General features: G+C 43.0%; 2 protein-coding genes, 1 long non-coding RNA gene, 2 other non-coding genes and 1 pseudogene across 5 annotated transcripts in view; 2 read left to right on the top strand and 4 right to left on the bottom strand.

The window, feature by feature from the left end:
• Mcf2l2 (MCF.2 cell line derived transforming sequence-like 2) overlaps positions 1-5,754 on the bottom strand; it is a 241,384-nt gene extending 235,630 nt beyond the window's left edge. The window contains exon 1 of the mRNA XM_048347033.1: positions 5,663-5,754. Coding sequence (XP_048202990.1) covers positions 5,663-5,738 — 76 coding nt within the window. The 5' untranslated portion in view covers positions 5,739-5,754. The remainder of the gene's footprint in view (positions 1-5,662) is intronic.
• An 11,755-nt stretch (positions 5,755-17,509) lies between these two features.
• Positions 17,510-17,695, top strand: LOC125352113. Its single transcript, XR_007211117.1, has one exon. It is a non-coding gene; the product is annotated as a small nucleolar RNA SNORA81 (small nucleolar RNA).
• Positions 17,696-18,008: 313 nt separating this feature from the next.
• Positions 18,009-18,139, top strand: LOC125352090. Its single transcript, XR_007211098.1, has one exon. It is a non-coding gene; the product is annotated as a small nucleolar RNA SNORA63 (small nucleolar RNA).
• Positions 18,140-24,377: 6,238 nt separating this feature from the next.
• On the bottom strand, positions 24,378-25,127 carry LOC125351117 (annotated as a pseudogene).
• A 17,226-nt stretch (positions 25,128-42,353) lies between these two features.
• LOC125351929 (kelch-like protein 6) lies at positions 42,354-99,224 on the bottom strand. Its single transcript, XM_048347032.1, is given in 8 exon segments — positions 42,354-43,532; positions 45,032-45,245; positions 46,803-47,005; positions 50,203-50,440; positions 60,616-61,065; positions 77,597-77,787; positions 98,850-98,871; positions 98,873-99,224. Coding segments are annotated over 8 exon segments (1,869 nt in total). The 5' UTR covers positions 99,122-99,224; the 3' UTR covers positions 42,354-43,230.
• A 1,787-nt stretch (positions 99,225-101,011) lies between these two features.
• On the bottom strand, positions 101,012-119,256 carry LOC125351326. Its single transcript, XR_007210931.1, has 3 exons — positions 119,246-119,256; positions 112,164-112,169; positions 101,012-101,123 (listed from the first exon to the last, which is right to left on the bottom strand). It is a non-coding gene; the product is annotated as an uncharacterized LOC125351326 (long non-coding RNA).
• Between the last annotated feature and the right edge of the window lie 24,923 nt (positions 119,257-144,179).

The raw sequence follows: 144,179 nt of genomic DNA, 5'->3' as shown, positions 1-144,179 counted from the left end.
AACGGCCAGAAGCGGCGCTGTGGCTCAAGTGGCAGAGTGCTAGCCTTGAGCGGGAAGAAGCCAGGGACAGTGCTCAGGCCCTGAGTCCAAGGCCCAGGACTGGCCAAAAAAAAAAAAAAAAAAAAAGAACAACAGCCTTGCCATCAGTGAAAAATCCCAAACTGAGCAGTATTACTTCTGCTTCCATCCTCAGTGGTTGATCCTCAACTATTCTGGATGGGATTTAAAAATTTAGCTTTAGGAGCTGGGAATGTGGCTTAGTGGTAGAGCGCTTGCCTAGCATTCACGAAGCCCTGGGTTTGATTCCTCAGCACCACATAAACAGAAAAAGCCAGAAGTGGCCCTGTGGCTCAAGTAGCAGAGTGGTAGCCTTGAGCAAAAAGAAGCCAGGGACAGTGCTCAGGCCCTGAGTTCAAGGCCTAGGACTGGATGTGTGTGTGTGTGTGTGTGTGTGTGTGTGTGTGTGTATCAATTAGGCACTATTTCAGCAGAGATGTCAAACTAAGTGAAGCATGTTTTAAAGACAAGCAACACGGACAAACTTTGGTGCAGAAATGCGGGCCGTGGGCCATGGAGAAGCAATAGCCATGCTCGCCCAGTGACCATGCCTGAGGGTCTACTGTTTCCTTCTTTCCTGGATAGCAGGTGGGAGGAAACATTTTCACCAAGATTAGCAGCCTTGAAAATGGCCTACAGTTATTTAACATTCAAGATCCCCATACATAGTGAAATGCAGGGAAAACAGAGATTCCCAGGCATCTGGAGTTTATGAAGGTTCTAGTACAGCACACATCAGCCTGGAACAACCAACTCCATGGTGAAGAAAGGCGGAGCCCACAAGTCACATTTCCCTGTGAGAGACTCAGCCTCCCACCTAAATAACAAGAAAAGGCTAGAAAAACAACAAAATCCAAGTTTCTCCTGAAATGTACACAATAAGAAGCTTACATAAATAAAAAGAAATCGGCCGGATACCAGTGGCTCACACCTGTAATCCTAGCTACTCAGGAGGCTGAGATCTGAGGATTATGGTGGGAAATCAGCCCAGACAGTAGCGTCTATGAGACTTATCTCCAACGCACCACCAAAAACAACCCCCCAGAGGTGAGGTTATGGTTCAAGGGTTATAGAGCACCAGCCTTGTGCAAAAAAGCTAAGGGACTGTTCCCAGGTCCTGAGTTCAAGACCCAATAGGGACATAAAAGAAAAGCAAAGAGGAAGAGAAAAAGAAGGAAGGAAGAAGAGAAGAAGAAAAAGATAAGGAAGAAGAGGAAAAAAGAGTGGGAGGAAAAGGAAAAGAAAGAGAAGAGGGAGAGGAAGGAGGAGCAGCAGGAGGAGGAGGAGGCGGAGGAGGGAAGGAGGAAGAGCAGGAGGGGGAGGATATGCATAAGGCTGAGTCAAGGACATGGAGACGTGGACACGCAGAGCCCTGCTGGAGGCCGTTCGTGTCCTCTCTGGACTGGGGACTGAGTGGGAGTGGCAGGCGGGCAGGGATGCGGACCATCTCACGCGCACAGGTTCTTCACCTGGGGAGCGGGCGGAGCCCAAGGACGACAGCAGGCACGGGTGAGAACTACGGCCGCCCAGGAACACAGTGAACCAGCCTACTATGAGCCGGGAGAGCTAGCTCAGCAACCAGCGCGTGAGATGCAGAGCGCTCGCATCCTTCGAGTTGGCGCCCTGGCCGGGGCAGGGCCCCCGTGCAGGGAGGGCGTGGCTGCGTGCGGGGCGGGGCTGGCCGCGAGCAGGGCAGGGGGTGACCAAGTGCGAGGCCTGGGTGCTTGCGGGGCTCTTCTGTCAGCCCTGGGGAGGGGCAATGGCTGCTCTTTCTACACGAAAGCCGTACTTCACCTATGGAGAGGCAGGAGTTGTTATGGAAGTCTCCACGTTGCAATTCTACGGAATTCTCAATAAATGACCATTTCCTATGATGGGTATGATGTTCAGATCATCATGATAGCTATCAGCCTGGTACACTTCAACAAACTCGTTTCTCACATCACAAATACAGTGATCACTCATGTGTCTTTAGAGCACAGATTATAAGTAAGCAAATTCAAAGCATAGCTCAGCAAGCAGACCCTTTCAACACTTTCACCATCCAGCTACCGAGGCAAAATCCATGATGTACATTACCAACTCCGTGGAGCCCCAAGTACAGTCCTCAGTGAAACAGCTAGTCGTATTGGTCAGCTTGTCATAGTTGTGACAAGTACGAGAAACAAATCAACTTACTAAGGGAAAAAGGGTTATTTTGATTCACAGCCTTAAAAGATCACTTTGAGCCCATGACAACACAGTATACCATGGCAGGAGCACGTGGAGAGGAGACCTATTTTCCTTATGATGACTGGGAAGCAAAGAGAGAAAAGGGAAGGGACCAGAGTACCCGGCTTCCCCTCCAAGCACACACCCCCCAATGGCCTAACTTCCTTCCATTAGGCTCCACCTCCTAAAGGTTCCACCATCTCCCCAACAGCACCTGAGGCTGGCGATCAAATCTTTTAACACAAAGGCCTCTGGAGGATATTTCCAAAAGAAGCAACTGCTGTTGAGGAAAAAATATCTTCCCACATCCTATAACAAATTCTTAATTCCTAGAAATTAAGAATTTGTTATGGTACAAGGCATAAGGAATTAATCTTACAGGCAGAACCGAGATTGCCAGTCTTAAATAAGAGGAGAGATCAATGTAATTCCAGGGGTCCTAAGAAGCCAAAGAGGAAACCAAGAAAGCCAGGCAGATGGCAACAGGAGAAAGATGGATCTGGCATTGATGACTTTGGAGATGGAAAAGAAACCAGCCACAAGCCAAGGAATGTGGGAAACAGATAGAAACTGATGTAATATTCAGTCCAGAAAGGATGCACCCTTCCTCATTCCTTGACTTGGGCCAAGTGAGACCCACATGCAAGCTCAAGCAAACTGTAAGAAGATGAACTTACGTTGTTTTAAATCATACCCAGCTTCCACTAGACATTCTTTGACAGCAAAAGTCACAGCTATCCCACATCAGGAGAAAGGGGAGGGGCCTTAAGTCATTATCCAGGTCAATCTCCTCACTGCGCAGGTGGCACGCTTCCTCTGAGACCTTGTCATAGGACCCATAAGTGGAAGGCTGTACAATCACAGTTCAGACAGTATTTTTAACCACATCTTCCTTATCTTCATTAATAATAGTCTTAGAGCTGAGTCAAGAAGCACTACATTTATTTTTCAGCTTGAAGTGGAATGACTTGTCCGGGGAAGATACAAGTCCAGACTGCCACACTCAAGGCCACTTCCATGTCCCTATACCACAACTTCACACATACATTAGTGAGCCATGCGATACAAATAAGGCTTTTGTCAACCCCACACGGTTCTGCCGTGCAGAAACCCTGAAGCAGCCTTTCTCCAAGCACATTGTACAATACCAACACTGCCTCAGGGCATTTCTCATCCTTTCCATCTATAACTGAGGAATGACCATATTTAGCCCAATCATTTCAGCATTCAATAGATTTTGAACTCCAAATTTGTTTTTGTTCATCTTTCTTCTTATTTCACTCCTCCTTTAGCAGTATCTCATGTTCAGTCTTCCCTGGTAAGATTCTCCTAATCTCTTAAAAAGTTCAGCGGCCACATTTGGTGCCAGAAACATTTCTAAAAGTAAATTCTCAACTGGTATCTATCTCATTTGTGTAATCCTAGCTACTAAGGAGGCTGGGACCTAAGGGTCAAGATTCACAGTTAGATACGTCAGGAAAGTCAGTGAACCTCTTACCTCCAATTAACCCCCCAAAAAGCCAGAAGTGGTAGAATGGATGTGGCCCAAGTGGTAGGGTGCCAGCCTTGAGCAAAAAGAGCTAAGGCCCTGTGTTCAAGTCCCCAAATTGGCACCCCTACTCAAAAAAAGTGAATGATCAAAATAAGGCCTTTGCACATGAATCACCTTTACCAAGTATAGCACTCTAAGTGTTTCACTGGAGATGTACATCATTGCTTCACCAAACACAGTTGACGAGGGTACACAAAGAGCAATCATGAATTACTAATTTTAGAAAATATTTGACATTTGAGAAACAAAAAGGCAGCTTGGACAAATATACAGAAAACTGAGATGAACACTACCTTGTTTTAGCAATAAGAAGCAATAAGCATTCATAGGAGTCTCAACGAGAAGTCATCAACAGAGAAAACTTATGCAGATAATTACAGTCACCTACAGTCAAGTTCTGAACCTGTGTGTGTGTGTGTGTGTGTGTGTGTGTAGGTGACTCAAGAAAGGGGTAAAGGAGAAGGCAAAGAAAGAACTGACAACTGTCTCAATGTTCTCTTTTCTATACTGCATAGGGCCTGTGTGCATTACAACCTGTATTTCAGGAGCAAAGAATATGTGGGGTTTCCCCCTTTTCCTCCATAGGTGTGTGTGTGTGTGTGTGTGTGTGAGAGAGAGAGAGAGAGAGAGAGAGAGAGAGAGAGAGAGAGAGAGAGAGAGAGAGAGAGAGAGAACTGGGGCTTGAACCCAGAGCCTGGGCACTCTCCCTAAGCTTTTTTGCTCAAGGCTGGTGATCTACTACATGAGCCGCACCTTCACTTCCAGCTTTTGGCAGGATTATTTTATTTTATTTTATTGTCTTTTATCTGTATTTTGGTTTTTTTAATTAAATTTTATTGACTAGGTGATGTACAGAGGGGTGCTGTTACGTAATAAGGCAGTGAGTACATTTCTTATCATATTTGCTATACTTTCTTTCATTTTTCTTTCCCTTCCCTAGTTCAGATAAGCATATATACAATATTCAGTGTACCAAAATCATATACAGTAACCACCTGGGGTACATCACAGGAAATTCACCTAGTACATAAAACCTAATGACAACGATAAAATCCTCCTGTTTCCATCTCTTGGAGTTCATTTTGCTTAGCCTCATCCTAAAACCAAACAATTACTGAATAAGCATAAAAAGGTCTAGGATAGACCTATCAGAGGTTCACAAGAGCTCAACAGCTATGTACCTATGATTGTATAAGATGAGGCAGGGTCATTTTAGAAACGTCTCCTGGACTTCCTGCCCGTGCTGGCTTTCCATCAGGGTCCTCACATCTCAGCCCCCATGAGCAGCTAGGATCACAGGGGAACCATCTGGCAGCCAGGCTCCCCACTTTTCACTCACGGATGAGGATCAGAATTGCTAGGCCTCTCAGGGCTTCTCATCAGGTGCTGTTGCGCACAGGGCAACAGGCTGAGAACCTGGTCAGAAGCCTCCTTCTAATCGCACCCCTACACTTTCTTAGTTTCTTCCCGAGGATAGCAGACATTTGCTCCTGGTGTGCCCCTTCCTTTCTCCTCACCCCACAAACCACCTCACAACTCCCCTTCCCACCCGCCTGGTCGGAACCCAGAACCGCATAACAGGTCAACAAACAGCCCCCTAGCTCTGTTTAGAGCTCTGCAGACGGGGCCACCCCGGGGGGCTGGCGCCCGCCAGCCGCCACCTCCCCAGGCCCTGCCAGGCGCGGCCTCCACAGCCACGCCTTCGCGCACCAGCAACCCGCCAAGCCCGGCGGTGGGGCGGCCGGCTCTGGAGCGGGGCGCGGGCGAACCCCGAGACTGCTGACCCCCACCCCGCGCCCCCACCAGTAAGACGCGAGTAAAAAACAAAACCCCTTCATTTACCGACTTGAGTGATCACCGTGGCCAGCCTCCGGGCGAGCTCCTGGGGGGCCATTTCTTCTTGTAGCCAAAATAACATTTCACACACACAAATAAATTAAAAAATAAAACCGCTGGGTAGACCCGGAACAAAGCCAGCACCGCGGTCTCTAGCGCTGCCCCGGCGATGTGCTGCGGGCATCTCCCGCGGCTCGGCCCCCTGGCGCTCTCTTCCGCTCCGAACGCGCCTCGGGCGGCTGGGCGGGCGCTCCGGGCCCGGCTCCAGCCCGCGGGCCGCGCCCTGCGGGGGCTCCGTTCCAGCGGGATTTCCAGCTGCGCCCGCGGGCGCACGAGGGGAGGGAGCCAAGTCGCCCGCGGTCGGCCCGGGCCCGCGCTGGACCTCTCTGGGCGTCTGGACGCGGACGCGCGGTCCTGGGCGTGGCGTCTCCCGCGTCTAACCGGAGGATGCGGTGAAGGCTGCCCACCCCGGAAAGGAGCCCGGCGGCCAGGGATCCTGCGCGCCGCCCACCCTGCTCCCCTCCGGCCGGCGTCATGCGCCCCCGGCACCGCCTGTTTTGGGGTGTGGAACGAAGCACTCTTCCCCTGCCTGGGGCTGGTGGAGAGGTGGAGCCACCCCGTCTTCCCCGCAGACTTAGGGGCTTGATCGCCGCGCGCACCTCCAAAGTCCCCGCCCTTCTCTGGTCCCCACCCAGTGTCCTAGGAGTAGGCGAGGCGTGGAGGGAGCCGGCTGGGAGAGGGTGGGACTGGGAAAGGGGCGGCTGCCGGCCCCACCTCCTGATCCCGGGCTGCGGCTGGTGTGGCCCACCGGTGGGCGGAGGGAGCCCGCGTTCTCCACCAGCTTGCACGCGGCACACGGACCCTGGGGGCGCAGCGCGAGTGGGGCCCACGCGCCACGCTGGACGCGTGCGCGCTCAAGTCTCCACGGTGTAGGCCTTTCCCTTGGAGCGGCTACTCCATCACCTGCCAGATGTGCCTGGGCCCTCTCTGGTAAGGCTTTGGTACAGCCTCCATGCGGGTCCTCCTCTGCTCCAGAAAGGTCTTCGGAAGATGCAAGCTAAGGGGTCCTCATTTGGGTACAGAGAGGAAAAGCCTAAGCCAAGGCCAGACTGGTCAGGGTGTGCCCCAGTGTACTCTACGGTTGGGGGAGGGGGGCTCCTACATGAAAGTAGGAGCCAATGCTATCATTCACTCGGTTTCCTCTTCACCTGCCAAAGGCCAAGCCTCGAACAACGCGTGTCCAAATACCTGAGAGCAGCGCCACTCATGATGCCTGAGTTGCAAGCATTTCAGAACGCTTCCCGCGACCATGCGAACTGTGGAAGAGGTGATGGGCCTCCTGTGACATGAGATTGGTGGAGAGGGCTCCTACCTCCCCGCTCCATTCCAGCCATATTCAGAGCATCAGTTTCAGACAAGAGGCTAAGGACCCCTGTGTTCATTGTGTTTTCTGGCTATTCAAGGGTCACATGTTTTCAAAGAACCAACTGAGGTGTTTCCTGTTGATAGTGGTCAATACCCCGGTGCCTGGTCAAAACCAGTTGTGAGAGTTCTGTGTGTGAGTGTGTGTGTGTGTGTGTGTGCAGACACGCTTCAGTACTGGGGCTTGAACTCAGGGCCTGAGTACCATCTCTTAGCTGCTTTTGCTCAAGGCTAGCGCTCTACCCCTTGAGCCACAGCTCCACCAGCTTTTGGCTGGTTAGTTGGAGCTAAGAGTTTCACAGACTTTCCTGTGCAGATCTGGACAGATGTTCAGATCTCAGCCTGAGTAGCTAGGATTTCAGATGTGAGCCACTGCCCCCAGCTTCCACTTGTGAGTTTTTAGCAGAATGCAGTGCATTGCTCATCACACAGATGATTGTGGGGAGGGTTAGCTGAGCTGGGGAGGTGGTCAGAAACTTTAAAGCTCTAGTGGCCTCAACTTCCTGGGCCAAGGCCTGGTCTTTATGTGTGAGGATCATGAAAAGAATGGAGAGAGGGAATGGAGAAGAAAGAGAGAATGAGAAAGGAAACAGGAAGAAAGGAAATAAATCACACTCAGAGAACTGCTCTCCTTTCCTTCATCTTCCGCACTTTCTCCATCTTCAAAGGTTTCCATGGAGATAAATTGATTTGATCTGTAGTAAGATGTAGCAGGCAGTGTCTATTCTCACAAACTACCTCTGTCCCCATCTCCAGGAGATGACATCTTCGTCTCCCTGTTCCTTTTCCAGCTGCAAAATCCTATCATTGTAGCTAAGGAGAAATGACCATATAATGTTCAATAGTCTAGTCCATCTTGTGCTTCTAAGAAAAGAGTTATTGTTTCCAGTGCTCTTAGGCATACTGACATCACTCCTTATCACCTTTCCTCCTTCCCTGACTAATTGTCTCCTCTTTAATACTCTCATTCCTCTCTCCTTGGCTAGCAAAAACAGATAAACATGCCAGAATAGCTCTTTTCCTTCTCCAGCCAATCAGGTATCAATCAGTCCTACATATGGAACATCTATTATGCTGTATGATGGACAGGACCAGACGTAGCAGCTACCATCTCAGATAACAAGTGACTGATCTGTGCCTGCTAATCTATTAGCCATTGCACAAATAGCATTTAGGCCTCACAACAACTTTATAAGGGCATTAGCCTCCTGTAAAGGAGGCTCTGTAAAGGACCAAACTATATCATAAAAATCTAGGTAGATTCCAGCCTTTGGGAAGTAATTTGCATGTATGTAGAAAAGCACTGTGGAGGTAAGCTCCACACCCCTGTGGACGGCCTGTCAGCCTGGCCTCAGACAGAACAGAGTAAGATAAAGACCCCTCCTTGGGCCATGACCACCTGCACTGGAGCCTCCTCAGCTCCCAGTGTCACAGGTGAGGGTAGGCATTCCTGGGGTTCCACAGGACCCCAAGTCTAGCCTAAATGAGCACCTCTCAAACTTTAGCAGAATCACCTAGGGAAAGAAGTGATGTTTCAAATAGTATAGATTCCTTCTTCTCATCTTGTTTTTCAGAGTTTCTGACTGAGCAGCCCAAGACCTCAGACTTGCATTTTTGATACAAGATGAGGAATATGGATGCTGCCAGTCCAGAGGCATTCTTCAGCTTCTGAGATGGCACATCACAGTGTGATTGTGGTATCACTGAAAGATATTTTGTCTTTGCCCACATGCCCTGGCATATAAATTCAAAAACCTTTGGAATTTCCTGACTGGGTGATAGGTGGGAGTGTCTGTTCAAATCAGAGACTCTTGGACTCGAGGTAGCTTCAGAGAGGGAGCCACCACAGGAAATGGCAAGCTTTGGCTAAAAACTTGAAATGTCTGCCTCAATTAACTAGCCCTAAGTGAAAAAGCTAAGAGAGCATGAGGCCCTGAGCTCAAGTCCCAGTTCTGAAACACACACACACACACACACACACACACACACATACACACAGAGCGCAATACCATATTCCTAGAGGAATTGCAAAGATTCAAACTACCATTAAGGACTGACAAGGGTGATCATTCCCACCATATCCATTCACCTCATCAACCTGTCCTTCGTGGACAATAATTGGGTTCTAGAGAATAAATGATTACAGGTGATCATAAGCTTAATCTAATTCAGCTGCTGTGCTTCTTGTACTCATCTGGCAAATGTCTTTTCCCCCATGCTAATTAGCAGGCAATGATGGAAACTGTTTTCTTTCAGCTGGCAAGACAAGCAGCACACCTTCACTGTCCTAGCTCAGCGGTCCAGAAGCCCTCCTATCCGTGCCAAGATCAGTTCATGGGGATCTTGGTGGACTTTTTCTTCTCCAGATATTGTACTAGTTAATGACATGCTGATTGGACCTAATAAGCAAGAAGTGACAACTACTCTAGACAATCTAATGATGGCCTTCTTTTGGGGGGCAGGGGTGGGATAGTAATGAGAGCTCAACTCAGGGAACTCTCCTGCTTAAGCAATACCTCTCAACTCTTTTGGGTTTAATTATACTTTGAGTAACATTTCACATGTATGCCCAGGCCCACCTGGACAGACTACGATCCTCCTACTTGAACTTCTCACAGAGCTGAGCTTTCCAGTGTGCACTGCCACACCCAACTGTTTGATTGGTTGAGATAGTATCTCACTGTTTCCTCAGGATGGTCTCAAACCATGATCCTTTTGTTCTTTGACTCCTGAGTAGTAGGGATTATAGGTATGAGCCACCAGGCCCATCTGATGATGGTCTTCGTTGTGCAGAGCCCCAGGATGAGGCAGGATATCACATGACAACAGACAGAATGTAATGTGCATCTGCATGCTTCCTCTAGGTCTTTGTCTTCCCATAAAGACAGCAGTATTTAATCATGAGAGTCCCACCCTAATAAACTTAGCTAGTCCAAATCACCTCCCAAAGCCCCAATTTTGCACACCAATAATAACCATCCTTTTAATACCTCAAAATAGGGATTAAATTTCAACACATTCTCAAATCATAGCCAAGCCACAGCAATACTAGTGAAGAGAAATCATCTTAAAAGACAAAAACTTCAAACAGCACAAATGGTCATTCGCTTTACCTGGAAGGTGAAATGAGCAAGATGTGTCATTATATAGGTGGCCAATTGTTTGACTGAATGGCCAAGGACTTTGAAGGAACAAGACTGAAAAATCAGTGACAAGGACATTTGGAGAAAAGATATGTGACTAGATCTCCAGATGAGCAAACATGTGGGGCTTCTGGGCACCAATGACTCACACTTGTAATCCTAGCTACTCAGGAGACTTGAGATTTGAGGATTGAGGTTACAAGCCAGCATGGGCAGGAAGTCCATTACTCTATCATCAATTAACCGGGGGGGGGGGGTGGCGCGGAAGCTGGAAGTGGAGCTGTAACTCAAGTGATAGACCACTAGCCTTGTGCAGAAAACTGTGGCTATCCATCAGGTTCCTTCTTCAGGTACCCCATCCTTACCCAGTAGTTCATGAGCAGAGTAGCCCTGGTGGAAAGGCTGAAGCTAGGCATGGCTCAACAACATGGACTCCAATCTGAAATTGGCAGAATGCCCAATCTGTCAGCTGCCAAGGCCAACGCTGATGTGATGCCATTCCCCAGGATGGTCAGCCAGCTGCTGAATGGCAGACTGATTGCACTGAACTGCTTCCCTTAGGGGTTTTACTGAATACACGTTCCCGATGTGAATTTACCTTTCCTGTGCACAATGCTTACGCTGAAACTATAACCCAAGGCATAAAAAATGCCTTAGATTCTGTCAAGCAGTTCCACAAGGCATGGCTTCTGACCAAGGAACTCACTGCACAGCAAAGAAAGGACAGCCATAGCCTATAATCACAAACCCACTGGTCTTATGGGTCCTGCCAACAACTGGCTTTATAAATGGCTGAAGAGATGTATTGAATCGAAGCTCCTTTCTACAATTGCTTAAGGATAATAACAAATAAAATGGTTGAAGATTTTTTAAAAATATGACCTTCTATGGATTCAGTGAGCGCACCAGCTAAGTGATAATAGCTTGCAAGGCTGGGGCCAGACTCTCCAGAAGGAGAATCTGAATCAGTAACCAATGTGTGATGGCTTTGTTTTGGGGTTTTGCACATAGCCCTTATTTACGGGCTCAGGAATCAAGGGCTGGAAATGGAAGAAGTACTTCTCACCATTACCCTTAGTAACCAACTAGCAACATTGCTATTTCCCATCACTGTGACCTTATAGTCTGCTAACTTACAGGTATTAATTCCAAAGGAAGAATGTTTCTACCTACACAAGATTTCCACTTGCCACTTTGGGCTTTCCATGCCTCTCCCTAAGAGCAAAGGAGGGGCTTACAGTGCTGACTAGAGAGAATGAGCCTGACACTAAGGGGAAATTGGAGCTGCTCCCCAATAGACGTAAGCAAGAGTATGTCTGGAAAATGGAAGAGTGTTTAGTAATACTGTAGTAATACCATAGTAGGTACTACTTGATTTATTCTACAAATTTAATCCCTAACCTCTAGGCACCATGTGGCCCAGTTATGTTGACATATAAAATTAAACTTCAAAAATCCATCTCTTATCTGGAATGTAGCTTAGTGGTAGAGTGCTTGCCTAGCATGCACGAGGCCCTGGGTTTGATTCCTCAGCATCACATAAACAGAAAAGGCTGGAAGTGGCGCTGTGATTCAAGTGGTAAAGTGCGAGCCTTGAGCAAAGAGAAGCTAGGAACAGTGCCCAGGTTCTGAGTCCATGCCCCAGGACTGGCAGAAAAAAAAAATCCATCTCTTGTCAACTTGATATCAAGATATATCTTCTCAAATCACACTTTAATCTCTACATAAAGACAATAATAAACCATATTTTTATATGACCTAATACAAATACCCTCTGTACAACTGTAAAGCCACTGTTTTCCAAATTTGTTTACTCTTTTTTTGATATATCATAACTTAACTACTATGAATATAAAGTTAACAATACTTGAATAATATATAGTCAATGTATCTTAGATAAAGATATGTTAAAGTAATAAGAAAAAGGATGAAAACAAAACAATTTGATGTATACAATCACATATATGTACTCAGTCATAACAAAGGAAAAAGAAACTACATGTGACAGTGCTCATTTTTGCTATATCTTCTATGAAGCTTATTTACAACTTCCCTCTTTCATGGCCCATGTCTTATTCCTTTGTCTTAAGCAAACATCTCAGCTAGTCATGATTCTGTATCTGGTGAAGTAACACAAATCTTCATTTCTGAGTTATTGCATTATAGTTTTCCATTGGCTTTTACTATACAGAATTAGTAGTATTGTAATATTACTGATAGTAATACCATACTATTAATAATATACTGTTAATATTATACATTATTAGAAGTTACATACCAGAAAACAACTAACTTTTGTATATTAATTTCAAATCCTGAAATTATGCTATAACCATTATTTGATTTTGTTTGATGGTGTTCTTGATTATTTGGAGCTTCTACTTAAGGAATTGTGTTATACATTAATGAAGGCAATTTTACTTCTTTCTTCTCAATGTCTTATTTTCTTTTCTTGTCTTATTGCATTAGCTACAACTTCCTATGCCACACTGAAGAGGAGTGATGTGTTAGGACCTCCTTGCTTTGTTCTCAGTCTTAGGAGAAAAGCACCTGGTTTTTAAGTGAAAGGTAGAGTTTTTGTAGGTGCTAAGAAAGTTTCCTCCTCCTCTTAGTTTGCTGAGTGTTTTTGCCACAAACAGATAGATGTTGGATTTTGTCAAGTGCTTTTCTCACACCTCTGTTCCTTAAAGTTGTTGGGTATAATAACCCTCCTGTAAAATAACTTGGGCCTGATGACTTGTGGATTAAGGTAAAAGGTTATATTTTCTTTTAATTTCTTCTACTTCATTGAGGTTTTCAAATCGATTGCACCAAGTACTCTAGTACAATCACTTCATCTTTTTCATAAAAATGTGTTTACTTCCCCTTGATCTGTATGTGTGCTTCTCTTTTGCTTAGTTTAGTTTACCCAGCTCTTCTATTGTGGCATTTTCCAACTCTATTAGGTAGTATACCCATTTCTACTTCCTAATTCATGATATTTTTTTTTTTTAAAATTGTGCCAGTGGGCATGGGGGGCTTGAAGTCTGGGCCTGGGTGCTGTCCCTGAGCTTTTGTGCTCAAGGTTTGTGCTTGCCCACTAAACCACAGCTCCACTTCTACCTTTTTGGTGGTTAATTGGAGTTAAGATTCCCATGGACTGCCCAGCCTGGGCTGGCTTTGAACTGTGGTCCTCAGGTCTCAGCCTCTTGAGTAGCTGGGACTACCCAGCTTGAGCCCCCAGCGCCAGGCTCGAATTTCTTATTTTATCCTAATTCCTTCTGCTTTCCTTTATTATTTTTTCCTAAAGTTTTGGTCTCCCACCCCTCCCCTGCCCCCTTCCCTGTACCCTTCCCCTGCCCCCTCCCTACCCCCCACCATGCCCTCCTCTCTAGTCCCCTTCCCTGTTTTCCCCTCCCTTGCCCCCTCCCCTATCCTCCCTCCCCTGTCCCCCCCCCCCCCGTCCCCTGTCCCCCTCCTCTCCAGCCCCTCCCTCCCCTGTTCTCCTCCCCTTCCCCCGCCCTCCCCCCCGCCCCCCGCAATCCGGGCCAATGGCTCCGCAAACTCTCGGCTCCGGATTGGCCCACTTCCCGGTTCTGACCTGGACGGTGGCCAGAGGAGGACAAAAAGGCTTCCGTAGCGAGCCCAGTGGCGGTGACCGAGGGGAGCGAGAGCTGGGCTCCCCACACTGGACGCGGGGCGGAACCCACAGCAAGCTCGCTGTCCCGGGAGGAGACTGGGGGTTGAGAGCCAGCGGGCGAGGCCAGGCGGGGACAGGTGCGGAGTGGCCCAGGGCTGAGGGGACAGGGAGGGAGTCTGCGTGCTGGAGTTCCACTGCCAACTGTCCTCTCCCGCCAGCCCACCCATCCCCGGCCCCACACCCCTACCCCTACCGCTCCCCGCCCCTCCCCGCTCCAGCCCGCCCCTCCCCTATCCCCCACACCCCACACCCTGCCTGTCCCCCTGACCCCAACCCCACCCCTGCCCCATCTCACCACCACCACCAACCCACCCCAGAGCAGCTGTCCCAGCTCCCCCTGCCCCTCCCATCTCTGTAAAGAAGAGTTCTCCCATCTCCCCCATCAACTCATCCACTGCTAATTTTGATCCATGGACGGATGGACTCACTTTATTCAATGAACTGCAACCCATCAACTTTTCGTTTGTCTCTCCCTTGTCCCGGCTTGGGGCCGTGGAAATCTGCTCAAGCCAGCAGTCGCCGTATCTTTTCACATAAGCCCTTCCTTGCAGGCCCAAAGCGCCCCAGGCTCATCTCCTGCTTTCTCTCCTTCTGCCTTCAGTGCAGCCCACCTCGGGCTGCCCTGGCCTTGGAAAGTGAGGACCATTGACTTCTCGGCCCTCAGGTATTGGCTAGGGGCTGCCGCCGGTGCCCTGTTTCACCAGACACTTCAGGTAGCTTATGACAGTATAAAGTGGTCTTTTCTTACCCTCCCTTATTGTCCATGCGCAGGTGGAGTTTTATTTTAAATTAAATAAGACCTTGTTTTGGAGATATGGCTCTCAGCTCTTATGCAACAAGAGATTGAAGCTTTCTTTCTTTCAAAGTATTTGTAGTAACTGTCAGGTTTAGATGCAGGGTGCCCCAAGTCAAGTTGAGAATGTTGGTATACTTCTGTTGCTTACCCTATTTTTCAAGCTCACTGGTATATTAACTATGAAATAAGGCTTGTTCTAACAAAAACCATTACTTTTGTTAAGGCTATGTAAGCGACGGTTTCCTGTTGGAAGGTATTTTTTTAGATGCATCATCAAGTACATGTCGGAACGATTTGCTTATTATTTCATTCTTTGCACATCTTCTACATAGAATAATAATGTCAAAAATGTCTTTTGATTTTAAAAAATTACCTACTTGGTGTTTCCAGAATGCTATCTCAAACTTCAAAAGATACAAAAGTTAACAAATTAAGATGGTTAAAGGGATTTTTATCTTGAGGCATTTTGATGAATCTACATTGCAAGCTTTGAAGTGATTCTGTGTTGTACTATATAAAAACTAAAGACCAAGATATCAAACCAAGTATGAGCAATGCACCAGCTAGCCATGTGCTTTGAAGTCAGTTGTTGGGGTTTATACATTTCTATAATACAACATTGTAGACTTTTGGCTTTTAGATCCAAAGCTAATTCCAGCATTCAACAACATATAGGAATTGCTTGTCATATTTTCATTGTAGAGTTGGTGCTCTAAGTGCAAAAAAATTCCAGACTGAGGCACACCTATTATTGTGATGTAGGAAAATTCCATTGTGTTAAATAGAACATACCATTGTAGTCTCCCTTATTGGGAATAATTCGTACAGGTTTAGGCAAGTTATAGCAGAGCATCACAAGGCCCAATAGCTATACCCTTATGAACACATAAGATGATGCTAAGTGAAATGAACTGCATGTTATGGAAACAATTGTTTTATCACAGTTGTAACTACTTTCAATGTCCCATGTGTATCTGTAGCTTCTATTATTGATGATGTTCTTTTTTTTTTTTTTTTTTTGGCCAGTCCTGGGGCTTGGACTCTGGGCCTGAGCACTGTTCCTGGCTTCTTTTTGCTCAAGGCTAGCACTCTGCCACTTGAGCCACAGCGCCACTTCTGGCCATTTTCTGTATATGTGGTGCTGGGGAATTGAACCCAGGGCCTCATGTATATGAGGCAGGCACTCTTGCCACTAGGCCATATCCCCAGCCCTTGATGATGTTCTTGTATCACCTTCCTGTGGTTGTACCTACACTATCTCTGTAATCTTATCTGAGTATATTGGAAACCGTGTATACTGGTATTGGAAGTAGGAAATTGAAAGGGAATACCAAATTTGAGAGACACAGGGTTAAAAAAAAGACAAACTACAAAAGCAATACTCGCAAAACTGTTTGGTATAAGTGAACTGAACACCTGGGGGAGGGGGGAAGGGAAAGGGGGAGGAGTGAGGGGGGTATGAGGGACAAGGTAACAAACAGTACAAGAAATGTATCCAATGCCTAACGTATGAAACTGTAACCTCTCTGTACATCAGTTTGATAATAAAAATTTGAAAAAAATAAAAGAACATACCATCGTAAATCTTGCTGTGTTTCTCCTAGGGCATTTTAAGACCAGTGATATTTAGGACATGCAAGAGAAGTTAATTAATCTAAGTATGTCAGTGGCTATTCATGAATATCTAGTAGTGATAAGGCTATTTTTGCAGAACAGTTTTAGGTTTACAGAAAATAAGACAATACAGAGCTCCCATACATCTTGCAGCAATTTTCCCTATTATCAAAGTATTATATCAGTATAGTAAATTTATAGCAATTGCACGATTGATAATATGATATAATTAAAATGACCATACCCACACCAATGCACTGTTATGAACTACAGTGCAGAATTTATTTTGGTTTCCTTAGTTTACCTAATGTACTTTTTCTACTATGGATCCCATCCAAGATACCACACAATACCTGCCTGTCATTTCTCCTTAGACATTGCTGACCGTTTCACATAAATTCTTTGTTTTGGATGACCTTGGCAATTTAGAATGTTGGTCAAGTATTTGAAAATTCTATTCAAATTTTCACAATATTAAACTGAAATTTGGGGCTTTAGGGCAGAATACCATGGGTGTAGCCTGTCACTCCTGTCACATCGTGTCAAGAGTTATGGCTTGATATTGACACTGATGGCTTACTTGGGTGAAGTAGTGTACCTCAGGTTTCTCCACGGGAGGTGACTGCCAGCCTGCTAGGCTGGAAGGAAACCGCAGGGTACAACTCACATTTAACTAAAATATCTTTACAGAATGAATCCAGTTGTTTGTTTTGGATGAAACAGATACAAATGTTGACTCTGTGAGTGTCACTAGAAATAAAACAGGTGTTTAGGTGTGCATAGGACTTCTCTCTAGCTGGCAGGTTGGGTTCCTAGATACAATGTAGCTACGAAGTGCTGTATTGTCCTTTCCCCCTGCTGAGAGCAAGTGGTTCCACAATCTCTGTCTTGCTCAGTTCTGTAGTAAGACAGGGACGCTTGGTCTCAAACATCATTTCTCCAGTGGTGTTAGGAAAACTGTGACATCTGCTTAATTGATTTGTCCACATAATTAGTCATTAGCCCGTTTTAAAAAAAAAAAAAGACTGTGTTGTTTCCTGCTTCAGTGTTCATCAATATGTAGGACATTATCAAGAGGAACAAGAGAGAGACGTTTCAAATTCTGCCAAAGAAACAGAGTTAATGTACAGTCATTTTGAGAAAAAGTTGATAGCTTTTTCATTAGCACACATAAAAGTTATAGCCATAGATTTTTGTTTATTTTCTTCTTTAAGCTCTGAGCCAAAATTGCAGAAGCTATTTTTCTTGGTGTTTGTAGTATTTGTAGTAAGACATAGCAGAGAAAACACAAGAAGAAAATAATGCATGATGCCAGACAGAAAAAAATCTAATAGGAACCAGTTTTAAGTCCCTGGTTCTTTGTTCTAGGTTTCCGTACAATAATGTCTGTAACTTAGGCATAATTAATGGAATAAAGGGTCTTCTTAATGGTAGGGAATGAGAGTTTGAAATCAAATGGCTTTTATCCCAGTTCTGATAGCAATCCACACTTTCCTCTCTGAAATACTGTAAGGAAGTGTTTTGTCTGCTCTTTGTGACAAGTGAGAGACTGAAGAGTTAGGCAAAAGGTATGCAATACCAGCTTCTAGAAAATGTATGCTAGGGATTTATTGCAGTGTCTGGTCTAATAAGAGCTCCTCTCCCCTAGTATTGCTAATTAACATGTTGTTTCTATGTAGGTACTTCCTGAATAAACAGAGGCAGGATCTTGTTACAACAGAGCTGTGAAGTGCTGTGTTGTCTTTGTCCTGCTCAAAATAAACCTGTTACCTTCCAGGCCCTGCCTGCCATGTGCCTGGCTGCAGGCAGGGATGCTTGGTCTCAGACACATCTATCAACCGAAGCACTAGTGACTAGTGACTCTTGAAATTTAGGGCTTGGGAGCTAGGGCTGGCAGCTCACATCTGTAATCCTAGCTACGAAGGAGGCTGAGGTGGGAGGAATAAACCGCTAAAAGCCAGAAGTGGATCTGTGGCTCAAGTGGTGGAGCAATAAAGATGAGCAAGAGTATGAGATCCTGAGTTCAAGCCTCAGTACTAACACACACACACACACACACACACACACACACACACACACAGAGGAAATTAGCACTTGTTAATATTTTACAGGTTGAAGAAAATAAAGTATAGGAAGTAAATAACAAATTATAATTTTATTTTCCTGACATTGCTAAATATTTTAATTCCTTATTTAATTAAAACCTTTTTCCACCAAAGGTTGGTTTGTGGAGAAATTCATATTTTGTGCCATACAAGAATGTGCTGGAGTTACTTTTAGAATCAGAATATGCATATGTACTCCTATCACAGGTTCTTGACTTTCACATCTCTCATTATACACTACAATCTGCTATTACTTGGGAAAATTGAATTCTCATTTGAGTATCTGTGATCTGCCTTGAATTTACTGTGTTTATTCTAATGAAGTAAATCATGCGCTGGTTTTGAAAGCAGGTTTTTTGTTGTTGCTGTTAGCCATGCAGCCTTGAAAATCAAGCAAATGAATCAGGAAAATAATCGCTTGGCCTTGTAAAACAATAGTATTTATGTAAATTGTACTGAAAAAAAGTTGTGATTGGTCAGTACACAATGTGACAACAAATGTGAAAAGTAGCCTGGATTTTGTGCTAGAGAGTATTGGTGTTCAAAGAAAAAATCAATAATTGTGTTGGGTCTGATTGTTTTTCACTTATATGAGTTTTTTTTTGAAAGTTTTGTTGCTTATGTCTTTTATTTCCTTCACAATTCCTTTACAATTAGAACTTTGTAAGTATTTTCTGCCATTTTACATTGGCCCTGACTTAGTCTAGTGAGAACTAAGTGGTAAAATATTTATTATTTATTTTAGCAAATAAATAGCCATTTGTGGCTGTCACTAAGTAAGCTGGATTGAGCTTTGCTACTAATGTAAAGATGACTTTGGTTTAGTACAGTAATTGATAGGAGAACATGATAAGGTTGTGGTCAGAGATATTATGGACCTGATCTAGGAACATTCATAACTGAAACAACATATTGTTTGTATAAAAACTGGCCAGGGCTGGGAATATGGCCTAGTGGCAAGAGAGCTTGCCTCCCTATACATGAAGCCCTGGGTTCAATTCCCCAGTACCACATATATGGAAAACGGCCAGAAGTGGCGCTGTGGCTCAAGTGGCAGAGTGCTAGCCTTGAGCAAAAGGAAGCCAGGGACAGTGCTCAGGCCCTGAGCCCAAGGCCCAGGAATGGCAAAAACAAAACAAAACAAACAAACAAAAAAACTGGCCAGATAAATATGAAGATATTTATGTTTCTCTTGTTCTGATTGACATTTTCAATGACCTTAGCAAGGACATTTCTAATCTGTTTTGGTAGAGTGGTGACGGTGAACATATTCCCATCATTTGTGTTGTAGCAGGAGCGATGGCCTGAGCAGGAAACAGTAATCAATATGGCTGCCTTGGTCCTGGACCGCAGCTGTGCAGTAGAACTTCCTGCAAAGCTGGAAGTGATCTCTATGTGTACTGTTCACAAGTCCTGACAGATTATAAGTGGGTATTAAAATGTAAATAATGCAGTAGAGCAAGTGAACCTTCTATTTTATCTCATTTTGTACTGTGACTGATGTATCAGACCGCGTAGTCCTAAATAAGAATTAGCATTCCAGGGCTGGGGATATGGCCTAGTGGCAAGAGTGCCTGCCTCATATACATGAGGCCCTGGGTTCGATTCCCCAGCACCACATATACAGAAAATGGCCAGAAGTGGCGCTGTGGCTCAAGTGGCAGAGTGCTAGCCTTGAGCAAAAGGAAGCCAGGGACAGTGCTCAGGCCCTGAGTTCAAGGCCCAGGACAAGCAAAAAAAAAAAAAAAAAAAGAATTAGCATTCCAGAATCTGCAAGTGCAGTCAACAGCTGCAAAATGGATTCATTCTCTAGCGTTACCGTTTCTTCCAGGCTGGCACCCACTCTTGCTTTGGCCTTTAATTTTACTTTTTCCCAAATCTAATTCTCTTCATTGCTTGATAAATTAAAAAATGCTCAAGATACCTGATTTTTTTAAATCTCATTTTGCAGTAAGATGAGCCTTGAATCCTTCTGTACTAACTTCAACATCAATCATTTTCTCTAGGTATTTCAGCAGTATCTACTGCTCCATGTAGAAGCACATTTTCTGTATAATTTTAGGAATATAGAGCCACTGATGATTGACAAGGGAGCTCACATTATTTAGCAGTTCATATAATACTCAATGGGTGAAAGTCTAATTTTCAAATTTCTCTTTTGTCTAGACATGGAGGTGGTGCATCGGTTTGGAAGGAAAGCTTGCGGCCATAGGATTCCTTGTGGCGTTGAGATTCCCTGCAGTTCTCCAATGGAATAAGATAAAGGTGGCTCATTTCCGTGAGTATGGCTTGCGAAGCTAAATAGGTGATCACAGTATGTGTTGTGCTTCTTTCCAGGAACTTCCAATCTTGTCTTAATGCTGGGAGCTATTTTGTTTTTGTTTTTGTGCTGATCCTGGAGTTTGAACTCAGGGCTGGGGCACTGTTCTTTGAGCTTCTTTTGCACAAGGCTAGCTAGCACTCTGCCACTTAAGCCACAGCTCCACTTCCAGCTTTGGGGTTAGTTAACTGGGGAAAAGAGTCTTACAGACTTTCCTGCCTGTGCTGGCTTTGAACCATGATCCTCAAATTTCAGCCTCCTTAGTAGCTAGGACTACAGGTGTAAGCCATCAGCACCTGGCTAAAAATGCAATCTTTTGATAGTAAATTAGCTTTAGTTCTGAGCTCCTGAGTGCAGAGTCACTGGCCTTATCCTCAGTTAAACTAACAGAGCCTGTGTCAATTATATTCTCTGTTAGGACTGTTTATTTAAAAAAAAAAAAAAAGAAAGAAAGAAAGAAAAAGTGGAGTCTATCCACGCAAGTTGGCTCAAGTGTGTAACCCTAGCTAGTTGGAAAATGGCCATGGGGGGCGGGGTATCATGGTTTGAGGCCAGCCTGAGCAAAAGTATTCATGAAACTCAATCTCAGTCAATGACTGAGCATGGTGATGTGTGCCTGTCAACCCGGCTACAGAGGGAAGCACAATGGCTGAGGTGTGGGAAATCACAGAAAATAGTGGCTCAAACCAGGATGGGCATAAACTGGACCCTACCTTAAAAATGGCCTCTGCAAAAAGGGTCTGAAGATATGGCTCAAGTGGTGAAGCACCTGCCAAGCAAGCCTGAGGCCCTGAGTTCAATCTCTAGTACTGCTAAAAAAAAAAAATAGATTAAATAATAATAACAATAATAAATGAAATGAGGTCTATAAAATTCTTTTTTTTTTTTTTGTTTTGTTTTGTTTTGGCCAGTCCTGGGCCTTGGACTCAGGGCCTGAGCACTGTCCCTGGCTTCTTCCCGCTCAAGGCTAGCACTCTGCCACTTGAGCCACAGCACCGCTTCTGGCCGTTTTCTGGATATGTGGTGCTGGGGAATCGAACCTAGGGCCTCGTGTATCCGAGGCAGGCACTCTTGCCACTAGGCTATATCCCCAGCCCTTAAGATGACTTTTAAGGAAAATATTTAAGTTGATTTTGTTTTGTATTATTCTTTGATCTGAAGAAATGATTTTATTAGTGCTCAGTGCGAACTGGAGCCTTGTGCTAAACACAAACAATGGTCATATGCTAGGGTTAAATCCTACAAATGTTGCTATATTATATGTAAATATTCAATAAATTACAATAAAGTATATTTTTCTTTAAAGTAGTTTCCTTTTTCCTTAAAGAATTGTTACTTTTTGCCATAACCCCCTATTTTCAAAGGAGGAAGGTGAAGCAGCATTCCATAAGTATAAATTCTATTCCAGTTGCAAAATTCCCTGTAAAGGTGACTTTTCTAAGGTTTCCATAGTTTCCAGATATCCGTTGCTTAGCAACACTACAAACATTCATCGGTGCAGATGTTCATAAACCCCATCTACCAATCACTGGCTTTAAAAAAAGAAAAAAGCATTTGAATGTAGCTTTCTCCCTCTTTTGCTGTGGCACTTTCTGGTCTACTTGAAGTAGCTATTAGCAATGAGGTTTTCTCTGTTAATGAACTAATAATGATCAATAAGGTTATTTTCCATAACAATTTGCTAATAACAGAAAGAGTGATCATGAATATGATTTAATTTTTTTTCTTATGTGCGTGCGGGTCCTGGGTCTTAAACTTAGGGCCTGGGTACTGTTCTGAACATTTTCGCTCAAGGCTAATGATTTACCACTTGATCCATGGCTCCAGCATTTTGGACTTCCCTATCTGGGCTACCTTTGAACTATGATCCTCAAACCTCAGCCTCTCTGAAATAGCTAAGATTATAGATATAAATCATGAGTGCTCAGCTTAAGATTTTTATGTTGTTTGTTTGTTTGCTTATTGTCAGGGCTTCATTTTGTAGCTCAAGCTAGGTTCAAATTTATAATTGCCTTGCCTCAACCTCCCTAATTCTGGGATTAAAGGGATACACAATATACTACCATGCCTGGCTATCTTTGTGTTCTTAGAGTTTATTTTTCTAAGCAGGAAGAATAAAGAATTCTCCTATGCTCTCTGTTCTCACACGTGCATAGCCTCATACCACCATGCTATATTTGTTAAAAATACCCACACTGACACATCATTATCATCCACATTCATAGTTAAAAAAATTACTTATTGCCAGTATAAAGGTGATGTACAAAGAGTTTACAATTACTGAGTCAGGTAATGAGTACATTTCCTTTCATACAGTGTCTTCCCTTCCCTCACTCCCAGTCTCTACCTCCCATCTCCACCCACAAATTGCATAGTTCACTTTCATCAATGTCCAGTGAGCTCCACTGCTACACTTTTCACTCTTTCCCTCAAATTCTGTGCCTTCACCCCCACCCTCCCAAAGATAGACACACAAATACACCATGCATAAAGAAAACAGAACCATCAACAAAATTAAAAGAGAGATATATCTTTTTCCATATTTTGGCATTGTTTATATATGTATATGTGCATATAAATACAAATTTATATAATTGTAAAGAGGCAGATAGGCATTGCATCTTTTTGTTTCTCCCCTGAGATTATCCTCTTTTGGTCTCACTGGATGTGACTGTCTAGAATCCTGTATAATTTATCATATCCCAGTGCATTTTAGATCTCATTTCCACATATCAAAGAGAACATGTGCCGTTTGTCTATCGGAGCTTGGCTTACCTCACTTAATATGATTTGTTCTAAGTCCATCCATTTCCCTGCAAATTACTAATATTATTCTTGCTAATGGCTGTTTAAAATTCCATTGTATATGGCTACCACATTTGTTTTTTCTATCTACTCATCTATTGTAGGCCATCTGGACTGTTTCTTATACTAATACATTCTGTTTGCTAAGAAGTCTGTTTGCTACAGACAAGACAGAATTTGCCAGAATTATGTGTACTGACTGTCAAACACATGCATAGATGAGCAGAGTTGTTTGCATTTAGGTAAAATATCAACAATCTTCTGTGTTTTCTGCAACTTTATTAAAATCTTTATAAAAATCAAGACTATTCCTTCTCATTCTCTAGTTCTTCAGCAGACATGCGAAATCTCTCCTCCCAGGTCTGTCCCCCACTGTGACCACTGCACCTCCTGCTTGCCGGAGAAGAGGGCCTCCTCATCTCCACACACTGCCACCTGTTTCTTTTTTTTTTTTCAAAATAGATTTTATTTCTTCCCCATATATATCTCGCAAAAAGTTTTCAAAGTAAATAGAAGCTTTACATTCAGAAGAGGAGTCTTTTAAGAACCGGCTTTAAATTGGTTTTAAGAATGATCAGATTTTGATAATAGAAGTTTGTACACTGTCAAGATCAACGAGCTCAAGTGAAGCTCGCTTTCCCCGGCCACCCAGCGCTCGCCCCGTGAGGAAACCTCGGGCGTCCTGCGTGTGCGCTGCACTTTTATGCATCCATGTTCCAGTTCCATCAAGAAACATGGTCTTGCAGATACATTTTATAAAAATGTTACAAATCCCTAAGTCATGGAATTGTCAACTACAGAGTATGCCCAGAAGTCACTGCTGCGCTCCCTGCATTTCTATTTGTCTTCGTCCTAGCCGTCTTTGGCTCTGAAATGCATTTTTCTGAATTCTCGCCTACTCATTGAAGGGCAAGATGAAGAAGCTGGTGGCAGGTCCTGCATAAGCTCAACATTCCCGAAGAACCGGCTCACTAGCATGGGCTGATTACTGTCTTCATCCAGAAACACGCTGTTGTCCATCTGCAGCAGCGGTGCCCGCGCTTCCTCCGCCTCGGCTGCGGCCCTGGCCTGCCTGCCTGGTCCGCCACAGGACTCCGCCGCTGCCACGCCAGCCCTGTCTTCAGTCTTTGCGTAGTGCGTGTCACTCGCTGCTCGGCCTGGGCTGGGGACAGGAGCCGCAGCTTCCAGCTTGGGGGGGGGGGGGGGGAGGGGGAAGGGGCGGCTGGGGACGCCGCGACCGCACACTGGCTCTCTCCAGGGGCCTCGGGGGCCACTTTAGGCAAAGCACCGTCACTGGTTTCTGCAACTCTGCCTTCACCAGATGTCCTTTGTCGTACTTGAACTTTTTGGAAGATCTTCTGTCCAGGGCCTTGTGCGACGGGGTAATCAGACATGCTGTCTTGGCAGACTTGGATCCAACGCGACGTCCAGGGCAGAGGCCAAGCTGGCTGCAGAGCAACTCCGGGCCCTCAGACGTGCTGAAGACCTCACTCCACCTGTGAGCTTCCTGCTCCTCATGAGTGCGCACCGCGTCGCCGTCCAGCCCCGGCCCCAACGCTTCCGGCCGGCCGAGCGCCGGCCCCGCGGACCCGAGGCCGCGCGCTGCCACCTGTTTCTTCAGAAACACCACACTCTGATTTACAGAGCTGTAATGCACTGACTGGGGCCAGGACCGGAGGTGGCAAGAAAAGCATGTATTTTGGGTGCAGAATTGAAGGGAGGACCCAAAAAAAAATTATTTATATATATATACACATATATGTGTGTGTGCACATATATGTATATGTATATATGTGTATATACATATGTATGTATATATACAGTGCCATATATAGATATATATGGAGAGAGAGAGCATCCAGCTCAGTGTACTATTTTAAAAATTAAAATTGGTACAAGAACTGCCAAACAAAATGTCAACATGCTGAACAAAATGTCAACATTTTAAAGGAGGCAGGGACAAACCTTACACATACAACCCAAGCTCACTGAATTCATTCTACTGACAGCAGCTCCTGGGAGTGAGAGTCTCTAACTAGAAGATGCTCCTGATTGTGCATAAATACACAATTGGAAGCGTATCCAAGCAGCTCTGACCCTCATTTATGCCCTACATATTTGCCTCCCTCATCCAACTCTAGGGGCAACTGCCTAGATTGGACGCCTGATCCATTCATCTGTGGAGATCTGAAATTTTAAGAAAATACCAGTAAAGGGCACCAAGGTTCTAGACTGCTGTAAACTCATCAGATAACATGTATCAAGTTCATGAATCAAGTCAGCTTTACAGATGAAACTGACAGGGTTATGAGTTAGCATAAACTATTGGTAAGGATCCTTTAGAAAGACAGTCATTCTTCATGCTCTTTCAAATCCCATAATTAAGGCTGCAGGTCTTTGAGACAGGAGTCCATCTACAGACCTCTGCTGCTCTAATAAAGATTCCTGATCAGACCATTCAAAAAATAAAATCCCATATCAAAAAATTATTGGCATTTTATGAAGGATGGCAAGGGAGAAAAAGGTTAAATTCTACACACACTACATATACACACTATATATGTATAGTATATACACATACAATATATGTATTATATCTATACTGTATTGTCTGTATGCAACCTTGTTTATCAATAGCTAATGTACAACCAGAATATTCACTGAGACCTCAAGAAGCAGAGGAGGGGAGGAGGCTGCAGAGGTCTCTGAGGAGGTGAAATCTGACTGTCCCTGTGAGAGGTGCTGAGTTTGGCCAGAAAGACAGTGTGTGTGTGTGTGTGTGTGTGTGTGTGTGTGTGTGTGTTTACAGGTTGTATATATATAGCATATATAAAATATAGTGTATGTGTATATAGTATACATACATTATACATATGTACATATGTACACATGTACATATATATGCATATATACATACACATATATCCCCTTGGCTTCAACATGGTTGTTGTGGGTGTCTACAGTGCTTCATCTTGTTACTATTACAGTTCTGGGAATTCACTGTGTAACCACAGACACCTCTTGCAAATAAGAAGAAGTAATACTAAGGACATGTTTCCCAAAGCCTGGACTCTCAGGCCCTCGCTCTGTGATTAAAGGAACATGTTCCTGGATGCTTATTTTCCCTGCTTGTCTGGGCCCAATCCATCTCAATACCTCCCCTGGGTGCTGGCACTGAGCCTGACACCTGGTTCATCACTTCATCCCAGGAGGCTGCCTCAACTTCCCATAGTGTGTAGTCAGGCCCTGTGCTGGAAGCCTAGTAGCTCCAGCAAGGCCAAGAATGGCAAGGACTTAAGGACTCCTGAAATGTCCCCCTCTTCCTAGGGCTGGATCCTGTCTTCCTGGCTGAACTCGGCACCTCTCACATGGACAGTCAGATTTCACCTCCTCCAAGACCTCGCAGCCTCCTCCCCTCCTCTGCTTCTTGATGTCCCCAGAGAACATTCTGGTTGTACATTAGCTACTAATAATCAGGGTTGCAAATGGAAATAAAAGCAATGATAAGCAAAGACCATTTGACTAAAGATCAATTAATAAATGAACACATTAATTGATAAATTAGTTAAATTGGTAAACCAATAAGTTTGCTAAATGAATAAATTACTTAATAAATAAATTAATTAATGTTGTGCACTGTAAGGTTATTCAGAATCTGTTTCTAGCATCTCATGACACCTCTCCACCAAAGAACTTAGAAACCCCAGGTACAGCATACTTTGTCAGATCCTTGTGTAAGAAAACTATTATCATTGTATTTACTTTATCTTCTAAAGTAGACTATGAACTTACACTAGTTTGTCCTCTTGAAGGCAAGGGTTGCTCCCCCTGGTGTCAGGAGGCCTCATTTCAAGGCCAGTGGAGCTTCTCTAGAGGGAGGCTCAGCTTCTTCATAAAATAGCAGTTAAGGTTCACACTTGTAATCCTAGCTACTCATGAGGCTGAGACCTAGGACTACAGTTCAAAGCCACGAGACTCTTATCTCCACTAAACTACCAAGAGAGCCAGAAGTAGAGCTGTGGCTCAAGTGGTAGAGCCCTAGAGCAAAAGAAGCTCAGTGACAGCACCAAGGCCCTGAGTTCAAGTCCCAGAACTGGCACCAAAGAGGGAGGGGGGGAAAGATAGCAATTGGGCTTCCCAGAGTGAGTGATTCAAGAAAAGAAAAGAGGATCTAAAAGCTTTTATGATAGAGTCTTGACACTTCCACCACACCTACTACACGTGGGCAACTAAGTCAAAAGAAGGGCAGATCATCAAATGGGAACATGTTTTAAAAACCACCACACCTGGGCTGGGAATATGGCCTAGTGGCAAGAGTACTTACCTGGTTGGTATACATGAAGCCCTGGGTTAAACTCCTCAGCACCACACATATAGAAAACAGCCAGAAGTGGCACTGTGGCTCTAGTGGCAGAGTGCTAGCCTTGAGCAAAGAGAAGCCAGGGACAGCGCGCAGGCCCTGAGTCCAAGCCCAGGACTGGCAAAAAACAAAAAACAAACACCACACCTCACTCATACCCTGAGACTTAAAATCAGAACTAAGACCAAGGTGGGCTATCAAAGGCCCATACAAGGCTCAAAGAAGCCTTAATGACCCCTCAGGGTTGGGGTCATGTGTGAGCAGTAGAGGACAGCTGACCTCCCACCTTCATCATGGACGAACAGCATGACCTTCCTTCTTAAATCAATTACTGATTATCAATGTTAGCACAAAGAAAGATTTTTAAATTTTTTACTTTTTGGTGCCAGTAGTAGAGCTTGAGTTCAGGGCCTGGCTGCTGTCCCCTAGTTTTTCATTCAAGGCTGGTTTTCTGGATTTTTGGTGTTTAATTGGAGATAACAGTCTCATGGACTTTCCTGCCCGATCGGACTTTGAACCATGCTCCTTAGATCTCAACCTCCTGAGGAGCTAGAATTTCAGGGAGAGCCAATGGCATCCAATAACAAAATATATTTTTATTGATATTTCCCCAAAATTTACTGAATTGTCTTATTTGAGAAATTTGATCGTTGTTTTGTTGGTTGTTAGTTGTTGGTTGGCAGTACTGAGGTTTAAACTCAGAGCTTTGCACTTGGCACTAACAATGAAGCCACACTTGCAGGCCTCTTCTGTTTTGTGGGTTTTTTTGCTTTCACCCAGAGCCAGCCTGAACCCAAGTCATCCTATTTATACTTCTCAATGCACCTGGAATGGCTGACAGGTACATGCCACTGTGTCCAGATTTGTATTGATTGAGATGGAGTCTTGTGAGCGTTTTGCCTGAACTAGACTGAAGCCAACAACCCTCCTGATCTCTATCTCTCAAGTAACTAGGATTACAGGCATGAGTCAGCACACCTGACATACTTTGGATTTTTGAATATATACCATCATGTTATCTAGATAAATGATAATGTTATCCATGAATAACAGTAGTTTTTAAATTATTTCTTTCCCAAGGAGATATTCTTTTCTCCTTCCTTGCCAAGATAATGCCATGAGAGAAGGGCAATCTTTAAACAAATAGTGCTAGGACAATGGATATTCACATGCAGAAAGATGAACTTGCGGGCTGGGAATGTTAGTGGCAAGAGTGCTTGCCTCATACACATGAAGCCCTGGTTTGATTCCTCAGCACCACATATATAGAAAATGTGGCGCTGTGGGCAAAAAGAAGCCAGGGACAGTGCTCAGGCCCTGAGCCCAAGGCCCAGGACTGACAAAAAAGGAAAAAAGAAAAAAAAAGAAAAATGCTCAGTTTTGGGGCTGGGAATATGGCCTAGTGGCAAGAGTGCTTGCCTCATATACATGAAGCCCTGGGTTCGATTCCCCAGCACCACATATATAGAAAATGGCCATAAGTGGTGTGGAGCACTGGTTTGCAGCTTTAAGAGGCGGTCCTAATAGGCCCGCCTCTTCTCCAGCCCTGGAGCCACATGGCTGCTAGCCCCGCCTGCCTTCTCCAGTCCAGAACCGGAAAGGCAGCTCTAACCAGCCCAGCCTCCCGCCTCGGACCACGCATGCGCCAAGATGGCAGCAGGTGAGGCGGTCCTGGGGGCCGTGACTCCTGCCCTTGGGGGAAGTCCCATGATGTCACCTGTGAAGGATAGCCTAAATTAGCCTATCACCATGCTTAGCTAGCCACTCCAAATCCCTCCCCTTCCTGCCGCCATTACTGCTATAAGTGTGATTGTCTTTTCCTATTAAACCGGATGTTTGCGTGAAGACTCCCTGAATTGCCTGTGTGTCCTGAGTCCTGCATTGAACGTAAGGGGGCTGGGGTTGGCGGTTTCGTGGCTTACACATTTTCTCCGTTCCTACCCCACGCAAGGCATGCTCCCGCGCCCCTCCCGCGGGTCAGAAGAAGCGCGCAAGCCCAGAGCCCCAACAAAGTGGCGCTGTAGCTCAAGTGGAAGAGTGCCAGCCTTGAGCAAACAAGCCAGGGACAGTGCTCAGACCCTGAGTCCAAGCCCAGGACTGGCAAAAAAAAAAAAAGGAAGATGAACTTGCACCTCACAATGTGCTCAAACATGAACTCAAAGGCTAGGGGCATGACTCAAGTGGAAGAGAAGCTAGCAAGCAAATACAAGTTCAATCCCCAATGATACACACACACACACGGAAAGCAAAAGACAACTCACCAACTAGGAGAAAATATATCCTGCCTTAAATGAGACTTACATCAAAATATGTGGAACACTTTTACAATTCAACCACCGGAAGTGAAATAACCCAATTTAAAAAATGGAAAAAGGAGCCATTCATGGAAGTTCATGTCTGTAATCCCTGCTCTCTTGAGAGACTAAAGCAGGAGGATCTTGAGTTCATGCCCTACATAGTGAGACCGTGTCTCAAAAATCCAATGGTGGCCAGGTGTCAGTGGCTCACGCCTATAATCCTAGCCTGTAATACCTAGCCTGTAATCCAGCTGAGATCTGAAGATCACAGTTCAAAGCAAGCCAAGGCATGAGACTCATCTCTATTTAACCACTAAAAAGCCATAAGTGGTGCTGTGGCTCAAGTGGTAGAGGACTAGCCTTGAGCAAAAAAGCTCAGGGACAATGCGCTAGCCCTAAATTCAAGCTGGCCTACCCCCGCCCCCCCCCAAAATTCCAATGGCTGAGGATATAGCTCAATGGTAGAGCACTTGCTCAACATATTTAAGGCCCTAGCTTCAATTCCCAGCATAGCAAAAAGAATAACAGTTAAAAATAGAGAAAGGATATGAGCGGACATTTCTCCAAACAGGACAATGGAATGGCCCATCAGCAAAAAAGCTCATCTCGACTCATTAGGAAAATGCAAATTTATTAGATACTACTTCATATGCCCCAAAATAGTTATTAAAGACAGCAAGTACAGACTATTAGAATCCTTTTCATTGCTGGAGAAAAATGTTAGATAGTACAACTACAAAAACAAATAAAACATTGAACATGTTACAACATGGGTGAACCTAGAAATTATTACCTAAGCCCCAAAAGCCATTATCAAAGTCAAAAGACCATACATTCTGTCATTCAATTTTATTCAAGGGCAAGAACAAAGAACCAGAAGTACCAAGGAGCTTCCAGGAGACACAGAGAAACACTAGAATAACAGAACGGGGATAGTGGCTGCTAGGCCTGGAGGGACTGGAATTTAGAGGGTGATGGGGAAGGCTGAAATCCCTAAAATTAGATTTTGATGATGTTTGTGAAAATAAGATTCTTAGCCATCAGGCCCAAAGTTAGGAATCCCAACTTAGGTCTGGCCACTTGCCTCCATATATCAAACAACGCCACACGGCGACCGGCAGAGAAAAATTTATTACTTGGCAGCCGTAGGAAGACAGCACTTCAGTACCTCTTCAGCCAGCTTCAGAAGGGCAGACATTGGCGTCACAGGAAGAATTGGGGGTAGAGGGTGAGAAAGGTATGCAGAGAATTAAGGCAGTGTCAGGCCACAGGTGTAGACTGGTTGACCATTATCTCAACATTTGTCCTGGGAGGAGTTACAGGAGAACCATTATCACTGGAACGGAAAGGATCAAGGTGGATTCTTGAGTTTGGGGCTGTACTCTTTAAGATGATAAGGAGAAGGCCTTGCCTTTTCAGGACAGTTTGCCTTCCACACAAGATGCTTATCAGTGACTCCTCTCCTTTCCTGGGGTCCAAGATGACTGCAGAGGGGCTGCAGCAGGGAATAGCTCAGATCCTAAGTCACAGATATTAAGCTGAACTTTTATAATTCACGGGACCTGCAAAAGCATCTTTTAGGTTTCCCTTTACATTTGCACATTTGCATTATCAGATTATGCTTGAATCAGTTGAATTTATGGCATGTAAAAAAGAGCTATTTGTTTCCCAATCCTGGGGCTTGAACACAGAGCCTGTGCTGTCCCTGAGCTTCTCAGGCTCAAGGCCAGTGCTCTACCACTTGAGCCACAGTACCACTTTCAACTTTTTCTCAGTGGTTTATTGGAGACAAGTTTCACAGACTTTCCTGCCCCTGTTGGCTTTTAACTGTGGTCCTCATATCTCAGCCTCCTGAGTACCTAGGAGTACAGGTGTGAACCACCAGTGCCCAGCTAAGAATTCTTTTTTTGGTTGTTTTTTAAAGAAAATAATAAATCTCAAGCAAATTGCTGAGTGAAAGAAGCTAGGCAATAAGTTACATATTTTAGAAACTTGTAGAAAATGCAAACTAATTCATAGTGACAGTAAGCAGATCACTAGTTGCATATGTGGTAGAGTACAGGGATGAGTGAGGGGGTTATAAGGAAGTCGGGGGGGGGCTTAAGGGGCATTGATTTCACTATCTTGTTTGTGAAGATGGTTTCCCAACTTCTACACATGAAAACACTTTATCAAGTAACTGCAGTTTGTTGTATGTCAATTACAACTCAGTGAGAATTTCCTATGAAATTATCTCATGGTAATAATGATATGATTGGTTACTGAAACAAAACAGTTATGCTGGTTCATGCCTGTAATCCTAGCTACTTAAGAGGCTGAGATCCAAGGATTGCAGTTTGAAGCCAGCCTAGGCAGCACAGTCTGTGGAATGCTTATCTCCAACTAACCGGCCAAAGGCTGGAAATCGAGCCATGGCACAAGTGGTAGAGTGCCAGGTTTGAGTGGAAAAGCCAAGGCAGAGCACAGGGTTTTCAAGCAAGGACTTCAAGCCTCAGTAGCAATACATATTTTTATTTTACTAACAAAGTTATGCACCTGGAAATTGAGCAGTGGACATAAATTTTGTATTAGAAACAAATATTTATGATAGAAGGAGTGGTTTACAACTCAGCTTTTCTTGCATAGAAGAAAGAAGTGTCATGATCACCTAAGTAAATGACTCTATGTTACAATGTGTTGCTGAAAATATGTTAGAAAGATCCTCTGCATTACATAAGTTCTGCATGTGCAGGGTAGACCTAAGACATCTAAAAGTAAAGCAAAGATGGTCTGACTGATTGACCACTGGGCCATTCCATCATAAATGCCAGCGCTGTATTCTTTTCCTCTCTTAGAATCATCCAAGATGAAGAGGAATTCAGGGAAGAAGGGGATCAGAACCCGAGCCCCGATGACAGTTGAAGCAGGAGCTTTTCTTGGTACAACACTGCAACCCAGCCAGCCTTGGCTCCGCCCATCACCCGGAATGTAGCTAAGGAGCTTGTGGAGGTCCTCTGCCCCCCGGTAGACATTTTAAAAAGTGCAGCCCTATGTCAAGCTACAGGCTGAAAGTGCGTTTAGAAGAGGTCATGTCCTCCCCTCGTTTTTTTGTTTAGCATGGGTCTCTAGTGTAGTACAAGTCACACAGTGAGCTAGTAGTAAGCAGTTCTTGGTTTCTTTCAGGGGTACCTTAATGTTGTGACATGTATGACCTAAAATCCTCAAATCACAGGCCCATTTAATATAACCCTGTCCCTGCAGAGGAAGGGCTCCAGCTTCAGGAGGACTGGTATACCCCAGACCACAATGCTTTTCAGAAGAGAATATTCTCTATTCGTTCTAGAAAGTTCAGTAGGAGTAGGGCTACCCTCTGTTGATTTTTTTAACATCACATAGTCCAGAAAAGTTATCTATGGTTTTCATTGATCAGCCTCTGATGTGAAAAAAAAAATTTCAAAAGGTAATCAATAATGGTGGAGTCATTACTAGGTAGAAGCTTCTAGAGACTGCCTGGCTTCCTGGCACCATTCTAGACAGTGGAACCTTTGCAGCAGCATTTCGTTGAGTGTACACCCTGTGCCCAGCTTCGTGTTGTATTACAAAGGTTGGTGCAAAAAGAGCCCAGCTCCATGGGTTTTCCATCAAGTAAGAACCATTATGGCACCTAACGTGATTGGAGCACTTACAATGTCAGGCAAAGAGCTAAATTCAGTTGTATAATGTCATCTCATCCTTCCCCAAATCCTATAAGATGTCATCCACTGTTATTCTACTTTCAGGAAAAGCCTATTTGGACCAGAGACAACATTGTAGCAAAAGACAGAAGTATAAGGAAGTGCAGCCTCTAGAGAGGAAATAAGCTTCTACATCTCACCAAATGACTCCTGTGTTCTAAATGTTTTCTCCTCATGGTATCCTTAGGTATGATAAGGCTAAAACAACAAGCAAGCTGTTGAACTGGTTTAAGGTCATCCAACTCATAAGTAAATACTGACTTCAGTCCCACAGTTACTTAAACATTGTGTTTTCGTTTGTAAGTTAATGTGTTTCCCACTGATGGTTCCACTGGTCTCCTGGGAAGATGCCTTATCCAAAGTAATTTGGAGAAAACATTGTTAGGACCCAATTTCTAGTCTGCATTGGCATTGCTACACAGTTTAAACAAGTTTTTTAAAAATTTGTTGGGTTGCACTTAGCCTCTGAGGATTTTGATTACAGCTGTCCCTAGTGTCTATGAGGAGGGGACCACGGATGCTATTCTCTGAGGATACAATATCTTGTACACAAAATGACTTAATTTAATCTTTGTTTATCTTTTAAAATACTTGAACTCACCACCAGTTTATTTACTAATACCTAACATTCTATACTGTATTGTTTAGAGGACAATAATAGGGAAAATGTCATTTAATAGCGATGCAAGATTTTTTTTTCTTTCCATTAGTAGTAGTATTAGTTGTGTGGGGGTGGTTGTGTGTCCATACTGAGGTTTAAACTCAGAGCCTTGCACTCTCACTTGGCTTTTTCCACTCAAGACTGGTGCTCTACCACTTGAGCCACAATCCACTTCCAGCTTTTTGCTGATTAATTGGAGATTAGATTCTCATGGATTTTTCTACCCAGCCTGGCTTCAAACCATGCTTCTCAGGTCTCAGTGTTCTTAGTAGCTAGGATTACAGATGTAAGCTACCAGTCTCTGATCTTATTTTTAAATTATTTGTGACTGGTGGTGGGTAGAGTCTATTGCTGTGTTTCCATGAAGAAAGACTGGCTATAATTTGTGTTTTAATGCTCAATCACATTTCTGTTGGCCTCTAAGAAGATGTTTTCAAAATTTAACCATACTTCCCAGAGCTTATGGATGCAAGATTGAGGTTTCATTTGCTGGTGTTCTGGTAGTGCCAGTTTGCAGAAGGAATGGATTGGCAAGCTCATGCGGTCTGCCTGCTTTAAGCACGCAGGAATGAGCACAGTCTTAGCCATTTTCGAGGCAGGGCCTCCTGCTAGGATGGTGGGGCAGGCTGTGTGCAAAGCTAGCACAGCTCACCATGATGGTCATACTCAGAACTCGATCTGAGAGACCAAGGATCTGGAAAGAAACTCAACATGTTCTGGAGTCAGGTGGTGCCCCCTCCGTCAGTAAATGACCTCCTGCGAATGTCACCGACCTGGATTGGCAAGCCACGAACCTGAATGGGCAGCCTTTGAAAAATCTTTGGCATTTCTGAATTTATTTCATTTGCTATCTTCTTACTCTGATTCCACCCAACGTGGTTACAGTAACTCCCAGTGATAGCTTTGAATTCAGTCCAGCCATGCAGGCCTTTTCTAACCACATTGAGCCCCTTGCCTCAAGGCCTTTGCATGGGCTGCTCCCTCTAGCTAGAACAAGCTTCCCCCAGAAGCCTCATACTTTCTAATCTCTATTCCAAGCCAAGAGTTGGTGGCTCCCATTTATAATATTAGCTATGCAGGAGGCTGAAATCTGGGATCACAGTTCAAATCCAACGTAGGCAGAAAGGTCCCTGAGTCTCTTATCTCTAATTAATCAGCAAAAGGCAGGAAGTGAAGGGGTGGCTCAAGTAGTAGAGCATTCCTCTTGAGCAAAGCTAAGGAGCAGAGCCTAAATCTTAAGTTCAAGCCCCAGTACTGGCACCCAAGCAGGAAAAAAGAAAACAAAAAAGCAGCCTCCTTTCATCCTATATAAAGCAGCATGAACTCTCTTAGCTTACTTTAGTTGTCTTTAGGGCTTCTCTCTTTTTTTTTTTTTTTTAGCCAGTCCTGGGCCAGGGCCTGAGCACCATCCCTGGCTTCTTCCCACTCAAGGCTAGCACTCTGCCACCTGAGCCACAGCGCCCCTTCTGGCCGTTTTTCATATATATGGTGCTGGGGAATCGAACCAAGAGCTTCATGTGTAGGAGGCAAGCACTCTTGCCACTAGGCCATATTCCCAGCCCCTAGGGCTTCTCTTTTTAACATTATATTTTTGCTTTGTTTTTGTTTTTGTGCGGGTCCTGGGGCTTGAATTTAGGGCCTGGATGCTTTCCCTGAGCTTTGCTCAAGAAAGTGCTACAGACCTATTTCTGGTAGTTAATTGGAGATAGGAGTTTCTTGGACTTTCCTGCCCCAGTCTGGCTCGACTTTCAGATCTCATCTGTAATCCTGGATTCTCAGATTTCATCTGTAATCTAGCTGAGTCCTAGCTGAGTAGCCAGGATTACTCAAAACCATGTTTGGTACATAGTAGGTGCTCAATAAATACCCATTGCATTATATGCTGCTTTTCTCCTGGGTTTCTTTGGTGAGCTTTTTGGGGAATGCAACTTTCTTCCAGGATGCACTCAGACAACTGAAAAACCTTAGCATTTCTACTTCAACTGGTTATGTCACTGGCCTAACCCCTCAAGCTCATGTTTCTGGGAAATTACCCAATAGATGTTCTATTACTACATTTTTCTTATGAAATTTCCCCCATAACAGTCCCGTCTTTTAAAGTCAGAGGCGTTCCTCTGGTTTGTATGGGGTGCTGCCGCTGCTGCTGCTACTGCTGCTACTGTGGAGAACAGAAAGCGCCCCCTCCCTGCCTCTACCATCTTCTCCCAGTCAGTGCCCTCTAGCCTCGTGTTTGCCATGTGGCTTGTGACTGCTCATTCACTGGAGGTAATGAACTTAATTTGATGGATTGTGAATGACGCTTTAAGAAAAAAGAGAGTCAGAAAGACCAAAAAGGTATCTCTTTTGTTTATTTGTTTGGGATATGAACTCAGGGGCTTGCTTTTGCTGGCCTTGCTTGCTCAATTGACCCTCTACCACTTGAGCTATGTCCCCAGTTCAACTTTTTTTGGTTAATTGGGGATGGAATTTCTTGGATATTAATTTCTTACTGGCTTTCACTGCGATCCTCCAGAGCTCAGACTCCTGAGTAACTAGGATTATAGATAGAAGCCACTGGCACCTGGTTGGTTGGTTGGTTGGTTGGTTTTGAGACAGGGTCTCTCTAGGTAGCCTGGATTGGCCTCCAACTTGTTGTCTTCCAGCTTCTGTTTCCAGAGTGCTGGGATTACAGGTGTGCATCACTATACCCAGCTGAAAATGTGTTTTTATTGTAATACATGGTAGTAAAAGTTTGAAAGCACTGCTTTCATTTTTATACTGTTATCTGCCAACAGCACTGTGGTGTTCCTTTACCTGATTCATAAAGCAAGTGACAGGCTGGGCATCGCATCTGTACTCTACAGAGACCTTGTGCTCAGAGGCTCACCACACTTTAGCAGGAACCCTAGCAGCCTCAGGCCATACCCTGTGATGACTCAGCCTCTTCTTGAGCCACTGTCTGGGAAAACCATGGAAACAAAAGAACTTAGTAGTGACTGATGCCTGTAATCCTATCTACTCAGGAGGTTGAGGTATGAGGATCAGGGTTTGGAGCCAGTCCAACAGAAATATTGGAGACTATTATCTCCAATTAACCAGCAAAAAGCCCAAAGTGGAAGTGTGGTTCAAGTAGTAGAGCACCAGCTATGAATGAAAAACCCAAGCAAGGGCACAGGGTCCTGAGTTCAAGACCAAGTACAGTACTCTCTCTCACACACACACACACTCTCTCTCTCTCTCTCTCTTACTTTATTGTAGTCAACACCTCATCAGAGGTCTCAGACCTTTCTCTTGGAGCATGTACTAAAGGCAGCTTGCAATTGTGAATCCTTCCTCCGTCCCTTTGTGATGCACAGGTCGCCTGCATCTCGAAAGCATCTTTTTGGGCACCTGGGAGCCATTCATTTAAAGAAATTATTGGAGACGATCTGCCAGTCCCGATGGGAAGATAAAACCCCCACTTGGACAACTACCAACTAACAGAGAGACACAGTGGGCCTCCATTTGTTGACCCAGACCCACTCTGTAATTCTTCACACCCCCGAACCTCCCTCCTTCCTCTTCCCTTTTCTCCTCAGAGACCCAATGGTTCCTGCACAAATTGTAATGGAGCACAACTCTTTCTGTTGCTAACAGCACATACTGAGCAGAACCTGTCTGTGCTGCTCTGGCAAATGTCTTGCTTTGTTCATCCTTAACAGCACATTTGTGAACTTGTGTGTACACATGTGGATGCACATGTGTGTACACACATGCCTGTCACATACTCCTCCTAAAGACCAATGCTGCTCTTACAAGATAGGGACCTCGTGCCACCCACAGCCCAGCGTTGTTGCTTTCTCTGCTTGTTTCCCTGTGTCATCTCTAGGTGATCGTGACGTCTTACCTAATTGTCCCAGTCTAGTTTTGGTATTCTCTGGGAAATTAAGTGAGGAGTTGAATACAGGACAGTTTCCTCATGGGGACAAGATGTGGCTTACTGTCTAGCTGTCTGTTCCCTCAGGGAACAAATTGTCCAACTCACAGAAGCTGGGCAATGTCCCTGGGTCATGAGAAAGATGTCTTAAACACAGGAGGCATGCTCCCTTGCTTCATGCCCAGCATTGGTAAGCAGGCAGGCTGTTATTGCAGTAGTTGGGAACAGACCTGAACTGCTCAAGACAAGGATCTTGAAGTGCAGCTGCATACCAGAACAGAAATCAAGGCATAGGCTGTATAGCAAGAGAGCATGCACTCCTCTATGAGGCACTACTATATAAGCAAAAAGGAAGCTGGGCAGAGGTGCCACAGACCCACAGGAACTCAGGAAGATGCTAAAAAAAAAAAAGCAACAACAACAAAAAACAACCAACAACAAAACTGAAAAGGTCACAGGCTCAAATCTGTAATCCTAATTATATCTGAGGCTGAGATCTGAAGATTAAGGTTCAAAGCTAGCCCATGAAGAAAAGTCTGTTAGACTTATCTCCAAATAACCAGCAAAAAGCAGGAAAGTGGAGGTGTGGCTTAAGTGGTAGAGCCTTGAGCAAGATAGCTAAGGAATGGCATCCAGACCCTGAGTTCAAGCCCCAGCACCATCACAAAGCCACAATTTTTCTTTTCAAATGTATAGGATGGGGCCTAGGGTGTGGTTCAAGTAGTAGAGCATTTGCCAAAAATAAAGTCTTTAAGTGGATGCTTGCATTGTAATCCAAAGCACACCAAATGGATGGTACATTTTTTCATGGGAGAGCCCCAGCACTCAGCTGACATGGCCCACCCCAGTGTGTCTGACAATTTGAGAAGCACAGGGTGGTTCAGGTCTCAGAGAGAATACTAAGCACACTGGTTGAAAACAAGGCTCACAACCAGAAGTCAGAACCAGGCACCAGAGGCTCATGCCTGTAATCCTAGCTACTCAGGAGCCTGAGATCTGAGGATCCTGGTTCAAAGCCAGCCCAGGCAGGAAAGTCCATGAGATTCTTATCTCCAATTAGTCACTAAAGCTGGAAGTAGAGCTGTCACTTAAGTGGTAGAGCATTAGCCTTGAGGGGAAAGAAAAAGCTCAAGGATAGTGCCCAGGCCCTGAGTTCAAGCCCCAGGACCAACACTAAATAAGTAAATAATCACCCTTCAAAGTGACACCTGGAAGAAGAGGGCAGGCAAGCCAGGTGGATGAAGGTCACACAATGTGCACAAGGGCTGCTGAAGTTTGTTCTAAGAGATGGCGTGCTGTAGGGAGGGAAAAGCTGTTCCTGTTGTCACTCCATAAACTAAACTTGGTTAATCTTATTTTTGGATTTGACCTAAATCAACTGAATTATTTTACATTTTCACCTCCTAATTTGTGTTCAAGTAGTATTTATTTATATCAACTAAAACGAAGCAAAAAATCATCCAATGACTACACATTCTTAACCATTTCATACATACTTTATTGAATAAATAACAGCTTCATTTTTTAACATATAAACAATGATCTTAATTTGATCACTTAAAAAATACAACCCCAGGTACACTGTACTCATAAACTGACATGTTCAGTTGAAATCCCTTTGTACAATTACTTAAAGATAATTTTAATAAAAGCACAACCTAGTATAACCAAAATAGTTAAAGGGTTGGTTTTACCAAGTGCTGACTGTCTAGGCCTATACCTATCAGAAATGGTCTTGTAGAAGCATAGTTGAGACCAATGTAGATTTCCAGAAAAGTTGACTCTTCAAAGTGTGAAATCTGAGGAAAATACAATTCATTAACTCCAAATTACATTCTGTATACTTTTTGTCTACACTCACTGAAAAAGTTCTACTGTGTTCTTTCATAAGTAAATAGCCAACAATAGTACCTTAGGGACTTTTATAAACAACAAAGCTATGTATCCCAGCTGCAAAAGAATGATAATTGTATTTCCCTAAGAGCACAATGTGATTTGAGTTCAAGGGCACTCAGTGGGGTGTGTGTGTGTGTGTGTGTGTGTGTGTATTCTGAAACCACTGAGACAACAGAATATGAAGCTAAGAAAAAAGGTTTCTCTGTTGGTGTTTGGGTGAGTTTAGCCCCCTACCTTTTTTAAGCCAATCTTGGCAAATGTGGTCCACTTGACTTCAGTCTCCATTCCATCAAAGTCTTGAGACTTTTTTTAATTTTTGGGCGGTGGAGTGTGTAGTATTGGGGCTTCAACTTGTGGCCTGGGCATGAGTTTTAGCTTTTTCACTCAAGGCTAGAGCTCTACCACTTGAGCCACAGCTCTCCTTCCATGTTTTTGCTTGTTAATTGGTAATAAGAGTCTCTTGGATGTGTCTGCCCCAGCTGGCTTTGAGCTGAGCAGCTGGGATTACAGGAGAGAGAGAGAGAGAGAGAGAGAGAGAGAGAGAGAGAGAGAGAGAGAGACAGACAGACAGACAGACAGACAGACAGAGACAGAGAGACCGACAGAGACAGACAGACAGAAAGACAGAGAAAGAGTGAGAGAAAGGAGGAGGAGGAGGAGGAGGAAGAGAAGATGCTGCTCTTCCCTAAAGTAGCATTTGAACTAAAACTGATTTTTTCTGTCATTCACAGACGGCTTCTAATCAAGATCTTGAAGAGACAAACATGTAAGTAGTCAAGTTAGTTGACCCAAGCACACAGCTTCCAGAAGGGACCCCATCGCAAAACAACCAAGACTTGCATTTCCATCTTATTTTTAGCTTGAAGAAAATAAAATATTCGGGGCTAGGAATATAGCCTTGTGGCAAGAGTGCTTGCCTCGTATACTTGAAGCCCTGGGTTCAATTCCTCAGCACCACATATATAGAAAATGGCCAGAAGAGGCACTGTGGCTCAAGTGACAGAGTGCTAGCCTTGAGCAAAAAGAAGCCAGGGACAGTGCTCAGGCCCTGAGTTCAAGGCCCAGGACTGGCCAAAAAGAAAAGATTCACTAGGGGCCTCCTTACCCCTTTGAGCATCTGTACAGCTGAGCTTTGCCATTCATTTGTGCTCCTGAGTCTTGCTGAACTAGGCCAAATTGCTTCAGTTGAAGGTTATTAGTGCTAAAATATAATATCATATAATTCTAAATGTTTGTTTTGGCTTCTTTTCGTAGCTCAAGGCATTTGACATACCAACATGCATTTCTATTTATCTCAACAATCTAAGCACAAACTGAACTAAATTTTCCAGTATGTCCCCCCAACATGAGATAAAACTCTATAAAAATAACTGAACTCATCCAATAAAAATAAAGCACCACAGGTAATGCAGTTACTATATTTTTAACTACAACCTAAGTAACAGAGTCTCTTACCTATTTCTTCACCTCAAGAATTAGAATGTATTTCCAACGAGCTTATTGGGAAGCTCTTCACCTAGAATGAAGGACAGTTTCTGTTCTTTGAGTCAAATTGAGCAAAGCTGATCCAAAACCCAAAGTGAAGGACTTAGAGAATCCTGACAACTAAGGTTGTAGGAGGGCAAGGTCCTAGACACAGACCCCAAACTCTCTAAATCCCAGAATGTACACCACCCAAAAGATTCTGTCTCTCCTGTAGCCAACCATGTTCACACTTAAAAAGAGCACAGTAAGCTGGGTACCACTGTCTCACACCTGTAATACTAACTACTCAGGAGGCTGAGATCTGAGGATTATAGTTCGAAGCCAGCCCAGACAAGAAAGTCTGTGAGACTTTCATCTCCAATAAACTATTCAGAAAAGGCCAGAAATGGCCCGGGAGGTAGCTTAGTGGCAAAGCACTTGCCTAGCAGGTGCAATGTCCTGGGTTCAATCCCCAGTACAAAAAAAAAAAAAAAAAGGCCAGAAGTGTTGCTGGGACACAAGTGGTAGATCACTAACCTTGAACACAAAGAAGCTCAGGGACAGTGTCCAAGACATTCAGGGACAGTGTCTGAGTTCAAGCCCCAGGACCAGTAAGAACAAAACAAAACAAAATAAACAAAAAAAACAGAACAGTAGTTTGAATCTCTTGTCTCGACCATACAACATTAAGAGGCAGGTCACCAGAGTTACAGGGAAGGTCATTCTGTCCAACAGTGATAGTTCTTATCCAAAAATGGGCTTCAAAAATAGAGGCTGCTGTGTGGGGAGAGCAAAGAACAAGCTCTTTAGCTTTTTCAAGCAAACATGCCTTCTGAAACTGGAGCCCACATGCCTGGCCTATGGAAGAGCCTATGAAATGCTCTGGAAATAGGACGCAAAGTCTCCAGGGTGAAGGGTATCCTTTGGCTTACCTATAAGGAATAGAAGGAAGAAAGGAAACAAAAAAAAAAGAGAAATATTTATTTTCTCTGTCTTGCTGAGTCAATCTTCAGAGCAGATTTGAGAGAACAAGCCATTGGCCAGATCTGGGGGTTTGCTTTTGTGTTGCCTGATCTAAGTATGGTGGGAAGGACACTGGCTTTAAAATGGAAAGACCTCTGTTCAGACTAGCTTAGGTATTTGCTGAGTGACCTGGGCCAAGTTTCTTAGCCTCTATGAAACTCAATTTCCTCATCTGTCAGTCATGAGAGATCATATCCCAGAACTATGTATTTTAACAGTGGCTAGGCTGAATGGGTTGCTATGGGACAGGGCCTGGCATTAGAACCAGGGATGGTAGGTGCCTTTCCTCGTGAGGTAGCTCTTGCGAACATTCCTGTCTGGTGTCCTGTGTCCCAAAGCTGTACTTTCTTAGGTGACCCACAACAAGCTGGGCACCTCCTGTCACACAGACACTGCTCCTGGCACAATCCTCCGGATGTGGGTGTATGACTTCCTGATGGTGACGCTGCCATGGTGTGACACTCCCCGGGGCAACACGCACTCCTCGGTCAGTTTCTGGGCCTCAGGGTCCCAACACAACACAGTGGCAATGACCTCATTCTTCTCGTCCCTCCCACCAGTGATGTAGAGCCGGTTGTTGCAGGGTGCGATGCCACAGCTGGCCCGCTCATGGCTGAGCTGTGTCACCAGGCACCAGCTGTCTTCCAGGGGGCTATAGGCATACAGTGCTCGCATGGCCCCACCTGGAAAGGAAGAGCACACACAGTGGGCATCCTAGCATCTTTCTGGTTCTCCTGCCCTTTAACCTGGAGAATTCTAATTCTAGTAAGGTCAGGCCTACCATCTTGCTAAGAGAAGCATAGACTGACCTGGCAAATTACTAATGTGAAGACACTTCACAGTGTCCTTCAAATTCCACAGCTAGGTGTAAATTTGATTCTAAAGGATACCTAGCTTAACATGGCTGATATCATGACTCTGGAAGAAACACTAGCCAATGCCTCAAGTAGTCTTGGTCTGGAAAGCACGATAAATACCAAGACCATGTGGTAAAAGAAGGAATCAGAAGGATCATGCACATGAAGCACCTGGAAGAGGCTATTCGTAGAAGCCATCCACCCCTTGTAGATAGGAGTGGCAACTCTTTGCAGACTGAGCATGATTTGGGATAGCAGCCCAAGCTGCACATCCTAAGAGTAGAAGAAAACACACCACAGAAATGTGAAGCAAGAAGAGAAGTGTTTTCTTTCTTAATCCATTCCAATGTTCTGCCTCCAAATGACTTCTCTGACTCTGATTATCACTGAAGTTACTTATTTTCTGACATCCTTAATCATTTTTCAATCCTGGCTGTACATTAAAATCATCCGAGTCTTTAAAAGTACAGTTATATTGTTCTGTAGCATGCTCCTTCCCATTCTGATTTCACTTTTCTGGGGTATGACAACTACTATCTTTTTTAAAAAGCTCCTTGGTGACTGAGAGCTCCCATCCTTAACAATTATTCTCCAACTGTGGTCTGACCAACCAAACTTTCCTCCCAACTAACTACAACTTTTCAGACCCTCTCTAGCAAGCAAGGAGGAGAAAGAAATTCCCATGGTCACAAACTAAGAGATATTGATGGCTTCCATTTCTTAAGCACTTATTATACAGTACACATTTCAATTTCTATGTGTTTGCTAATGTCTGAAATATAGCTTTGCTCTTGCTCCTACCTTGAGCCATAGCATCCATCTGTTTTGTGTCCCTATTCTGCCTCCAGGACTTGAGGAGAAATTCCAAGAGAGCCTGGACCCACCCCATCTTTTCTTCCTTTTCAGCCCCATCCACAACACCCAAGAGTTCTCAAGGCTACCTTTTCTTGCTGGGTGCTGGTTGCTCATGCCTGTTAACCTAGATACTAAGGAGGCTAAAATCAGAACTGTAATTCAAAGCCAGCCTAGGCAGGAAAGTCTATGAGACTCTTTAATTAACCACCAAAGCCAGAAGTGGAGCTATGATTCAAGTGGTAGAGAACTAGCCTTGAGTATAAAAGGCTCAGGGTCGGCGTCCAGGCCAAGTTCAAGCCCCAGGACCAACACACACACACACACACACACACACACACACACACACACACACACACGACAGAGAGAGCGAGAAATAGAGCGAGAAAGAGAGAGGAATAACATTTATCTGATTTCCCACATGGCTGCATGAGTAAGGTATTCAAATGAAGAAGAAGCCATCATTCACTTACCAACAACATAGATTCGGTCCTGGAAACTCACTGCATTGATACATTTAGCTTCTACTGGCATGGATGACTTCAAACTCCATTTATTGGTGGAAGGGTCATAGCACTGAGTCTTGTCTGTGGCCAATTTTCCATTGGGCCCACCCCCAATCACATACAGCTTCCTCTTGTGGCTAGTAGCTGCGAAGGAACTGACATGGACCAGGAGAGGTGCAGCCTGAAAAAGCACAGGCACAAGAAGCTGTCAGTCATGCTGCCCTGGCTGGAGGGGCTCACAAGGCACACATAGGACACTTGGGCATCCTTTGCCTGAAGTGATGAGACTCATGGGACTGATCTCCCGATAGATGTGCAGATAACCAAAGCCTTTATTTCCCACCCTCTCTACAGGCTCCAAGTAACCTGTCCCCATCTGCTTTTCCAGAGGCCAACTGTCAGGGAAACCTATACAGGGCCCTCAGGGAGAGCAAATAGGGCTATATGTAAATGGGTCCTCATTAATATGACAAGAGAAAGTGTTTAGACATATGAAGCCAGTCCATCTTGGAAACAAACGATTTTTCAAACAAGAATATTCACGTGTTCATTCATTCAAAGATATTGTATGAATGTTGATTAGCCCAAATGTCCTGATTACTTTCCAGAAAGAAAAGCTACTATAAGAGTTTACAGTGGCCACAGGTAAGTAGACTGCCCTGCTCTGGGGCAACATTGGAAATTTGAGGATTAAGCCACATTTTTATTTCTACCTTGATAAACGCAGGTCACTAAAAAAGATTTTGAAGACTATGCCCATTTACAATGATCGTGTGTGTGTGTGTGTGTGTGTGTGTGTCAGTTATAGGGCTTGAAGTCAGGGCCTGGGTACTGTTCTTGAGCTAAAATTTATTGTTTAAGGCTAGTGCTCTATCATTTGAGCCATAGCCCCAACTCTTTTGGTAGTTAATTGAAGGTAAAAGTCTCACAGGCTTTCCTGTCCAGGCTAGCTTTGTGAATCACAGTCCTCAAGTCTCAGACTCCTGAACAGCCCAACTACATGGCCCTTTTGAGTCATGGCACAACTCTGTGATGATCTTGGGCCCCTACCCCACAAGTGTTGAGAACTCCCTGAGAGTGTTGTTGAGAAGGTTAACTTGGTAACCATGACATCCAGCTCCACCCAAAATGACTGAGTCTTACACTCCCCAAAGCTGGGACTCACTCTGAAGTGGATAGAAAAGATTTTAACTTGAGAACCACCTGGAGATGCAGAGGTAAGGTCACTTCCCTTCCCTCCACTATGATTTACACCTCATTGCTAGCAATTTGTATGCAGGCATAAAAATGGCTCTTCGTTAATATGAAAATAAATAAGGACTCCCTTCTAATCATGACCAAGTGACTTTGGGCTCATAAACAGTGTAGCAAATAGATCCTTAGGTATCTGTTATGGAGAGAAATAGAACAGAAGGTACCGAGGAAACAGAATAAACAAGAAAACAGGACCAAGTGATCTACCATCTCAAGCAGCCTCCCTCCATATCTGTGGCTCTGGCCAGAACAGGACAGTGCCCACACAGAGCCCCACCTCCTGGAAGGATGTTGGTACTGTAACTTACCCAGCAATACTGGAGCCATGGGTCCTAGGATGGAAAAACAGAGCCACCCAGATGTCTCCCATGGAAGCAGAGCAATCAGAAAGGTAGCAGCAACCATAAGCAGGTGCCTTTGCATTAATGTTAGGCTTTGAAGTATAATACAGATGGAGTTGCTTATACAAAATAATCTTCCATACCTCTGACCAGCAGTTGTGGAAGGGATCATAGGTCTCCACATTGTTGATCCTCTGTAAGCCGTCGAAACCACCGATTACATAGACCTTGCCACCCAATACCACCATTTTATGCCTCCAGCGGCCTATGTTTAAATACTCAATCTGAATCCATTTGTTGATTGAAGAATTATATTTCCAGACATCATGCTGTGTTTCTTTGCCACCTACAAGAGATACAAACATCTAAGAAGCAATCAAAGGTGTCAGAAATGTAGCTTCTCCCATCATTTTCCAAAATGCAAAAGTGCTAGTCCTTCAGCCTGGTACCACCCTGAGGGAAGACAAAACAAACACAGGGGAAGAGGAAGAGACAGAAATGCTGATGGGGGTAGAGTGTGATAAAACTGAGAGGATAGACTGTGTGCTGGACCATGAGAATTCAGAGAGTGGCTAAATAAGCCAGATTCCTAGAGGATGGTCCCCTCTTGGCCTGGGTAGGTAAGGGCCAGGGGGAGAACTGTGTGCCCAGAAGGAATAGAAAGTAAAGCTGGGCGGGGATGGTAGGCCCTTGGCCAGCTGGAAAATTAAAGGATAGCTTAAGTTTTGTATTTACTTAAACTTAAAAAAAATATAAATAGAGAAACAAGTTTAGGTCAAGCACTGGTGGCTCACATCTGTAATCCTAGCAACTCAGGAGGCTGAGATCTGAGGATCATGACTTGTTTGAAGCCAGGCTAGGCAGCAAAGTCTGTAAGACTCTTTATCTCCAAGTAACAACAACAACAAAAAGAATAGAAAAGAAAAAGCTGGAAGCAGAGGTGTGACTAAGTAGTAGAGTGCTCATCCTTGAGTGAAAAAAAAACCCAAGGGACAGTACCTGAGTTCAAGTCCCAGTGCCAGTAACCACCCCCCCATACACATGAAAAGAGACAGAGACATTTTACAAAATTCAAAATTAGTTGGCCTATATCTCTGATCTATGCAAAAATATATGTGGAGCTTGTCCTATTTTTAAGTTAATTTCTTATTATGAAAGTATGAGATGCTCATAATAGATCTTTCAAGAGTAATATTTTCGTTGTGACAATTACCTTAGTAGCAGAAAATGCATAATTCAGCAATTAGGGACCCAAACAAAGAAGAGCTGCTTTTGGTATAACTTTAACAAAAATATTTTAACAGCTTTGCATTCTTATTGTTCTCTGTAAGCCTATAGTACCACTAACTACTTAGAGCAAAATACTAGCCTTTTCAGACTTACAAATGTGCACTAAATGGACAAAGACCATTGACAAAGTTTCGTGTCATGAAAGCTTTCTAGGGTTGGAACTCAGGTGTGGGAAATCTAGGTCAAGGGTACGTGTGTGTGTGTGTGTGTGTGTGTGTGTGTGTGTGTGTGCCAATATTGGGGCTTGAACTGAGGGCCTGGAAGCAGCCCCTTAGCTTTTTCACTCAACACTGGTATTCTATCACTTAAGCCACAGCTCCACTTCTGACTTTGTGCTGGCTAATTGGAGATAAGAGTCTCACAGATCTTCCTTAGAGGCTGGCTTTGAACTGTGATCCTCAGATCTCAGCCTCCTGAGTAGCCAGGATTATAGGTGTGAGCCACTGGCACCTGGCTCTAGGCAGTTTTAATAGTGATAAACTTCCAAGAAACTTTAAATAATAAAGAAAACACTTAATTTTATGCATCAGATTTGATTAGTATTTTTTTCTAAACTTGGATTTCTATTTATTAGTTTTTCTTTTAGAAAAAAACAATGTTTTAATTGTGAAAAATACAGAAGAATGAAGATAGACTTTTCTTATTAAAAATTAAAATATGCACCCAAAGCTATTATAATGAAAAGTATGGTATAGACAGACATACAATTAAGCAAACTGATCAGTTAAAAATACAAAACAGGGGCTGGGAATATGGCCTAGTGGCAAGAGAACTTGCCTTGTATACATGAAGCCCTGGGTTCACTTCCCCAGCACCACATATATAGAAAACAGCCAGAAGTGGTGCTGTGGCTCAAGTGACTAGCCTTGAGCAAAAGGAAGCCAGGGAACTGCAGTGCTCAGGCCCTGAGTCCAAGGCCCAGGACTGGCCAAAAAAACAAAACAAAACAAAACAAAACAGGTGGAAACATATAGAAATTAAATAAATGTTACTGGAACAATTAGTATTGTTTGAAAAAAAGAAGTTATTCACTTATTTCACACTACATTTAAAATAAAATCCAAATGTAGCTGCTATCAAAGTAACTGGAGAATATAGGAGACTATCTTGATTTTAGGAATAGAAAAGTTTTGTAAGCATTACATGTAACTCACATAGGAAAAATTAAAAAGGTTATGTAAATATCAACCAAAGTTGGAAGAGAATATATGCAACACAAAAAACAAAGGAGATGCAATGAGCTCAAAAGTATAGTAAATTAATAAAATTTAAATGGCACAGATAAACTGCTATTATTTACTTTCTATTCTCTATATCACTTGACTCTTATGTAAAAATTGAAGATATTTCTACTGTAGCCTGTTACTATAGCCTAATCAATGACATAAGAGCTGGCCTGCCCTTGATTTTAGAGGAAACTAACTGTGGGAAGCCATTCTTCCCAGACAAGTTCAAATTGGCAAAGAGGCTCTAAGGGTGAGGAGGGGCCTCTGCCTCCTAATAAATGGTCTCAAGAAGAGCCAGGTGGCTTCTGATGTGAAGAGGAACCTGGAACTTGACTCAGCACCTGGATTGAGATTATGCCTAACATTTATCAGGTAGTTACAAGATGGAGCCTCAATTTTCTCTTAAAACATCTACTTTACCCTGATGAGAAAGGCAAGAATTTGAATGCTATTAAAGTTATTCACATTCTATACAGTAAAGGTGATTCTAATTGTGCAAGTATTTATCAAACAGTTACCCTCTGAGATCGGGCACAATGCTAAGTGCTAGAGAGAGTGTTAACTCTCACTTTGGGAATGAAGTAATTATAACTACTAAACACTAATTCAGAATTAAAAAGTGTTCTTTTTTGAAATACTACTTCAATGAGATTCTGAAGTGTATAAATGTATGACTAGTAGACTTGAGAGGGAGTCAAGCTTGGAGAAAGACCAGATGTTTCATTCACTACTATATTTCCAGGCTTAGCTCTGTGCTCTATGTGGAGATCAAATGAAGTCTAGCTCCCCTTAGCTTCTTTCTCTATGAAGGGCCTGGAGCATGCTGCTCACTCTTTAGTATTTATTAGGTGGTAATTCACTCTCTGAGATAAGAAACAAGCACCTGGGCCCCTAGGTCTGTATCTTGACTCAGAATGAGGCCATTGCCAACTCATAGTCACCTTGCAGGATGGTCACCTGGCTGGCACTTGGGAAAATGTGGAGGACTACTGAGGACTGGCGTTGGCATAACATGGCTCCTGCTTACCTGAGATGTAGACCTCATTTTTTAATGTCACGCATGCAAATTCCACCCACTTCTTATTCTCACTCTCCAGCTCATGCTCTGTCAGTGGGAGTTTGGCCACCTCCAGGCGGCTGCGCCTCAGGGGGTCCAGGCAGGTTACCTCCGCCACAAATCGCTCATCCTTGGTGCAGCCACCAATGATCATGAACACCTCAGACTGGAACTCGTGCATCCTGGGCTTGGTGCGCTCCGAAATAATCTGGAAACCAATCGGAAGAATATGTAGGCTGGGGTCACAAAACAAAATGGTGAGGAGATTAGGCTATGGGGGTGAACACAGCAGGTCCCAGTTACCAAGGTGATATTGCCCTCCTTGAGCATCAGTTTCATCATTACTATAATGGGGATTTATACAATGGGGATTATTTCAATTAATACTAGTTTAGTATTAATGACCTCATCTGTTGTTAAGGGTTAAGTGGGATAGTGTGTGGAGTCTTTGGCCAGGGGCTGGGGTATAATAGGCTTCAGGTCTACACTATGTGAAGAAACCAGGGACTCTTGACCATTAAATGCACTTCCTGGCCTGAAACCTTAAATCCTGGAATGGAATTTCATTTGGGGGTATTTCTCCCTTATTTCAATTTCTTCATTATTTCTCACACTTTGCTTACCACTTACTTTTTCTGTAAAGAGAAGTCTTTGACAGTCACCATATAGGATGTTTGGAGAAATAAGAGCAAAGGAGAGATCAGGGTGTAGCCAGGGAGGCTGGGGCCCAGTCCTCACCTCAAGCATATAAGCCTTGAGAGCCTTCGAGCCTTGAGGTAAAGTCTCTCATACCACAGGCATTTGGACCCAAGAGGTTTGGCGGTCAAATACACATGATCTCCATTACCTCTTGCCATGTGACTTTGGGGGTATGACACACATCTGTAATGTGCCTGTTATTGCCATCAGGTTGTTGTGAGTATTCAAGAGCCTTGAAGTAAAGGGATGAGCAGGGCACTTGTCACATAACATAGCGCTTAACATGTTGTCCTGTCTATAGGAGCAGTAGTAGGTGTCAGATGGATATTACTAGAAAAGAAAGAATTGCCTCCTCCTGGACCATCCATCCCCTGGACTCGCACAGGAAAGTCTTGAGGCCATGATAATGGGAGGCAGAAAGACTGTATCCACTTCTGAGATAATCAAAACAGCCACTTTTTCCTACAAAATTAGATGGATCTAACAGAGTTGGGGGTGTTGGGGATTCATCTTGGCCTTAAGTGGGGAAGGGCAATGAACACGCTCCCGAGATGCTGCCCTTCCCCCAGCCATGGGGCAGTGTGGAAGTGAGCCACACCTATCTCCTTCTGGGTCTGGAACCAGAAGGGATAGCTTTGAGACCATCCCCCACCTAGCGCCAGCAAGCACTTGTGCTCCCTTTTCGCGGGCTTTGCCCAGAGGGCAGTACTATGGGAAGTGACATTAGCCCATGAGGGAGGTCCTTGGGAGCTACTCTTGGACGGACAAGCTCACCAGCCTATCGCCAGCTCATGCTCAATCCTCATCATCACTACTATATTACTGTGAGCCCCTCCCGAATAAACCGGATTGCTCTCCGAAGCATCTCCGAGATCCATCTGCGCCTGGCTTCCTTGGTGGGTAAGGAGGGAGGAAAAGGAAATCTCGTTTGGCCGCGTGCACTTTAGGCTTGCCTGTGAACCTTCATTCCACCTTGGCCGCTCGCAGGTCAGGCGCCCAGGGGAGAGGGTGAAAAGGGGAGTACTGATAAGGGAGTAATCTTAGCATCCCCGCACCAGGGGAGGTGAATCTAGCCCAGCAATTGGCGCCCGAATGTGGGGCCCAGAGCCCGCGGGAGGGAGTCCGGCAGCTACCGGCAAGCCCTAAGGGAATTGGAGTAGAATCTCGGGGACACGTGGTTCTCCCATCAGGTCTGCAAAGAAGATGGGACAGAGTCAGAAAAGGTGGAATAATTCGCCTCTTAAAATACTGAGGTTCATCCCCCAAAATGCGGGGATGGCCATGAATGTGAGTCCTGGGCAACGCGCAGCTTTGTGTGTCTCCTGGAGCCAGGTGGGGCGGCGGCAGCCGTCTAGTTTGGGGCTCCTCCCGCCGGGGATTTTTAAAGTCCCAACTTGCGAGTGGCTGCGTGCACCGAGTGCTGGGCTCCGGGGACGCGGGGCCCAAAGCCGGCCCCAAACCTACTGGATTGGACTGTGTGGCTGTTGGAAAAAGAGACAGAATCTTAGATTTTTGTTATCAGTGTTTGCTAAGTCGGGATGATCTCCTTCCCCCCCTCTACCCCCACCCTTGCTGGTGGGCATGCCAAATTCCTGGAGACTGGCAGGGACTCAGGGATTGGCTGACCTTTGGCGACTTCGCGCAGCTGGGCGGGGTTAGCAGTCTGCCTGCAGCCCGCCCCACGCTGTGGCCCTGCAGGCTTTCCTGCAGTGTTTTCTCTCTGTGTTAAACTATAGCTCACAGGCAGAGAGAACAAGGAAAAGGCCTCAGGTAAATGCAGGATGGTACCGGACCTAAGAAAAATTAATGAGCAGATAGTCCCCGCCGGCACCCCTTTATGGGGGCTGCCATGGATCCCCTCCATTCCTCGGGATCATAATTTCATTATAATTGATATCAAGGACTGTTTCTTTTCCATTCCCCTTGACCCCCAGGACTGTGAAAAGTTTGCTTTCTCCATGCCCTCGGTTAACTACCAGAGGTACGAGTGGGTAGTCTTACCTCAGGGCATGGCTAATAGTCCAGCCTTCTGCCAACATTATGTGTCACAAGTTCCTCAACTTCTTAGGAGCCAGTCAGATATTATTTTATACATCTATTTGGATGACATTATTATTGGAACAGCAGATGTCCAATTGCTAGATACTGCCTCTAGCAAGCTACAAACACTCCTACAAAGAGGAGGACTGAGGGGCTGGGGATATGGCTTAGTGGCAAGAGTGCCTGCCTCATATACATGAGGCCCTGGGTTCGATTAACCAGCACCACATATACAGAAAATGGCCAGAAGTGGTGCTGTGGCTCAAGTGGCAGAGTGCTAGCCTTGAGCAAAAAAAAGCCAGGGACAGTGCTCAGGCCCAGAGTCCAAGCCCCAGGACTGGCCAAAAAAAAAAAAAAAAAAAGAGGATGACTGCATATAGCCAGTGACAAGGTTCAGAAAGTATACCCCTTTAAGATCTTGGGGGCAGAACTTAAACTAGACTCTGTGTGCCCCCTTAAACCGCAGTTATCCTTCCAGTCATCTTATACTCTGGTGGAGGTGCAAAGACTGTTGGGTGAGATTAACTGGTTAAGACCCTGGCTTCACCTGCCTACAGAGGAGCTGCTTCCATTCCATGACTCTTTGAAGGGCAAAGGGCCCACTAATGTTATTATAATAACTCCATCACTTCAAACAGCCTCCCAGAAAATCCAAATGGCCCTAAATATGGCACAGTTGGCCCACTACAAGCCTGAGTGTCCACTTTGCCTTTGGATCCTCCCCGGATCTGAGCTTTCCTCAGCCGCTATTACCCAGTAAGGCAAGCCTCTTCAATGGGTGCACGCATCAGTGGGAGGAGCTCCCAGGGTTTATTCCCAGCTAGACCAGCTAGCTGACTTGATAATCAAGGGCAGGGATACTTCCCTGAAACATTATGGGCAAGATCCCGATGTGTTAACCATTCCCTACCAGCTGTCAGATTTTGAATGGGTCAGAAGGAATAATGAACGGGTGTCCAGTGCCCTGGAGAGTTTTATGGGAAAGGTAGATTGCCATTATGGCACCTCAAGGTGGGTGACCTCATTTTCCAGGCTACAATGAACCCCTCCTGTACTTTTCTCTACCAAGCCTCTTGTCAAGGCTGCCAATGTTTTTACAGATGGGGGAAGAGTGGGGTCTGCCGTAGTGGTACACTCCACCTCCCCTCCTGCCGATGGGAAAGGAAACACTTATTACTTTGAGGCAGTTACTGGATCTGCACAGTTTAAGGAACTGTATGCAGTCGCCCTGGCACTGACCCACGTCAAACAGCCGATGAACCTGTTTTCTGACAGTTTGTATGTGGTTAATTTGCTACCAAACCTGGTGTCCTCATATATTAAATTAGACGAAAACCCAATCACCCCTCTGATGATCCAAGTCAGGTCTCTGTTAAAAGAGCGGGCTGAGCCTATATTCTTACAGCACCTTCGCAGACACCAAGGACTGCCTGGGGACCTGACACAAGCTAATCATATGGCCGACCTGCTGGCCACTAATGGGACTATTGTAGCTATGGTTATTGTACAACCTCAAAAACTTCAAATGGCCCAAGGACTCAATGAGCGTACACATTTAAACTGGAGAGGGTTACATCAGAGATTTCCTTCAATTCCTATAAAAGACTTAAAAAAGACTATAAGGACTTGCAAGTCATGTATGCCCTTGCTGCAAGTCCCTCCTCTGCAATCTCCTGGGGTCAACCTCAGAGGCCTAAAGCTTAATGTTATCTGGCAAACTGATGTAACCCACTACGCTCCTTTTGGAAGGTTGAAATATATATTTATGTCCATAGATACTCATTCACATGTGTGCCCATTCAGGGGAAAGAGCACAGCATGTTGAGAGCCACTTTCTACAATGTTTTGCTATCCTAGGGCTCCCCTTACAGGTAAAGACGGATAATGGACCTTGTTTCATCAGCAAGCCTTTATAGGCCTTTTTCCAAACGTGGAATATTAAACATACCACTGGAATACCATACAACCCAAAGGGTCAGGCCATAATTGAGAGGCATAAAAAGACCCTGAAGGATCAATTATTAAAACAAAAAGGGGGGGGAAGTCCCCATGACCAGCTGAGGACAGCGATGTTTACATTGAATATTTTAAATTTCTCTAAGGACCAACCTCTGTTGGCTTTCCAGAGACATTGGTCAAGCCAAACACCTTACTTAAAGGTGAAAGTCCATTGGTAGGACTCCCTTACAGGAGCATGGCGACGCCCAGACCCACTTATCAGTGCGGGAAGGGGCTTTGCATGTGTTTTCCCAACTGGGGGACCAAATCCAATCTGGATACCAGCTAGAGACTTAAAATATTGTTCATCTGAATGACCACCCAATGGCACCTGCCCTTGAGGGATGTCTCTCCTTGTTTTCTCTTCAGGAAAACAAAGACCGTGGTGGATTTTTCCATGGAGAAATGGGAAAGCCTGCCTGTACCAGAGATGGACCCAGTGTCGGCCCTGTTTCTTCCCTGGACCTTGCCTGGCGCCTTTTGGTGTAATGTTTGCTGTGGCAGTGTGGCCCACAGCATTGCACAAGAACTGAAGGGAAATTTTACACACTGTTGCTCCTTCCTTTGCCCTCCCCCTTGCTGCTTATCTTAGGGGCCCCCATTGGAGGGAAATAGGAGCTAAAGGATTTGGACACCTTAATGTTTTAGGATAAATGTTTACAATAAGCAAGGGATTGGTACCTTGCTGCAATGTTTTCTATAAAGTGTTTACTAACCTCAATCATTAAGTTACCAGCACCCTGGCTGCCAAATCGCCAGGACCTGATCCTGCCTCTACCTCACCATCGAGGGAAGGGAGAGCCATATGCACTAACTTGAGTGACACTGAAATGGACAAGCACTCCTCTATCTCCTATGGACTGAGCCAGATAAGAGACCCTCCATTGCATTGTGCCTGTGTTATAATTGCTCATGTGTTACAGTTGCTCTTGTTGCATTTGCCTTGTGTTATGATTGCTTATACTCATGTCTGCTTGATGCTTCCATTTGCATTATGTTTGCATTGCCCTGTGCTAGACAAATTGGTCTCTTATATTGTGAGCGAAAAGCCAGAGCTGTCCAGACAACAAGTGGCCTTTGGCCTTTAGCCATTTAGGAACCCTATGAGGTTGGTCACTCACCCATTAGGACCCGCTGCTCACTGAGGCCTGCTGGCATGAGAAAAATTAACAGGGCTTTCTTTCAAGTGCCAATCCCACTCTCCCCGAGTCCCCTCATCTGGCTGGCCGGCCTGACAGGCAGGTTGGCCTGAAGTGCTAGTGCGTTAGCCGAAGACGGGTAAGATCCCCCATGGGGGGGGGGGCAACCTAAGACATGGAGCGCCCTCAAGTAAGGTGCCTCCTGCTGTTCAAAAGGAAAACAAACAAAAGGGGCAGATGTTGGGGATTCATCTTGGCCTTAAGGGGGGAAGGACAATGAGTGCGCTCCTGAGATGCCGCCCTTCCCCCAGCCCTGGAGCAGTGTGGAAGTGAGCCACACCTATCTCCTTCTGGGTCTGGAACCAGAAGGGATAGCTTTGAGACCATCCCTCACCTTGTGCCAGTGAGCACATGTGCTCCCTTTTCGTGGGCTTTGCCTAGAGGGCGGTACTATGGGAAGTGACATTAGTCCATGAGGGAGGTCCTTGGGAGCTGCTCTTGGACGGACAAGCTCACCAGCCTATCACCAGCTCATGCTCAATCCTCGTCATCACTACTATATTACTGTGAGCCCCTCCCAAATAAACTGGATTGCTCTCCGAAGCATCTCCGAGATCCGTCTGTGTCTGGCTTCCTTGGTGGGTAAGGAGGGAGGAAAAGGGGATCTCGTTTGGCCGCGTGCACTTTAGGCTTGCCCGTGTCCCTTGGCCGCCCGCGGGCCGGGCACCCGGGGAGAGGGTGAAAAGGGGAGCACTGATAAGGGAGTAATCTTAGCATCCCCACACCAGGGGAGGTGAATCTAGCCTGGCATGGGGGGATATTTATTTATTTATGTTTGTTTTTTATTCACAAATGTTGATAAATAGGTTGTAGTAGCAAAGACTGAGTCCTCAAGAGGAAAATCCAAGCAAAAGCCCAAACCAATCAACATACAACATTTACTTTTCCATGCATTTTGTTCTGTATCTGTTTTTCCTTTTTCTTTTTTGGTACTGGGGATTGAACCCAGGACATTGTACTTGCTAGGCAAGTGCTTTGCCACTGAGCTACATTCCAGCCCCTGGTATCTGTTTGTTTGTTTGTTTTTTCCTGTATCAAACAGCCAGATATAGTCAATTTCTCATCCTCAGTTCTTGAGGCTGGACCATGGCCTTACCTCTTCTTTTTTGAGTCAACAGAAAGAATTATCAGAAGGGGTCATTTGTGGCAGGACAAATCCTCACAAGTGGGCTTAGCTTGAGGGCACTGACAGTAGAAAGGCCATCAAAGGAGGAGATGGAGGCAACAGAGTGGTGATTGGTCCAGAAATTTAGAGACACTCAAGGCACCCCATCAGCAGCACAGATATGAGCAACCAGTTCATTATCAAGACATACTCTGCCACTCTGCAGCCTTCTCTCCAGCTATGAGTCAAGGGTCTGTCTCTAAGCTTCTCTTCCCTCACTGCTGAGTCATAACCTATAGTCTGGTCCTCTACCAGAGGGGATTTTTGGTGCTGCAGAGAAATGCTTAAGGGCACAGCACAAGCCTTCAAGCACTGGTTCATTTGTCTGAAAACCAGGCTTTGGGCTCCTCTCTGTAGCCTCCATCTTTTTTACATCTGCTCCCCTATGTCAAGAACCTGAGGGTCATTGCTGTTACTGGGGAACCTGAACTAGCCATGATCTTTCCACCTGACTCATGAGCCAGCATCTTGTTCTTTGGTCCTGTCTGTCCTATACCCTGCTTCTACCAAAGTTCTTGGGTTCCTGCCTGCTGCCTGGATCTTCCTCAGATACCTACCCCTTTCCCATGCTGTCCCTTCCATCTACTTACCTTTTAAGCATTACAAATTATTACACATTGCAATGACACTATCCCCTCCTCAAGATGCCGTTTCTGACTTTTCATACCTGCTCCCATAACCCTTTATCTACACAGCCTTTATAATTTACCCCGAGGTCCCTGATGTCAGAAAGAGCATTTTTTCTCCAGTGGATTCTTAGCAACAAGAACAAGTCCTTGAGACTGTGGGCTTTAAGCACTGAGCAAGTGAGTGAGTAAGTGAATGTGTGTATGCAAGCTAGCTAATCCAGGCCTCTGGGTTACTTCTTTCCATTCTAAATCCTGTCATAACCCATCTCCACAATAGTCCCAGAGAACCTTCTGCCTCCTTGTATTCTGACCTGATATAGTTCCCTCCCCATTACAGCCCAAGTAGTGGTTCATCAAGCATCAAAGTCCCTATAGCTCCCATCTTGGTTGCTCTCACAGTCTTAGATCACTTGCTTTAGGGGAAATCAGAAATGAAAAACTCTGGCCAAATCTAGCAAAGATCTGATGCCTGTCAACAGTCCTGTGAGATAGCTTGAAGTGGATCCTTGAGTTTCATTCAAACATTGAGACTACTACAGCTCAGCCAATAGATTAACTGAAACTTGGAAAGAGACCAATGGTCAGAACCAACCACATAAATCTTACATCTAAAGTGCCTAAATTTCTTTCACTCAGAACTCATGATATAATAAATGTTGTTTTATATGTGCTATGTATTTTTTCCTTTTCTTTTTTGTAGTGCTAGGAATTGAACCTAGGACCTTGCATATGTTAGGCAAGTAAGCTACTACTGAGCTCAACCCCAAGCCCTGGACTGTTAGATTTGGGGGTAGTTTGTTATGCAGCAATTGATAACTAATATAAGCATCTAGCTGGATATCGAGAGTTGCCTTGTAACTTAATAGTGCTAAGCAGTGGTGCTAATAGGAAATCATACATTTAGCCACACTTAGCAAAATATTAACCCCAAAGGCATGACAAATATTAACCTGAAGTCGTAAATGTGAGAGTTTATTGAAGACATACAAGTTTGTTCAAGTCATATAATGAATTAATTGCACGCAACCATCATGCCTAACCACTTAGTTTCAGATCGTTAAAAAAACAACAAAAAAGCAGACAATACTAACTGCTCATTGTCCAGAGCCTGTACTAATGGACCAACAAAAATGACTATGTTGTTTCAACAAGGCTGTCCCAGGAGTGGACAGTGGCGATATTCATTGCACCCCTTTTTGAGGACAGGGTTGGAACTTAACTATATCAGAGGACAATTGTATCACCTGAATCTTAGGGAACTCAAGAAATAGGAAATAAGAAACAGAAGCAAAACGGACATATTGGAATACAGGCTATTGGAAGTATAGTTAACTGAGATTCTGTATTTTAAACACTGAACCAAGAGCATGAGCAGACTGTGCCCTGCCTCATATTGTATGCAGGCTCTGATCCTCACTGCTGAGCTGGTTGACAAGGATCACATTTACGACTTCAGGTTAATATTTGTCATGCCTTTGGGGTTAATATTTTGCTAAGTGTGGCTAAATGTATGATTTCCTATTGGCACCACTGCTTAGCACTATTAAGTTACAAGGCAACTCTCGATATCCAGCTAGATGCTTATATTAGTTATCAATTGCTGCATAACAAACTACCCCCAAATCTACCAGTCCAAGTATGGGAAAGTCTGCTTAATTCCCTGCCCTTCATTTGATAAACATCCATGATCAGTGATATAGATCAACATTTCTGTAAGGCAGAAAGACTGCTTTTGCAACCTACTGTGGTTTGATTTGGGTGGTCCTAAGAGGCTGGAACCTTAAGGGGTGGGGCCTTGTGAGAGATCTTTAGCTGATGGTAGACTACCTTCAGAAGGGCCTCATGCTGGCTACTCACAGTGGATTAGTTGGCAGGACAGCTGGTTAGTTAGGACAGTGGGTTGTTATGAACCCAGGCCACCTACATGCTTGGTCCCTTGTGTTAGTTTCCTTTTTTACTTCTTGCCCTGTTGTCACAGTAAAGGAATCCTTGCCAGGATGCTGGTGAAATGCCAATTAGAGCCTCCAAACATAAGAACCATGAGCTTAGCTCAGCTTCACTTGTATCTCTGACAGTCCCTAGTTCATTTTTTTGAACATTTGGTTGATTTTGTTTTTGTTGTAATTGTTTGTGCCAGTCCTGAGGCTTGAACTCAGGGCCTGGGTACTGTCCTTGAGCTTTTTCATTCAAGGCTAGCTAGCTATCACTTGAGCCAGAGCTCCACTTCTGATTTTATTTATTTGTTGGTCATGGCACTTGAACTCAAGGCCTGAGCATTATCCCTGACCTTTTCACTCAAGGTTAGCACTCTATCACTTTAAGCCACAGTGCCACTTCTGGTTTTCTGAGGGTGAATTGGAGATTAGTGTCTCATGATCTAGCCTGCTGGGGCTGACTTCAAGCTGTAACCCTCAGATTTCAGCCTCCTGATTAGCCAGAAATACAGGCATGAGCCACCAGTGTCCAGCTCTACTTCTGATATTTTGATAGTTAATTGGAGACTAGGGTCTCATGTACTTTGTTGCTTGGGCTGGCTTCAAATGAAGATCCTCAGACTCCTGAGTAACTAGGATTACAGGGATGAGCCACTGGCCCCCAGCCCCTGGCTCTTTACCTTGCCAGTTAAATACACCATGTCTCATCTCCAACTCACCTCATTGCCAGAAAGGTGGTACATCCTGGCTTCCTGGAGCAGTGGGAAGACCTCTGGGCACTGCCTGATGAGAGGATCTGCTTCAACTGTCTCCACAAAGTACCACGGGTCCAGAAGTGGTAGGCGCACATTCTCAAGGATGCAGGGGAGCAGGCAGAGCCGTTCTGACTGCCTGTGGCGCACCCAGTTCATCACAGTCTCAAACACCTGAGCCTCTTCAGTCACATAAAGGTCATCACTCTTCAAGATGTGGTACAGAGTGTCCACAGGAAGTTCAAGGAACTCCTCAGAATTCAGAATCTGCCCAAAGTTTTGAATGATGTAACTTTGTACCTGCTTCTTTAGACTGTCCAAGGAGTGTGTGTCTGCCAGCCTTAGGATTCCAACACAGTTTTCTGGGTTCAAGGCTTCTGTGAGGAAGCTAGCACAGGCATCCACCATCCGCGGGAACTAACAGAAAACAAGGGGACAAAACAGGAGAGAAAGTGATTAATCCACAAAGACATTGATCAGTGTGTGGAATATAATAATAAAAAATGTCCAACATAGAGGACTAGCTAAGTACAAGATGCATTCTTGCAGTCTATAGCTCTAAAATCATTTTAAAGCATGTTGTAGATGAATATATTTGGGGAGGAGGGAATATACCAATATACTGAGACTTGAACTCAGGGTCTAGGTGTTGTCCTTAGCTTTTTTGTTCAAAGCTAGAGCTCTACTACTTGAGCCATAGCTCCACTTTCAGTTCTTTTTTTCATTTTTAATTTTTTTTGTGATTAATTGAAGATAAAAGTCTCATGGACTTTTCTATCCAGGCTGGCTTCAAACCATGATCCTCAGATTTCAGCCCCATCAATAGTAAGCATTACATGTGTGAGCCACTGACACCTAGCTATAGATGGATATAAAATCATAGATCAAATATTTATGATGTATTGAGTTTAAAAACCTATCCTGTGAATTTGATCAAGCCTCTACTTTTTTTTTTCAGTAATGGGAATAGCTTGGGTATTGCATGTGTTACACAAATGCTCTACCACCAAGTTATATACCCAGTGAAGCCTTGTCCAAATTTAACCACCATTTACAGAAAACAGGGGGACATTAAAAACACATTACATGATGCCATAAAAACACAATCAGCATGTCAGGTGCCAGTGGCTCATGCTTGTAATCTTAGCTACTCAGGAGGCTGAGAACTGAGGGTCACAGTTCAAAGGTAGCCTGGGCTACCTAGGTAGACTTTCTAGTCTGTGAGATTTTCATCTCCACTTAACCAGCGGAGGGCTAAAAGTGGAGCTGTAGCTGACATGGTAGAGTGCTAGCCTTGCACAAAAAAAACCTGAAGGACAATGTTCAGGCTTTGTGTTCAAACTCCAAGACTGGTATGCATTTATGTGCAACACACACACACACACACACACACACACACACACACACACACACACACACACACACACCACTACACTACAATACAACCAGCAAAATCCAAACTCAGAAATTCTCAGAGCAACTGGTTTCATTTCTTCTACAAATGTATTACAAGGGAAAAGAGAGAAAGGAAAGGGAACTCAAAACTAAGAGGTCTAAGAGAGATGCATCAACTGCAAAGTATATGGACCTTATTTGGATCCCTGATTTAAAGAACAGTAACAACTTAAAAGACAGAGACGTGTTTCCTAGGACTCATATTTGGTGATATGAAGTAACTTTGTATTCATTTTGATTATGATAATGTTTTTGATTATTTTAACAAGACCCTTTTCTATTAAAGATACACACTAAAGATTCACAAAATGAAACAAGAATAGCACTCTGCAAAATCATGTGTACAGCTGGGGATATAGCCTAGTGGCAAGAGCGCTTGCCTTTTATACATGAAGCCCTGGGTTTGATTCCCCAGCACCAGATATACAGAAAATGGCCAGAAGTGGCGCTGTGACTCAAGTGGCAGAGTGCTAGCCTTGAGCAAAAAGAAGCCAGGGACAGTGCTCAGGCCCTGAGTCCAAGGCCCAGGACTGGCAAAAACAAACAAACAAAACAAAACAAAAAAACAAAATCATGTGTACATTATGAGCCTGGTTTTATAAAGACAAAACATATAGAGGCAGGCAGCAGTGTCTTACATTTATAATCCTAGCTACATAGGAGGCTGAGATATGGAGGATCTTGGTGCAAGGCCAGCCTGGACAGAAAAGTCCACAGACTTTATCTCCATAATAATCACCAAAAGACAAGGTTGGAGTTGTGGCTTATGGATAGAATACAAGTTGAGCAAGCTATAGGCCCTGAGTTCACACCTAATTTAAGTGTGTGTGTGTGTGTGTGTGTGTGTGTGTGTGTGTGTGTGTAAGTATAGATAGAGGCCAAAGGATACAAACCAAAATATTAACAGTTTTTTCACCGTTCTGTGTATCAAGCCTCTCAGGGCAAATTAAGCTGTGGTGTGTTAAATCTAAGCATCAAATTTTAGGAACTTAGAAGAGTGTACATCCTCCACATGTCCTTTGCAAGGCTCTTCACTCCAGAACCCAGGATAATGGGAGAGTGCTTACCTGAGATATGCTGGCTTTCTAAAGTAGGGAAAAATGATTGCAGAACCACACAAACCCTCTTAAACTTTCCCAGGGGCACCATGCCATTTCCCTTTGCATTTAACTGGCCAGAGAAAGTCATATGGCAAAATTTTGTCACCAGAGGGACAACAATCCTCCCACAGAAACAGGTCCCACAGAGATGGATAGAGAATATACTACATAAAGATGATAATATAATATGTCATAGTTTCTAAGAAGTTGATAGGGAATTTAATTTTTGCTAATCTACATATTTCATTGAGTTATATATCCCCCTGAAATGAAATAGTATCATTTTCATAATTTAAAAACAAATTTGTGAGGGCTGGGGATATGGCCTAGTGGCAAGAGTGCTTGCCTCGTATACATGAGGCCCTGGGTTCGATTCCCCAGCACCACATATACAGAAAATGGCCGGAAGGGGCGCTGTGGCTCAAGTGGCAGAGTGCTAGCCTTGAGCAAGAAGAAGCCAGGGACAGTGCTCAGGTCCTGAGTCCAAGCCCCAGGACTGGCCAAAAAAAAAAAAATTTGTGAGCCAGGCACTGGTGGTTCATGCCTCTAATCTTAGTTACTCAGGAAACCGAGATCTGAGTATTAAAGTTCAAAACCAATCTGAGCAGACAAATCCAAGAGACTCTTCTCTCCAATTAACCAGAAAAAAATGGAAAGTGAAGCTATGGCTCAAGTGATAGAACACAAACCTTGAGCTAAGAGCCAAGGGAGAATGTGAAGCTATGAGTTCAAGCCCCAATACTGATATAAAAACAAAAATATAAAAATATTGATTGGTACCTGGGTTTCTTCATAAAAATGAATCTTTTATGCATTGACAGTATTTTACAGATTATAGAATTCTGTCATATCCATCATATTATTTAATACCTCCTTTACAGATGAGATTTCATTACTATTTGTTGTTCTCTGGAGCTTTGTTCTAAATAAGTTTAATCTCCTAGATACCCTCTTAATATACTGGATCTCTGAGTCAAGTTTTCAGAAAAGGGCCAAGGGAAATGTATCATGAGAAATGTCCATCAGAAGGCAGATCCTGGTGAGAGGATGAATGGTATGCATATGAATATAGTGGGGCACAAGAAGGCTGGCTCAGGTGACAGTAAGAGAACACAGGGCCACAGCCTGCAGGTAAAGGGGGATCAGAACTGGCTTTAGAATGTACCAAGTTGATTAAGGTCCAGCTACACTCCAGAGCAATCTAGAAGCACATTATCACTAACTTTCTGAAGTAATCTTCATCACAAAATATGACTTTTTTCCAGTCAGACTTCACTTTGCAACTGTCCATTTAGGCTATCTTGCCCTGAGAGTCAATGTAAAATTGGTGAAAGCCCAACTTCTGCCTCAGTTCTCCTTGATTGCTGGCCCCAGCTGCCTGTGGCCTGGCTCCTCGCTTGAGCAACTATGGAAACCGTTGAGAGTTCTAACACCTGTTCAGTTGTTTGTAGGTTTTTGGTTTAAAAAGTAAAAATACACACTGGAGCTCAAGCATTGTTGAGTTCTCAGAACTTTTCACCAGAGTCTCATTGGCTCTGTTTCTGGAAACTTCTATGAAACATCACTTACATGAAACTCACTCAATATGGCAACCTCCCATGCAGAACACCATGTCCACTCATGCTGGCTTTAAATGACAAGAAGGAATATGAAAATTAAATAGTTATACTTAAATACTTATACTCTTCTGGGTGGGTGGGGGAGGCACCCGGCTGAGGTCAAGGTTAATAGTTGAATTACATCTGTTTCACTTTACAATCACATGTCAGAATTACCTATTTAACACAGATAAAATGGGCACCAGTGTTCACCCTAATGCTAGCTGTTCAGGAGGCTGAGATCTGAGGGTCATGGTTCAAAGCTAGCCTGGGCAGGAAAGAGGCTCTTATCTCCAATTAACCACCAAAAAGCCAGAAGTGCAGCTGTGACTCCAGTGGTAGAGTGCTAGTTTTGGGCACTGAAAGCTCAAGGACAGAACATAGGCCCCAAATTCAAGCCCCAGGACCAGCTCAAAAAAAATAAATAAAAATAAAATAGATAACGTTTTACATAACAAAGAACATATCTGCTAGTAACAATAAAATGCTAATGCTCATAAAGTGATTGAGTTGGGTTTTTTTTTTTTAGATTTTGCTATAGACTAAATTTTCTATCCTGAACATGTATTTTAAAATCAGAACAAAATATTTAAAATGTTCTCATGATTAAAGTACACAATGAGGAAATAAAATTAAATGTATAAAATAAAACAAAGGCTACCTATTATATGCCAAACTGTTTGGAAGTGGGTTTTTTTTTTTTTTTTTTGAGAGTTTTGGTCACACAGACTGGCCTCAACTTGGGATCCTTCTGTCACAGCCTCCTAAGTTCTGGAATTATAACCACATGCTACCATGCCAGCTTTACCAAATTCTTATTTTGAAAAATTCTGTGTGTGTGTGTGTGTGTGTGTGTGTGTGTGTGTGTGTGTGTGTGTACTAGTACTGGTGCTTGAACCCAGGGCCTAGGCACTGTTCCTTAGATTTTTTTTTACCCAAGTCTGGCACTCTACCACTTGAGCTACAGCTGCCCTTCTAGCTTTTGTGTACATGCATTCGTGTGTGTGTGCGTGTGTGTGTGTGTGTTTAATTAGAGATAAGAGTCTCACAGACTTTTCTGACTGGCTTTGCTTTGAACCACAATCCTCAGATCACAGCCTCCTGGGTAGCTAGGATTATAGGCATGAGTCACTGGTGCTTAGCTCTATAGTTCTTTCCTTTTTTGGTCTCGTTCTAGGGCTTGAACTCAGATCTTGGACTATAATCCTGAGCTTTTTTGCTCAAGGCTAACACTCTACCACCTGAGCCACAGTTCCACATGTGGCATTTTGTTGGTTTACTGGAGATAACAGTTTCACAGACTTACTTGCCTGGTTTGGAGCCATGATCCTCAGACTTCAGCCTCCTGAGTAGCCAGGATTACAGGCATGAGCCTGCTGCACCCTGGCCCTGCTGTTGCCTTTACCAAATAAAACTTTTTTTTTGCTTTATAAAATGAAATTATCTAGCAAATTAAAAAGAGGAAAGTTCTACTATCCTCATTAATATAGAGAAAGAATTAGAGAATTGAGAACTAACGGCACTGCCCAAGGTCCCACAGCTAATGGGTGGTAGATATGACCTTGAAGACCTGCTAACTCCCCTCTCTAGGCATCACCTTGACACTGTAATTTGCACTGATGAGCTAATAAAACGCCAGGGGAATCCAAAGAGGCCTGGTGAGCACAGGGGCTGCCCTGGGCGGGGGGGGGGTGGATGACACTAACATACCTAACATTTTCTTTTTTTTCTTTTTTTTTTGTGCCAGTCCTGGGGCTTGAACCCAGGGCCTGGCACTGTCCCTGAGCTTCTTTTGCTCATGGCTAGCACTCTTGAGCCACAGTGCCACTTCCAGCTTTTTCTGTGTATGTGGTGCTGAGAAATCAAACCCAGGGCTTCATGCATGCTAAGCAAGCACTCTACCACTAGGCCACATTCCAAGCCCATACCTAACATTTTGAATATGAAGGGTTTGGGGCAGTATCCTGTGATCCCTACCAATGGCTGGTAAACTTCTTTTGGGTGAGAAATAGTAGAAAAAAGAAACTATGTTTTAACACTCTTTTTATGTTTCCCACATTTACGATTATTCAGATTTTCTGCCTCAGCCTATCCGATGAGCTTATTTGATAGAAGGGGGAGATGGTAGATAATAACAACAGACAGCAGCTTCCTGTTGGTGGGGAAATGCGAACTAAAGGTTTCAGCCAGCACCTGATTGTCTGATGAGATAAAAAATATGATCAACAAAACCACCAAGACACAATGACACTTCCCATGCAAAGTGTCTGCCCTAGTGAGGTTCTTTGTATTTCTTCTTTTGAGAAGTGTCTGTTTAGACCATTTGCCCATTATTTTAATTGTCTTACTTATTTTTATGTTACATTTTATGAGTTCTTTGTACATTCTGGATATTAATCCTCTGACAGATGAATAGTTACAAAATATTTTCTCCTACACCTAAGGGCCTCCTACTCGCTCAGCTTTGCTTGCTCAGTTGGCATGCTACTACTTGAGCCACACCTCCAGCCTTGCTTTCATGCTGGTTATTTTGAAGATATGATCTCAAAGACTTTTCTGATTGGGTTGGCTTCAAACTGTAATCTTCCAGATTTCAGCCTCCTGAGTAACTAGGATTACAGATATGCCCAGAATGCAAAAGTTTTATACTTAATATATTGTTCCTATTCGATAGAATTTGTCTAATTTTGCCTTTCTTCAAAAAACTAAAAATAGATCTATCATGCAACTCATCTGCCCTATGCTTGGTTCATATTCAAAGGAAATGAAATCAACATATTAAAGACATACCCAAATTTATTGTAGCATATTTGATATAAAATCAGCGTAGGTGTATATCCATAGATGGATAAAGAAAATGTGGTGTAGATACACAATGGGGCTTCATTCAGACATAAAGAAAAATAAAATCCTGTTTTTAGAAACAAAATGGATGAACTGAAGAATATTATGTTCAGTGAAATAAGTCAGACTTGGAAAGATAAGTATCAGATGCATTCTCTCATACATGAAAGATTTTAAAAAATTGAGCCAGGTTCCAGTAGCTCATGCCTGTAATCCTAGCTACTCAGGAGGCTGAGATCTGAGGATCATAGTTCAAAGCCAGCTAGGGCAGGAAGGTCTGCGAGACTCTTAGCTCCAATTAACCACCAGAAAACCAAAAGTGGATCTGTAGCTCAATGTAGGAGAGTGCCAGCCTTGAGTGAAAAAGCTCAGGGACTCTGCCCAGGCCCTGACTTCAAGCATCATAACCAGCAGCAGCAGCAACAACAACAAAAAGCTCAGGGTTGGTGCCCAGGTCTTGAGTTCAAGATGCAGTACTAGAGTACTAGTACACACACACACGCAGTCCTGTTTTTCATTTCACTGCCTCCTTTTCCTTTTGCATTTCCCAAAATCTGTGATCCTCAGGGCTTCATGCAGTTGCTTCCGCATTTCTCTGGAGGCTCCTATAAGTCTACTACACAATAATGAAGACCCATTTTAATCCAAACCAGCAATTCTACTAATCACAGAACCTGAGTAGCCTGAGTCATTGCAAAGGGTTTTAATTCCACCAACTCAGTGTATGGAAGATAATTTGCTGAGAATAATAAAGCTCAAATTTATCTCAAAACATTTCTAAATGTATTGTAAATTTTTATTATAATTTTTTTTCTCCAAGGTGAAGTATTTCTCCTGTAAGACTATCTCTGTGCCCAATTTTCCATCTTCACCTCCTTTCCCACTTCTAGGCCCTACCTGGGAGTGTCATTGGGAGAAGGCTTAGCCAGGTACTGCTGGCTTACACCTATAATCTTAACTACTCAGGAGGCTGAGTTCTGAGGATCATAGTTCAAAGCCAGCCCACACAGGAAAATCCATGACTCTTATCTCCAATAAACTATTCAGAAGAGTCCAGAAGTGGAACTGTGGTTCAAGTGGTAGAGCATTAGCCTTGAGCACAAACAAGCTCAGGGACAGCACCCAGGCCCTGAGTTCAAACCCCACAAGTGGGACACACACACAAAATAAGAGTCTCTCAGATTTTCCTGCCCAGGCTTGCTTCAAACTGGGATCCTCAGGTCTCAGCTTCCTAAGTATCTAGGATTACAGGTGTGAGCCACTGGACCCAGCTCTGGGTCTGTTTTTGCCTTAACTCTACTGGCACTTGTTGAAATGTTACCTGTTTGATGAGATCTGGCCCTATGTTATTTCCTTCCTGCTATGGGATCTGTTTGCATTGTCCACTAGTTTGAAAGCTTACTGGGGATTCTTACTTTTGAGGATTTGTTAGTAGTGGCTAGAAGTAAACATATGGAGGCAGTAGTTCTGGACTTAGGCCTCAGACTCTACTACCTGATGAACAAATCTCCTCATGAGCCACAGTTTCCTCACCTAGGAAGTAATGAGACGATAACACTCACCTTGCAGGCTTACTATGAATATATTACCTGCCTGCTCACTCAGATATTGACAATATCAAGTGAGATCATATAGGAGTAAGAATATTAAATTGCTGCATAAATGTGACCAATTAATTTACACCCCCCCCACCCAGCTTCACACAGACTACCTTACTTTTAGCAAATTGTTAGTAATTGGTGATAGAAAGGGAGCAGTAAAAGTGATAATCTGGTAACATGTGTTGTCATGACAACTAAAATCCAACACACCATTTCTTGTATTCCATAGCCTATCTGGTTGTCTTTTGACAATCAGTTTATTCAGGAAAGGGATGATAGGGAAGAGAAGAAAACAATTCTTGATTTGGGTGTTGTTGTTTTTTTAATATACTAGTAACTTGGGTTTGAAAGAACACCACCAATTAGTGGCAAGAACCTAGCTCTATTAGCATCAAAAGTTAGAACCCTAAATTCTAAGTATAAAGTTTTTGCCAAAAAGTTAGAATTCCCTAAGCAGAAAATTTGTGCCAAAGTTAGTGTTTGGTAATGTAAGAGTCACTCTTTCTCACACTGGGGGAGACAACCATCACCAGGTCGGAAGAGGGAGGAGAAAGAGAGGGCCTAACAAAAGAGTAAGAAACAGGCCTAGGTTCCTGAGATGATCCTGCCTTTCAACCCAGACCAAAACTCTGGAGCAGGACATGCGACCAGCCCCTTTCAGGAGGTGGAATAGAGAACAGGAGAATATTTGCCTGGATGGCTGGGCTGGAAGCAAAAGAACAGCAGCCCAGCCAAACAATGACAGATGAGATGCTGGAAGGGACTGCTACTAGGCCAAAAGGACCTCTGGTAGCGTTTCCATGTTCTCTGTGGTTCCAGGCTGGCACAGGAGCAAGTGAAAGTGTCCTGTATAGCCCAAGAGGACACAGAAGTAGATGAGATGACTAGCAGACTTGAAGCAAGACAGATGCTCCAGTGGGTACTGGCATGTAGCAAGTGACTATGGTGAGGATGGACCGCTTTTCATGATGCCCTTGCACAGCATGTATGAACACCTCTATAAGCAACAATAATCTTGAATTGACTAAACTATCCTAAAGTAAGGGGTCATTAAATTAGCAATGATTTCTGCCTCTGGTAGAATTAGAAGCTAGGGATAAGGATTAAGTTCATTGGTAGAAAAATAACAGCTTAAATCTCATTTTTTTCACTCTTGAATTTGTACCCCAAGACAGACTTTGTATATGAGTTACAACTCAAAAAATACAAAATTTTGGCCAGGCACCAGTGCTCATACCTATAAATCTAGTACTCAGGAGGCGGATATCCAAGGATCACAGTTGGAAGATCAGGCAGGAAATGTGTGAGACTCTTACCTCCAATTAACCACCAAAGGACAAAAGTGGAGTGGTGGGGAAGCTCAAGGACAGGACCAGGACGTGTATATGTGTGTGCATGCGTGTGCATGCACACACACACACATGCGCAAACACACACATAAACATGCACACACAAGCACAGAAGAATACAAAGCTTCAAAAACAGGCAAAACCTTCCCATGATGATTCCTTATTTATTAGACAAATAAGAAATGCCAGGATCTTGACTGAAGGTTCCTCTAACTTCTACCATGACAAAAGTGACATCACCCCCCCCCCAGGGGGTGCTGTGCAAGTATCTTCCCAGGCCCTTCCCAGGCAGGCCACGACTGGACCTGATCTCTCCTGACAGTCACAGCAAAGAGCCTTCAGGGATTTTTCCTTCTAGTTCATTGCTCTGTACTTTAGGAACTCTTCTGTTCAAAGACTAAATGCATGATAGCCTGGCTACCGCTACCACATCTTCTTCCTGCTCTGCAGAAGAATCTCTCATGCCCTTATTCTTCACAAATGTTTAAAATAAAATGAAAAATAAAAGTAAATGGGTAAAAAGGAAAGTAGCAAACATGGTGAAGTTCTCTAACTGAGAAATCTTGCAACTTCTTATGATCATTGACCCAGGTCTGTCCTTTCTGACTGACTGACTTATACATCTCTTACCTTTACTTTCTAGACTGTAAAACAAGCACTCAGTAGATAATAGGAAGAGATTGAGAGAATAATAAAAAGCAACAACAAAAATTATTAGAGCAGATGAGTCAATCAGCGGTGGGAAGACTTCGAGATCTTTACTACCAGGGGTGGAGAACACGAGATAATCTAATCTGATGCCACTGGTTTCAGTTTCACAAAAGTGGTATCCACTTCTGTGACTGTCCTAAAATAACAAAGGAAATGCCAGTTCTGATACACTTTTGTCTATATACAATTCTAAGTGAATTAAAATAGGTACCAGTTTCTTCTTTGTTCTAATAACATGTTGTTTGGACATCTTTTAAACACCAACGTTTTCTTTTACACAAAGCCTTCTGTAGTCCTTTCCCCATCCCTCCCAACCTTCCAGGCGGTCTTGGGAACTGAACTCAGAACTAACTCAGGACTTCATGTTCTTGCTTTTTTCTTTTTTCATTGAAAGCTGGCACTTGACCACTTGAGCCACCCCTTCACTTCTGACATTTTGCTAGTTAATTGAACACAAGAGTTCCACAGATTTGTCTGTAAGAGCTGACTTTGAATCTCAATCCTCAGTTCTCACCCTCCTGAGTAGCTAGGATTACAAGTGTGAGCCACTAGCACCCATCTTTATAACCCTAATATGAGAATATTATAGATTTAAGGAATGCTGTCATAGCTCATGTTAGCCCAATTTATCCAAAGGAAAAACTATCCAGGGGGGGAAAAACCTACCCAAGGGCTGGGGATATGGCCTAGTGGTAGAGTGCTTGCCTCGTATACATGAAGCCCTGGGTTCAATTCCCCAGCACCATATATATTAAAAAAGCCAGAAGTGGCACTGTGGCTCAAGTGGTGCTAGCCTTGAGCAAAAAGAATCCAGGGACAGTGCTCAGGCCCTAAGTCTGAGCTGGAGGACTGGCAAAAACCAAACCAAAACAACAACAAAAAAAACCCTATCCAGAGTAATGTATAAATAGCATAAATGATGGAAAATTTTTTATGACATCTATCATGTCAGATACTTTACAAATATCCTCCCATTTAGTCTTCATAATAAGTCACCATGAGAAGAAGAGTGGGTGAAAACAGTCATAATATTCAATGTACATGAAATAGAACCAGGTAACTTGAAGGGAGAGGTGGTCTTGGAAGAGATGAGACAGAATGATGGAAGGTGTGACATTGATCAAGATACATTGTAATTATAAACTGACACCAAGACATGAAACCCTTTTGTACAACTACTTAACGATTATAAAAAATTTAAATAATAATAACTCTCCTAAAATAGTAAGATGTATTAGTATTCTAATTTTACAAATGAGAAGACTGAGGCTCAGAACACTTACATAACATGACTTCAGCCACAAAACAAAGAATTCACCCCAGAAATCCAGATCTATATATCATCTTCTCTCTACCCCTTCTACCTTTATAAGACCATTTAAATAACTAGATTATGTCACATCTCAGGAAACTCCAACAATATTATGTGTCCATAGGGGAAAAAAGCACAGGTTTCTATATAACCTGTAGAAGTCATCAAAATACATTATGGAGAAAACAAAAAAAAAAGCTGGATGCAGAATACATGTATAGCATGTCAACAAATATGCTTTGAAGACCAAGAGCAATCAATGGGCATGGTATATACACATGTTGATGGCTGACAGTGATAATGAAAAGTGTGATTATCAGCTGGAGGCAGGTGGCTCACCTTTAATTGTAGCTACTCAGGAGGCTGAGATCTGAGGATCAAAGTTTGAAGAGCCAGCCCAGGTAGGAAAATCTGAGCGACTCCTATCTGTAGTTAACCACCGGAAGCCAGAAGTAAAACTGTGGTTCAAGCGGTAGAGTACCAACCTTGAATGAAAAATCTAAACAAGAACTCTATGCCCCTGAGTTCAAGGCCTTGTACTGACAACAACAAAAGCTATTGCCTTCCCTTCTGTATGGCTGAATTTGGAACTTGACTTTTACCCATTCAAAATGATATTCTAATCACAAAGACATTTCAATAGCCTATGAACTTCTATAGTTTTTGGTGCCTTCAAATATGAAAATATTCCCAATTTCCTATGTGACTTCACAGCAGGTAGTCCAGAAACAATGGAAACCAACAGGTTCACTTAGTATCTGGAGCCCACAGCACTTTTCTCTTATTTTCAGAAGCACTAATAATTAATTGAAGTAAAATAGCCTCAACTTGAAGCATACTGGTTCTTTGGCCTAGAAAGTGAAAGAGACTTGGGGAAATTGGGGGTAAAGGATTACTAGAATAGGGAATCAATAGTGAGCAGAGCTTGCCTTATCTCTACCCTATGTCAGTTCTCTCTGACTCTGTCATTGAAACCATCCTCTCTATTGAAGTTCAGACTTGAAGAAGAAGGATACAGAAGGAGGGGAGAAAATACCAAAATAATTATTATGCCAAAATAATTCTAGATTTAGTAAAAATTTAAATATCAAAGTTGTGAACCTATAAAGTTATAAGCAGCTATGTTTACAGATAATCAATGGGTGGTCTTTCTAAAATACATGCCAAAGATACACACCATAGAAATGGATCTAAAACTGTACATCACTATTTATCATAACAATTAAAAATACAAAATATTTAGATATGACTAAATTTTTAATACATGTGCAAAGATCTAACTAAAAGCTAGGAGTCAAGCTAGGCCTTGATGGCTCATGCCTGTAATCCTAGCTACTCAAAAGGCTGAGATCTGAGGATCAAGTTTGAAACCAGCTGGGGCAAGAATGCCCCAATTATCTTTATCAATTAACTCCAATTATCTCCAATTAATTACAAAAGTGGAGCTGTGGCCCAAGTGGTAGATTTCTAGCCTTGAGCTTTAAAAAAACAAAACAAAACAACAACAACAAAAACTTAGGGACAACGTCCAGGCTCTGAGTTCAAGCCCCAGCACTTACAAAAAAAAAAAAAAAAGGTCAAATGATCAGTGGAAAATATTTGCAGTGTAACATAATAAAACATTCTTGTCTTTAAAAGCTTTAAAGTTTTTTATAGGTTATTTAAAAATTACTCCAAATTAAGAAGAGAATAAAAAACAGAAACACAACTCTCAATGAAGCCAAGATCCACCATTACCCCAATCACAGACTACAAAAGCTGACAAGTGACTTTTTGAAGGGAGGAAGGTCAGGCCAAGTACCGAAAGAGGAACAAGAATAAAAGATGAACAAAGGAGCAGGAATACTACAGACTCAAGGAATAAGGAAATCAAGGGTACATGTGACTGATAACAGGATATTTGTTTAACAAGTTGTTTCAGATCATTGTGGTGACAGGTGTGGGAGCCCTAGGAAACTGCTACAGACACTAAGATGAAGCAAGCAAAGAAACCCAAACAAAAGGAGTGAAACAAAAACTCCAAATATATTGCTATAGCCTCAAATGTGTAAGAAGGAAGAGTAAGCATCTCCTAAAATAAGTAACAAAGATTCTAAGAAACAAAGGATATGGCAATGGGTGTATATTTCTGCTTTATTCACAGAAATGGAGAATTAAGGAAATCACCTACAAAGGAGAACAAAAACTGGTTGTTGGTGGTTCATGACTATAATCCTAGCTACTCAGGAGACTGAGATGGAGGGTCAAAGCCAGCTCAGACAGGAAAATCTTTAAAACATATCTCCAATTATATACCAAAAAGCCAGATTAGAGCTGCAGCTGAAGTGGTAGAGGACTAGCCTTGCTCAAAAAAACCTCAAGCCCTGAGTTCAAGCCTCAGGACCAGCTTCCTTCTCTGCCCCACCCCCCCAACCACACACATAAGTAGAACAAAAAGGCTAAAACTGTCAACAGGGTAGAGAAGGGGTTTTTTTGTTTTGTTTTGTAATGATAGTTTCAGAAGACAAAATACATAAATAGAGCAGGAACATTGAGGTTCTATTTCACCAGAGTCAGAATGGCTATCATCAAGAAAACAATCAACAAAAATTTTAGTGAGGCTTGAGAGAAGAAAATATTGTACAGTTAATATATTAGTGCAATTAGTGCATCTACTGTGGAAATCAGTATGGAGGTTCTTCAAAAACTTAAAAATAGTAGTTTGTACTTGTAATCCCAGCTACTTGGGAGGCATAGATCAGGAATTTCAAGGTTAGAGGTCAGCCTAGAAAAAAAATTAATGAGACCTCCCATATCAACCAGTAAGAGCTTGATGTGGTGGCATTTTACTAGGTATATGGAAAGTATAAGTAGAAAGATCTTAGTCTAGGCCAGCCAAGGAATAAATGGAAGACTATAGAAACAACAACAATGAGAAACAAAAAGAACTGAAAGTATGGTTCAATTAATAGAACATCAGCCTAGTAAACGTAAGGCCCAGAGGTCAACCATCAGTTTCACAAAAATTAAATTAAATTAAAAATAGAACTTCCATGTAATTCTGCTGTACTGTGTCACTCCTGGGTATATACTAAAAAAAAATCAAAGTCAGCATATGATAGACATGCTGGTAGCCCATGTGTATTGCTGCATAATCACAATCGCCAAGTTATGGATATAGCCTAGGTGCTTATCAGTGGATGAATGGATTTTTAAAAATGTGTCATACTACTTTTTTTTCTCTTTTTCCTTGTCAGTTTGTTTGACTGAGTGGAATGTCTAGTTTTGTTTCTCTTGTAGTCCCTTCCTGTGGCTGTACCCTTGCTACCACTGTGCTACATCAGAGTACCCTGGATATTGTCTGATGCGGGTAGTAGAACTGGGGAAGAGAGAGGGAATACAAGGATTGAGAGACAAAGAACAAAAAGGCAAACCATTCAAAAAGCAACACTTAGAAACCATTTGGTGTAAACCAACTGCACAACTCTTGGGGGGTGAGGGAAAGGGGTAGTGGGAAGGGGGAAAATGAGGGAGGAGGTAACAAGTAGAACAAGAAATGTACTCACTGCCTTTCATATGAATCTGTAACCCCTCTGTATCACACTTTGACAATAAAAAAGAGAGGGCTGGGAATATGGCCTAGTGGCAAGAGTGCTTGCCTCGTATACATGAAGCCCCGGGTTCGATTCCCCAGCACCACATATATAGAAAATGGTCAGAAGTGGCGCTGTGGCTCAAGTGGTAGAGTGCTCGCCTTGAGCAAAAAGAAGCCAGGGACAGTGCTCAGGCCCTGAGTCCAAGCTCCAGGACTGGCAAAAATAAAAAATAAAAATAAATAAAAATAAAAAAGAGAAAAAATCTGATATATATATATACACACATGTGTGTATCACATGTATATATGTGTGTGTATGTATGAAGCTTTGTTCATCTATAAAAAAGAATTAAATTACTCTGTTTGCAGGAAAATGGGTAATCCTAGTGATCATTGTGTTAAGCAAAATAAACCATACCAGAAAAGCAAATACTATATATTTTCTTCCATATGTGAAATACAGAGGTAGAAAGGACATGAAACTCAAAGAAGGACTAGTTCAGATGTGGAAGGGGAAAAGGAGGAAGAGAGAAAAAGTAAATGTCATAATGAAGCCTATTATTTTGTACAATTAAAACAGGGTAATGATAAAGAAAATAGGACACAGCTAAGTGAGCAAGGAACAAAATCAAGTAGGTAGGAAAGACAACATCCGAGATAATACAAGAGAACTTCCAGAATCAAAAGACACAAGTCTTCAGATTGAAAGAAATTACTGTATCCAATACAATGAACAATAACAAAAACCCTTGCTGCTGTTGCAGAAATTTATATATTTCTGTGCAAAAATGATCATAATGCAATATAGAAGAAATAGATTTAAAATGATATGTCAAATAGGAACCCATCCTTATAAAATATGGAGTAGAAAATATTATAATTATTCACAACCTTTAATTTTATACCCAAACTACTAACCAAGTGTAGAAGGTAGAACAAAAGCATATTTAGGCATTTAAATCTCCAAAAATTTATCTCCTAGATCCTCTTGTCATCTATTCGAGGGCATCCATTAAAAACAAGAACACAAAAAAGAAGACCCAGTGCCCTAGTCTGGGCTACTATTATAACATGTCACACACTATGTGGCTTACAAACAGCAGAAATTTGCTTTCCACCAATTTATCTCATTCTGGAAGGTTAATTCTGAGTGTCTGCTGCCTCATCTTCAATAATACACTGTTCTTCCACAGCCACCACAACCATGTGGACCCAGGGTTCCTATAACAGCTTTGAGTTATCCTCCGTGTGGACTTAGGTTCCCCCCAAAAATAGAAGAAGACAGTCACCTCAGGCTGTGCTACAAGTTAGAGATTATGGAGGGTTGGGAAGTGCTAGCTGTGGTCACTGGCTCCAGCTGGTGTGCTACAAGTTGAAGTCATTGTCCTGAGTTTATTTACACACCTGAAAGAGGTTGGCAGCTTCCAGAACCCTCTGGACATTCTGCTTCGTGATCAGCGCCTTGCTGGTATAAGTGTAATCCAGGAGAATGTGCATGGTCTCGGCATCAACCCCTTTAATAATGATCCTCTTCTCATACTTTTCCTTTAAATCATTGCAGAACATGGCCCTGAAAGAGATATGTGCGTATGACTCTTGTTAGAACATGGGGTTCAAGACCTAAAAAGATCCCCTTTTAGACAGCCTGCCTTCCTGGAACAGTGAGGTCCCAGAGTCAGGACCATGAATGATCTCTGTTTCTGCAGCACATACCACACAGCAGACATTTATCCAGAACTTACTGAACTGAACTTTTCTCCTCCACCAATGCCTACTGTGGTCCCCAAGGCCAGTCCCAGGCTCAGAGTTCTGAAGACCCTTCTGGGGACGCCATAGGGTTTCTAAACCTCAGCTGTTTTTTCTTTCTCAATACCTAGAACCTCACAGGGTTCTCACCCTGTTCTCAGGCCTCATCCCAGCTCTCCTCTGGCCTAGAGCCTGGCTCTACCCTACCCCAGTCTGGCCATCCAGGACTCAGATCCCCTCCAGGACACTAAGTGGCTAATGCAGCTGCTTCTCACCCCAGAGGCTTGTCACTTGCCCATGGATTTCTGTTGTAGTTGGGAGCCTTGAATTTCCCATCCCAAAACTAAACTCCTAAAGCCATGGCTCTCTCATCTCTAGCTATAATTTCCATGGTCCTTCCCCAGGACTAGATTTTAGGTATTTAGCTTCTTTCTTGGAAGCAAAGGAACAGGGTGTTGGGTTTTAGCATTAGAACGATGAATATTTGAATACCAGCTTTGTCCCTAAATCAAAAGTAGTCATGTTACTTAATCACTATGAGCTCTAAGTTCTCTCTTTTTCTCTCCTTCTCCTCTATCTCTTTTCTTCTCTCTCCTCTCCTTACCCTCATGCTCTCATTTGATTTCCTTGCTGTGGTTGGCACTCTACCACTCTTAAGTCACAGCCCAGTCCCAATTATTTCTCATTTGTATCAGATTTTTGCTAGATATTTTTAAAGATTATTGTTAAGGATTAGTTCATTAACTGACAGGTAAAAGAGATATACTGATGTTTTCCACTCCGTGCAAGACTCATATGAATTAAGCATGATTCTTTGACATTTGAGCTTTTACTCCCTTCTCAGGGAATGTGTAAGCAAGTTCACTTATCAAATACATAAAACCTAAATGGGTGAAGGAAGGAGAAAGAAGAGTAATTATCATCAACAAACATTGTATGCATAAATGGACTTATTTAAATGAAATCTCCTTGCCTGCTGATAGATCATGCCTATAAGTGAAATTACTCAGAAGGCTGAGATCTATAAATTGTGATTCAAAGCCAGTTGGGGCAGACAAACCTGGTGGCTGCTTGTAGCGTGGGGAGGAGGACGAAAGGGGAGAAAGAGGTAGGGAGGGTGAGAGGAGAGAAGAGAACCACTTGATTTTCTTACTTCTTGAAATTAGTCAATGACACCTTCACCCTCAGGTCTCCCTTTGTCTTTCTTGCTTTAACCATTGAGAATCCATCCATCTCCCTCCATTCTCTCCTTTCCCCTTGACTAGCATACTTTCCCTCTGAAGACCAAGACAGTATGAAAGGGGAAAAAATGATGAAATCCTTGGCTTCAAAGTGAGTAAATCTCAGCCTGGAAGCAATTATGGTCAGGCGACAGATTTACAAGCTATGGTCTTCCACTATAAATCCTCTTGGGCCATGGCATGCAGCTGTCTGCAGCACCACTATCATGTGCCCTCAGAAATGATGTCTTGCAGGGCTCTCCTTGCTGACCTCTGTTCCTACCTCCTGCAACTATACAACTTCTTTGTTCAGTGTCTCTTTCTGAAGGAGCTGGCAAGGCTATGCTGCTGTGAGCCTCTCTTTGCTGGAGTCTCTGGGACCAGGCTCCCCAATTAGTATATAATGAAAGTTAAATATGTAGTTTTACCTTTTCTAGTCACCATACTTTTTCTTTTCAATTTGTGTGTGTGTGTGTGTGTGTGTGTGTGTGTGTGTGTGTGTGTGTGTGTGTGTGTGTCAGTGCCAGGGCTTGAGCTCAGGCCCTGGATGCTGTCCCTTAGCTTTTTGTTCCAGGCTGGTACTCTACCATTTGAGCCACAGCTCTACTTCAAGCTATTTGCTGGTTAATTGGAGGTCAGAGTCTCTGCCAGGTGCTGGTGGCTCACATCTGTAATCCTAGCTACTCAGGAGGCTGAGCTCTGGGAATCACAGTTCAAAGCCAGCCCCAACAGGAAGGTCCATGAGACTCTGATCTTCAATTAACAAACAAGAAGTGGGAAGTGGAAGTGTAACTCAAGTGGTAGAGTATCAGCCTTGAGAGAAAAAGCCAAACAAGAATGTGAGGCCCTAAGTTCAAGTCCCAACACACATACACACAACAAAATAAAAAATAGAGAAATTAGAGGGAAATGGGTGCAGCTCATATTAAGTGAGGTAAGCCAAGCTCAAAGAGAAAAATGGCATATGTATTCTCTCATATATGGAACCCAGATCTAAAATATAACTGGACATGATAATCTATACATGACTCTAGACATTCACATACAGTTAGACCAAAGGAGGATACCAGTAGGGGGGAGAGCCACAGGTGTAACTCTCCTGCACATGTAAAATACTGTTTACTGAAATAAACTTCAGGAAACACAAACATGGATTATTTATGTTGTAGGTGGTGGTGGTGGTAGTGGTGCTATGTGCTTTTTATTTCCATTCTCTGTTTTTAGGAGGAGAGTCAAGGAGGGACACAGAAAGGAAGAGAGGAAGGTGAACAAATGCAGTCATGCTATTCAGTACACACTGTGTGGAAAACGGCCTATGTAAGTTGTGGGCAGGGACAGAAAGGGAGACTGGGGAAAGCGAAGGCAGAAGTAACACTGTCCAAAAGAGAAATGTGCACATTACCTCAATGGTGAAATGGTACTTTCTGTACAAAGTCTTAATAATAATAATATTATATTTTAAAAATAGAGAAAGAAATATATGAGTGGATTAAAAATGTAGTACCTATACACATGGAATTTTATGTAGCCATTAGAAAGAATAGTATGTCATTTGCAGGGAAATGGATGGACCCAGAACAAATCATGTTAAGTGAAATAAGCCAAGCTCAGAGACACAAATGATGCATGTTTTCTCTCATATGAGGAAGCTAGATCTAAAATACATGGAGACATGATAAATTATACAGGACTTTGGGCATTCACACACAGTGAGAACAAAGGAGGATACTCTTAGGAGAGGAATACAAAGGCAATGCCCATGTGTATCTGATCATATAAAATAGTATTCATCAAGACTGGGAATGTGGGGCTGGGAATATGGCCTAGTGGCAAGAGTGCTTGCATCCTATACATGAAGCCCTGGGTTCGATTCCCCAGCACAACATATACAAAAAATGGCTAGAAGTGGCACTGTGGCTCAAGTGTCAGAGTGTTAGCCTTGAGCAAAAAAGAAGCCAGGGACAGTGCTCAGGTCCTGAGTCCAAGCCCCAGGACTGGGAATGTGGCTTAGCAGCAGAGTGCTTGCCTCATATACATGAAGCCCTGGGTTTGATTCCTCAGCACCACATATATAGAAAAAGCCAGACGTGGTGCTGTGGCTCAAGTGGTAGAGTGCTAGCCTTGAGCAAAAAGAAGCCAGGAATTGTGCTCAGGTCCTGAGTCCAAGTCCCAGGACTGGAAAACAAAAAGAAGAGAAAAAAAATAATATTCATCAAAATGAAAAATAAAACAGAGAAAGAAAATCTTAAGTGCTACTGTCATTGTCAAACAAGTTCTTTGGCAATGTGGTCAGTGTACCTCCTTGATTAGCAGTGTGAAATCTGTGCCTGTGTACATCAACACATTTGGGCTCCAGACAGGCCTCTACAAGCCTCTTTCGACAGGATTTATTGGGTCTAGTAAGGAGTCCTGTCTATTAGATTTATAAACATCTGAAATTTTATTCCTCTCTTAATTCATATTTACTAGAATACACTAGACAATTTTAAACTGGATGGATGGATGGATGGGTGGATGGATGGGAAGAAATCTATACATGGTGTCATCCTACACTTCAAGTAAGCTAGGTAGATTTTCTTACACCAATCCACACTCCAAATTCACATTTCTCCTTTAACTGTGATGAGAAACAACAATCAGCTCTGGAATCACCTTGCATAGGCTTGTATGAATTGGAACTGCAGGCCCACTGATGTGTATCTTAAGGCCTGCTGTCTGATATTTTATATTTCAGGACATGGTAGTTATTCTTTGCTTTCATTTGCTGCTTTTTTGGTTTGTTTTGGTATATGTGTGCCAGTATTAGGGCTTGAACTTAGGTACTGGGCTCTGTCCCTTTGCTTTTTTGCTCAAGGCTCATGCTATACCACTTACGCCATACTTCCACTTCCTTTGTTTTCCTGGTTAATTGGAAATAAGAGTCTCACAAACTTTCCTATCAAGGCTTTCTTTGGGGTGCCAGTGTTGGATCTCAGCCTCCTGAGTAGCTAGTATTACAGGCCTGAGCCACAGCGCCTGACTTTAACTTTTTTTTGATTTTGTACATTTCCCACTTCCCTGCTGGAGATGAATCTGTCCTCTAGCCAACCACCACTTCCCTCCAGCCTTATTATATGAGAGTTGCTTAGATTCTCACTTCCCCACTGGACCAGGATCAGGTCAGCATTTGTGCTTAGTGTCCCTGCCATATCCTGAACAGGCTCTTCGCCTGGAGCTTGCACAGCCCCCTTTTTTTCTGAACAATTTCTATCCCAACTGTCCAGGACCTCATGCTAGCTTCTTATAACCACCATTACAAGGATTGGCCTGTGTTTAGAAACTTCTCTTCTCATTTCCTAATTCCACCCACTAAGAAACTTTTACAAATTGGCACTAGTTCTGATCTTTACTCCAAAATATTCAAATGCAGAGGTCCCTCTAGTCACAAATATGACTCCCCACTGTGACAAGGCAACCATGATCATATGTGAGTTCTAGTCTGCTTCCTCTGCCAGTCACCACAGGCATGCTGGGCTGCAGACCTGTTCCTGGGCCTTTCACATCCTACAGCCAGAAGACAAATAGCAGAGACACAGGGGAGGAACTTCTGAAGGCGGGGCTAACATAAGTGTGCCAGGGTAGTGCCTAAGTTGGGCTCCAGCCCAGCCCTGATGATACTCACTAGGCCTTGTACCCTGAGGTGAACCGTGAGTCTCAAGAGACTGAAACCCCTATTTCTAATTGGTCCTCTCAGACAGGGAATTTTTTTAAATTAAAATAAAAGGCATTTTCAAAGCCAGTACTGGTCTAGATATGAAAAAAGGAACATGGAAATGGAACTGTGCCTCAAGTTGTAGAGCACTAGCCTTAAACAAAAAAGCTCAGGCTCTGAGTCCAATCTCTAGGACTGGCTAACTATACACAATAAAAAATGTTTTGGCTGGTGTGGTGGCTTGAGCCTATAATCCTAGCTACAGGATGCTGAGACTTGAGGACAGTGGTTCAAACCAGCCTGGATAGGAAAGTCTGTAAGACTCTTATCTCCAATTAACCAGCAAAACACAGGAAGTGGAGGTCTAGCTCAAGTGGTAGAGTTCTAACCTAGAGCAAAAAAGCTCAGGGACTGTGCCCTGGCCCTGAGTTCAAGCCTCAGGACAAAAAAAGAAAAGACAAAAAAGAAATAACAGGGTTGAATAAGAAAGGTAATGTGTATCTTCTTCAGAATATACAAAAATTGGAAGTTCACAACTTGAGTTGCTTTGAAATTCCTTGTTTCTAAGCTTTACCCTCTAATATGCAGGACCTGGGCAGGTGGAAGGTTGGTAAGGTTACATTGCCTTGTAGATATTTCCAACCTCAGAGCTGGAGTTGCTGTAGTAGTCTGGGTCTCCCAAACTTCTGTTCTTTCCCTCTTTCTCACTGAACAGCGCTACTTCTCCCTGGGCTCTGTGGTGAGACTGCCTGAGGACTTTCTCCTTCACAGAGAACTCTGAATGTAGCTTGAAACTGCCTTCATCAGATCCTCATCTGCTTTCTAACCAAGGTTCTCCCTAGACCAGGGATAGAGCACTTTTTCTCTGTGAAGGACTACCTGGATATTCATAGCATTGTTTGCAGACCATATAAAGCTAGCAACTTAAAAGTTAAACTAGGTAGGGGAAGCTGGAAATGTGGCTTAGTGGTATGGTAGAGTGCTTGCCTAGCATAGATGAAGCCCTGGGTTCAATGCCTCATTACCACATAAACAGAGGTGGTACTATGGATCAAGTGGTAGAGTGCTAGCCTTGAGCAAAAGAAGCTCAGAGACAGTGCCCAAGCCCTGAGTTCAAGCCCCAGGATTGGCCAAGAAAAAAAAAATTAAACTGGGTACCAGTGGCTCATGCCTGTAATCCTAGCTACTCAGGAGCTGAGAGATCTAAGGATCAAACTGAAAATCATCAAAATGATTATTCAAAGCCAGTCCACAAGATTCTTATCTCTAACTACCAAAAAACGTCCTAAATGGAGCTGTGATCCAAGTAGAATGCAGCTTTGAGCAGAAAAGCTCAGGGAAAGTGACCAGGCCCTGAGTTCAAGCCCAGGACTGGCACACACACACACACACACACACACACACACACACACACACACACACACACACGTTTACTGTTTGGTCAAACATTTAACTAACTTAGCCCTGATGTGAGAACTGGAGATGTACTCTTTAGTGATGTTAACTGATATTGACACTGTTGCTACTAGCAACTGTTTTTCCAGATTTGCCCTGGGCAGTCTGGAGTGAAGTGACTTTGGCCATGGAAAATTTTGAAAAGAACTGTTCTCACACAGTAAATTGTTCGGAACCTAGATGCATATGTCAGCGTGTGTCTTCTCAAAGTGGGAAATTCACCATTGCTTGTGTAGTATTTATGGAACTCCAGGTTGTCATACTTAGCTTTCAGCTCATCATCACTGCACAGCTGAATGCTGATATCATGTTGTATGTTATCAAACATGTCAGTTGGTTCCATATTGAACAGTGTAGTGAGGATGTTCAATTCCATTTTTTTACTTTTTGCAGCTTCAAATCTTTCATTAAATGCCTCAATTAGTTTTGCACACTCACCAGCATATTCAAGTGTAGCAGAAAAGCACCATGGTATTCCCCTTGAGCCAAACTTTCCACAGCCTTAATTTACCTTTCAGTGATTTTACATATGAAAGCAGAGAGGGGAGAAGCTGCAGCTTGATGATTAGTTCTAGAGGGATTTGGCAATGTCCACCCACTAATACTAGATCACATAGTCTCTTGCTATCATTCAGTCCCATGACAAGTTTTCCCTTCACCTCCATGAACTGCTTGACTTTAGCCTGCAGTTTGTACAAGCTTATGAGCATATTCCTGAGATTCACCACCACACTTATCAACTTATCAGTGACAAACAAGATCACTATACTCAAAATCTAGATCATTCAGAAATTCCTTAAACTGGAGGATGTTAAACTCTCTGGGTTTGACAAAGTTTCTGCACAATACTACTATGACATCACATTGAACTATAACAACTAAGCATAAGAGACTTAGTATAGGATGCAGTGGCATATAATCAAATCATTTGGATCAAGAGTGAGATGATTCAGTTCTTTCTTGACAAATGCAATTAACTCATTTTGTGAACCAACTGGAGCTGGAGCTCCATCTATAGTAAGGCCACTTAACTTTTCAAACATTAGCTCAAGTTTTTTCATTGATTAGACCAGTCTTTTCATATAAGTCACCACCTCTTGTAGTGTCATGCATGATACAGTGAGTGTCACCAGTTCCTTCTGCGTGTCAAATTCTGCAGTTAAACCATGAACAAAAATGGCCAGTTGGGCAGTGTTTGTTATGTTCATTTCCCCAAGTCTGACAGAAAAATTAGAAATCTCCTGCAGAATCTTTCAAGGTGTTTTCAATATTTTGTGCTAAGTAATAAATCTGTCTCAGAGCTGACTATTGTTCTCTGGGACAAAATAACACTCTGAAATAATTTTACTTAGGTGTTAAAGCCTCCACAGCAGCCACCAGGCTCTTGTACAAGTTCTCCCTCTACATGAGGCTTAGCTTCTTTGTGATTAGCTGACTCGCTGCCAATCTCATCTGGTAACGTTATCTCTGTCACAACAAAACCAGGAGAAAGCAGCTTGTGATTCCAAACTCCACTGAAGAGCATGGATTTTATCCGCACACAGGGGGCTTCCCACTTCATTGAATTTAATATGTTTTGAGCTATAGTAATGCTCCAGATCACCCTTCTTCATTACTGCTAATATGTCGCCACAAATCAAGCATAAAGGTTTCACTCTGACTTCAACTACAACAAAAATCACTGGGAACTTGGGGCACCTATAATCCTAGCTCCTCAGAAGGCTAAGATCCAAGGATCTGCTTGAAGCCAGCCCAAGCAGAAAAGTTCATGAGACTCTTATCTCCAATTAACCACCAGAAAACTGGAAGTGGAGCTGCGGCTCAAAGTGGTACAGAACTAACATTGAGGGAAAAAAAGCTCCGGGACAGTGCCCAGGCCCTGAGTTCAAGCCTTATAACCACCACTTCCACCACCACCACCAACAACAAAATGTCTCTTGGAAAGATCACATCTAAATTAGCATTTCTATTCTTTGTAGTCACCATTTACAAGACATCATATCATGTGAGTTTTAATAACTATCCAAAGTGTATCACCAGCAATACAATTATTTTACTTTGGCTACTGTTCTAATCCTGCATCTTAAATTTGGAAAATATCCAACGTTGATCTCATTGATTCTTTGAGGTCTTTTCTGTGGACTTATTCCCTTAATTTTCATCAGAGGCTTAGTTTCTTTGAAGATTGTTGATTGTGGATGTGTGCATAAATGTTGGATTGGAATTAACGTTTATATTGATAAAGAAGTCAACAATATCACTGTCAATCATCAGAGACAAGGTCACCAACACAATATGAAGAATCACCTCATCACATCTCTTCTTCTCATCTCAGTAGCTTTGCCAGCATGTGTTAACACTTGTACAAGGTGTGCATTCTCAGCCTGCTTGGCTGCCCTCTGAACACTGTAACACAGGCAGCAAGCAGCCAATGAGGAGCCCACATATCTTTCCCATCATGAACTGTACATATCTCTCTAATCTATAATGAATGTTTCTTGCTTGTCCTTCAAATTTTACATTAATATTAGGATTCACTTAACATAAATTAATGTTGCTATGAGAAAAGCTTCTAGATTTATTGAATTGCTAGTCCTCCTGTGACTGCCTTCACAAGGTCTGATCAAATGACTTCCCAGGCTTTATATGGCCTCTGGGATGGATGTTTCCCACCCCCACCCTAGACTGAAGGGGCCTCAGCCTACCCACCACCTAAAGAGTGATTTTACGGGAGATCTCAGGTCATGTCACTTTTTCTTTTTTTTTCTTTTTTTGGCCAGTCCTGGGCTTGAACTCAGGGCCTGAGCACTGTCCCTGGCTTCTTTTTGCTCAAAGCTAGCACTCTGCCACTTGAGCCACAGCGCCACTTCTGGCCATTTTCTGTATATGTGGTGCTGGGGAATTGAACCCAGGGCCTCATGTATACGAGGCAAGCACTCTTGCCACTAGGCCATATCCCCAGCCCCATGTCACTTTTTCTGTTTGAATCTTCCTCCATGGCTTCCCACTGACTATAAGATATATTTCACTCCCTACACATGCCTGGTCTGGTCCCACTCCTTGTCCTCATTGGCCCACCTTTCTCCTTTCCTTCATCCCTCCTCTTCTCCTTGTGGTTCCCATGCTTGCACCATATGCTACCTCCCTAGATGCATTTCCTTTTAGGATGTTTCCCTCCTTTTCCCTACTCTCTTTCACTTATCTCCTTCTGGCCAATGTCTACTCAACCTTTCAAATGCTGCTTAAATATCACCTCTTCCAGGAAGCATTAACTGACTGCTTTTATTCCAGCATGGTTTAATGCCCTCCTGCAAGCTCCCATAGCCCTTATGTAGAGCTCTACCGTCACATTTATCACCCAGTATTGTAAACAGTAATTTCCATGTCTCCATCCCTTAACAACGTTGTGTCTTCGGGCCAGGCACTGGCACAACATAAGATCTCTCTTTTTTTTTTTCTTTTTTTTTGCCAGTCTTGGGGCTTGAACTCAGGGTCTGAGCACTGTCCCTGGCTTCTTTTTGCTCAAGGCTACCACTCTACCTCTTGAGCCACAGCACCACTTCTGGCTTTTTCTGTTTTTATGTGGTGCTGAGGAATCAAATCCAGGGTTTTGTGCATGCTAGGCAAGCTTTCTACCACTAAGCCACATTCTGAGCCCAAAGGATCTCTTAAATCTAGTAAGTCTTGCTTGACACCTAGGCCTAAACCATTTTATGCAAATTTTTATAGATCCCAGACACAACTTATTCATGTGAGTTTGATTTTGTTTTAGAGTCAAAGTACTAATGAAATGAAACAATGTCTACCTTTAACAGATGGTTAGAGGCATGCTGGTTGACTAAATGATATTCTTTCATAGCAAGGAAAAAAGCTTTAAACAGAGATGGCCTCACTGAAAAAATTTAAGATGGCTTACATTAATTTAATGGCTTACAAAAATTTAAGATGGCTTACAGAGATAAATGTGGTACTTATACACAGTGGAATCTTACACAGCCATTAGAAAGAATAATATTATGTCATTTGCATGGAAATGAATGGACCTAGAACAAATCATCTTAAGTGAGGTAAGCCAAGCTCAGAGAGACAAATGACACATGTTTTCTCTCATATGCAGAAGCTACATCTAAAATAAACTGGGACATGATAAATTATACAGTAGTCTAGGCATTTATGTACGGTGAAAGCAAAGGAGGATACTATTATAGGGAGGGGGTCACAAAAGTACAATGCCTCTGTGCTTCTGATTATATAAAATAATATTTACTGAATTCCAGGAAATTGAAACAATATTTTTCCTTTATTTCTTCCTTGTTCATTTATCTGTCTTTGAGTGGGGGGAGATAAAGGAAGGAAACAGAAATGGAGGGACAAAGGGTGAATGAATGCAGCAATGGTACTCACTAGACACTATGTTGAAAACGAACAACTTGTGGGATGGGAGGGGAAAATTGAGAGAGAGCATAACGTCCAAAAAGAAATGTACTCATTACCAGACTTATGAAACCAACCTCTCTGTATATCACCTTTGTAATAAAAAATAAAAATTAGTTAAAATAAAAAGGAGCAGAGATATTTTAGAACACAAAACAGTAACAACCAAAATAAAATAAGAACTGAGTGATTGAAGTTGGATGGCACCAGTGACTCATACCTGTAATCCTAGCTACTCAGGAGGCTGAGATAGATCTAAAGATCATGGTTTAAATCTAGCCTAAACCAAAACAAGTCTGCAAGACTCCATCTTTAACTAATCAGCAAAATTCCAGGCTCAAATGGTAAAGTACCAGCCATGAGCAAGCAAGCCAAGTGAATGCATGAAACCTTGAGTTCAAGCCCTGGTACCAGCACAGGAAAAAAAAGAAAAAGGAAAGGAATATAGCATTGAAACTGAGGGGACACGCACATGTGCATATTTCTGGCTGAACCTACGTTAGGCTCCTCCAGTGTCCACTTCCCTGACACTGAGATTGGTTTAGGGCTGTGTAATTTAATAAACCTAGAGCAGTCAGCATCTTTCCCAGGGGCTTCTTATAGTAAAAATATAGGAAGTCCCTCAGATCCCTTCTGGAACTAAAACTAGAAGTAAGCCTCAGAGCTTTAAACAGGTCCACTTCCAAACACATGACAAAGTGACCTAAGAATTCCAGTGTGCGAGATAGCCAGGTGAGGGATGGAGAGAACGCTTTCTGATTGCAGTCAAAGCCTTAGTTCCTCTTCTATGTGGGCTGGGCTGCATCCTTCTCATGATTTCCTAATATAACCAAATACCTTCTTCCGGTTTGCATCAGCCTATTTGATTTGAGTTTCTGTCTCTTACAATCAAAAACCAAAATATGGACTAAAGCAGAAACATTGAGCAACGTAAGGGATGGTGAGCTTCATGGCTGTTTAACCAAAGGCACAGATGTTCCACATGTGGCCACCACATCTCATGGAAAATTTGGTGTGAACCATCCTCAAACCCAGTCCTATAAAATATTTTCATGGCGGACAGTTATATGTTCATGGGCTTGATGTGGGCATGAGCTCATGACCCAAGATACAAATGATGCAAGAATTTCTCTATGGTGTTTTAGTTGGGAGATTGTATGGAACAGTATTTCCAAAAGTATAGAGAAATAAACTTTGTATTCTGTCTGTGTGTGCATGCACTCTGGTTCTGGAGTTTGAACTCAGGGAATTGGTGCTGTACATTAGTTTTTACACTCAAGGCTGGTTCTCTAACCACTTGAGCCACCACTCTACTTTTGGAATTCTGCTAGTTACTTGAAGATTAGAGTCTAATGGACTTTTCTGCTGTTGTGCCAAGTTGCAAGACCACCCCCAAGAAGACCACCAAGATTCAGACACTCCGAAATGCAAAAGCAAGGCAAGGGTTTATTGAACGAGCTGCCAACTCGGGCCTCGTCCTACCCACCGACACAGCGGAGGTTAGGAGGAAGCCCCGAGCTGTGATTACACAGGGCTTATAAAGGCAAAGAACAAGGTTACAACAATCAGCTGTGCAAGCAAGATTAGAACACAGGTACAAATCTGATTGGCTCAGGGTTCGATTCTAAAATGGGGTTCACGTGGTGGGGCCTAACTTCAAAGTCTGGCACCTCATTTCCCCCTTTTTCTTTTTGGTACCTTGGGAGCCAATCATGGCTCCATTCTGTCCATTTCAATGGCTTGCATGTCTAGGGGATGATATAGAGGTAAGGCATGGGCCAGTAGGACCAAAAGTAGTATCCGAAAATAACTCTGGTCCCTCGGTTTTAAAGGGGGGCTGATGGGTGAAGATCATCCATCTTCTGTAACTTCTTCAGGCTGACTCAGGGGCGTTGACCTCACCCAGCCAGGAACCTATAACCCTAGTCTACTTTACCAAGGGACTGCAGGATTCACCTCACTTTGGAGTGAGCTGCCAAAATAACATTAACACCAGCCAGGGTAGTAAGGAAAGAAGGCAAAAAGAAAATTATAACAATATTCAGTCTAACTTTCTTTTCTTGAGGCAAAGGCGAAGCGGCCCAGCTGGGTGCTTGGAGACCTCCCATGTTCCATCACGGTAGTTGTCATCCAGGGCAAAGGGGTCAGCTGGCCTGGCGTGGAAGCAATGAACCCAAGTGGCGATGCCGTCTAGGGTCCCTTCCACCGTGGTTCTAAGGAGTTTAATCTCCTGGGTAGGATTTCTTTCAGGATCTTCTTAGCCACTACATTCGCAGCCTCATGCTTTGTTGGATAGACTTCAACCCATCCTGAAAAGGTGTCTACAAAAACTAGCAAATATTTGTAATTTCTGTGAAATCTACTTCCCAATACACGCCTGGCCTATTCCCACAGAGGCGAGCTCCTTTAGTAATCTGTTGATTGGGGGCATTGGTAAGCTGACAGATCTTGCAATTTTTAACAATATACCTTTGCAGGCCTTTAACAGATCTCAATAAGGACACAATCTCAGGTCTACAAGCTTTCTTTACTAAACAGATGTATGAGCTTAAAATTCTCACTGCCAGTCAGGGCTTTGAGTAAATGCGGGGGGTGAGATTTTAATCTATCCTCTCATTTGACAAACTTACCCTTACTAACCACTATCACAGATGACTGGCAAATTCCTGCCCAGTAGACAGACATGGGCACTGGAAAGGCATGCTCATGAACTATTCTTCTAGGACTTCCCGGCTTTAACTTTTGAAAGGCCAACAGTAGTGACTCTAGGATCTGACACCATCTCTGCCATCCAAGCAGTGGCTTACTGCCTCTGGATGCTCCATCACTTTTGTCCCAGGAGGAGTGACTTTCGACTTGGACTCAGGGCCTGAGTGCTGTCCCTCAGCTCTCCAGCTCAAGACTAGCACCCTACCACTTTTGAGCTCCACACAACTCCGTTCCCAGCCCTCTGCTGGCTGATTAGAGACAAGTCTCTCACAGGGACCTTTCTTTGCCCGGGCTGGCTTCGAACCGCAGATTCAGATCAATGAGTCTTATAAGGGGCCACTTTACTCCAATTATAAGCAACAAGGTGGTCCACACAGAAGTAGTTTTTAAGCATGCTCTCTTACCTGGAACTTATTAAGGGTCAGTATTATATCTTGACAAACTTGTAGGAATCACCTGTGCTTCTCTGTGGGCCTGCTGGAAACTGTTACAAAAAAACTACAAAGAAGCTGGAATGGCAATTAAACATTTTGGTAGCCATAATTCTCCTTTTCTCACTTTGCAATAATTATTTAGGACAATTTTACTTCCAAACTTCTTATCTAGAAATGTATTCTTGATTTCCAAAGCCTTTCTAACACTAACACAACACTTTAGCTTTTATCTGCATTGGAAAAACTGAAGCTCACAGGCAATCTGAAACCAGGTGCCGCCCTTTGCTTACGGGCTGCTTGTTTCAAAAGAGCCTTTTTTTTTTTTCTTCAGTCCCAGTTACTGCATGGCATGAAGACCTTTGAATTTAAACTTAGTTTTGCATCATACTGCAGTCTTGAACATGTTCACACTCACACATGCACACACACATACATTTTCAAAAGATCTTAAAGTGCGCTGAATAAGCATCGGCCGTACATTTTAAGACAAAAAACTTTTAACAAATGATTTTAGCATTCTCCAGCCTCATTTTCCAGGGCTTGATAGTTTTAGTAAAACATTTTTAGTCTTAGTAAAACATTTTAGCGCACCAAACAATTTTCTGCTTAAGGCTGGGTGGGGGTCCCCTTAGAGTTCTTTCTGTGGACACTCACACTCTGTGAACCATCGCCTGTACATCTTTCCAATGAGCTATGCAGGTTTGACACAAAAGAGACTGTTAGACTTACAAACAACACAGAGATGACAGCGCAGCATGGTGAGGTCAATCCCTGCCACCTGTGGGTGGCTTGGGCTGGCCCTACATCCACCCCGTCGGCGGCTGTGGGTCAGGACTTGGACTTGGGGCTGATGCGTCCGTGTCCTGGGCTGTCGGCGCCGGCGAGTTGACTGGGCAGGACCCTCCGGAGCGGAGGGCACAGCTGAAACATTTTCCTCAGAGTCCTCCTCTTGTAGAGTTAACTGGGATGGGGAGTATGGAGCGGGAAACATTTCCTCCTCCATGCTTCCTCCCTATGTCAAAGCTCCCTCAATTTCCTCAAAGGTGGACCATTCTGACTTGCACAGGGTGATCCACTTTTCCTTTTTAAGGGCCACACCTTGGTTCTGAGCTATCTCCTTAACCTCCCTCCAGTGAGCTAGGATCAAGTCTAGGGGGCTAGATGGAGGTCCTCAAGATAGAACGTTATCCATAGCTCTGATCAGAAGTTCAGTCCAAAAGGCTACAAAAAACAAAACAATAAAAAAGGAGGAAAACACACAGGCCTGAGAACAAGAAAAGCTACGAGTTGGAGATCTCCCAAGCTGGCCCACAACCTCCTACAAGGGTGCAGAAGGAATGGACCCGAGTTGGCCCACAACCTCCTGCAAGAAGGAGTGGACCCGAGTTGGCCCACAACCTCCTGCAAGGGTGCAGAAGGAGTGGACCCGAGTTGGCCCACAACCTCCTGCAAGGGTGCAGAAGGAGTGGACCCGAGTTACGAGTTGGAGATCTCCCAAGTTGGCCCACAACCTCCTGCCAGGGTACAGGAGGAGTGGACCCAAGTTGGCCCACAACCTCCTGCCAGATAAGCAGAAGGAGCAGACCCAAGTACAAGGTGGGCGGGTTGAGTCTCGTTTAGGAGGCCCTCCTGGTCAGTGCCGGCCAAAAACCAAACTGACTCGCGCCCTACAAGTATAAGCAAAAGCAAAACAGACAGACAAATTACTGGACAAGACAAATGAACAGTGCTGTTTTCTTACCTTCGGAGTCTGGGATCTCGGGGTCTCTGGGGCTATCCCGGACGAAACCCCAAATGTTGTGCCAAGTTGCAAGACCACCCCCAAGAAGACCACCAAGATTCAGACACTCCGAAATGCAAAAGCAAGGCAAGGGTTTATTGAACGAGCTGCCAACTCGGGCCTCGTCCTACCCACCGACACAGCGGAGGTTAGGAGGAAGCCCCGAGCTGTGATTACACAGGGCTTATAAAGGCAAAGAACAAGGTTACAACAATCAGCTGTGCAAGCAAGATTAGAACACAGGTACAAATCTGATTGGCTCAGGGTTCGATTCTAAAATGGGGTTCACGTGGTGGGGCCTAACTTCAAAGTCTGGCACCTCACTGCTTCAAATTGTAAACCTCAGATCTCAGCCTCCTGAGTAGTTAGCATTTCAGGCATAAGCTATCAGTGCCTAGCTCAACTTTTTAAAATCTTGGCTGAAAGAAGACCCATATACTCTAGATACCAGGAGTAGAGATGACAAAGAAGGTATTTGATTTAAATATCAAAGAGAGGAAATATGATCTAGTGTCCCTCAGCCAAAGCCCTGGAGCATAATGTTCCACCTCCCAATGCCAAAAACAAATGAAGAAGAAGACTGAAAGAGTCACTGTATAGGCACAGCCCATCTGTATCCAGGTGGTCACAAATGACTTGTTCAGTACAAATTCTAAAGCATTTTGTAGTTTTAATTGTTCATTACAATTTGTCCTGTGATAAGCATACTTCGTGTGTGTGTGTGTGTGTGTGTGTGTGTGTGTGTGTGTAGTGTGTGTGTGTGTGTGTATTCCTTTTTCTTTCTTTTTGGTGGTACAGAGGTTTGAACTTATGGCCTTGACAAGCTCTCTCCAAAATAAGATACACTCCAATCTTTTTGGCTTTAGTTACTATTTAGATACACTTTCTACTTTTTACCTGGAGCTGGCTTCAGACTTTGATCTTCCTATCTCTATTTCTAGTAGAGCTAGGATTAAAACCTGTCTAACTGTATATTATTGTTTGTTTTCTAAATTTTATTCTCCTCAATTTCAACTAAATGTTTTTGTTCTCCAACTTCCTCATTCCTCTCAAGACTTTTAAATAGACCCACAAAGGGAAATACATTGTCTGACGTTACTAATATAGCACTTGTTTGGCTGACACATGCTCACCCCATCAGACCTCTGGCACCACAAATAAGTTCAAGAAAATGCTTTTCTCTGCATATGGTTGGGGTTTAGTAATAGTTTGTGAGAGATACTGGGGTAGTTAATGACTAAAAAAAAAATCCTCTCCCGCAAATAAAAAGTGATATATGGTCTTGGTTTCATTATTTTTTCTAACCGAAACCTGAACAGGATAACTAATATCCATTGACTTTCTCTGCATTTTTCCTAATCTTTTGGAGAAGCACATCTTTGCAAAACTCAGAGGTTGTCATAGAAGTATTTTGTCTCCTCACATCTCTTTGAGGCCTTGGAAATGTTTCTTCACATTTGAATATCTTGTCTTCTGCTTCTGTGAAGTGGAGCTAATAGAGACAATTAATGTAATTATTAGGAAGATTGAATGGGATAATGTGAGATAAGGGTTTAGCTACAGTGCATTCCAAAAATAAATACATAAACAGCCCTAAGGGGGGGGGGGAGAAAACAGCAGGTAGTTTTACAGTATTAGAACCTCCTCTACTATTAGTCTAGCAGGTCGGAGATCATCACAGAAGACCATATGTGGATCTAAGCCTGGAATGAACTCTAATTATTCTCCATAGGATTACTTCTTCAAACTGGAAAGATTCAAATACTGAGAAGATGCATATGGAACTGCTAAAATCCAAGAACTAGTGAAGATGGATCTTGAGCATGTCCTCTCTAGAGATCTCTAGAGATCACCAGAAAGACTTAGGAACCAATAACCACTTTAAAAAGAGGAAGGGGCAGCACAAAACTAAATTCTGTGGGAAAATGGAACTGGTAGATACTTGACATTCTAGCCCCCACAAAAGAGCTTTGTGAGAAGCTTGAAACAAAAGACACGCCAAAGACTAAGCAAATAGAAGAAAGAAAACATTTTTATTTCTATGTGTTTGTTTGTTTGGTTTTGGTGCTGGGGATAGAAACTAGGGCCTTGAGTATGCTAGTCAAGTGCTCTAATCAAATGACTGTCATTATAGAACTGGTTAAATAAACTGGTTAGTCACTTACTGTGAAGTATTTTCTTACTAAATTTAAAAAACTATATAATTGTGTATCCAAAACACAGGGAGTTATTTGGAAACCTGCCAATGCAGGGTTTTTTTTTTTTTGCTGTTTTGGTAGTCACTGTTTATTCATTTATTTGTTTGTAGCAGAGTTTCATTATATGTCCCAGGCTAGGATATATAATTCTCCTACATCAGCCTCTCCAATTCTAGGATTAGAAAAATAAACTACCATGTCAGCTCTTTAGCCTTCTTAAGTCTGAACATAAGAGGAAATTGGCTCCCAGATCATTTCAAAACCTTAGAAACAAAGTCAGACACTGCTGAGTCATATCTGTAGTTGTAGCTGCTTAGAAGGCTAATATCTAAAAGTATTGTGGTTCCAAACCAGCCCAGGCAGGAAAATCCAAGAAATCTCATCTCTAATTAACCATATGGACTGTGAAACTCTGTACTTCAGTTTCTTATCTCTAAAACAGGGATAAAATCCCCACCTCACAGGGATTTAGTGGGTTGTACACCTCATGGGCCATTTGTGTGACATAGGCCTGCCTCTCAGACGTGCTCAACAGAGAAATGACATTAGTATTAATAGCCCCAGAAATTAGAATCCTACATCCTTTATTATTTATAATTGGAAAATTGTATTGGAAATCCCTAGATATGAACCTAAAGTCATTGCTCTGAAAAAAATAGAAGGAATTTCCCTCATAATCAGGCAATTTGGGCAAAAGTCTCCATCAACAGACAGCACACCTTCAACTTTGTGTGCCTGTAGCTTCTCCAAAGATTGGTAGAGACTTTCTGTACGTGTCCCACATTGGCAAAGCTGGGTGATCTGAACCCAGAAGAAACCAGAGAAAATTGTGACATGTCAAAAACACATGGCCAGCAGTCCTGTCCCCTAGGCAGAACAACCTACTAACATCATTACTAACCAAATTATAACAACAATTTTCCAGTCATTCCAAACAGAAACAATAAGCCTAAAACAATTACCCAAGGCACTGATCTAATATTGCCTACATTCAATTCTAAGATGGGTTGTGATTGATTGTCAAGGCAAGTGCTTATTCAGTAATGCTGGAGTAAGTCAGATGTTTAACTAAGTCAATCTACTTGTATTGCTATGCCTACACTTTCTGTGGCATGAAGCCCCAAACTTCTTCCTGTCAGCTGGCACTGCAGTAAAAACAAGAAATTCTAGAATGTGCTGAATCCCTGCTCCAGCAATGACCAGACATGTAACGTTGACCTTCCATTTCTTCATCTGTAAAAGGAAGATGACTGTCACCTTCATCCAGCTGTCACAAAAATAAAACTCAGCCAGGTACCCAGTGACTCATGACTGTAATCCTAGCTACTCAGGAGTCTGAGATTTGAGGAACTTGATTAAAAGCCAACTGAGGTAGGAGAGTCTGTGAGACTCTTATCTCCAATAACCAGCAAAAAATGCCAGAAGTGGGGGTATAGCTCAAGTGGAAGAGTGCCAGCCTTGAGTGGAAAAGGCAAGTAAAAGCAAGAGGCCCCGAGTGCAAGTCCCAGTACTGGCACTAAAACAAAATAAAACAAAACAAATATCTGTTTGGTATGCAGCAGACATGACTTTCCTCACAACCAGAGGTTCCTTGGCCCTGCCAACATAGGGAGCTACTCAGCCCTCTTCCAAAATCAGCTGGCCTTGCTTTTGCATTGCAAAGACATTTCCCCCTAAGTACCTCAAAACAAAACAAAACAAAACAAAAAGCCTTCCATGACACTTAATTTCCTCAACCAGAACTGAGAATTAGAAAGAATAACACTAAGAAGAATTATAAGGATATTATTCCTTTTCAAGTTCCCTGGATATCTTCATCCACATTGCCCTTTCAGACTGCCCCTCCCTACCCATTCTCCCTCTCTTCTCTCCCTCTCCCTCTCCCCCATCAATCTCCAGTCATATTCACAGGATTCCTGGTTCTGCCATGTTCCTACACCAGGGATTCGCTGCTTGTGAACACTTAGTAAGTGTTCTTAGCTGAACCAAACAGAAGTAGGTGGAGAATTTCAACACAGATATAGTGAGCATCTACAATATGCTGGCCACTGTGCATGCTTTTCAGTCACAGGTTCCATTACCACAGCAATGCTGTGGTACTCATCATTGACTCCATCTCATAGATGACACAACAGAAATTCAGAGCAACTAAGAGACTCTCCTAAAGTTTCAGAGCCAAAAAGAATAGACCATGTCTCTCAGTCTCCTAGCCTCCTGGTCTTTCCACTATGAGTTTTTTTGGAAGCAAGAGATGTATGTATGAGTCACATGCCAGTACTGGGGCTTAAACTCAGGGTCTTAGCTATTCCTTAGCTTTATTACTTAAGGCATCAGCTCTACCACTTGAGCCACAACTCTTTTGTGGTTAATTGGAGATAAGCATTTCACACTGCCCAGTCTAGCTTCTAACTGCAATTCTCATATCTCAGTCTTCTGAGTAGCTAGAATCACAGGCATGAGTCACTGATACCCTACTTACTAAGGACCTTTTTCATCTGGACTTCCTTCATAATCTACCCTTTGCATACATACATGCACTGAAGCTCCTAATTTCCAGCCAATCATTTGATAACTGCAGGAGGCCACATCTTTTCCCTTCTTTACCTCTGTTGTTGAACAATAACAATATCATTGTCCCAATACTTTAGTCAGAGGGAGGAAAGGGAGAAAATATTTCCATGACTTAGGTAATTTCCCATCCTTACGAACAAGGACATGGGAAGAAATCTCATACATGAAAGTTTGACCCTAAGAATCTAACACTGCTTTTAAACAATGCTAGTCCCTCTTATAATGTGGCATAAATCCTAAAATCCACATTTGCTAGCTCCCTTTCTTTTAATTCAAGTAGACACACAAATCTTAATAAAATACACATAAACCATATCAGCAAATGAGTTAGATTAAGTTCTCGTATAGACACACATTTTCCTTGCAGCTTGCACACAATTTGACTCTAGTCCACGCCATGCTGACCTGAAATAGTTTGCTGGCTGCAGCGAGCACCACGCGGGTGGCAGGAGAATTCCTGAATGTCCACACACAAGATGACATCTGTCAGAGCATTTTCCACCCGGAGGGTCTCCAGGCCATTCTGAAGAATTAAGGACAGTCCCATGTCATCAAATTTCACCTTTTCCCCATTTAAAATTTCCACCAAGTCTCGGGAGTTCTCTTCTGTAGCAGGTGCCAGAGGCCCTTCCAAATTCTTCTCTACCACCTCACCCATGGCCCAGGTGCCCCTTTGTCCCACCATCAACATGCAGACTAAAGGAGCACCCAAGTTTCAGGCAGGTCTCATTGCAGAAGCGGGCGGATTTCCTGTGCAGGGCCCTCCACTTATCACCAGCTGTCACACACACATAACAGGAAGTCTCACACTTTCTCATCCTGTTACTACAAATGCCGGCAGCTCCTATTCTCCTTTCTGTGACTTACCACAGGGCTAGAAGTGAGTTAGAGTGTTTGTGTAGGAGGAGGCTCTAGGAGAGAAGGAATGGCTTCTTAGTATCCACTGGGAGTTCTGTGTGGCTATTTTGGTTCATCTCCCACCTCACATCCGTGAGCAGGAAGCCTCTGGTTCTGGTTATAACAGTTGTATTCCAAGTGGGACAAGGTGTCAATGATGGGATGGGCAGAGGACATTCCACAATCCTTCGCCTGACTGTTGCCAAGGCTCTGAGACCCTCTGAGACCGTTGTTCCTTGGGGACCTTGGGGACCTCAGTTAGCCCTGACGTTCTCAATTCATCAAGGCAAACAATATCTCAAACCAAAAATAATTTCTAAAAGAAGAAATACTCTCCAAAACTCCACCCCCAGAGTCTTGTATTTCAGAAGACCAGTTAGAATAGGTCAAGAGCTGATTGGACTTACAAGTCTCAAATGGACCAAATCATATCCAATGCATTACATTAAATGGTAGATCATAAAGTACTTTCATTATCTCTTTAGGTCTCTGTTAATTAGCAATAACTATCAAAATTCTAAGAGCAAGTTTTCATCTTTTCACAGTGTCTGAATTTATTAAATTATAATCCATTCACAAGCTACATCAATTTTGTTGGTGTTAATTTGTTGAGTGCTACTGCTTTTGCTTGATAGTCATGAGCCAATTATCCAAGAGGTTTCTCTATTCCAATCTTAATTTCTAATATTAACTTTCTGGTCACACTTCATACATCATAATGTCATAAAAATTGCAGAATAGCTAAGAAAAGTTAAAGGGTGTTCAAAGAAGCCTAGCTACTGATAAGAGCTACTGAGGGTGGGTGGATAAGAAGCCATGGTCTGTTGAGGCACAGTAGGGTCAAAACACAGAAGGAGTTCGAATTGTAAATCTGTTTTTAAAATTAGTTCAAAACAGAGCTATCCCAAGTTTACTGGATCAGGACTGTCAAGCAGGAATTGAGCTAAGCTAAAGCCTCGGGGACTGAGTCACAAGTTCTTTGCCTGTCTGACTATGATGTATACTATGATGCTGTTCAAATGATGGGTCAGTGTGGAGCCACATACCCCAGTGCTAAGCACCCTTCCTTTATGTGATCCAGGTGAGGAGGTTGCATTATTCCTTAATGTAGTATGTTTCATAGTCTGTGGCCTGGTTCATGTGATATGATGTGTCTGATATTGTCTGATATGTGTCTATTTGTTTCTGATTTAATTTGATAAGTTCGTAGTAATTTTTTATTATGTATCAGTCTGCCTCATAATTTGGATGGTTATTTGCACAAATAAGATGGGGAATCATTCTGCTTCAGCATTTGCACTGAAAACGGATGTAACTGCTGTTTCATAAAATGGAGTCACTCAGGGAAAATCACACAGCCTGAAAGTGAATGTTTTCTACAATACAAAGTAACTCTGGATACAGAAAATACTTCTGGGACTTAATGTATGTTAGTCCTCATAGGAATCCAATGGAGTCAGCTATGAATTTCTTTATAGTGTAGCTCAAGAAACTAATGTTACGGATTACGCTATGCCACATGTTTGAATCTTGTGTCCGTCTTCCCCATGGTGTCCCAGTTCAGCTCTCCATTGGCACTGAATTGGTTTGTTGGTACTTGGAAATCCTCCGGAAGTACATCTCTGTACTACTGTCCTGTTCTGTGTTATATGTTTTTCTGGAACCTGGGACTGGTCCATCTGGAACTTCCCCAATAAATTCATCTTTTTACTTGAGACTGTCTCTGAGTGGTGGGCTCTTGGAGGGATGGGGGATTGCCCCTCCCTTGGACGCCATTACATTTGTGGTGCATTGGCCTGGTGCATTGGTCGGGACTGTCTGAGTGACCCCGTCTGTAAAGGTGTGCTATGGAGCGCACTGTCTGAGTGGGCCCATTTGTGTGGGTCTGTCTGAATCTGAAGGTGCAGGCTATAGGCTTGAGACAGAGAGAAGCTGGATGCAGCAGAGCTCTCTAAGGTGGGGGTAGTCAAGGGTCACCTTGACCCCCTTCAGAAGGTTCTCATAATGGAGGGTGAAGAGCATAGAGAATAAAATTGTGACCATTGTGCCCTAATGGCTATTTTGCTTCTGTGCCTTTGCTTGCTGACCCATGGGGAAGTGGAGAAATACCAGCATTCTCCATATAGCTACTCTGTAACCACACCCACACACACACACCCCTCTGTGAACTCTGTACATACCCGAACCTGAGTACTGGAGATAATGGCCATCTGGCCTGGGACGTGATTAATTGTCCACGCCCGGAGCCCACTCAAGGTTGGACATGACTAAGTGCCTGGTCTCAGACCCCGGCCCGGATCTGGGCACAAGAGACAAGAACCATCTGGCTCCAGGAATGTGGCTACGTGACCACTCCTGGAGGCCCCCCCGAATCTGTATCCCAAGGTTAAGGCCGGCTGGCCCATACATTAGGTGGGAAAACCCAGGCCAATCCTGAGGTGACCAGTAAACTAGGGCAAATGTCAACCAATCATGTACTTGTAATCAGGGGTCTTCCCCAACTTCCCTGTACTTGTCTGTAAAAGCTGTGCTGGAGTTGTGCTCGGGGCCTCTCAGCGTCACTGGCAACGAGTGCGCAGCTGGGGGGGGGGGGGGGTGTCCGGGTTTGAACTCGTAATAAACGACCCTTGCGGTTTGGCTTTGACTCTGGACTCTGATGGTTGTCTTTGGGGGCCTTGAAATCTGGGCATTACAGAGGGATGTGTTGGTTGTGATCTAACTTTACAGGAAGACATGGGACACTAGGCCTCCGCAGGTATCCAGTTTCAAACAGCCTCCCCAGGTCTCCTGGGATCTGGAGGACGCAGGGGAAGAGAGGTAGCTTCTTTAACCATTTTCTTCCAACTGAAGGTATTTAAAAGTCAATTGATCTGTAAAATGCTCTAGTCAAAATTGGGCTGAGACTAGAGTCAAGTACAGGGTGGACTGAGTCTTAATCCAGGGAACCCCCTTCCAGCTATCTTCAACAGAAGAGTATCTGGTGTGCTAAAATGTCTTGCTAAAACTAGCAAGCCATGGTAAATGAGGCTGGAGAATGTTAAAGCCATTTGTTAAAAGTTTTGTCTTAAATCTTGGATGGTTATTGCAAGAGTAAGATTGGCATAAATACCTCTTGCCACTGAAAAATGTACAGCCGATATTTATTTTGCACACTTTAAGATCTTTTGAATATGTGTGAGTGTGAACATATTCAAGATTATAACTGTCAGTATGATGTTAAAATGGGTGAGTTTAAGTTTAAACTCAAAGGTCAACAAGTTAGATGTTTTAAAGGATTAGTGCATTGTTTTAAAAGAGGAACTATAGTTCAAAAGATTTCTAAGGATTTTTAATTTGCAGTTGAAAAAATGTGGGTATCTTAATGAATTAAGATGTTTGAACTCTCATCAAGTTATCTAATTTAGCAAAAGGCATTGGGAACTTGAAATTTATTTTCCTCCACTGTTAAAATTTGGGGCTAAATGTTAGATATTTGGATGTAAAAGTTTGTTACTGTTAAAGAATTGCTTGGGTTTCTCAGTCAGATGGAGAGAAAAAAAAAAAAAAAAAAGACAGGAAAACTTAGGACAGGCCTGTGTGCCTACCCTAAGGAGTGAGGAGTGATCTAACAAAGGTGTAGCGTAGCCAGTCCACATGGTGGCACGGGCCTTGGAGGGAGTCCACATGGTGGGACAGCCATAGGGAGCATCCATTCATGGTGGAAGAGGGCAAACTGGCACCAAGACAGTTAATCAAGCTTTAAGGAGTAGGATGGAGATAGGCCATTCTGTAGGCCAATGGAGGCTTTTCTTTTGTCTCTTTTGTTTTCAGGTGAGCATTGGAAACCTGGTGGTAAAAATAAATGATTTGACTGATATTTCTAAAACTGCTCCTTAGGATGGATTAAAATTGAAAAAAATCTTAAAGGAGGGTTAAAAGTTTATTTACCTGATATAATTTGATTTCTGTACTTTTTTGTAGTTTGGATGTATTGAAAAAGCAAAGATGCTAAGTCTGGATTCTCATGTTCGTAATTCTGGTGTACACTGTGGAATGTACTTTTGTTACAATTGTTTTGGGTATCAGTTTAATGATTCAGGTACTGAATTTTATGTGTATACTGTGATGTAATAGTAAGTCTCTAACTACCTTAAGTTACATATAATCAGGAAAATATTTTAAAGTATATTAACAAATGGGGATAGAAGTAAAATTCTCATTAACTCTCTGTATGTAGAAAGAAATAACAGAATGGGCTAACTTTTCTCACTAATTTGTTGGAAAGCTAAATGAACAAGTATTTCTATTTTTGTAATTGTAATTCTTGCATTAAGGAAAAATTGCCAATTGAGTTCAAAGGTCTTCATGCAGTAACTGAGACTGATGAAAAAAATGGCTCTTCTAAAACAGGCAGCCTGGAGGCAATGTGTGCCCTGGGCTTCAGAGTTTTTTGGATGCAAATAAAGGCTGAGGTGTAGGTGTTAAAGGAGGTTATTAAAAGGCTTTAGAATGCATTTCTAGATAAGAAATTTGGAGGTAAAATCAAGCAGCCTAAAGCAATGGGTGGCACCTAGGCTCCAGATTTCTTCAAATACCTCCAGGCTTCAATTTTTCAAATGCAAATGAGAAAGCTAAAGTGTAAGAGTTACAGCAGAAGTTGGTAAAAGACTTTAGAGATCAAAAATGGATTTCTAGGGCTGGGGATATAGCCTAGTGGCAAGAGTGCCTGTCTTGGATACACGAGGCCCTAGGTTCGATTCCCCAGCACCACATATACAGAAAACGGCCAAAAGCGGCGCTGTGGCTCAAGTGGCAGAGTGCTAGCCTTGAGCGGGAAGAAGCCAGGGACAGTGCTCAGGCCCTGAGTTCAAGGCCCAGGACTGGCCAAAAAAGAAAAAAAAAAAAAAAAGAAAAAGTCACTCCTGGGACAAAATGGATGAAACATCCAGATGCAGTAAGCCACTGCTTGGATGGCAGAGATGGTGTCAGATCCTAGAGTCATGTGTGCTTGTGAAATGCTCAAGTTCGGATCCCCCGAAAGACCTCCAGAGACCAAGACCAATGCAAGCAGCAAAAAGGGCATTTATTTCGAGCTAGCTCGGTCTTGCGCACACTCAGCATGCTGGTAATGCAAGAGGCCCTGAGCCTCGGGCTCCCAGCTGTTTTATACATTTTGGGGGGAAGGCAGGGACTTAGCATATCATAGCATCTTTTAACAAATCAACACACACCGCGGGAAAATTAAAAAATAATCCTAAAGCATTGGCACATTTGGTAGGGGGAAGGAATCTGGAAAGGGCCATTGGTCAGTTTAAGGGACTGATGCATTTAAAATTGATTGGTTAAGCCATAGGGGTGTAGCAAGGGGGATGTGTGCACAGCTGCAGGGTTTTAGTTAGGCATTGGACATTGTACTCACAGTTGGATACTGGAAATCCTGCTCACAAATATTGGAAATCACACTCACAATTAGATACTGAAAATTCCACTTACAACAGCGAGGGGTGGGGGGAGTAGGACTTACGGTAAGGTCAGTCATATACAGAATGGGGTCTTAGTACAATATGGAGTTACTGTGATCCTTCTGGATTTATACTTGGCCCTTTAAAAGTTAATCAGAGCCAGGAGGTCCTAGAAGTATAGTTTGTAAGCTTGCCTTTCTAATGCCCATGTCTGTCTACTGGACAGGAACTTGCCAGTCATCTGTGATAGTGGGTAGCAAAACTGAAGTTTGTCACATGGGGGGATAATTTAAGATCCCAACCTCCTGCATCTGCTCAAAGCCCTAACTAGCAGTGAGAATTCTGAGTTGGCATATCTGTTCAGGAAAGGATGCTTGTGGATCTGAGATTGTCTTTATTGAGACCTAAGGCCTACAAAGGTAATTTAGGCATTGTTAGGTCATCAGTGATCAGTTTCCCCAGCCAGTCAGGAAACTGCTTTTGCAAACTAGAATGTTAAAAGGCTACAGTGCTGTAGCCCAAGAAGAAGTCTGTATAGTTGTTAAAGGTTAAATGTGATTTCCAGTTAGGAGTAAAGCTCCTAATGGACATCTCATCCTGCAGCCCCTTGGTAAAGAGGGCTAAGAGTATAGGTTCCTGGCTCAGTAAGGTCAACGCCCCTGAGTCAGCCTGAAGAAGTTACAGAAGATGGATGATCTTCGCCCATCAGCTCCCCTTTAGGATCAAGGGATTGTAGTTATTTTTAGAAGATGAGGCTGGATAAAACAGAGCTATAGAAAATAGTGCTAACAAGTGTACAAGCATACAGACTGCACTTGTGAGAGACAGTTATAGGCCAAACCTTCTAGGTTGGCCTAGAAAATCCTAGCCTTATTGAAAATGTCTGATTACTAAAAGTTATTGCCCTGGCATAATTACCCAAGTGCCATTGATTGCCTAAAGCTATTTTGAAATTCAGTGGGGCACCAGCCTACAAAAGCCAGTGTACTTAAAAGGTAACCAGTAAAATAGTAGATTTCACTAAAGTCAGGCATTAGGTTAAACTTCTTTAACCAGTTTATGCAGAAAGTTTCAGGCAGCCCAGCAGAAAGTGTGACATTTCTATTGGAACCACTGGGAGACACTGCTGCCTGCTGCTGCTACATTCCCTGCACATCCCATTTGGGTTAAGATGGAGGACAGCCTGACAGTCATCTGGAAGAATCTATATCTTTACCCTGTGCACCCTTACCATGGTAAAAGATGGGACTTCATCACTCGCAGCTTATTCCTGCTGGAAGGCCACTCTGGATCTGCTGAAACTAAGATTTTGGGGGGACATTCTTTCTCTGGTAACCTTCCCACTCCTCTGCGTTGACTGGAGTTGATTAGCTCTATTAAGAAAATTGGAAAGCATGCGTGGCAGGCTAGAGAGTCACTCCCAAGCAATGCCTGGGGTGGGAGGTGTGTCCAAGTGTATTAGAGTATGTCCAGATGGATTAAGGGAGAGAGAAGGGAGGGAGGTAACTGCCTCCAGGTGTGCCAGTTACCTAGGTAACTGGATGGAGCTTTTAAAAGGTGAAGACATCTACAGCCCTCCTGGGGGTGGCTATCACAGATAACCTGTTTCTTTCTGGGTGCAAAGCTTAAGAGCAGCAGTCCCATCAGACTGGCCCTTGTCTCATCTTTGCTCTCCCCAGCAGCCCGTGGGTGGAATCACTTTATGATTCTGCAAAATAGGCAAGAGCTGGATTCAAACTTAGTCAAGATTAAGCTCTCCAAAAGAAATCAATGATTTGATTTCTATGTACAAGAAAAAAAAAACTGGGGGAATTTAATATGGAGGTCAGATCTGGCCAGCGAAAGAGGACAGAAGCTGACTCCATCTCCACTGCCTCCCCAGCCCCAGCTACGCAGAAGCCTGGGAAGATTCCCTCTCCTTGTAAAAAATAGTAACCCCCCCCATCCGCATGCCAATTCTTGATGGGAGTGCCTCGATTCCTACAGGAAGGGAAGCCCCATCCCCAGGTAATGGGAGTTCTTGAACCCCAAGAGACAGGGGTGGCACATGGTCTATAGGTTACTGAATCTGTCTGTCAAGTGCTTGGAACTGGGAGCTTCCTGTGATCCTACCCCCTGACCTGACCCTATTTAGGGGCAGGACAGCTCAGGTGCCATTATACCATGCCACATGTTCAAGTCTTGTGTCTGTCATCCCCATGGCGTCCCAATTAAGCTCTCCATTGCAGCTGAATTGGTTTGTTGGTACTTGGAAATCCTCCAGAAGTAAGTCTCTGTGCTACTGTCCTGTTCTGTGTTATATATTTTTCTGAAAACTGGGACTGGTCCATCCGGAACTTCCCCAATAAATCCATCTTTTTACTTGAAAAAAAGAAAGAAAGACACAAGCAGGTCTCACCACGGGGTTTCGGAGGAAGAGAGCTCGGCCTCCTCGGGCACTGCAGAGGACACTCAGCTTTATCAGAGCCACTATCTTGCTTCTAAGGAATCCAGAAAATTTCTTATATTCTGTATCTTTGAACATTAAAGATATGTTCTTATGCCATTGCTTCAATAATATTCAAAGTTGAATACCCTCAATTCATTATGAACTATGAAAAATAAACATTTATTATTCATGACAAAGTAAAAAAAAAGAAAAAAGAAAAAAAGAAAGAAACTAAAGTTCCTATTACAAAGAAATAGTACTAAAAACAGCTTTGTACTGGCATAAGAATAGACCTGAGGATCAATGGAACAGAATATAAGACTCAGAAATGAACTAACAGACCTATAAGCCACCCAATACTTGATAAAGAAGCCAAAAACATAGGATGGAAAAAATTCCAAATGGATCAAATGGATCAAAGGCCAGATAACATGAAAATATAACAAGCAGGGATAGGGGAACACTAGCGTTCCAAGGCACAGGTCAAAACTTACCAAGTAAAAATTCAGAACTAGGGGCTGGGAATATGGCCTAGTGGAAAAGTGCTCGCCTCATATACATGAAGCCCTGGGTTCAATTCCTCAGCACTACATATATAGAAAAAAGCTGGAAGTGGATCTGTGGCTCAAGAGGTAGAGTACTAGCCTTGAGCAAAAAGAAGCCAGGGACAGTGCTCAGGCCCTGAGTCCACGCCCCAGGACTGGCAACAAAAACAAAACAAATAAAACAAAAATTCAGAACTACAACAAATCAAAGAAAGACTGGATAAATAGGACTACATCAAGCTGAAGAGTTTCTGCATGACAAAAGATATAGCTAGCAAGATAAATAGAAAGTCCACAGAATGGGAGATCTTTACTAAGTATACATCAGACAAGGGCCTTATACCTAAAATATACTTAGAGCTAAAAGAATTAAACCCTGAAAAATCAAATCCTCAAGAAAACAACAACCCAATTAATAAATTGGACAAAGATTTAAATAGAGACTTCTCAGAAAAAGTAATGATAATGCCTAATAGACACAAGAAATGCAAGTCAAAACAACATTAAGATTCCACTTCATCCCAGTTAGAATGACCATTATCAAGAAAACTAACAATAACAAATACTTGCAGGGGTGTGAACAAAAAGGAATGCCACTACACTGTTGGTGGGAATGTAAACTTGTCCAGCCACTCTGGAAAGCAGTATAAGGATCCACAAAAGACTGAATATATAGCTTCCTTATGACCCAGAAATTCCACTCTTGAGCACTTATCCAATTGGCAAGAAACTATGCCACACTAAAGCTACCAGCACAACCATGTTCATTGCAGCATGGTTTACCATAACCAAGACATGGAATCAAACCACATGCCCTCAGTGGACGAATGGATCAAGAAAATGTGGTGTATATACAGAATGGAATTCTATGCTTCCATCAGAATGACTGATATTGCCTCATTCATAGGGAAATGGAAAGATTGTAAAAAATTATATTAAGCTAACTAAGCCAAACCCAAAGAAACAAGTTGCATGGTTTCCTTCGTGTCATAATTAGAATGTGCCTATAAATCTATAAGTAAACACAATGGATGGTAAAAAAAAAATTACATTTGGACATGATAAATTAAACAGGACACAGGCTGAGATTGTGGCTTAGTGGTAGAGCACTTGCCTAGCATGCATCAAGCCCTGGGTTCGATTCCTCAGCACCACATAAACAGAAAAAGCTGGAAGTGGTACTGTGGGTCAAGTGGTAGAGTGCTAGCCTTGAGCAAAAAAAGCTCAGAGACATGCTCAAGCCCTGGATTCAAGCCCTGGATTCAAGCCCTGGAACTGGCAAAAAAAAAAAAATAGAACAGGACCCTAAATATTCACATAGTGATACCAAAGGATATTCTTAGGAGAGGATCACAAAGACATAATAGCTATGATCATTTAAAAATCATGTTTATCAAAGTGAACTACAAGAAAAGAAAACAAGAGGGTTTTGTGTTACCTTTCAAATTTTCCCTCTTTGTTGCTGTTTTTTATTTCTATACTTTTTGTCTTATATGTAAGTTTATTTGTTTGGGGGAGTATAAGTGGGAGCAGAGAAATGATGGGACAAAGGGTGAACTAATGTAGCAGTGATACTTATTAGACACTGTGTTGAAAATGAACAATGTAACTTGTGGAAGAGAGGAGCCAGGAAAGAAAACACTGGGAGAAAACAAGGGAAGAGATGACACAGTTCAAAAAGAAATGCACTCATTACCTGATTTACACAACTGTAACCCCTCTGTACATCATCTTCGCAATAAAAATAAAGGAAGAAAGAAAGTTCTAGTCAAATTATGTGTACAGCCCAGTTCTGGTCCACTCCAAAGCCCCTGTTTCCTCCTCCACCAAAAAGCTACCAAAGCTGAAAGATCACATTGGCCCTGATCATCTCTCAGAAAGTAGTGGAGGGCTTGCCTCTGTGACTACTCCATTCCCACATCTCACCTGATGGCCTCCACTGTCTCTCTCTTGCTCTCATCTACCTCATAGCAGTCAGGGACACTGTCAGACCTCCTAATGAAGAAACTCAGGTTTTCCTCTGTCCTAGCCAGAGGTGTTTGAAGCTCTCTCTAGGATTCCCATTTCTGCTTAGCTCTTCTGCTCCTTGATGGATCCTTACTCCTAATAGCAGAGTCTTGGGAATCCCCTCCTCCACAAAGTTGCTCTTTATCTGGAGCCCTACCAATAAAGATGTTTTGGGCTTGCATAACAGAATATCCAAGCAAACACTGTTTAAGCAATAGGAGTCTCAATGTAAGAAAACAGAAGAATCAAGTCCCATATTTGATGCAGTAGCTGAGTGATGTCATAGGACATAAGATTTTTCCACCTTTCCACTATGTAGAGATATCCCTTCCACATCATGTAATAGCTACCATGCTTTCAAACATCATATCTTCATACAACTCCAGTCCAAAGTTAGGGGAAAATAAAAACAAGTAGGCCTCATATTCTCCATTTCTCACTTTTTACCAGAAAGAAGTGATTTCTTCAGCTCTCCATCAGACTTCTCCTCGTTCATGTGGCCACCCTAGAACAATCATAGAAAATATAAGTATATAAATAAATTGCCATGATTGGCTTGGAACAAACTTGATTCATCCTCTGAAACATCCTCTGAGACTACCTTCCATGAAGATCGAGGATCAGACAGCTGATATGTAGATGAAATCAGATCCTCAGGGGGAGAACTTCACATAAACCTTTTGAGCACACCACAAGAGCATGCACAATCCTCCCACACCCTGTAGTCTTAATGTTGAGACTTCCTTTCTACCTACATGATTGTCACCATCCTATAGTAGAATTTGGAATAACACAACTTCATCCTCCTTATAACCACTTGTCTTTTGAAACCTCTCAAATTACAAACAACATTGACTGTACTCAATCCATCTCTCTCCAATAAAGCAACACCAAGAATAAAATTCAAATCCTCATTCATGAGAGATTCTGGTTACCAGATCACTTTACTGTTTTTTATATATCTCCCAAGTCCACTGACTTACCCCAGCCCCCAACATGAGCAATTAGCTCTCTGTTACCTTCCCCTCTATTTTCTTACCCCCGTCCCTAATATGAGCAACTAGCTCTCTGTTACCATCCCCTCACCCTCTAGTGTCCAACTAGGACAACTAGACTTGTACCAAAGACATACAATGATGATATCTCAAAGGGAAAAAAACAGTGTCATATTGGTACCTATGTCAACCTGCATGTGCCAGGTATAAGTCCTGTTCTGTGGAAGCTTTATTTTTTAACAAGATAACATAATGTACCAGCCATTGAGGAAAGCCTTACCATTGTGAAAACAATGTATGTCTTACTAGGCTATTTGGCTTTATAATGCCCATATCAATACATTCAGTCCCCACAAGAGTAACCTTACTCAAGAAAAATCTCTTTCCCAGGCCACAGATTGCACCTTCTGCCCCGAGCCACCTGTGTCTCCTGTACCACAAATTATAAACATCTGTGAGCTCAGCACTTGGGAGACTGAAGCAGGATGATGCACATTTGGATGCTAGTCTAGGTTACTTAGAAAGACCTTGTCTCAGAAACACATGCATGCATGCATGCATACATACATACATACAAAAATAAAAGTTTTACATCAGTAAAAAGGAAAAGCCACCATCTTCGCCTGTTAATTTTCTGCTACTACCATTTATATTCCAGGATAAGCACTTTAAAGTTTAATCCACTTAGCCTTCCTACTAACCCAATATTTCAGTACTGGAATCTCCATCTTAAAGACATAAAAAGATGAGATCACATTATTTTTCCAATTAATACCCAAGGCCCCAGAGAACTAAGAAGCTGTACTCTTACCTCAGGTGAATGGTCCCTTGTGTAACCCCAATTCGCAAGAGGAGATCCTCAACCTCTCCCACTGCCATTCTGTAAAGACTGCTGGCCTGGTACCTCTTTCCCACCCAACTCAGGGCCACCTTTATGCTCCTTTTGGCTCCTGTCTATCAAAGGCTCAGCCTAGACTGCTGGGCCAACTCCCCTTGTTGACCTCACCCCATCATCATAATAAAAAAAGATAAATTCTTTCCTAAAAAGCAATGAGCTAGGACCTGTCTGAATCAGGAACAGGAAATTTCTTGAAAAGGAATAGAAAGATGAAACCCACAACCAAACTCTAAAGGAAGTGCTAAATTTAAAGCCAACTGTTATGTAATTTTACCCAGATGGGTCATTTTAAACAGATCTGAGTCAGTGCTTTATTTTCTCATACAGATTTCCACAGAGAGTATATACTTTCCATGGCATAACTTTTTGCTTTGGTCAACATAATAAAAGGCTTGTTTTTTAAAACATTCTATTCATGGCCACTTAGCCTGGTCACTGAGCGTCACTCTGGAATGACACTGGAGACCCGACCTTAAGAAAATCAAGTGTTTCCAAGACCCCTCCCAGGTGGTTTTGAGCAACCTCCCCCTAAAACAGCCAACAAAATAAGGAGTCAACATGTAGACAGCTCTTCTTAAGGGAGCTGAGGCCAGAAACACCTGAAGCTCACTCTTGGGTGTGTCTCAGGGAACAGAGGAGGGTCATACTGACTCACAACTGATAATAGAACCAAGGTGCTGAAGTGTTTTTTTTTTTGTTGTTTTGTTTTGAAAGATTCTTTTATTTTGTTTTGTTTTTTGTTTTTTTTCTAATCCTGGGGCTTGGACTCAGGGCCTGAGCACTGTCCCTGGCTTCTTTTTGCTCAAGGCTAGCACTCTGCCACTTGAGCCACAGTGCCACTCCTGGCCATTTTCTATATATGTGGTACTGAGGAATTGAACCCAGGGCTTCATGTATACGAGAAGAGCATGTTACCACTACGCCATATTCCCAGCCTAGTTTTTGTTTTTTGACGGTACTAGAATTTGAACTAAGGGCCTTGCACTTGCTAGGCAAGATGCTCTAACACTTGAGCCACAAATCTAGGCCATTTTGCTTTTATGTTATTTATCAGATAAGATCGTTTTTCTGCCCAGCCAGCCTGTGGCCACAACCCTCCTACCTAGAAGTACAGCACTATGCTTAGCTTACTTGTTTTGGGGATTGGGGTTTTATTTTTTGGTTTGGGGTTTTGTTTTTTTTGTCAGTCATGGGACTTGAACTCAGAGCCTGGGTACTGTCCCTGAACTTTTCTGCTCAATGTTAGTGCTCTACCACTTTCAGCTATAGCATCACTTCCAGTTTGCTGGTGGCTCATTAGAGATAAGAGTCTCACCAACTTTCCTGTCCAAGTTGGCTTCAAACAACATTTCTCAAATCTCAGCCTCCTGAGTAGATAGGATTACAGGTGTGAGCCACCAGTGCCCACCCCTAGCTTATTTGTTGAGATGGGAATCTCACGAACTTTTGGCCCAGGTTGGCCTCAAACCACTATTCTTCCTATCTCTGCCTCCTGAATAGCTATGATTACAGGTATAAGCCACTGAACCCAGCAGAAGTTTGTTTACAATACACTACTACAGACCTCATATTTCATCACATCCCAAGAAATTCCCTATTATTATTTTTTCTTCCTCCTCCTCCTCCTCCTCCTCCTCCTCCTCCTCCTCCTCCTCCTCCTCCTCCTCCTCCTCCTCCTCCTCCTCCTCCTCTTCTTCTTCTTCTTCTTCTTCTTCTTCTTCTTCTTCTTCTTCTTCTTCTTCTGTCTTCGTCTTCATCTTCATCTTCGCCTTTTTTGTCTTCTTCTTCTCCTTCTCCTCCTCCTCCCCTTCTTCCTCCTCTTCCTCCTTCTTCTTCTGGTGCAGATACTAGGGCTTCAACTCAGGACCTTTATGCTGTCCCTGAGCTTTTTTGCTCAAGGCTAGTGCTCTACCACACTTCTGGCACTTTTTTTTTGGTACTTACTTGGAGCTAAGGGTCTCACAGACTTTCCTGTCTGGTCTGGCTTTGAACAGTAATCCTCAGATCTTAGCCTCCCAAGTAACTAGAATTACAGACATGAGCCACCAGCACCTGATTCCTGCTCTTCCTTTTCTTCCTCTTTCTCCTTCTCCTCCTTTTTCCCCTTCTTCTCTTTCTTCTCCTCCTTCTCCTTTGGCTCTTCCTCCTCCTCCTTCTTCTTTTGTCAGTTGTGGGGCTTGAACTCAGCGCCTGGGCACTGTCCTTGAACTTTTTTGCTCAAGTCTAATGCTCTACTACTTTAAGCCACAGCTCCACTTCTAGTTTTTGAATGGTTAATTGGAGATAAGAGTCTCACAGACATTCCTGCCCTTGCTGGCTACAAACTGTGATTCTCAGATCTCAGCCTCTTGAGTAGCTAGGATTACAGATGTGAGCCACTGGTGCCTTGCTATCCCTCCTCCTCCTCCTTTTCTTCTTCCTCCTCCTCTTCCCCCTCTTCTTTCTTCTTTTAATTAACTTTTGCTATATATCTATTCGAATACTGAAACAATAATAAATGCACCTTGTTGGAAAGTTGGAAATTCTAAAAAGACTCAAAATTACTATTTGATATACTAGGTTAAACCCATTCTAGTTTAAGAAAGTGGAGTGTATGCATTTCTTTCCATCATCAAATTCAGTGACATTTATAGGTTGAAATTGGCCATAGTAGGAATACTCTCCTCATAGAAATTGGGGATCACTAGCCAGGCACCAGTAGCCAGGCAGCACTGGCTGGTGCCTGTAATCCTAGCTACTCAGGAGGCTGAGATCAGAGGAACATGGTTTGAAGGCAGCCGAGGCAGCAAAGTCTATGAGATGCCTATCTCCGATAAAGTACTCAGAAAAAGCCAGAAGTGGTGCTGTGGCTCAAGTGGTAGAGCACTAGGCTTGAGCACAAAGAGAGGTCCAGAGACAGCACCCAGAACCTGAGTTCAAGTCTCAGACTGGTATGCGCGCGCGCACGCATGCACACACACACACACACACACACACACACACACACACACACACACAAAGAATAGAAAGGAAGGAAGGAAGGAAAGAAGAAAGGAAGGAAGGAAGGAAGGAAGGAAGGAAGGAAGGAAGGAAGAAAAGGAGGGAGGGAAGGAGGGAGAAAGGGAGGCAAGGAGGAAGGAACAAAGGAACGAAGGAATGAAGGAAGGAAGAAAAGAAGTTGGGAAATACTACAATTCAGAGCTTTCTGTTTTCTCAAGAGTTAGTTTTTGCCAGATGTCGGTGGCTCAGGCCTGTAATCCTAGCTACTGAGGAGGCTGAGACCTGAGGATCATGGTTCAAAGCCAGCTTGGGCAGGAAAGTCTATAAGACTCCTATAAAATACTACTCAGAAAAAGCCAGAACTGGAAGGAAGTGGAGGTATGGCTCAAGTTGTAGAACACCAGCCTTGAGTGAAAAAGCTAATAAGAGTGTAACGCCAAGTTAAAGGCTCAGTACCAGCACACACACATGCACACATGTACACATGTACACACACACACACACACACACACACACACACACACACATACATACATACACAAGAAAAGAGTATTCAAAGAACCAAGTAGTGGAAATAAGCATAAGGTCAAAGCAGGATCAGTTGATGTTATTGTTTATTTAATGAGTTTTTCAAAACAGCTCAGTGCCTCAGTTTCTCCATCTGAAATTAAAGGTAATAGTATATGTTTCAATTTACTATGGAGATGAGAAAATTAATTGCTATGTGTGAACAACAGTTGGCATATATTAAGCATTACACTAACAAACTTTTCTGAAGAAGAGAAAGCATGTGTGTATCATTCTATATCCAGCTGCTGGCTTGCAACCAAAAAATGCCTTCATTACAATGCCCTTTGTTAGTCTGGAAAAGCTGGACCAGCCCAGCCCTCTATTGTCTCTGTATCATTTTGGATCATTTCCATATAAGCAGAGTGCAGGGGTCCATGAACCACCTCCCTAAACCACCTCCCTAGAGGAATAAACATTTCCATCACTCCACCCTTTGCAATGAAATGTTATTTTAACCATAGCAGTCCATCAGAGAAATCATCCCCAAAGTAACCCACATTAAACAAGTGAATTGAAAAATAAAGATGATACTATAGAGCATTATTTGTGGAGAGGTTTCTGGACTAGGAGCTCCACATGCATCTTAACTCTCTTTACAGTTGTCCCTGGCTATGTCTGAGTTCACTTATTGAAGCTTCATTTATCACCATTAAAAAAAATTAGGTAAGTGGTGATCCCTCACCTATCTTGGGAATTATGTCCCAGAAATGCGAGCAATACGTGAAAATCCAGGAAGTATCAGTAATAGATAGCTGACCCTCCTATATTGTGGTTCATTTATTGCTACTTCGTGGATTTTCACCTGTCATAAGGGTCTCTGGAACATAACTCCTGTGACAGGTGAGGGATCACTGTATCCTGATGGTTTTATAAAATAGGCTACTTTCCCTTTTTACAACCAATGAAACCAAGATCCCACACCGAATTGGATGCTTTCTCCTAAGTCACACAGGGTCTACTATGGACGTTGCTTTTGGTATTTGACCTGCCCATGCGCTATTCTAGTGGAAAACTGCCAGCCCGTATCCTCTGTTGCTCAAGGAGCCACTCATGGTACCACATGATTCTATAGTTTCTCCTTATAAATTGGACTACAGTGGTGTCTTCAAGGCAAAACAGTCAAGTACAGAGATTAACTCAAAGACATACAACTGCTCAAAAAGACAGGATAGGTCTGCCCACCTACTCTTCCTTGCTTCTTTCTTTGAAAAACAGTCGACCACTGGAACCAGAAGCTAGTGGCTTAGAACTGTAATCCTAGATACTTAGGAGGCTGAGACAGGAATCAAAAGCTAGCCTGGTCAGAAAAGTCTATAAGACTTAGGTTTAACAAGCAAAAATCCAAAAGTAGAGGTGTGACTCAAGTGGTAGAGTACTAGCTTTGAGTGAAAAAGCCAAGTGTGAGGCCTAAGTCTTATATTGGCATGAAAAAAAATTAGAGTTGAGAGGGGTGACATTGATCAAGATGTATTCATTCAATGTCAACCCTTTTGCACAACTACTTAAAGAAAATTTAAAATTAAAATAAAAGTTAGGGAGATGGAAGAAGACGATGGAAAAACAACCGGAAATCACCCTAACTCTCTCTAACCAAACAGATTTAGGGACCTAACACTTGTTAGTCTAACAAGATCCTTTCCTAGATTGGGGAACAAAAGGCCCTTTGGGTGCAGGTAGCTGATAACCAGCTCCCTCCTTCTCACCTTGAAATAACATTCCATTTGGTCAGTCATAGCCATAAATGGTAACAGCAGGCCCTCTTATCTACCATTCCAACAGCGGCCATAAATCTTAGCCCACCATAATGGAATCCTCTGCTCTCATGTCCACATGAAATCCTGCTCTTGGCCCCTCTAGATTATGAAAACCTCCTTAGATCTCCATTCCAGTGAGAGAACTGGCTTTGTCAGCTTGTCTGCTGACAATAAACCCTTTTCTCTGTATGTGACAGTGTGTCCGTGTGGTTTTCTTGGATGGGCACTTTCAACATGCACTTCTCTGTGGGGCACGCCCGCCCAGATGCCTTGCATCATTAAGAGGCGGTACTAGCTGGCCCCGCCTCCCAGCCTTGGGACCACGTGTAGCCAAGATGGCGCCTGGTGGTGAACCCGGAGGTGGTCCTGTGGGCCGTGACATAGATGTAGGCTGCCCCTTAGGGAGGTCCCTCAGAGCTCCACCCTGATGAACAGCTCAGGCATCAAATCCCAGCCCCTATGTAGGTGCACGTACCCCTCCCCTTCCGCCACCCTCCGGCCCCTTTAAAAGAACAGCTCATTGCCGCCATTAAACGAGTCTTAGCGCTGACTGGCTCCCGGACTGTCTGTGTGTCCTCTGTCGAGACGGGGGCTGGGTGGCAGTCTGTCAGCCCTCTTATCCTCTTCCTGGACCCGTCCGCATGGGGTGTGCTATCCCATCTCTCCTGCAGGACAGCCCTGGAGGCTAAAAAACCCCAGCATTTCTGGCACCCAATCGTGAGGCATGAAGTGTGAAGGTAAAACTTTTCGGCGGCCCAGGCCAATCGGAATCCGAGGGGGGGGGGTCCCTGAAAAGATGGGGCATGCTCAAACCCAGCATGATGACCAAGTGCTCAAAGCACTGAGTCCATGCTACAAAACGTAGGTTTGGGGGGGTCTCAAATTCCCAGACCAGGAGGGTCTCGAAAGCATTGAAACATGCCATGATCTGGCTGGTGGCTGCCAGCCTTTTCAGCCTGGCTGCTTGGGAGGGAGCAGCCCTCCCGCTGCCCTGGAGGGGAGGGAGGGGCCTGGGCCAAGTTCCCCAGGCCCTGAGCCAAGTGCCCCTGCACCGCTGGAACACGTGATGGCCTCTGCCATGCCCCGCCCCCTCTGGAAGCTCCCTGATGCAAGCCTGGGGCCATGCCCTACCACAGCCGCTGCTGCCGCTGCCTCAGCACTGGGGGACTTCCCACCGCATCTTCACCCCTCCTCCACTGGAGGTTTCCCACCATGCTTTGTGGACCGGGAGAGGATGGCTTCTGAGGCAGCCTTAAAGAGCCTGGGAAACATTTGCTGAAATGCCGAAACATTTGCTGGATGGAGGGGGAGACAGTCCCCTGGCTGCCCAGGAGGAAAAAGCGCTTACTTGCTATTGGAAAGCTGAATGGATACATGTTTCTAATTTTGTAATTGTAATTCTTGCATTAAGGAAAAATTGTCATTTGAGTTCAAAGGTCGTGCAGTAGCCGGGACTGAAGAAAAAAAAATGGTTCTTTTAAAACAGGCAACCAGGAAGATAGATGCCCCCCGGGTTTCAGAGTTTTTTTGGATGCAAATAAGGCTGAGGCAGAGATGCAAAAGCTTTAAAGGCTTAAAATAAATTTCTAGATAAAGGATTTGAGCAGCCAGAGTACTCAGAGCAACCAACCAGGAAATATTGGGGGATTTCAAATGTCTTTAAACAGTCTGTGTAGAATCTTGCAGGAGGTGTGACAATCTATCCAGAGGATTCCGAGAGATGCTACTACAGCCTTACTCAGATGCAACCCATCTCTCCTGCTGGCCTGCTAATTTTGGATGGAAGACACAGCCACTTCAGATCCACTGAAGCTGAGACTTTTACATTGTCTTAACCTTGCCCTTTTGATTATTATTAATTTGTGCTCTCTTCCACCTGCCAGTAAGGTTAAATGATGATTTGATTTGATGGCACATGGATCTCATTCAGTCTGCTGTTCTCTGTTACAGCAGAACTCTGGTCAATTCTCAACAAGTTACCGGTGAGCTCTGTTCCTATTGTTCTCCCTGTTGCTTTAATTGGATATAAAAAGGGCTTTTATAGCTATAACTCCTTGGATTGCAGTTTGAAGCCAGCCCAGGCAGAAAATCTCTCTAAAACTCGATCTCCCAACTAACCAGCAAAGAGCCAGACTGGAAGCTTGGCTGAAGAGAACCAGCAAAATGCTGAAAGTGGCACCATGGCTCAAGTGGTAGAGTGCTAGCCTTGAGCAGAAGTGCTCAGGGACAGTGCTCAGGCCCTGAGTTCAAACCCCGTGAATGCTAATGGGAGCATGCCATCCCAGCAACAAGCACCTAGACCCCTGGGACTCAGCTAGTCCAGGGAACAAGGATCATGGAGAGGAGTAAGAGGAGAATGATGTCACTTCCTAAATGGAGTCACTTTGTCTTGCCCTTTCAAAACTAATGAGAGCCAGGAGATCAGGAGGAATAGTTGGTCACCTACCCAGTGCCCATACCTGTCCATTTTCCTTTTGATTACCAGCGTGCACCACCACGGCCAGCCCACTAGCCCTAAACACTTCCTTCAGTTATTCCTCCTTCCTTGTAATGGGCCACAATTGGGTTTATGTTCCAAATGGAACTTTTCTAGCTTATGCCCAGGGTATGTTCTCCTATGCCATTCATGTTAACTAGCCCTGTGAACTTGTCAGCCTTTTGCCTGACCTTTTCAAAAGTCTCTTTTAACAAAATAACATCCCTCACTGAGGTCACCACCTGGGAACTTGCAGTTCAAGGCCATCATCCTTCTACACTGCTATGCCCAGCACAGATCTGGACCCTGGAGGCCCTAGCCCTAGGAACTTCCTGATGTGCCCAAGCTACAGGAGCTGGCCAGAGGAGACCATGACACCCTCTGACCCTAATAATCATTCTCATGGAAATGATGAGGACTTTTACCAACCAAACTGGATGGTACCAGGCCAAATGATGAATCGGGGACCCCTGACTACTTCACCCCTTTTCAGCAGGAAGTAGCTCCAGAAGAGACAACCTACGCCCATACTCCCAGCCTGGTACCCCTCCTCTATTAATAAAAATCAAAAGAAGGAGATGTGGGGCACGCCCGCCCAGATGCCTTGCATCATTAAGAGGTGGTTCTAGCTGGCCCCACCTCCCAGCCTTGGGACCACGTGTAGCCAAGATGGCGCCTGGTGGTGAACCCGGAGGTGGTCCTGTGGGATGTGACATAGATGTAGGCTGCCCCTTAGGGAGGTCCCTCAGAGCTCCACCCTGATGAACAGCTCAGGCATCAAATCCCAGCCCCTATGTAGGTGCACGTACCCCTCCCCTTCTGACACCCTCCGGCCCCTTTAAAAGAACAGCTCATTGCTGCCATTAAACGAGTCTTAGCGCTGACTGGCTCCCGGACTGTCTGTGTGTCCTCTGTCGAGAGGGGGGCTGGGTGGCAGTCTGTCAGCCCTCTTATCCTCTTCCGGACCCTTCCGTGTGGGGTGTGCTATCCCGTCTCTCCTGCAGGACAGGAGAGTGCAGGAGGCTAAAAAACCCCAACACTTCTCCTCAAGAGATGGACAATAATAAGTGTATAAACCAATAGAGAATCATGAGAATGAACAAAACACATAACTTGTACACATAAGGACAGAAAATTGTGAAGAGCCCTCCCCAACCCCCATCCTGCTGAGCAGTACCATGCTGCCTGGGACCCTGAAACTGACCAGAAATTGCAGCATCCAGACTCAGTAAACTTCTGCAGTGCAGACCTACATTGCACACACACACAGAGAGAGAGAGAGAGAGAGAGAGAGAGAGAGAGAGAGAGAGAGAGATATCAGCTGTGGGGCACTGCAACATCCAGGCCTGAAGAACTACCACAGCATCACTGATCAGCCCACAAACAAAGCAGCTAAGTTTCAAGAGGAGCTGCACATGAGCCGGAACTTCGGGACCCAAGCAGCGAGACTACAGCATCCATTGCAGATATCTACTACAGCACCAAAGGTCAGCCCACAGCCAATTTCCAGGATCAGTGAGTACCCTGCCAGGGACACCCCCAAGACCAGCGCTGGTGGTGACCCACAAAGCCTGGCCCAGACCCCTCTCTCCTGCCAAAGAAGGGGCAGCACACTTGAAGAGGTCAAAGAGGCCAGAGCCCTTCCTCTCCCCCTCCCCTGTTGGCTTCCAGCAGGAGGCCACTGGGACTCGTACTGGGTGGACACTAGGACCCTGCATCCTCCACAGCCCTGGCTAGTGGCGCAGAAACAAGGCCTCTTTGAAAATAACACAAAACCTCCTTTCTGAAACCTCACACCCATCTCAGAGGCCTGAAGTTATTCTCTCCAGCCCTCTGCAGGAGACAAACCTAAGTGCAAACCAGCAGGCAGGTTGCTCCCCTGCCTAGAACTGCAAAGCAAATCCACAAGCATGCACAAGCCGGCAGTCAAGTGCCAGACATTGGCCACCGGAGGGGAGAGAACCAACCTGGCACCAAAGCACAAATGCCCATACTCCCGTGGGAAACTGTACCTCCTGAAGTACACACTCATCCCAGAGGCCCAAATCTAACCTTCCCAGCCCCAGCTACAGACCTGACTGAGCTCTTTTCACCTAACCCTGGGCCAAGCACTCACACAAGCACTTGCTGGCTTGGGGACCCTGCATGAGCTAGTCCACCCAGTGTGAGCTAGCCCAGGCCCTAGAGGGATGCCGCCTGTCGGGTACAAATAGGCCAAGCTCTGACCATAGCCCTGACAATCCCTGAACCCAAATGCATAAATTACAATGAAAGATTACAAGATTCCGGGAGGTGGAAATGTGGCTTAGCGGTAGAGTGCTTGCCTAGCATGCAAGAAGCCCTGGGTTCAATTACTCAGCACCATGTAAACAGAAAAGGCTGGAAGTGGCTGTGTGGTTCAAGTGGTAGAGTGCTAGCCTCGAGCAAAAGGAAGCCAGGGACAGAGCTCAGGCCCTGAGTTCAAGCCCCAGAACTGGCAAAAAAAAAAAACAAAAATAAGACAAGATTCATAAACAATCAAGACAACAAACCAAATCCAAAAGCCAACAACACTCCAGGGAAGGACTCCAATGAGAGTGAAGAAGAGATGGAGGACAAAAGAACCATTAAAGAAATGATGGCAGAAATGGCCAATGAAATAAAAGGGATATACAAAAACAATTTCAAGAACACAAAGAAAATCCAGGACTCCCAGAAAGATATGGAGATAAAAATAGAAACACTATACACCTCATTAAAAGATGAAATTAACAATATGAGAACTGATCTCAGAAGCATAAAAAGTTCAGTTTCTACAATGCAAACCACAATGGAATCCATAGGTAACAGAATAAGTGAAATGGAAAATAGATGATCAGAAATCAAAGATAAAACAGAGGAATTAAAAAGTCAAAAGTATGGAAAAACACTCAGAACCTACCAAAGAAATCCAAGAATTGGCAGACTCAGCCAAGAAAACAAATGTACGCATAATTGAGATCGAATAAGGGGGAAGAATTTAAAGAATTATTGAAGGCATTGAAAACCTATTCAGTAAAACAGTAACAGAGAACTTCCCCAGTCTTAAGAGAGAAAATCTCACCTGCCTAATAGAAGCATACAGAACCCCTAGCAGATAGGATCCAAGAAGAAATACTTCTAGAGATATTGTAGTACGAACATTAGACTTGAGCAGCAAGAATTGATTTTAAATGCTGACAAATCAAAGAAGGAGCTATGTTATAGTGGAAAGAAAATCAGAATCACTGCACACAAACCCTTAATGCAAGGAGAGCCTGGAATGGTATAATCCAATCCCTGAAGATCAACCCAACTGCCAACCCAAACTGGTGTACCTAGCAAAGCTATCATTTACATTTAATGGTGAAACTAAAACCTTCCACGACAAACAAAAATTAAAGGAATTCATGAACATGGAGCCAGCATTAGAGAATACTAAAGGAAGGAATACACCAAAGAAAACAATCAAAATCCAAAAGAAACACATCAGACAAAAATCATAGGAAGATGAAAGAAGCAAAATACAGGAAAACAAGAAAATGGCAGGAAACATAACAGATCTCTCTATAATAACCACAAACAGTAACAGACTCAACCTCCCAATCAAAAGAATAAGGACAGCAGATTGAATTTAAAAAAAAACACACCAAGATTCATCTATTATCATTTCCTAGAGACCTATCTTGCAGTCAAAGATAAAAACAAACTCTGAGTGAAGGGGTGGAAAAAGATTCTCCATGCAAATGCACCCTACAAGAAGGCAGGAATAGCCGTATTGATATCTGATTAAAAAATAGACTTCTCATTAAAGTCAGTACAAAAAGACAAGGAAGGTCATTACATATTAATGAAGGGAATGGTCCATGAAGAGGAAATCACAGTGGTCAGACATCTGTGCACCAATCAATGGAGCACCTAAATACATTGAACAAATACTATCAGACTTACAGAGCAGGATAGACCCAAACACAATAATAGTGGAAGATTTTAACACCCCACTCTCACCAAAGAACAGGTCAACCAAACAAAAGATAAGTAAAGAGGCCTCTGAACTAAATGGAGCCATAACCCAAATGGACCTAACCAGTATCTACAGTTTTCCACCCAACAATGACCCAGTACAGATTCTTCTCAGCAGCCCATTGAACATTCTCCAAACAGACCATATCATAGTTCACACAAAGAACCTAAACAAATACAAGTGGTTTGACATTGGGCTGGGAATATGGCCTAGTGGTAAAGTGCTCATCTCGTGTACATGAAGCACTGGGTTCAGTTCCTCAGCACCACATATATAGAAAAAGCCAGAAGTGGCGCTGTGGCTCAAATGGCAGAGTGCTAGCCTTGAGCAAAAAGAAGCCAGGGACAGTGTCCAGGCCCTGAGTTCAAGCCCCAGGACTGGCAAAAAAAAAAAAAAAAGAGGTTTGGCATAATCCCTTCCATCCTATTCAGGCACAGTAGAATCAAACTAGTTCTTAACAGCAAACAAACTGTTGAAATTACTCATATACATGAAGGCTGAACAGCACACTACTGAATAACACCTGGGCCACAAACCACTTGTGAGATTAAAGAAAAAAAGAAGAGAGGAAATTCAAATCAACAAGACCAGAGACACCACAGGAAACATTACAACAAACATCCAAGATATCAAAATGATTATAAAGAACTACCTTCAAAACCTATATTCACTAAAGGAAAACCTGACATAAATGAATGGATTTTTAGAAACATCAAACTTCCTAAACCAAGAATATATAAACCAGCTAAGCAAGCCAATAACATGCAACAAGATATAAGTAATCAGAAGTCTTCCAACAAGGGGCTGGGGATATGGCCTAGTGGCAAGAGTGCTTGCCTCGTATACATGAGGCCCTGGGTTCAATTCCCCAGCACCACATATACAGAAAATGGCCAGAAGTGGCGCTGTGGCTCAAGTGGCAGAGTGCTAGCCTTGAGCAAAAGGAAGCCAGGGACAGTGCTCAGGCCCTGAGTCCAAGGCCCAGGACTGGCCGAAAAAAAAAAAAAGAAGTCTTCCAACAAGACAAAATCCAGGCCCAGATGGATTCACCACTGAATTCTACAAGACTTTTAAAGATAAACTAATACCAATATCCCTCAAACTTTTCCATGACATAGAAACAAAGGGACTAATCCCAAAACTCATTCTATGAAATCAATATCACATTCACCCCAAAACCAGGTAAAGATCCAACAACAACAACAACAACAAAAATAGAACTACAAACCAATTTCTCTTATGAACACAGATACAAAGCTCCTTAAAAAAATACTAACCAACAGAATCCAGAAATAAATTTTAAAAATCATCCCACAGGGGGCTGGGAATATGGCCTAGTGGCAAGAGTGCTTGCCTCCTATACCTGAAGCCCTGGGTTCAATTCCCCAGCACCACATATATAGAAAATGGCCAGTAGTAGCGCTGTGGCTCAAGTGGCAGAGTGCTAGCCTTGAGCAAAAAGAAGCCAAGGACAGAACTCTGGGCCCTCAGTCCAAGGCCCAAGACTGGTTAAAAAAAAAAAAATCATCCCACAGATGTAAGGCTGGTTGAGCATAAACAAATCAATAAATGTAATAATGTAATAAATGTAATATACCACATCAACAGAGCTAAGGACAAGAACCACAAGATCATCTCAATAGATTTGGGAAAAACCTCCAACAAAAAACAACACCCATTCATGTTAAAATATCTAGAGAAACTTGGACTAGAAGGAACATTCCTTAAAACAATAAAGGCTATATATGACAGACCAACAGCCAACATCATACTATATGGGGAAAAACTAAAACCATTTCCCCTAAACCAGGAACAAGGCAAGGATGCCCACTCTCCCCACTCCTCTTCAATATAGTTCTGGAATTCCTAACCAGAGCAGCAGGCAATACCAAGGCAAGAAAAGAACATGAAAGGGATTCACATAGGGAAAGGAGAAATTAAGCTATCCCCATTTTACAGATGACAGATCTTATACCTAATGGACCCAAAAAAAATTCCACCCCCCAAACTCCTAGAGCTAATCAATCACTTTGGAAAAGTAGCAAGATACAAAATTAACCCACAAAAGTCAGTAGCCTTTCTGTATGACAACAATGCACAATCAGAAAGGGAAATTATGAACCCATTTTCTTTTTTTTTTTCCTGCCAGTCCTAGAACTTAAACTCAGGGCCTGAGCACTGTCCCTGGCTTGTTTTTGCTCAAGACTAGCACTCTACCCCTTGTGCCACAGCGCCACTTCTGGCCTTTTTCTGTATATGTGGTGCTGGGGAATTGAACCCAGGGCTTCATGTATAGGAGGCAAGCACTCTTGCCACTAGGCCATATCCCCAGCCCAACAACCCCATTTTCAAAACTCTAAAAAAACAAAACAAACAAACAAAAAACCCTGGGAATTAACCTAACCAAAGATGTAAAAGATCTTTAGAGCAAAAACTATAAAAATCTAAAGAAAGAAATCAAAGAGGAGGGCTGGGAATATGGCCTAGGGTCAAGAGCGCTGGCCTCGTATCCATGAAGCCCTGGGTTCGATTCCCCAGCACCACATATATACAAAATGGCCAGAAGTGGTGCTGTGGCTCAAGTGGCAGAGTGCTAGCCTTGAGCAAAAAGAAGCCAGGGTCATTGCTCAGGCCCTGAGTCCAAACCCCAGTACTGGCAAAAAAAAAAAAAAAAAAAAGAAATCAAAGAGGACATCAGGAAATGGAAAGACCTTCCATGTTCATGGAAAGGTAGAATCAATATGGTGAAAATGTCTGTATTGCCAAAAATGATATACAAATTTAATGCAACCCTCATCAAAATCCCAATGACATTCTTTACTGAAATAGAGAAAACAATCCAAAAATTCATATGGAATAGCAAAAGACCTAGAATAGCCAAAGCAATTCTAGGCAAAAAAAATAAAATAAAATAAAATAAAAAGCAATGTAAGCAATATCACTATGCCAGATTGCAAACTCTACTACAGAGCCATAATAACAAAAAACAGTTTGATATTGGCACAAAAATAGACATGACGATTAATGGAACAAATGAGATGACCTAAAAATAATACCACCTACTTACAGTTGATAAAGGAGCAAAAGATATGCAGTGGGGAAAAAAATACCCTCTCAACAATTGGTGTTGAGAAAACTGGGCAGCTATATGCAGAAACCTTAAAGTGGATCCTGCTTGTTACTACACAGAAACATCAATTCAAAGTGGATCAAAGACCTCATCATCAGATCCAAAATTCTGAAACTACTGCAAGAAAGACTAGGAGAAGCATTAGAACTTATAGGTATAAGCAAAAACTTACTGAATAGAGTCCCAGGAGCACCACAGATAGGAGAGAGACTCAAGTGGGACTACATTAAAATAAAACATTTCTTCACAGCTAAGGACATAGTTGCTAAAATAGAAAGACAGCCAACCAATTGGGAAAAGATCTTTACCAGCAATACATAAGACAAAAGTCTAATATCCAACATATACAAGGAGCTCAAGAAACTAACCCCTCCCAAACTTAACACACCAATTACTAAATAGGCAAGGGAGCTAAGAAGAGATTTCTTAGAAGAGACAAGAATGGCAAGGAAACACATGAGGAAATGCTCATCATCCCTGGCCATAAAGAAATGCAAATCAAAACAACCCTGAGGTATTATCTTATCCCAGTTAGAATGGCCAACATTTTGAATTCTAACAATAACAAATGCTGGTGGGGATGTGAAGGGAAGGGAATGCAACTTCACTGCTGGTAGGAATATAAACTACTACAACTGCTCTGGAAAGCAGTCTGGATGTTCCTCAAAAAACTAAACATACCACTCCTTGGCATCTACCCTGAGCATCTTGGGCTAGGATACTATAAGGACACTTGCATATCCATGTTTGTTGCTGCACTATCCACATTAGCCAAGATATGGAAACAACCAGATGCCCCACAACAGATGAATGGGTCAAAAAATGTGGTACTTACATAAAATGGAATTTTACACAGCCATTAGAAAAAATAAAATAATAGCATTTGCAAGGAAATGGATGGAACCAGAAGATATCATGTTAAGTGAGGTAAGCCAAGCTCAGAGAGATAAACGGTGCATGTTCTCCCTGTTATGCAGAAATTAGATCTAAAACACACACGGATATGCTAAGCTACACAGGATTCTAGATATTTACATACAGTGAGAGCAAAAGAGGATAGTCTTAGGAGAGAAACACAAAGGTGCAATACACAAGTGCCTCCTCATATGTATATAAAACAATATGTACATCAAAATGAACTGCAAAGATATGGAAGGAAAGGACTTTTTCTTTAGTTTGTTTTTTTCTTTCTGATGACTGTATTCCTTACCTGATACACTGTGTATTCATGTGCACACCTGTGGGAAGGAAAAGGAATGAAAAAGTGCAGCAGCGGCTACACTGGACATTGACCAAAGTGAACTATGCAACTTTTGGGTAGAGGTGGGAGGGAGAGAATGGAAGAAAATGAGCGAACAGGTGATAATAGGAGAACGGAAAAGTACTTATTACCCAACGTATGTAAATGTATATCACCTCTAAAACCACAGTAAAGTAAATTAAAGAAAAATAAAAATTAGCCAAATTGGCATTGAAACACCAGGGAAAAGGATGCTTGCAAAAATGCCATAAGTTAGGCCCAAACCACAGCAAGCTAAAGCTGTCTCAAATCAAATATATGGAGCAGCCAAGACAGGTAACCTTGAGACTGTGTGGAAAAATCACAGGATCTATTTATTGGAGTCTTTAAACCACTCTGAATAACTGATATAACTCATATGTGAAATCTTAAAAAGCAGACCTCATAGAAGAATACCAGGGGGCTGAGGTCTGAGGATCACTGTTAGAAGACTTTTCAATTAACCACAGAGAAAAAAGCTACAATGGAGATGGGGCTCAAGTGATAGCTGAGAGAGAGTGAGTGAGAGAGAGAGAGAGAGAGAGAGAGAGAGAGAGAGAGAGAGAGAGAGAGAGAGAGTTTGAGGCCCTGGGCTCAAGCCCCAGTATTGAATACACACACACACACACACACACACACACACACACACACACACACACACAGAGAGAGAGTAAAAGAAGGATTACCAATTACCATGGGCTGGGATATCAAATAGGGGAAAAGACTAGGGGAGATGTTGGTCAAATGTTATTTTTTTTGTAATAGAAGGAATATGTTCAAGAGATGTATTGTACAACATAGTGACTGTAGTCAATAACAATACAAGTCTGAGTTCAGCTCCCAGCAGAAGTGTAAGATTCTGCCTGACAAATAAAAGAAAAAGTGAGGGAATGGAGGTATGCCTCAAATGGTAGAACACTTGCCTAGCAAATGCAAGGCCCTGAGTTCAAATCCTAGTACCATTGTTGTAAGGAAACTCAGAGAAGCCACCACTTAAAAGGCCAAATTATGAGTCTTAATTGGAGAGCCAGAAGACTGCTGATGGACTCATGTCTCAAAGACCAGCAGCTCTGAATGCAGCTAGCACAAAGCCTAGATAGGCCCAATCCACACAAGCTGTGTGGAATTAAACCCAACAAAAGTTATACATGAACAAAGCAAACCAGATGAGGACACTTAAACCTAATAGAAAAGCAAACCATCTAGGGAAACAATCTGGGGAAATCAAGGGCCAATGATCTGGGGAAAGCATAGACCCAGTCTCCTTACTTCATCAAAAGTGATAATAACAATGGTCACTGGGAAGCACTGGAAAGGAAGAAGGCTTGTGAGAAGGGACATGACTTCTATACAGTTGTGCTGACTGAGAAGCATGAGGCATCCCAGATGTGATACCAGGCCAGGTGGGACATTCAGTACACAGGTCAAGAGTACAAAGAAGTTGGGCTGCAAATGGGTGGTAAGTTTTGTATGTCTTCTGCTTTATTGTTTGTACTTTTCTGAGTTTTCTAGATTTTCAGCAAAGAACTTTTTTTCCTAAGTGGAATTGTAGGGGTGAAGTGTAGGAAATTTCCATTCACCCAACAAAGTTCAGTGAAATAGCCTGACAAAGGCAAATGAAGTAGGACTAACAGCTATGGGTTTATTGACACGTAAAGGGGAAAGTCACCAGGTAGTGGAAAATCACAGCAGTATGATTACTCACTAGCCCAAAACTATTCAGAAACCTATGTGCCCCCTTTCGACAGGGACTGGTAGAATAGGTAACATGAGAAGAATTGTAAATTTAGGAGAGCTCAGTGGGAGTGAGACCATATAATGGCCTCAGATAAAGTCTCTTTGGCTGGCAGAATGAACAATGGATTCTCTATAGAACTGCAATAAAGAGCAGCAGTATGTGACACAAGTCTGTCCAGGAATGTTGAAAGACTTCAGTCATCCTCGTGATACGAGTTTAGCTATGTAAAGCCCCAATACTAGAACAACAACAGTAACAAAAGTAACTGAGACAGACAAAGATCTAGACTTGAAAGATGAAATCAAGAACAAGGCTTCCAGGCTGGGAATGTGGCTTAGTGGTAGAGTGCTTGCTTAGCATGCATGAAGCCCTGGGTTCGATTCCAGTACCACATAAACACCAAAAGTAGTGTTGTGGTTCTAGTGGTAGAGTGATAGCCTTGAGCCAAAGAAGCTCAAGGACAGTGCCCAGGCCCTGAGTTCAAGCCCCAGGACTGGAAAAAAGAAAAAGAAAAAAAAAAGAACAAGGCATCCAAGAATACAGTAAAGCCTCCAGCACAACTATGTTCATTGTAGCACTATTCACCATAGCCAAGGACTGGAATCAGCTCAGATGTCCTTCAATGGATGAATGGATAAAAAAAATGTGGTATGTATACACAAAAGTATTTTACTCATCCATTACAGGGAATAATATTGTACTATTTATAAATTTTAAAATGGAGGAGTGAGAAGAGGAAAGATGGTGCCGATAGAATAGGGAGGCACCCCGACTCGCTCCAACGGCATAGTGAGCTGGGAACTCCAACACCCAACACCCCATCAAGAACCCAGCAAAACCAGCAGCCAGAAGCAGTGGAGAAACACAGGAAAACAAAAAGGAGCAAAAAAGAAGAACCGAAAACCTACATGGAGTCGGAGATTCACCGGGGCACCCTCCCCCCACCAGCCGACCCTGGCTCAAACAGGGTCAGGCTGGGAAAGGGGAACCCAGCGATTGGCAGACAGGCTGCCAGGAGTGCAGAATTCATATAGTGGGAGACCCCACGGACACAAGGCAGGGTGCAGACCAAGACACACACCGGCAGCGACGAGAAGTTCAGGTCCACACCGGGTTCGGACAAGGGAACCCAGCACGGCAGAAATCGGGAACCAGGGAAGCCACCACGACACTTAGCCAACCCCTGGAGGGCCAACGGCTGCGCGGGACACACACACAAAGCGGCAAAAGTGAGTGCCCTCCCTCCCCCTCCCCCACCCCTGAGGGAACAAAGAACCCCCAAATCAGGCGGGGAAGCTCCCATCAGGCGCTGGGAAGTCAGTTTAGCAGGGGAAGGACCCAGCAGCACCAACACCCCACAGGTTCCTGAACTGGCAGAACTGGCCCCGCCCCCTTCCCAACAGGGGCCGGGAGACAGCCGGTTGTGCAAACCGCACCCGAGGCGCCTGGACCTCACAGACTCTTACAACTAAAACCACAGGCGCTGGTGGGCAATACCAGCCCAGCAGGGTCACCTGAGCCTGATCACGTCCCCCACTCAGAGCAGAGGTGAGGTCTGAAGGTGCCAAGCCACACCCGGACAGTCGATCCCACTGGACCCCACACATACCGCCGCCTCCAACGGACTTGTGGGAGGGCGCAAGCACAACCCAACAACCCAGGACTTGCTCTGGGAGGCATATCCCGCCGAAGTGCCTGTTGCAGTGGATGCACAGCGCACAGGAGGGCGGGGCCCCCGGCGACAGTGCCCGCTCTGGTAGGCGTACTCTGCACTGGTGGGCGGGACCACAGCGGCAGCACCTGCTGCCATAGACACGTCTACACAGGAGGGAGGGAAGAGCTACAAACCAAACCTGAGAAGCCATCCAGATCTCCATATGCGCAAATCACAAAGAAACATAACTCAGTTCATCAAAGGTCAAGACAACTCGCCAGCTCCAAAAAGCAGCACGACTGAAGAGGAGATGGAGACTAAAAAAGCAAATGAGGCCATGTTAACAGGAATGATCAAAAGCGTCAGAAATGAAATCAGAAAACAATTCCAGGAATTTAGAGCGGAAATCTGGAAGGACACCCAGGAAGCCAAGAAAGAAATGGAAGCAAAACTGGATACAATGCAAGCCTGCTTTAAAGAAATGGAAGCAAAAATGGATACAATGCAAGCTGCCTTTAAAGAAAATCTCCACTTCCTGAGAATTGAAATACATGAAAAAATAGATTTAAAATACAGCTCTTTAAAGGAAGAAATCTCCACGATCAGAGCTGATATGACAACCATAAATAGCTCTCTGACATCCATAAACTCCGCAATTGAAACCATAACACAAAGAGTAGACCATATAGAATCCAGAATCTCTCGCCTGGACGATGAGGCAGCTGACAACAACCAGAAAATGACCACACTCCAAGAAAAGGTGAAGCTTCAGGGAAGACTAATCCAGGAACTAATGGACAAAGACAAGAGATATAATCTGTGCATAATTGGAATAGAAGAAGGAGCCAAATACCAGAGCAGAGGGCTTAATCATGTTCTCAATAAAGTTATTGCAGAAAACTTCCCCAATCTCACAGGGGACCCCATCCAGGTAACCGAAGCCTATAGGACACCTGGCAGGCCAGACCCCAGGAAAGCCAACCCAAGGCACATAATATTCAAGACTACAGACCTCAAGATTAAAGAGCAAATTCTGAATTCAGCCAAAGCGAAGAAGGAAACTTTTTTCAATGGGAAGAGGATTCGAATAACATCCGACTTATCCACACAAACTTTCCAAGCTCGAAGTGAGTGGAAGAACACCATCCAAGTACTCCAGAATAACAATTTACAACCTCGGATCAAATATCCAGCGAAATTGGAGTTCACATTCGAAGGGGGAACCAGATCTTTCCACACCAAAGAGGAGCTAAAGGAGTATATGAATAAAAAACCAGCCCTACAGCGAATATTAAGAGGGGAACCCCACCCAACAGAGATCGTAAAAGACACACAGACAGAATCAGAAAAAAACTTCAATAGCCAAAGTCCAGCAGAAACACAAGCTCACTAAAGACAAGAAAAAAAAAAAAAAGAAGAAGAAACAGCCCACCAAGAAAATGGAAGGAGAAAAAACACCCTTATCCTTGATCTCTTTAAATATAAATGGTTTAAACTCCCCGATAAAGAGGAGCAGACTGGCAGAATGGATTCGCAAACAAAAAGTTGACATCTGCTGTCTACAAGAGACCCACCTTACAGCAAGGGACAAAAACAGGCTTCGAGTGAAAGGATGGAGAAAGATCTACCAAGTAAATGCATCCACCAAAACGGCAGGTGTAGCCATTCTGATCTCAGACAAGCTGGACTTCTCTTTAAAGTCCACTCAAAAAGACAAAGAAGGACACTACATATTAATACAAGGAAAAATCCAGAATCAAGAAATCACGGTGATAAATGTATACTCACCAAACAAAAGAGGCCCGACATATGTCAAGCAAATTCTTAAAGAATTACAGAGCAAGATAGACGCAAACACAATCATAGTGGGTGACTTTAATACTCCTCTCTCTCCAAGAGACAGATCCAACACCCAGAGGATTAGTAAGGGAGCTGAGGACCTAAATAACACCATTTCCCAAATGGATCTAACAGACCTATATAGAACCTTTCACCCTACAGAGACCCAATACACCTTCTTTTCAGCGGCCCATGGATCATATTCCAAAATAGACCACGTCATAGCCCACACAAAGAACCTCAGCAAATACAAAAGTATTGACATCATCCCATGTATTATATCTGATCACAGTGGATTAAAGGTAACCCTCAACAACAAAGGATACCACAGAGCCTATACACACTCTTGGAGGCTAAACCCCACACTGCTATCCAACACTTGGGCCACAGATCAAATTAAAGATGAAATCAACGAATTCATAAGCCACAATGACAAAGAAAACACATCACAAAGAAACCTATGGGACACAGCTAAGGCAGCACTGAGGAGCAAGATCATTGCACTCAGCACCCACATTAAAAGAATGGAAGCAGAGCAGGTGAATACCCTCACGATGAAACTAAAACAACTGAAGAAACAAGAAATGACAGAATCTAAAATGACTAGGAGGGGAGAGATCACAAAGATTAAAGAAGAGATAAATCAGATTGAAAATAGAAAGACCATTCAACAAATAAATAAGACTAAAAGCTGGTTCTTTGAGAAAATAAACAAAATTGACAGGCCCCTTGCAAGACTTACAAAAAAAGAAGAGAAGAGACTCATATTCATAAAATCAGGGACTCCACAGAGAAAATTACAAGTACACACGATATTCAAACAATCATAAGGAGCTATTTCCAAAACCTCTACTCAGCAAAAAACAATAATTTTACAGAAATGGATCAATTCTTAGAGAAGTACAAAATGCCCAAACTGAACCAAGAAGAAATAAATCAACTAAATAAACCAATAACTTATGGTGAGATACAGGAGGTAATCAAGAACCTCCCTACTAAGAAAAGCCCAGGCCCAGATGGATTCACCAACGAATTCTACAAAACCTTTAGTGAGGAGCTAATTCCAATACTCCTCAAACTCTTCCGCGAAATAGAAACGGAGGGAGAAATCCCAAACTCATTCTACGAAGCTAATATCATACTCATTCCCAAACCAGGCAAAGATCCAACAAAAAAAGAGAACTACAGACCAATATCACTAATGAACACAGATGCAAAGCTCCTCAATAAAATATTAGCTAATAGGATCCAGAAACTGATCAAGAATATCATACATCATGACCAAGTAGGCTTCATCCCTCAGTCACAAGGATGGTTCAACATCCGTAAATCAATCAACGTAATTCACCACATAAACAGAACTAAAATCAAGAATCACATTGTTATCTCAGTCGATGCCCAAAAAGCCTTTGACAAAATACAACATCCATACCTATTAAAAGCTTTGGAGAGAACAGGAATAGATGGAACATTCCTCAAAACAATAAAAGCCATATACAACAGACCAACTGCTAATATCATATTAAATGGAGAGAAACTTAAATCATTCCCCCTAAACTCAGGAACAAGACAAGGATGCCCACTCTCCCCACTTCTGTTCAACATAGTGCTGGAATCCCTAGCCATAGCAATAAGGCAAGAGGAGGACATCAAAGGGATCCACATCGGCAAGGAAGAAATCAAGTTATCCCTATTCGCAGACGACATGATCTTATATCTGAAGGACCCAAAAAATTCAGTACCCAAACTCCTACACCTAATAAACCAATTTGGCAAAGTAGCAGGATACAAAATCAACCCACAAAAGTCAGCAGCTTTTCTGTACACCAGCAATAGACAAACAGAAAAGGAAATTATGGAAACAATTCCATTTACAGTAGCCAAAAAAAGAATAAAGTACCTAGGGATCAACTTAACCAAGGACGTGACGGACCTATTCAATGAAAACTACAAAAATCTAATAAGGGAAATCAAAGAAGACACAAGGAGATGGAAAGACCTCCCATGCTCATGGGTAGGCAGAATCAATATAGTGAAAATGGCCATATTGCCCAAATTGTTATACAAATTCAATGCAATCCCTATCAAAATCCCAGCCACATTCTTCACTGAAATAGAGAAACCAATCCATAAATTCATATGGAACAGCAAAAAACCTAGAATAGCCAAAGCAATTCTAGGCAAAAAAAAAGCAGTGCAGGAGGTATCACAATACCTGACTTCAAGCTCTACTACAAGGCCATCATAACAAAAACAGCATGGTATTGGTATAAAAACAGATCGGAAGACCAATGGATTAGAACTGAAGACCCAGAAATAAAACCGCACTCTTACAGCCAACTGATATTCGACAAAGGAGCTAAAGACATACAATGGAATAAACATAGCCTCTTCAACTACTGGTGCTGGGAGAACTGGGCAGCCATATGCAGAAAACTCAAAGTAGACCCAAGCCTATCACCATGCACCAAGATCAACTCAAAATGGATCAAGGACCTCAACATCAGACCTGAATCCTTGAAACTACTGAAGGACAGAGTAGGAAAGACACTAGAACTTATAGGCACAGGAAGGAACTTCCTGAATAGAGTCCCAGGGGCACAACAAATAGGGGAAAGACTCGACAAATGGGTCTACTACAAATTAAAAAGTTTCTGCACAGCTAAGGACATAGCCACCAAAATAGAAAGACAGCCAACGATATGGGAAAGGATATTTACCAGCACAGCAACAGACAAAGGCCTGATATCTGTCATCTACAGAGAACTCAAAAAACTAAGCCCCTCCAAGCCCAATAAACCTATTAGGAAATGGGCAAAAGAGCTAAAGAGAGACTTCACAAGAGAAGATATAAAAAATGGCAAAGAAACATATGAGGAAATGCTCAACATCCCTGCTAGTAAAGGAAATGCAAATAAAAACAACCCTGAGATACCACCTCACCCCAGTTAGAATGGCCTATACTCTGAACTCAGGAAACAACAAATGCTGGAGGGGCTGTGGGGAAAGAGGAACCCTTCTCCATTGTTGGTGGGAGTGAAAATTAGTACAACCACTTTGGAGAACAGTATGGAGGTTTCTCAAAAAGCTCAATATAGACCTACCCTATGACCCAGCCATACCACTCCTAGGCATCTATCCTAAACAGCAAAATCCAAGATATCAAAAAGGCATTTGTACTTCCATGTTTATCGTGGCACAATTCACAATAGCTAAAATATGGAAACAACCTAGATGCCCCTCCACAGACGAATGGATCCAAAAAATATGGTACTTATACACAATGGAATACTACATAGCGATTAGGAATGGTGAAATACTGTTATTCGCAGGGAAATGGTCAGAACTCGAACAAATAATGTTGAGTGAGACAAGCCTAGAACACAGAAAACAAAGGGGCATGATCTCCCTGATATATGGCTGTTAACAAAGGGAGACGGAGAGACAGTAGAGACCAAGTCTGTGAATACTGTATATGTTCTTGATACATTGTATATTGCATATATGTCAACCTGACCTAGACAAGGGATAGAAAAACAGGTCATAAGATATCACAAGAAATGTACACACTGCCCTACTATGTAACTGCACCCTCTTTGCACAACACCTTGTAATAAAATTTATGTTCAATTAATAAACAAAAAGAAATAAATCCCCCAGAGATGGTCACATCTGGGTGGAATATGAGAATTAATGCTATGAACCAGATGTATTAAGGATAAGACTAAGGCACAGAAAGGGCTGGGGACTTAGGAGATGGGGGACTTCCAATCTATATCCTCCTGAAACAGCCAGGTGGCCTTTTCACTCTGGAGACGCCTTGTCCACCTAAGGAAATGTGATCAAGTATGTAAGAATTTTCAAGTTACAGAGTTCCAATATACCTTTGGAAGAGAGGTGGGAAAAAACAGGTAAATAAAAATATTTTTCCATTTCAAGTGATGGCAATGACTTGATCCAGAGATCCCTGAATTAACTCAAGTTCTTTTAGTCTTAATATCTTAATACATGATACAACAACTAGTACTCATTAGCTCAAATCTTTATTAACACATTGAAAGTCTTTTAAAATTTTTTTAATTCAATACTTTAGTAGCTTAAGGACTTTTATTTTTTTTTGTTTTTGATTTTTGTTTTTTTGCCAGTCCTGGGTCTTGGACTCAGGGCCTGAGCACTGTCCCTGGCTTCTTTTTGCCCAATAGCACTCTGCCTCTTGAGCCATAGCGCCACTTCTGGCCATTTTCTATATATGTGGTGCTGGGGAATCGAACCCAGGGCTTCAAGTATACGAGGCAAGCGCTATTGCCACTAGGCCATATCCCCAGCCCCTTTAAGGACTTTTAGACAAGCTCCAGTTTGTATTAATTACACTGTTCCTTGGTACTGTGGATGTGCATAAATAAAAAGAAGAAATATTATTGAAAGATGCCCTAGGAAGTAGAAGCACAGCTCAGGTAGAAGAGCACCAGCTGTGAGCAAAAATGCCAAGCAAGAGTATGAGGCCCTGAGTTCATGTCCAAGTACCAGCGCACATGCACACACACACACACACACACACACACACACACACACACACAGATGCTCCAAATAAGCAACATTGCATATCCACAAATAGTCTTCATTCTTCCTGTTACAAATTTGACTTAGAGAAGTTGAGGGAGATAAGTAAACTCCCATCTTGCTTCTGAGTGAGCACCCCTTGCTCCTTCAGTACCATGTGTGAGAAGATGAAGGTGTATTATCCAGTCAAACTGGGACTAAAAGTTTAGCCATCAGGTTCTCAAACAAAGAATTGGAATTTTCAGTGCTTGCACCTGGGGAGAAAATTCTATCATGGATAAAGAGAAGATCTATGTCACTATTGTAGGAGTCTAGGGACCCAGCCTGAGGAAACAGAAAAACAAAGACCATTGGAGTTCAATCTAAGTTTAAATCCCAGTTACTGCATTTACTACAATGTGCCTTGGGGAATTCGCTCATTTTTTTGGACATTCACTTTCTTGATCTATAAAATGTACCTTAGGCCAGGCACCAGTGGCTCACATCTATAATCTTAGTTACTCGGGATGTCAAGAGGCTAAGATCTAAAGATCATAGCTCAAAGCCAGTCCTAGCAGACAAATCTGAGAGGCTCTCATCTCCAATTAACCAGCATAAAGCCAGAGACAGAGATGTGTCTCAAGTGGTAGAGCATCAGCCTTGAGTGATAAAGCTATGTGAGAGTACAGGCCCTGAGGTCAAGCCCCTGTAACAGCACACACACACACACACACACACACAAAAAAGCACTGTAGATGTCTTAATTATAGGCTTTTGTCACAAGTAGCATAGCATGGTGGCTCAGAGAATCACTTAGAATCTAACTCCCACTTCATAACATTGTGCGACTACTAAATAAAAGACCATTATGGTAAGTCCTTAGCACTGTAACTGATGTAGAGTAGTACTAAATAATAGCAGCTACTATTAAATAATGCAGGTTTCAAATCCTACGCAAAGAACAAAAATATGAATTCCCTCTGGACATAATGAGAACCATTTTAGCTACTGTCTGATTGACATGTAAATCATTTCTAAGTTGCTCAAAATAACCTCTTTTAACAAAGAAGTCTTTTCTATGCCTAACTTGGACAAAGACCACTCTAGTTATCAGGTCGCTTCTGTAGTAAGTTCAGTTCTGAGTCATTGCCATGTCCAAGAAGATACTGACAAAGAGAATTTGCAAACTGGTCTTTATCCGGAATTTAAGTTTAATCAATATCTATCAAATGTCAACTGTGTGCCAACCACAGTTCAAGGTACTAGGGAACATACAAGTGAATAAATATTGCCAGATAGTCTTGCCCCATAGAGCTTCCAGCCTTGTAAGACCAACATGTGGACAGTAAAGGCTAAGCAGAATATGGAATGTGCAAAGTGCTACAAGAGGAAAAAGAAAAGTCCTAAATTATGTGGAGGCTTTTCAGCAAAATCATCAGATTCCCATCTTTGCCCTAATTACATCATCAATCTGATTTCAAGGCTTTTACACAATTTTTTCTGTTTGGTTGGATTTGTGCCAGTACGAGGGCCTGAATTCAAGGTATGGGCACTGTTCCTGAGTTTTGTCACTCAAGGCTGGCAATCTGCCACTTGAGCCACACCTACACTTCCAGTTTTTGCTGGTTTATTGGATATGAGTTTCACAGGCTTTTCTGCATAGAGGTAGCTTCAGAACCTCAATCCTCAGATCTGGCGTTCTGAATAGCTAAGATTTCAAGTGTGAGCCACTTGTCCCAGTTGTACTGTTCTTTAAAAGGAATTTTAGATTCTTTTCTTGAAAACCAATCACTCAACAAGTAAGCCCTTATAGGTGCAAATACCCTTTAGAGAAGGTGCCTTGGAGGGTGCCTGGGTGCCGTGGAGGTCCCAGTGAACAACACACAGATGGATTCTGCAGGAGGTCTGCAAAGGGAAGCAGAAACCTTTCCCAGTACAATCCTAATTGAGTTTTATGTTTTTCCCAGAAACACTTTCTAATGTATAGGCTCCTATGACAGGTAGTATAGTGTAATGACTGAGAAAAGCACTTGTGGTCAGACTGCCTGTCATTATCACTTACTAGTGTGACTTTGAACAAGTTATTTAACTTCTATGTCTCAGTTCTCTCCTTTATAATATAAGACAAATGGCACATCAAGTTCAATGGATAGTCCATGGAGGATAATCATGTTACAACTTCAAGCCTACTTAGTTGTTTCCATCTTTGTCCTAATTACATTAAGCTCTGACATCTGCAATACTTTTTTATGTGTCCATACTAGGGCTTGAACTCAGGGCCTCATGTTCTTCCTTTGCCTTTTTGCTCTGAATTGGTTCTCTACCACTTAAGCCACATCTCCACGACCAAGCTCTGACATCTGTAGCCCATTGAAACAGTTTTTCCAATTATGAAGGACAAGTAGCAGAGCACAATGATGAGCATCACCTAAATTTTTTTCAAAATTCAAATTCTTAGACTAAACCTCAACCACACAGTCAGAAACTCTGAAAATGAGTTCAGACTCTCAAGTTTTAACCATCTTAATGATGGTTCACTAAAATTTGAGAACCAGTGGCCTAATGTTTAAGGTCAAAGACCTTAGAATTAGTTTGTATGGGTTCTAATCTAAGCTCTGCAACCTATGAGCTATATAAACTTGAACAAGTGGCATAACCTTTTTATCCCTCCACTTCTTGCCTTTAAAAATATAATAATAGGGCTGGGGATATAGCCTAGTGGCAAGAGTGCCTGCCTCGGATACACGAGGCCCTAGGTTCGATTCCCCAGCACCACATATACAGAAAACGGCCAGAAGCGGCGCTGTGGCTCAAGTGGCAGAGTGCTAGCCTTGAGCGGGAAGAAGCCAGGGACAGTGCTCAGGCCCTGAGTTCAAGGCCCAGGACTGGCCAAAAAAAAAAATATATATATAATATAATAATAAATAATTTTAAAGTAGACCAGCAACTATAAATAGATATACAAGAAGCTATAAATAGATATAAGGTAATTGTTAGGTTATTGTTGAACTTAGTTAGATTGTCAGGGTTTAATTAAGAGATAGAAACCAGATAAGTTAGTTTAGCAAAAATAATTTAGCATACAGAATATTTAGGTCATAAAGAATTGTTAACTGGGTGCTGATGGCTCAATCAGTAATCTTAGCTACTCGGGAAGCTGAGATGTGAAGATCACAGTTCAAAGGCATCCTGGGTAGACAAATCCTTGACATTTTTATCTCCATTTATCCTGCAAAAAGGCAGAACTGGAGGTGTGGCTCAAGTGGCAACGTGACATCCTTGAGCAAAGAAAGTCCTAGACCCCAAGCTCAAACCCCAGTGCCCCACAAAACATTGTCTCAGTACTGAAAAGGCAAAAGGAGCACCCCATGCTATTATCCAGGTAAAATTGCCACAGTGATGGCTGGGGATATGGCCTAGTGGCGAGAGAGCTTGCCTTGTATACATGAGGCCCTGGGTTCGATTCCCCAGCACCACATATACAGAAAATGGCCAGAAGTGGCGCTGTGGCTCAAGTGGCAGAGTGCTAGCCTTGAGCAAAAAGGAAGCCAGGGACAGTGCTCAGGCCCTGAGTCCAAGGCCCAGAACTGGCCAAAAAAAAAAAAAAAAATTGCCACAGTGAAGGAACAACCTCCAAAATTGACCTCCAAAAGGCCAGTGTGTATGTACATGTATGGCATGTAAAAAGGAAAAAAAAACTAAAACTTTCGAAGTCCAAGATCTGAAAGTGCTCATTAAAGGAAAGAAGTTGTTTACCTGCTTCATGGAGCTGTTGAGTGTCAGAGCAGAGATTTGAGTTGAGGTGTGAATCTCTGGCCCTATATATATTTCATCATCTGTCTAATGAAAGTACATTTGTGAGCTCCCTAGTGTGAGGACTGAATGAGTTAATGATGTGATATGCTCAGGAAACATCCTAGCATACACTAAGGGCTCAACAAATGTTAATCATTGCTAAAATTCTAAGGCTGGACCTTTTTCTATCATATCACACCAGCATTTGCTGGGCAGAGTACAAAAGAAAGAAGTAGAAGGAAGAGGTGAAGTTGGGAGAAATTCCTTATTTTTTTTTAAGCATGAATATTACTATTTAATCTTTCCAAAGGCAAGCACTCACTTTGGCCTGTCATGAACTATAAAAAATACATCTTGAGGGTTGGGAATGTGGCCTAGTTGTTGAGTGTTGCCCAGCATGCATGAAGACCTGGGTCTAATTCCTCAGCACTACATATACAGAAAAAGCTGGAAGGGGCACTGTAGCTCAAGTGGTAGAGTGCTAGCCTTGAGCAAAAAGAAGCCAGGGACAGTGCTCAGGCACTAAGTTCAAACCTCAGTTCTGGCAACAAAAAAAGAAAAGAAAAGAAAGAAAGAAAAATACATCTTGGGCACCAGACACACACTAATCACTGGAGATATAACACTACACTAACACTATCCTCATTTATCTGAGGAGTTGGACAAGCAATGAAAATGCAGAATGAGGGTTGGGATACAGACCACATTGAATGCTTTGGAAACCCCTTACAGGAAAACTGACCTAGACTTAAGCAAGTCAAAGAAAGCTTTCATAGAAGAACTCACATTCAAGTTGAACAGTAGAAGATTGGCAAAGATGCCTAATAAAGAGATCCACATTAAAAAGAAAAGGCAAAAAAAAAGAATGTAAAAGTATTCCAAGAGCTGAAGGAAGTACTGGAGAGACCTGTAGGACCTGTTCCTTAAGAGTTGGGTAGACGGTTCCTCTGGGACACAGCAAAGGCAGTACTCAGAGGAAAAATTAGATCTCTGAGTGCCTACATCAACAAACTGGAGAAATAGCAATTCAACAACTTATGGAAGGACCTTAAGCTCCTGGAAATAGAACAACAAACCAAACCCCAAGCCAATAGATGGATGCAAATAATTAAAATTAAACCAGAATTAAATGACTTAGAGTTAAAAAAAAAAAAACAGAACACCATAGAAAGAATCAACAAAACAAAGAGTTGAGTCTTTGAAAAAAATTAAGAAGATAGACAGACCACTGGCAAATCTAACCAAAACCCAAAGACAGCGCACCCAAATAAACAAAAATCAGAGACAAAACTGGAAACATCAAACACAGAAACAACCAATGTTCAGAATATAATAAGGGAATATTTTGCAAACATATATACTAATGAATTTGAGAATCTGGAAGAAAATGGATGAATTCCCAGCAAAAATTGATATACCCAAACTTAACCATGAAGATTTAAACCTACTAAACAGACCCATATCCAGCAATGAAATAGATAACCGCAGTAAGAGCTCTCCCATCCAAGAAAAGCCCAGGTCCAGATGGATTCACAGCAGAATTCTACAAGGCCATCAAAACAGAACTCACACTAATATTTCTCAAACTCTTCAATGAAGTAGAAAGTGAAAGTTCACTACCGAACACATTTTATGATGCCAGTATAACCCTTATCCCAGAACCAGACAGGGACTTATCAAAGAAAGAGAATTATAGACCTATTTCCTTTATAAACATCGATGCAAAAATTCTCAACAAAATTCTGGCCAATGACTTCAACAAGTCATTAAAAAAATCATTACACTATGATCAAACTGGATTTATTCCAGGGATGCAAAGCTGGTTCCATATATGCAAGTCAATTAATGTAATCCACCACATCAACAGGAGCAAGGCCAAGAATCATATTAATTTCTCTAGATGTGGAAAAAGCATTTGATAAAATCTAGCACCCATTTATGATAAAAGCTTTGGAGAAACTAGGATTACAGGGAACATTCCTGAGTATAATAAAGGCTATCTATGACAAACCCACAGTGAGCATTATAGTTAATAGTGAAACGTGAAAGCCATTTCCTTTGAAATCAGGAGCAAGACAAGGTTATCTGCTCTCTTATCTCCTCTTCAACATAGTACTAGAATCCTAGCCAAGCAATAAGGCAGGATGTAGACATAAAGGAGATCCAAATAGGAAAAGATGAAGTTAAACACTCTCTTTTTGCAGATGACATAATCCTGTATCTAAAGAACCCCCATAGACTCTACTCCCAAGTTACTTGAGCTGATCAAAAACTTTAGCAAAGTAGCAGGATATAAAATAAATCCTCAAAAATCAATGGCTTTTCAGATACCCTGAAAACACTACAAGAAGGAATAGGAAAAAAACACTTGGCCTCCTTGGCACAGGACAAAACTTCCTTAATAAAGGCTCAGAAATGCAAGAAATCAAAGGAAGGTTGAACAAATGGAACTTCATCAAACCACAGAGCTTCTGCGCGACAAAAAAACAAAGCTTGCAAGATAAATAGAAAGCCCACAGATTGGAGAAGATCTACAGACAAAGGCCTCATACCTAAAATATATGTAGAACTAAAAGAATTAAATTCCTCCAAAACAAATCCTCAAAGAACCAACAGCCCCCTCAACAAGTGGGCTAAAGACTTCAAAAGAGACTTCTCTGATGAGGAAATGAGAATGACCAAGAGACATATGAAAAAGTGCTCTACATTGCTGGCCATAAAAGAAATGCAAATCAAACAACATTGAGATTCCACTTCACCCCAG

The sequence above is a fragment of the Perognathus longimembris genome, chromosome 5, assembly GCF_023159225.1.
Source record: "Perognathus longimembris pacificus isolate PPM17 chromosome 5, ASM2315922v1, whole genome shotgun sequence".
Classification (NCBI taxonomy): Eukaryota; Metazoa; Chordata; class Mammalia; order Rodentia; family Heteromyidae; genus Perognathus; species Perognathus longimembris.
The sequence above is the reverse complement of the archived record's forward strand: the minus strand, read 5'-3'. Positions and strand labels throughout refer to the sequence as shown.